Source organism: Gorilla gorilla, chromosome 5 (assembly GCF_029281585.2).
Source record: "Gorilla gorilla gorilla isolate KB3781 chromosome 5, NHGRI_mGorGor1-v2.1_pri, whole genome shotgun sequence".
NCBI classification, from domain to species: Eukaryota; Metazoa; Chordata; class Mammalia; order Primates; family Hominidae; genus Gorilla; species Gorilla gorilla.
Window position 1 is genome coordinate 67,859,304 of NC_073229.2, and position 144,179 is coordinate 68,003,482.

Here is a 144,179-nt window from a genome sequence, read left to right on the forward strand (position 1 = left end):
TGATTATTGTATCTACAGTAAAACAATAATTATTATCATGGTTATTTACGCAATGTGTCCCAGACTCTATTATACTTGCCATTGCTATTCTCCTCAGCATCAGCCTGGCAAATAGAAAGCACTCAAACATGAGTTCGCCTGATCATCCTCCCCTAGGTTTCATTTAGGTACTATGAGGTATAGAGTACTGTGATGAGCCTGGAAGATCATATAGGAGGATACACAATCATTTCTATTCTTAAAGAATTCCTAATCCTAACTGAAAGGAGAAAATCAGTTGAAACACATTGAAAACAACAAAAGTTGCTCCGTGAGCATTCAATCAGAAAACATTTATGAGTTATATAATAGAGAATAAATAATAGATAAATAAATGAATACAGAACCTCCTCTAGCATCCCATCATGAGTACTCTCAAAGGTTCCTTTTAGGGTTTTTCAATATCTCTATAATTCATATATATTTATTGAATGGCTATTATGTGCCAGATCTCTGTGAAGAGTTCCAGCCCTTCCTAGCTTATGAGGGACCCTTTACTGAGGGTGAAGTCACTCAGATCCTAGAACAAGCTAAGCTCATCTAATAGGGACTGTCAATGACTCTCTTTTTTCATGAAGTACAGAGCCCCAAGAATAATTTACCTCAAACAATAATTTCCTTGGCCTCAAAAGATACTCACACTATATGAAAATGTGTGATTTAGTTGAGGTGAGAATTGAATATGATACATTTTTACAAATGACTTTATGTCATTTCCCTATTTTTATTTTTTTATCCCTTGATGTCTCTTCAAATGCTGATTCTTTAAGTCATAAAAGCTGGATTTCTATGTTCAAGGGCAAATCCAGCTACTCAGAATTTCCAGTGTTATGGAAAATAATTTTGATATGCTGCCTCAACTCTTATTTGGAAGAAGGTGTAGAAATATATTTTTGGCCTGTATTCAATCCCGGTGGCCTTGTCCATGCTGACAAGTTTGTATTCCAAATTTTTCGATTGGCCTCCTCTACCAGGATAGAAAGCTGCGATTGAATTCGCTGGAAAGTTACGTTAGTTTATTTGAGAGTGAAATAAATAAGGAAAGATTCAAGGATGACATTTTTGTATTTTAAAATTTAAAACTTCTGCTGCCTTTTTGGAATTGGGATAACTCTAGAGCTGAAATTTTCAGAATGCATTTAAATGCCTATCTAGCCATTAGCAAAATATTAGAACAAGGCTCATGACATGACTACTCTTGGATAGAGCGATCATCTACAGAAGCATGACATGGAAGCCAAATCAAATCCTTTTTGAAATAAAGAGGTTTGTTTACTAAAAATAAACATCCAAATTGTCATTTAGGTATACATTTAAAGAGTATAAAGGAAGTATGATTTTCTTGTAAATGTGATGCTTTGCCAAAGTTCTAATCATAAACCCAAAACTGCTGGATTTATTTAAAATAAGTCCTAGTAAGTGAGTGAGGTTTGGCTTCAAAAGTATTGTGTTTTGAGTTTATTATAATTAACCTCATTTTGTCATTTGTGTGACACATTTTCCCAAAGGATATCAAGATATTAAAGCAAAACTTAGGAGTAATGGCAAAATAGCATGATAATTGGTGTTAAATAGATCATTGATAGAAGTTTTCTATCACAGTAGCTCATCTCTCTCCAACTGGATTCCTTTTTTCTTTACTCCCAAATGATGCCAATTATCTAAAAATTTGAATAATAATTTGTTACGTTTCATTTGTAAGCTTATTAACTTAGTTCATCATCTCTTTTTCAACCCCTTTATCACATAGTTATCTTACATTCAGCAATACATTTAATTATAATATTATTATAGCCCATGAAGGTATTTATCAATGACTATTACTAAGTGAAATCTAAATACTAATTTGGCTTTTACAGATTCTTTAAATAGAATTTTGTGTTTTCTGTCCTCTTCTTAGCTTCTCAGAGAAAGTACATTTTTTTCTCATCTTTGTACTAATGCAAATTATTCTATCAATATATATGGCTTTTCCACAAGGTTTGGGAGAAAGTTTAGGGTCTTACTTTGCCTGTACTCCTTCTGATCACATTTCTGCCACTTCTCTTAGAGTTTGGCTTTGCCTATATAAAGTAATATTCTGTGTTTACAAAACATCCTTCCTTCAGAGGCTATTATTTAAAAAGATGTTTAACTCTCCCCAGTGACCTCTTGTAAGTTTGTTTCTCAGGTAAACTTATTTTAAAAATCATTAATTGATTTATATTTTCGAAAATAAGTGAATTTTTATTCAGCGCATTATATAGTAACAAGAAGTGATAGAAATGTGAAAATTCATTTGCCAAAGAGTATGTGAACAGTATAGTCATTTTTCTATTTCTATAGCAGGCCTATGGAAACATAACCTCATTTATCTACTTGGAATAAAAGCTTGGCTAGCCTACATAAAGTAGGTTTTTTGGTGTCCCAACATTTATAGCCTATACAGATAATGAATGTTTTTCTGAGTGCCTACGTGATAACCACTAATTCCCAGGTTACAAGTTCATCTATACAGTACCATGTATCCCAGAAAAGCCTATCGGTCCTGATTTCAAATATTCAGCCGCATCATATCCATAGCTTCAGTTATACTTTATAAACATATTTACTTGTTTTGGAGTTGGAAAAGAATATAATCACAATGCAAGTGACTTTAAACTTGCAATATTCAAAGGTTAAGGTTTCTAGGAAAAAAACTTATGCATTATTGTTTTGAAAAATCATGAGCAAATTGAAAAAACTTCTCACTTCCAGTTTTAATTTTGGCTACTGTGTGTTTTGGGTTCTCATAGGCATATTTCAAAGGAAGCTGGGATCATGTGAAATATCCATGGCAGCTGTGGATGCCAACCTAGGTCTAGTCATGGCACTAGAATGTACAGTGAGCATATTTGGAATACTTATTCAGCATTGGCTGCATGTCAGCAGTATCTTTTAGTGTAAGGCTGAGGATGAGTCTGATTGGGAAGAATTCTCATTATGCAGATGAGGAAATAAACATCAGAATGTGATAGAGTTAAGATTTTAATCCAGATTTATGTGATTCTAAAATTAGGACAATTATTCCTATACTTTAATGCCTCTTTTATCAGTTTCCTAGGGATGCTGTAACAAAGTACTAAAAATTTGATAGCTTAAAACAGCAAAAAATTATTGTCTTGCAGTTTTATATGCTAGAAGTCTGAAATCAAGCTGTTGGCTCAGCCATGCTTTCTCCAAAACCTGTAGGGGTCAGTCTTTCTTTGACTCTTCTGGCTTCTGGTTTTTGTCTGCAATCCCTGGACTTCTTTGGGTTATAGATGGAGCACTTCAATCTAAATGACCAGAGTTTATGTATTTTTTAATCTTCCAAGACACTTAACCTAAAACAAATTAGACACTCCATACATACTCATGTATTTGAATTGAATTGCATTACATTGAATTCTCACCGAGGAACAAAGCAGAACAGAATATTATGTAGGGATGCCCCCATTGACTTCTGCAGATGTATCCATTGGCTGTAATTTCTTGATGTAACACGTCTTAGAAAGTCTGGCTGAGTCTATGATGAACAGGGAGTAATGCTACATCTTCCACATTGAGCTAGAGGAAAATGTTGGCTATACAGTTTCATGAGATTAAGATAGTCCACTTGGCTCATCCTGGAGAAATCTTCAGTCATGATTTACTTAGAAATGAAGTTAAAATGCAGTATTAGTCTCAGTTCTCCCAAGAAACAGAATATATGCACACACACAATATGAAGAGATTTTCAAGAATTGGTTTATGTGCTACTAAAGGCTAAGAAGTCTCATGATCTGTCGTCTGTGAGCTGGAGACTCAGGAGAGCTGGTATTCTAGTTACAGTGTGTGTTTAAAGGTTTAAGAACCAGAAAAACCTAAAGTGTAAGCTCCAGCGGGAGTATAGCAGATCTATGTCACAGCTCAAAAAGAGTCATTCTCCTTTCTGTTTTTTTGTTTTATTCACATCCTCAAAATATTGGATTGTGTCAACCCCCGTAAGAAAGGCCAATCTACTGTACTCCATTTCCCAATTCAAAAAAATTAATCTCATCCAGGAATACTTTCACAGGCACACTGAGAAATAATGTTTAATCAAAATATCTGGGCATCCGATGGTGCAGTCATGTTGAACATAAAATTGACCATTACAAATACTTTTCCTGAATGTTAGTGAGAACGATTCTACATATTTAAATGCTCTTTAAGAGGCACATTTGCCCTTCCATGATTGCACTACCCTCAATTGCCTAGGCCAATTGTAGGTGATCAGTGTTAGTGCAGGTGAAGGCAGAGAACCCTGTGTTGTCAAAAGAGGAAGCAATTCTGTTGGTGAACAGCAGTTTTCCCTAAATCATCTGTAATGGTCAATGCACATCTCCTCTTTTCTTTCTCTTTATTTCCTCTGGGTTCCAAACTTGGCTTAGAATTCTATTTCAGAAGTAAACAAGAGTTATAAGCAAATATCATAATCAAAAAAGCTGAAAGCTATGAAATTATACAAACTCATGTTAGAATCCCAGGTTTACTTCTTATATCCTAGGAGGTCTGAGGGCTTGACCTCTATAAGCCATCAAGTTTCACTTGTAATATGAGGAGATTAATGCATTACACAAGGGTTATTTTGAGAAATAATTGAGATAATAAAATGAAGTATGCTTAGCATCACACAGCTAATGGGCAGCAGAACTAAAATTTGAAATCGGGGATTGGTCTAAAACAAGGGCCAGCAAACCATAGCCTGCAGATCAAAGTCAACCTTCTACCTGCCTTTAGAAATAAAGTTTTATTATAATCATGCCCATCTTTAAAAGGGCATTACTTATATGTCTTTTGCAATGGTGGAGCTGAATAGTTGTACTAGAGACAAAAATCTAAAATATTTACTGTAGTCATATCTTGTTTTATTGCACTTTGCTTTATGACACTTCACAGATATTGTGTCACTTACAAATTGAAGATATGTGACAATCCTGCATCAAGTAAGTCTATTACTGCAAGTTTTTAAACAGCATGTGCTCGCTTTGTGCCTCTGTATCACATTTTGGTAATTCTCACTATATTTCAAACTTTTTCATTATTATTATATCTATTATGGTGATCTGTGATCAGTGATCTTTGAAGTTACTATTGTAATTGTTTTGGAGCACCGCAAATCACACGCATATAAGAAAGCAAAGTTAATTGATAAATCCTGTGTGTGTTCTGACTGCTCCACTGACCAGCTACTCCCCAATCTCTCTCCCTGTCCTCAAGCTTCCCTATTCCTTGATACATAACAACATTGAAATTAGGCCAAATAGTAGCCCTACGATGGCCTGTAAGTATTCAAGTAAAAGAAAGAATCAGATGTATCTTACTTTAAATCAAAAGTTAGAAATGATTAAGCTTTATTATGAGAAAGACATGTTGAAAGCCAAGCTAGGCCAAAAGCTAGGTCTCCTTTGCCAAACAATTAGCCAAGCTGTAAACAGAAAGGAAACATTCTTTAAGGAAATTGAAAGTGCTACTCCAGTGAACACACAAATGATAAAAAAGTGAAACAACCTTATTGCTGATGTGGAGAAAATTTGAGAGGTTTGGATCAAAGATCAAACCAGCTACAACATTACCTTAAGCCAAAGTCTATTCCCTAGCAAAGCCCCAACTGTCTTCAATTCTATGAAGGCTAAGAGAGGAGATGGAGTTGCAGAAGAAAATCCTGAAGCTAGCAGAGGTTGGTTCATGGGGTTTAAGGAAAGGAGCCATCTTCATTAAAAGTACAAGGTGAAGCAGCAAGTGCTGAGGCAGAAGCTGCAGAAAGTTATCCAGAACATCTACCTAAGATCATTGATGAAGGTAGCTGCACAAAGAACAGGTTTTCAATGTGTAAGAAGCAACCTTATATCAGAAGATACCATCTAGGATTTTCATAGCTGGAGAAAAGAAGTCAATGCCTGGTTTCAATGCTTCAATGGACATGTTAACTCTCCTGTTAGGAGCTAATACAGCTGCTGACTTTAAGCTGAAGCCGACGCTCATTTACAATTCTGAAAATCCTAGAGTCCTTAAGAGGTATAATAAATCTGCTCTGCCTGTTCCCTATAAATAAAACAACAAGGCCTAGATGACAGCACATCTGTTTGTAGCATGGTTTACTGAATATTTTAAGCCCACTGTTGAGACTGACTATTCAGAAAAAAATATTCCTTTCAAAATATTGCTGCTCACTGACATGTACCTGGTCACCCAAGAGCTCTGATGGAGAGATACAAGGAGGTCAATATTGTTTTCATGACTACTGACACAGCATCTATTCTGTAGCCCATAGATCAAAGAGTAATTTTGACTTTCAAGCTTTATTATTTAATAAATACACTTCATAAGTCTATAGCTGCCATACTGCCATAAATAATGATTTCTCTAGTGGATTGGGAAAAGGAAAATGAAAACCTTCTGGGAAGGATTCACAAGGTCTACATGCCATTAAGAACATTCATAATTCCTGGGAAAAGATCAAAATATCAACATTAAGAGGAGTTTGGAGGAAGTTGCTTTCAACCCTCATGGATGACTTTGAAGGATTCAGGACTTCACTGGAGGAAGTAATTGCAGATGCAGCGGAAATAGCAAGAGAACTAGAATTAAAAGCAAAGCATTATAATTCTCCTCTTCGTAGAAGTGAAGATTTGACTGAATTGCTGGAATCTCAGGATAAAATGAACAATTGAGGAGTTGTTTCTTATGGATGGGCAATGCAGGTGGTTTCTCGAGATGGAATTTACTTTTGGTGAAGAGGCTGTGAACACTCCTGAAATAAGAACAAATGATTTAAAATATTTCACAAACTCAGTTGATAAAGCAGTAGCAGATTTCAAGAGTATGGACTCCAGTTTTGAAAGAAATTCCATTGTGGATGAAATGCTATCAAACAGCATCACATGCTACAGAGAAATGTTTTATGAAGAGTTACTCCACATGGCAAACTTTATTGTTGTCTTTTTTTAAAGAAATTTCCACAGCCACCACAACCTTTATCAGCTACCACCCTAATCAGTCAGTAGCCATTAACATCAAGATGAGACCCTCTACCACTAAAAAGATGATAACTCACCGAAGCCTTCGATGATTGATAGAATTTTTTAGCGATAGAATATTTTTAAATTAAGGTATACACACTGTTTTTTAGGCATAATGCTATTGCACACTTAATAGATTGAATACCATATAGTGTAAATATAACTAGTACATGCACTGGGAAACAAAAAAAATTGTGTGACTCACCTTATTACAATATTGCTTCATTCCAATATTTGCTTTATTGCAGTGGTTTAGAACTCAACCCACAGTATTTCCAAGATGTGCCTGTATTTGATTTATTGCATAACAAATTTGTCAGTTCCTGGTCTAAAATATCACAATCTACTTCTGGAGTTACTTGTGGTAATGTTTGAATTTTTAAAAAATATATGAAAAAATAATATGTCTTTAAAGACATAAAAATTAAACCAAAAGGCATAATAAAAAGTCTATTTCAGTAAATTAGACAGTATCTGTTTTTGTTCATTTTCTATAATGTAACTGGAAATCCTGTTTGGCAGCAATTCAAGTAAGTAGTGCTACCAGATACATTCCATTTTTCTAGGAGATATCTATTGTAACAATAAATTATTTTAATATGTCCCTACTGGTATAAGGGTATACCACGTATGTGTGTATACCATTGTGTGTTATGACATACTATCTAATAATAATACTGCTAATAATAGTTATATCATTATTAACAAGTTGTCAGTCTTTGTTTGACAAGGATTGTTCTGTCAGGGACAGATGGACAATATTATTCAGCTAACCAATTGCTCTTTCTTTTTGTACCATGTCTAAGACATATAGCATCCTGCGGAGGACTGGGCATTTCTAGTACAGCCAGATACAATTTAACTACCTTCTAGTAATCTGAGCATTGTGTCTCATTAAAAAATATTTCAAAAAATGAGCCACCTGTAGAATTTATAAAGGACATTCCTTTAAAAATGAATATACTTTAAACTGCTCACGTAAATAGTTTCTAACACATATATCAGAATTAGCAAGTTAAGGCTATCCCTGTAATAGTCCACTTTTGACAAAATCACTTGTGAAATAAAAAAAAGAAAAAGAAAAAACTCTACTTGCTGAGTTCCTGCAAAAGATACTGTTTAAATTGTCAGATTGATTTTTTAATCAAAATTCGAAATAATGGAATAAAAATTTAACAGCTTAAATGTCAAAGTTAGTTAATGCATATCTTCAAATTTGCAACTGATTTACTTCTAAGTAAAAACATCCACAAAGTTTAATTGATTTTCCACCTTGTATACTGAGAAATAGTATTTTGTACCTCGAATAATTCACAAGTTTGAATCCTAAGGCATACATATATATGTGTGTGTGTGTATATATATGTGTGTGTGTGTGTGTGTGTATATTTATATATATGCTGTATTTATGCCTAATTATTCTGGCTACAAAGGTCAAAAGGACAAAGTGGCCACAAGTTATAATGGGTTGGAGAATTTGGATGGAATGTGGATCTAAATTACTGTGTTACGTTACCTTGTTGAAATCTTATTGCTAAAATTTTGCACTGCTAGGCAGTAAACCAGAAGAAAAAAAAATAAATTGAGAAAGTGTTAATTTTTAAGCAAGTTTGACAAAGATTGAGTTTCATATGACAAATATTGTCAGCAAGACAGGATTCTGTCAGTGGAAGAAGTTTAAACATTAACAATTTCTGTCAGGCTGTTGACACAATCATGGCAGACATTTCCCAAGATGCCGAGATGACTGCTGGCATTTGTCAACAATCCTGTCATAGTGACAGCAATAAGACCATGTCTGGAAATGTGACAGTTTTGGCTTTGTGCTCCCCTGAGCAATAGCCCAGGTGTTCAGAGAAAGTGTGGGAAAACCCATATTTCTGCATTGTCATTCGAACACAGAAAACACAGGAGGAAAATGAGCTGTCACTCCAATTCCCATGATGCCTTGCTGCTTAGCATAACTCTACAGTGCGGCCCTGGGTCCACTGGTCCATATTCTGACAGATAATTAAGAAAGCAGCAGCTTTTTCTAGACGGCTCTTCCTCATGATTTGCATTTTAGCCAGAGGCGACCAGTTATTAAAAAAACATGATGGAAAGATGGTAAGAAGCCAATTAGATGGATGGATGGCTGACTGACAGCTCTCTGGTATTACGACTCCAGATTTCAGACTACATAGCCTGGCAGTTTTCTTCAAGAACCAACTTTTTTGCAGGTTGGTAAAGCTGTTAAATGTGGGACTATATATAGCACTATATAATTTTTGCAAAGTTGTACATTTTCCTTAAATAAGCATGTATTCTTTTCAATCAGGGTTTGCATTAAACAAGTTTCAACAATTTAATCACAACTTACATCACTAAACTTAGCAATATTAAAATTCTAGACAACTTGTAGGCACATTAGCTGTGCCAGTAGAGAAGTGATTAAAAAGCTGAGAACTACTTTGAGCCAGCAGAGATAAAGTGAGCTAATAATTACAATGCCTGTGCAAATATGCTTTGGAACTTTGAATTGTATATTGTTTGCTTTTAAGCAAATAAAAACATAGACCCTAAATTTCCTCTCCATCTTTAGATCTTGCACACATATATTTGGTTATTATCCCTGTTCAGGGTATAATATATGCTTGTGTGTCTGTTATTTTAGCTAATTTTGAAATTTTAAAAAAATAAACTGTTAGTGTCAAGCTTCCAGTTTGGCCATGATATTCTATAGCTCCTAGCCAATAGGAGTCAACTCTTCACAATATTTTACAATTTGGAAGCTTCACCAATGTTTCCTGTGTACTGCATGCTGTGTGTGTGTGTGTGTTGTGTGTGTGTGTGTGTGTGTGTATATATATATATATATATATACTTGTCAGATATATATATTAATATATATCAGATACACACATATTAATATATATATATCAGACACACACACAACACACACATTGTTAAAAGCAAACAATTTGCTATTAGTTCGGCATGTCTTCATTTGTAGTTTGAAATAAGAAATTTTTCTTTCAAATTGTGAAGATACCTCAGATTTGATTTTAATCTTGAAATATGAAGGGTAGGCAATTATTTCACTATACATTAAAGTTCCAGTAAGGAATATTAACCCAAGGCAAAAACGTGAGCATATTTTCTTACTGTGGGTAATGAATCTTCTACAAACTGAGGATAATCATTAAACTAATGGTAGGTCTGAATGTTTTTAGTTGCTTAAAACTAAACAATATACATTTTAAAGTTCCATGTATATCGCTCAAACTACACTGATATAAAAATCCACAACACACATAAAGAATGAGTGATAACCATTTCTTTTTGTTTTCTTTTTAAACTGTACTAATATTTGTCATTTTGCTCTGTTGAAATTAGACATGCTCAGTATACTAATAACAATTCTAAAAAAATTCTAACTGCACATACTTAAAAAGTTTAAACAATTACTCCTTTAAACAAGTTCAAAGAAGTAATTTTTCTCCCATAGACGTAATATAATACAAGTAGAAATAAAAATCATCCTGAAGATTTTTTAAATGATTTTTAAGGAAATTTGTTTTTTTCAATACCCAAAGCCCTTATACAATTAAAATACTTTTACTATTTAATATTTTACTTCTTTCCTCATTTTCTATTTTAAGGGGAGAAATGCTGAATATAAAGTGTCCCAGTAAAGAAATTCTTTAAATAAGGAAAGTTAAAAAGCTTTGAAACATTCGCCTCTATGGTTGGATATTTATGCTTGGAATCTAGCAGTATTCTTTTTTTAATTTCCTCATGTCTTCTGCTTTCATCAACTCCTCATACTTTGTATTGAAATTTATTTCACTGTTGGATTATCTTATTTATTGCACAATGGCAATACATTATATTTTCACAAGGTCTTGAGGAAGCTGTGGGTTTTTAGAAAAAAATAATTAGAATTGAAATTTGAGGAATTAAGTATTGTATACAGATTTTAAAATAACAACTCCTTGCAAATTTTGTTTTGTTTCAAACTATGCATTAAGAGGCAATTTTTGTTTAAGGGACAATCTGAAGAGCAATATTTATTGAATTGAAATGAGTTCTGAAAATACTCATTTTTAAAGTATCACTATATCACTGTAGGTTAAAGAGACATGTTTCTAAATAAAAAACAAAGTGTGTCACCATCAAAACAAAACTACATCTCACCACAAAACTTATGAGGTTGTGCCTGGAAAATGTAGTAAAATTCACTGGAGCCTATTGCTACCATCATTTTCATATTAAACTTTGCAATTTGAGTGACTGGAATTTGAACTTAAACAGTGAAGGGAAGCATAAAGGCAAGTTTCCTACAAATTGTTTTTCTTCAGTATATCTATATTTCTAACGGAATATTTGGTTAAAGATTTCCTTTCCTAGTTTCAAAAGAGAATTATTTTTGAGACACATTATGAAAATGGCTAATATTCTCTTCAGTGCATTTTATACTGCAAATTAAAAACTTAAGTAAAAAACATTTAAGATGTGAATGTTAAAAAATGAAGGAAAAGTTCATTTTCCTGAGGTTTTTTTTCTAGATAGTTTATAGAAATATAGCCTCACTTTATAATCCTATAAAAATCAAATTCTTCGTTCAATATTTATAGGCACTTTCCATAAGTAATGTAACAATTGACCTCAAACATCTTTTAATAACTTTTAAACCATGTCATCAAAGAATAATATTGTTTAAGGAACATTTAAAAATCATGTCATTAAGGAATAATGTTGTTTATGTTGAATTGCTCTTTAGCACCTCATACACTTTTCTAACTTTGTAAACACCCAAATGACCCTGCAAACCACCAGTCATAACACACTGGTGAAATATTTGCCTCCTTTACTTATTGGATATAGAGCAGTTTCCAGGAGCCAAGGGATTACATAAAATCTGCTCACTTTCGCTGACTTGGAATGAAGTCTGGCAGTTCATTTACATGTTATTTTGAGAGAGAGAAAAAAAGAGAGAGCAGAGAGTATTCAAGAGACAGAGACACTGAGAGAAAAAGAAATCAGCAACATTTCTTTGTTATACTATGTTCATAAATTGTGCAGAATTTCATTTAAATGAATAGTTTGAATTATGTAAGAAATTCAACCAATAACAAGGCATAGATACAGAAACCACAAGCTTCCTAAAGGCTGCAAATGTGTATTGATCCCAATAGTCAAACAAATCTTTCTCTCTTTCTCCCTACCCTCTGAGAGTCACTCTTAAATTTCATTTTAAGCACATTACTGCCTGTCTTGTGTAACAGCTATCTGTAAGCTTTTTAAAGGCAGGGCCTGAAGATGACTTGTCTTTTTTTTTTTTTTTTTTTTTTTTTTTTTTTTTTTTTTGCTGCACTAACAATATCAACTTATAATAGAGTCTCAAAATTGATTGAATTTAATGTAGACCTTCACCTGGCTTTGCAGCCGTTGGTTCTCATACCTGAGGCAGGTTAACAACCCAATTTACTAGTTAGTTCTGTGGGCCCAATTTGTGACTCAGCCAGTCAGTTTTGCTATATTTCTCAAGCACAAGCCGAGCAAAGTTGAAGCACAGGCCTTGGTTGCCAGATTGGACAAGCAATGATGCTCAAGACTGAAGGAGCAATCCATGTTCTAGTCATCATCATCACATCATTCGATCACTGTAATCTATCATCTGTGTAAGGCTGACCATTGTTAAGCATCTATGCTATAGAGAATAGTTCTTATACCTATGACTTGTTTACTAGTTAATTGGTTAGTTTCAAGGCAATAGTGACTTCCATAAGGAAAACTATCCTGTGTCTGTAGATAAACATGGTAGAATATTGGTGATTTCTTCTCATTTAACCCAATTTTATTGAGTTGATCCTTCAAACATCCTTGAGAAGTAAATGTTTTAATCCTCATTTTGCGTATTTGATATACAAGGAGTTACGTGACTTTCTGTAGGTCTGATATCTAGTGAGTGGCAAAATAAAATTTGAACTGAAAGCTTTCTGATTTTCAAACTTCTCCTCCTTTCATTGTGCCTGACTTTCTTAAAAAATAATTAATATCATAATTGTTAGCATAAAAATAGGTTCCAGTTTTATTGTATGCATTTCTGGAGAAAAAAACTTACGAATAAGAAATTAGTAGTGTTGTGTACCTTTGTACATGAGTAGCAACTTTATTTATTTTAATTATGTTATTCTCATGTTCTCAATACAAAACAAAAATTTTTTTATCATCTGCAGAGTTTTGACTTGCTAAATAGGTAAAAATATTTGGACACTAATCTTGTTTATAAATTTAATTTAGGGAGGTAGAAGAATAAACGTAAGAGAATAAACTCATAAAGTCTGTACCTTTCTGGATCTCAGAGTCTGTTAGAAAAAAACACAAATAATTCTAATACAATTATAATGTCTTCGTGCTCAGTCTTGTTAAGTGATTACACTGACCAGGATAGGAAAGAGAACACTTCAGTTAAGAAGAACAGCATGAGCCTGAAATATGAGTGAGAGTGCCAAATTATCACAAGCATCTAGAGCATAGGGTGAATGCTATGAGGGAGGCTTGTGGGGGGATGACTATGTTGAGAAATAATCCTGGAAAATCAGGCTGGGACAAAATAAAGGAGTCGCTTTCTTACCAGACTAAGAAGCTTACACTTACTTCTAATGGAAATTCATCTCCGAGTCTCACTAAGATGTGATCAGATTTGTGAACTGGGATAATTTTAAAAGCAAAATGGAGCAGGGATGGAAAGTAAAAAGTTTGGTGACAGACAGACCAGTGTGGGGACTGCTTCAGTGACAGGAATGATGAGTAACTGAGCTAAGACTGTCACAGTGAAGTATAAAGATGAAGGTTTTATTATGGCCAGCCCCAGTTGGTAGCATATCAAAAACACCTCAATTCTTTGCAATTTCCTGTAGTTTTCTAACACTGGTAACAGCTTTACTTTCATTAGATTTAGGCTGTAAATCTGCTGGTAATTGCCCAATTCGATTGTTAAGCATAGTTCTCTGTCACCAGTGAAGAGCTGGAGCAGAAGTAGAAAATGTTTAAGTATTTTCTTCCTCTAGGGAAACAGTTCATTATATTAATATTAATTTTTTTCTATTTTTATTTTTTCAACAGAAGGTCATACATATGCTATTTGAGAGTTCACAGCTAGCCCCTCACTAGTCAAATTGTGGGTGTTATTGCCAGACTGCGGAGATGCACAAGAATTGACTTGAGAAGCAAGGAGATTATTCATGCTCCTGCACACTCTGTTATCTCTGGGAGCTCTTAATCAATGCAGGGTGAGAGCCAGTTAGCGTGACTGAGGTTAGGGTAAACGGGCTGTTCAGGGAAAGATAAATTAAAATGTGATTATTATTCAAATTGGAATATAGAGAACATAATCCAAGATGGAAGAGAAGGAGAATAATAGAGATAAATAAAAATTTACCTACTGAATCACTTGCTCTATTGAATCTAGTCCTTGAAATTCCAAAGACATTATAATATGCTTTGACTAAAGGGAATGATTAGGGAGATTTATACTCTATCTTTATTGGCTCCTGCAGATATGCTGAAATATAAATTCTCACATGCTGGAAATGTCTACTAAATATACCTTGATATACAAATTAAATTCTCCTATGGAAAATTGTACTGTACTCAAAAACCTATATACAAATAAAAAAACTAAATTCTAAATAACAGTTGATCGTTCCGTGATTATGAAGAAAATAGATAGCGGGCCAAAATTCTAGTCATAAACACCAGAATTTAGGTTACAACTATGGAGCTCATTAGGGCTTTAATAATGTAATTTACCTAAAAGATTTTGAAAATACTTTGTTAATATTTAAAAGCATGATTTCCTTATTTAATAATAATTTATTCTACAGCTAATTTGAAAAAGTGTTAGTCATAAATGTGTTTACTTTGTTTTGTTCTTGAAGATATTGCTGCTTATGTAAAAGACCAGTGACTTAAATTCATGTATGTCTTAGTTGTATGAACCATTTTACTTTATTTTTCTTAGATTGTGCCTATAAACTTCTATATCTTGGTGAGCTTCTCTTTTTCCTAAAAATGTTACCTACCATGTGTTTTTGTTCCATATTTTCATCATATAGGTTGACCTTTTCCTTCACAATCTAGTTTCTAGATAGTTATGTTCACTACTGAGATTTCAGCTGTCTCTGGCATATGGCCTTAATGTTCGATAACTTATAATCAGCAATTACTAGAACTGATAACAGACCATGGAAATTCAGATAAATCTTGGGGAATTATTTTTAAAAATACCTTGACATTCTCTCTCTGGATAGATGCATTCACATACATTGCTTTAGCTTCTTTTCACTTACAGATATCCGGGTCAGAGCAGATAAAATTCAAGCCGCCATGAACATGCTGTGCTTTGCTGTGCTTCAGGGGAGAACTTCTAAAGCACCTTTATTCAGAACAGCAAAATACCTGTGGTTTAGGCTCATCAACCATTGTCTGTCTTTCTGCTCTTCTCTATCTAGAGATAGTAGAGGAAGCTAGGCTGCCACATAAACACTTCAACTTCAGGGAAATTGGAAGCTACGAAGTACTTCAAGCATTACAAATTCCCCCCTTCTGTCTTGTTTTTCTATCTCCCTTCTTTTTTCCCTCCTTTATTGTCATCTGTCTTCAAATTTAAATCTTGAAAATTAGGGAATATTTACATTGATAGAAGTCTTTGAAAATATCATTTTTATTATTAAGAAGCAAAATATAATTTTGTACCTTTCAGTCAATATGAAATGGCCAATTATGTTTAATTTTACAAAGTGAATAAACCGTATATAAAAAATGTGAACTGTGAAAGGAGCATGACATTTATCATTCATTTTTTGCAATGCTTTAATTTAAAAGTAAAAGTATTGCTGTAAAATATGTGGTCTTTCAAAATGATGAATTAATTCACTTGACATTTTTGGTGTTGTTTGAAATTACTTTCAGGTGATGCTGTGATATTAACTACTACATCTTCTTTGATATATAACACAAGAGATCTTGAACTTATTTTCATGATACCTAGACAGACCCCTTTCTGTTCATGATGGCTAAAATACCAAGTTTTTTTCCACAGATCATTTAATTTTTTATATCATGAGTATATTACAATATTGCAGTATTCATCAAACTTGAATAAAATTTTTACCCATTAAAAAATAACTAATTCTCAAAGATGTTCAATTTTAACAAGAATCATTTTATTTTAATTAAATATGTGTAAACATAAAATTGGTACAAATTGTTTATGATGGATACTATTATACAACTCTGAAAGCCAAATAAATTTGTATGTTAAATGCAAGTGAATTTACAAATGAAAAAATAGAAACAAGAAAATTTATTTTATATGACTGAAGAAGTCACTTTTCTGCAAAACAATTGCTGCCAGCAATGTGAATATAACACAGCTATCACACAAGACCATGCACTGAATCCTATGTGATAATGCAATTCTCCCACTACTTTCTTTCCATTTACATAAAAGCAACAATAACAACCAGAACTTCTAGTTCTTATCATGTGTCTTAATGTTATTTCTCCTTCATTTATTGTGAGAAATTATTTGCATATTAAATGCTTTCTGTTCTATGCTTTTCTCATTAGCCCAAGGTCATTGATAAAGTATTCTTTTCCTCTTTGTGACCGTAAGCACAAATGAAAATACGGATACTGAAATTGCATGGCACTAGCATATCATGAAGGGGCCATTAAAATGATCAAAAATGTAAACATTTTCTAGATTATCATTTTAAAACCTAAAACCCCCCAAAATATAAAATTTTGTTTAGATTATGGATAGCTCCTGAGACACATTATTTGAACCTCAGAGACATGTTTACTCTTGAGAAATACTAGAGAGAGTTGACTGGTAGTAGGTTGATCATCATAAAATCATTCCTTTTCTAATGTCCATATTTTTTCTTCGAAATGTTTATGAGATAAGGCACAAAATAAGAAACTTAACCAAAATTTTAGTTTAAGAAGGACAATATTAAATGTTAAAATCCATGATTTTTGTAAATCTTCGTAATTCTGCTATACAGACTGAATTCTGTACTTTTAAGTTGACTTGAAAGAAAAGTCAAAGACTTAAATAATTAAGTTATCTCATGCATTCAATTAGCACACTCAATAACAAAAAATTGCACTCAATAACAAAAGAGGCATTCATTGATAAGTACAAACTTTTGGGAAGCCCAGAATAAATATGAGTTAAACTGGGTTTCCTAAACCTATTCTATTAATGTCTCAGCACAGGACCATAAGAATTCATCTTCTAAATGAGCACTGGACCACACCCACCTCCAACACAGGGTGGACTTCCTTTGAGTTAATGTTGTGATGCAGTTGGTAAAAGGATGAATGTGGGCTTAATTGGCTTTTCTAGATAGAGCACATTCCCAATCTGATCAGACAAGGTTCCTAGCTGTTACTGCTCAGGACCTTTGCATTGGCTTTTCCTTTTGTGTGGAATGCTCTTCTGCCAAATATCGAGTATCCCCTAAAATGTTGTTTTCTCAATTATCAGCTCCTAAGAGATGCTTCCCTGAATTTCCTATGTAAAATAACACTGCCTTTATTACTTCTCTTTATTTATCTATTAGAGTCTGAAGATACAACAATACAGTCTCAACCGACCTTGAAGAGTCTTTTGGGAAAACAACTTCTTAAATATATAAAGTCAGTATACAAGCAGTACTCATATGACAAGATAAAGGCATCTTTAGGGTACTTTAGGAACTCAGAGCAAGAACCCATTGTGAAGGTTTGAAAAATATTTTCTGAGAGAGATGGTGTTTGATCTGGATCATAAGGAATGGGTCATAGTCAAAGAACTAAAGTAAGAAGGGGTTTCAAGTCAGAATAAATACGAATGAATGAATGTATAGATTTGTAACACAGCCTGAGGAAATTACACTGATTGGAAAAGCACAAAATTAGAAGGTAAGAAAGTTGGGAAATTACATTTCTGGATAGGTTTGAAAATACACGTGTAGATATGTTCCCCTTTTTTGGCTGTTGTCCAAACCCATAGCCCTTGCAAAAGCGGCACTCATCAGGGACCATTTTAAATTATCATGTAACTTTCATCTTCCCAGAATTAGCTAGAAACAACTGATTGAATCAGGAGGCACCAAGGAGCTGTCTCATTAGATAATGATTGACCAATCAGATTCTCATTCTCAGCAATTCAAACTGTAAGGTCTAGAAAGAGGTCAAAATTCATTTAGTGGCAGAGTTTGAATGTAGGTGATGGTAAACCAAAGCCATTTACAAGCAGGCACCAAGGAGGGAATAACTTATGAGTCATAAAGGAGAATGGCAAGCAGTCATAAGAAGACAGAAGAAAAATAAGACAAGGCAGAGGGAGGCAAATGGGAAGAGAGAAAGATATCAGTTTCCAATTTTCAATTTCTCACATCCAGTCTCTTAAGTTCTAGCTAATCTTTGCTTCTTGACCACAGATACTCATTAGACTATAAGTTACCTTTTTCAAAGGGTATTTAATAAATGGCACTCCTTCTGTCACAGTTTTTATTGGATCCAAAGATGGTAGGTAGCAACCAGTGCCACAATCCAAAGCTGGGGAGAGCCTGGACTTTCAAAGAGGTATTCAAAATCTGATTTTAGTCCTTAGCACCTCACATACTGTGAGTGTGTTGAAGTTGAAGAGAGGATTTTTTTTGAGAAAGAGAGAGGATTATCAACGTATTGGAAGGTCTTTCTCTCCATGGAATAAGGATGGGACATGCCTCCTCCTCAACTAAAGTTTAGTGGAGTTTCAAATACCTTACTAGAAGAGCTTGATTTGTGTCCTCTTCGCCTGATGAACACAACCACCTGGTGTAAGAGTCATGTCTAAAAATTCTACAAATGAAAGTTATGAATGGAGCTGCCTTTGGTTGGTGAATAAAGAGGCCTCAAATGTCAAGTAGCTGTTCTTTCACCTAATGTTGGTCCAGAGTACATGTCTGTCAGAGCCTATTTTGGAAACTGTGCTAAGGTGTAGGTCTCAGGCGTAGATGTAGCACCATTGAAGAGAGATCATTCAGCACCTGAGGTGGTGCTGAAGTCCCAACAGAAAGAGGGTGAGTGATGAAAATTCTCAGGACCTAAAGGAGGACCCACACGCAGGTGAAGAGAGTCCTTACCAGTTGTCAGAAGGCTATTATGCATAAGTCTCTGTGGAGTTATAAGGCAATTAGGAGATAGGTGATCAATTTTAAATAATTGCAATAGTCAGATCAAAGAAATAAGACATGACATCTGGGTCAGCTGAGTAAGATTTTTTTCTGTTTCTTATCCCTTCTCTCTTTCCAGCTCAAACCCTGGAGGGGTCAGAGGACTAACTGGGGCCAACAGCCATTAGCGAGATACCAAGAAGCACAAGCAAAGAAAGAAGGTAGATAACTCATTTTCTTCAACATGGTCCCCAGAATGAAAGAAGTTCAAAGTTTTGGCTTTTACTCAGGATTAGGTTTTTCAGTTACTAAAATGAAGCTGTTATTGGGACTAAAAATTAACATTTGTTTTCTGCAACAGCAAAAAAGCTATAGATAGTAGTTAAAATTGTCTGAGATTCTTTGGTCAGGTTCCTAGAAGCAGAGCTTAAGACAAGATTCTTGTTTAAGTGATTTTTGATGATATCTCTCAGAAGAAAGTGATTGGGGAAAATGGAATGGGGAAGCAAAAAGCTAAGCAGAGAGTGATCTCTGCTGGAGAGCAAATTCAGTCTTCAGTCTGGTTCCACAGAGAAATTCTGGAGCAAATCACAGCACAGCATTGGACCCACCTCCACCCACTGGTTGAATCCTATGGGGAGGTGGGCAGGGTGGGGGTGGGAGGTTTGCCATGCATGGCATGCTGGGGTTAAGTGGCAGGTCTGTACGGGCACTGACAGAACCCAATATATGGGAATAGTGATGAGGAAGAATTTGTCTCACAGAATAAATTTGAATATGGAAAAAAGTAAAACTGCATTCTGATCGAAGCTAACGAGCCTCATCCATGCAGTAACCATTTCAGTCACAATTACTTATCCTTAATTTATCTAATGTTGTAAGTTTCTATTCTTTAAAATCAAGGAAGATTGTCTGGACCAAAATTGGAATATTATATAAGGATCTTTCTATCTCCAGCAAATGGGTCTAGGGAAATCAGAAGATATTCTGTGCATATTGGTGCCACAAGTGAAAAGATGAATATAGATTAGAGTCACCTCCTATTGTCAAGCTCACTGTTTCTATAATCATAGTAATGAATTTGATATCTCAAAACTGATTTTTTTAATTAGGAGAAGGACTAATCTAAGATTCACATGTTTGCCTTACAGATTTCATATTTGTAAGCAATGAAAGAAGCAAAATATTTCAGAGATTATGATATGCTATCCTTCCACATCAAATTCACATTCCACAAATTTCAAGTTCCTATGAACCTTGAATGATAGGATTCAATTGAGCCACTCTCTTGGGTAAAACCCCTATCTTCTACAATTCACTCAGAGAGGTCATATTCTGGCTTAAATTTCAAAACATGTGGCATTTGCTATTTTTCCCTAGTCTGGAAAAGAGAGCTCCTCGAGGTTAACAAATATTTATAAAGTGTTTTATCTGTTAAGAGATTCTGCCTTAAACTAGGTACTGGGCTCCCCTTATAGAGACTTGTCATGATGTCCAGTGCCCCAACAGAAACATGTTTGTTTGTTTGTTTGTCTGTTTGTTTCATTTTACCATGAAAAGTCAGGCTACTCACAATTCCCAAGCCACAATAATGTGTTATGAGAAGATAAATGAGAGTGATGAGAGACCCTGTATTTTGTCTTGGTTGCTAACACTATTGCAGGTGCTTTGTTGAACAAAGCTCTTAAGACAAAGCCATAGCACCAGTAGTAAGCACAAGAGTCTGATACAAAGGTCAGGAATAGTCTGACTGTGGGACACAGGCCAGAGAGTGATTATTTTAGGCAGGAGGGCTCGTGCTACAGTTTCTTTTCACACTTTTATACAAACACTGGTGAGGGTACCAGAGCTTACATAGACAGTCTGAGTTCGAAATAAAAGTCATCCTGTTAAGAATATTTGGGCTCCAGCCTGGATCACAGAGAGTCTTCAGAGTGGCAAAAGAGGATCACACACAAATCTTAATTGGATGACCCGACTGAACAAGAAGAAATCCAGAGTTCTAAGAGCTCAGAGAAATAAGAAGGAAAAAGACCAAGGAGGCATTGAAATATGAAGATAAAATCAATACAGAATTGCCTAGGAAATCAATAAGAAGGATAAAGGACATGCAGAGGATGTGAAATATGTGTTCTGTCTCCTGTACAAGTGAGAAATCTGGCAGCATGTTTTGAACATGCTGCAATCCTGTAATTAAAGCTCAAGGGAGAACTGCAAAAGCCTCCCTTGATTATTATCAAGTGAAAAGATGTCCTGGTAATAAGTGACTCCTTGTCAGGAAAACAGTTTCATAGGCAAATCTGAAGTTAAATATGAACTCACGTACATAATCAGAAAATAGATTGATAATTGTGTCAGTGTGTTTATGGTAGAGACTGGAGTTTCATTTTAGAACCGTAACTGAGCAGCAGCATCCATCTTTCAACAGGCCAAAGTTACTAGCTCATACCATTACCACAATCCTGATAATCACAGCCTTGTCTCAAGGTATGCTTCAAAGTAACAGATTATCCCCTCTCAAATGTCCAGGTTTTCTGTCAAAGGACAGAAAGTCCCCAAGAGTCAGTCTCATAGTTAGATGCATTTATGAAAAGCTAAAGATAGGTGTTTATACTTTCACATAGCAGATACGAATAAAGCAATTAGAAGAAAAGCTTGGAAAAACCCTCAAAAAACAAACAAAATATCTTGGTGCTATGGAAGGAAAATACATACGATAATTCAAAATAGTAATGCCAAGAATCATGTTTGATCATGTGAGAAGAATATTGGGAGACCATTTGCTTAAGAAATGTTATAGTATTTTTATTATTCTTTCCTCACCTAAGCAGAGGTGAAGTATTTTACAAGTCCAAGGGAGATCATACATACCATAATCTTTGTGAAAGTCATTTTATCTCAAATTGTTCCCAGAGGTTTGTTTCACAAAGCCTACAATATAAGAAACGTTCCATTCCAGGATTTGTTCAATATGTACACTTAATTATAATTAAGTTGTTTTGAACATAGGACTATGAAAAATATAACAAGTTTTCTCATTTTTAAAAATAAAACAATCAGAACTTGTAGATTGAAATGATACTTCTCTCCTTCAGAGGTCTTTCAAAGGCAATTCATAATTTTTTAAACAATGCTACTGCTATTCCTGTTATTTTTGCATATCCTCAAATTGCCAATATTTTCCAAAGGGGATATTTTTAAAGCTGATGACAAGCAAGAATTATTTGAGCAAAATTTTTATGTGTTGTAGATTCTAGAAAATGGCAGCAGAGGCATAACCTATTTAACTCAACCAATTCTCATGTAAAAACAGAGAACTAATTAACAAAGTCCAAAACACGCAACAGGATTTACAACAAAACAAAGGTAACAAAATATCTCCAAATGTGCCAAAGACACAAGTGCAGAGGAGAGAAAGTATGAACAGCCACAAGACCTTTATGATATCAGTGTCTGTGCTGAAGGAAGCACAGAAGGAACAGGCATCTGAGGATGCTAGAAAAGGAGAATCCTAAAGTAGACAATAGATATTTCCTGGATAATATGGAGGGCTACTGTGGAGATGTAGTCTGAAACTGAAGGAGATTTTTGTTTTCTCCAATAGTGGGTGAATGCAAGGGGACCCATGGTAGGAAGGTCTGAAGGTGGCTGGAGCAATGTGGCCACTGTGAGCTTTAGATGTAAAGTAGCCAAAACAAGGTTCTGAATGGAAGAGCAACTGCTGAGTGTCATCAAAATTGACTGGATCAATAACGATTAAAGAAAGAGAAGGTGCACATGAGTGTGGGGAAGATAAACAACCAGAATACATCAAAGAGCACTGGGCCATAATTTTGAGCATTACCTAAAAGCAACAGAAAAGAAGCTCTGTGAGGTTAACAAAGATTACCTGAAACCCGTTTTCTTCTAGTTTTCTAATTTCAATAAAATAATGATAATAAAAGTGAGCAGCAAGAAAGCATTAAGATCAAATGCATTTCCTAGCTATAAGATATAAAAAATAACACTAAAAAGCAGAATAGCATTTCTATAAATGATACGAGCACATTAGAAATACATGTCCATAAATACTCAGAAAACATTCAATAATATGGTGATCAAACTTAGGAAAAATTAGAAATTAAAAAAAATTCCAAAACAATGACTAAATTAGAAAGATAACAAATGTGGCTAAACCTAACAGGTAATGCCTAAAGGAAATACAATAGGAAAATAAGAAAAATTTTCAAATAATAAAATAAACACATTTTGGAAAAAATGACACATATTAAACACAGGCAAATAATATCCAACATACAGGAAGTGGGAATTCCTGAAAAAGAAAACCAAGCACAGAAAGAACCAATGCTAGAACATACAATCTAAGGACAGTTTGCCGAAGAAAACAAACAAAATGGAAAAGAAAGAAACCTCATATTGAAGAGAACACTACACTGCAAAAAATGCCATGCTAAAGTGATCAACACTGAGACCCATTCTAATAAAATTGTTGCATTTTAAAGAAAGGAGAGAAATTCCTTTGGATATCTTTATACCAAAAAGAAGAATAGTACAAATAAAGGGAACAAAAAAAATAGATTATCATCAGGTCTTTGTGGGGCTGTGGTGCTTTAGGCAATATATATATATATATATATATATATATATAAAATGTGCATATATATATGCAGTAATATATTTGAGTTACTAAAGGAAAGGAAATGCAACAAGAATTTTACATCTAACAAATCTGTCCTTGAAGCACAAAGGGCACAAACTGCTATCTACATGTAAGGATTCAATGAATGAGATTCATGTTCCTCAGGCTGTACTAGAAAACAAGTGTTAGACAAACAACAGAACTAGAGGGACACTGATAGAAGGACTGGGGTTAGCATTCAATATGTAGCTACTTACAAAATGAGACCAAATGAAGGATTAGAAATTTGAGAGAATATTATGTCATCACCATATGCTCTGATAAAGAAGAAATGGTACAAAAGTAAACATGAGGAGAGCAGGGAGGGGAGGGCATTAGTAAAAAATGTACAAAACTCTTTTTGGCAATTGTATGGAAGATGATAGTATTACTATAATTATTCTTAGGTTGTTCCATACGTAATGTGAAATAAAGAAAATTAGTAATTATGGAATATTCTATCATCACCTGTGTCTTTGAAAACCAGGATTCCTTATATGAAATAAAAGATATAATATGGATTCTGAATTTTAATTGAAAATATCAATATGAATGTATGACATATTTTATCTTTAAACACCTCACAATTCTTTTCATTGGAAAGGCCTAGAAATAATCATCCATCCAATTATGCAGAGGGCATTGAGCATTACTCATAGCTAGACAGTGGTCTCAAAATACCTTTTCCCACCAAGATAAATTAGAGTTTCTAGACAAATAACTGATTCCAGATTTTACATGGGAAATATATAAGATCTGACATACCAGATAGCAAGGAACCCCTTGAAGACTATTATGACACATTGAAAGAACCCAAGAGCCAACTTGAAAAGGCTTCCATTGCTCAAATGTGGGTCAATTTAAACTTCAACAAGAATACTCATTGCAATAAATTGCAATCTATAAGGTATGTTTATATCCATGAATGCAAAATGTTATTATTTTTAAGAATAGTCACCTTCAGAAGTTGATTCAGAGATCAATTTGTTTTCTTGAGAATTTGTAAATCAAGTTAAGGAATCAAGCATTTTTCTTGTCTTTCCAATAGGAATTGAAACACTGGGTAACCAAACAATAATTTAAGGGAAGAATGTCTTTAATAAAGAGTCCTAGCCTAATAAGTGAAAATGAAAATAAAGGATATGACAAAATATCACAATTGTGCAGGCCTCAGTGATTAATAGCTATAGGCAATAAACTGATGAAGAGCTGAAACATTACATAAAGAGAGAAAACCACGCAATTTATGCCTCCTGATAATACACTACATGTATGGTCTTGCCAAAGGGATCAAACCTGAATTTGATCAAACCTCTAGATTCCAATCTGCAGAAAATACAGAAGATAAGACGGATATGCTGATTTTCACCATTAAGTGTTGACAACTGGCAAAATGCAGGGTATGGGAAACTACATATCAGACGGCCAATGTTGTATGATGGATAAATTGTAATAAAAATAGAGGGATAAGGGGAAAATCCATAGAATTCAAAAATACTGAAAAGACATATTGGATTTCAGAATGAGTAAGAATAAACTATAGTTCGAGAGCTAGCATCAAAGTATGCACATTTTCAGGATAAATATAAAGAGACACAAGAAATGAATCTATGAAAGTCAGGAAAATAGTTTAATTTAGGGAAGGACTAGGTTCTAATTATCATTGGGAGTGCAAATAGGCTTTTGGAGTGGCTGGAAAAGTATTACTTCTTGATCTGAGTGTTTGCTGCAAGAGTGCATATCTTAAAATAGGTTATACATAAGATGCATGTTTTTATTATATAATACATATTGTATCTATAATATATAATAATTAGCTACAGAATAGTCAGTGTAATTTTCTGTGTCTGTATGTATTTTATGATAAAAATATTTTTAAGTGTTACCTGTTAAAGGGGGTTTAAATAAAGTAGTGTTAAATGTTTTGAGGTTAAAAGTAGGTATAATAAAGTAATAACCCTGATATTTTGCATAACTCACTACCTGAGTGAAACAATTTCAAAAGAGTTCTACAAATGTTTGAGTAATGCTACCATTGTTCAAATAAGGGTATACCTTAAGTATATCTTAATATACTTTAAGCATATATAATATATTGTAAGCATAATCTTATATATGCTTATGTATACTTAATATACCTTAGTAGTGATTTTTAAGATAAAAACTTTCATTTAAGTGAATAATTTCCAGTACATTTTAAATTTCATTGTACTTGAATTACTTATGTATACATTTGTGATTGCAGGGATATCAAGTTGGTGAGGAATTGTGCAATATCACTCATCCACCTCCTTTACTCAGAGTAGAATTATACAGAAATTTTTTCAAAGCAGTAATTTGATTTTTTTCTTTCCCTTTCCTCATCTCCCTCATCTTTCTTTTTCCTGAGTCATCTCTTCTTCCTTTATACTCTATTAAAGTACCAGGAAGCTAAGAAAGTTAAAGCTTTACAGACTCTACTTGCACAATCCACTCCCAAGCCTTGAGTTTCTTTTTCATTCCAAGAAATTTGTTTATACTGGCATGTTTTTGTAAAGTTTGAAAAAGTGAGAGATTTTGACCACAATTGGTCAAGATTATCTTTCCCCTTGGTCAAATATTCTTCAATATCTTGTATTGAGTAGCTATAGCCATTTTTAGGATTCAGCCACAAGGAAACAGTTTAGGAATACTGCAGGTTAGATTAATGGGGCATATTTATTGGTTTACAGTTTCCTCCCTGGCTAGGTAAGTTATTGCTCCATGCCCTGGTAAGGAATAGCTTCTACCAGAAAAATGGTACCAGGAGTACCAGGAGTACTCCACTGTTCTGATTCCTCACAGTACTGTGAAGAGGCAGGCCTCGAAGTCACATTACTCTATGAATTTTCTTATAGCAATAAGCACTAAAAGTATATAGTGTGTAGGTGTGTGTGTATATATATGTATGTGTATATATTTATGTATGTGTGTATATATATATACACACACACACAAATGTGTACATGTGTATATACAGTATATATATGTGTGTGCATATGTATATATGTGTACTATATAGTATATAGTGAAGGAGAAACACATTGTGAGTAGAGACCTCATTCATGCCTAGTCAAAATAAGAGAAATATTCTCAGTAATGCAGACATGGAATTATACATTCAACTTATTCCCTTTCATGAGAATCATACAAAATTTAATTTGTCAGAATTCCTGTATTCATGTATGTGGTATTAGTTTTCTAAAAAATATAGTCTGTTGTGATTTTCTCACTAAATGTTTTTTATATCCAATATTGTATTCCAGATATAATATTTTACCCCTTAAAACAGATTCCAAAATTGCTAGATTCAGGTCCCACGAAGCCTAGATCTGCCCCTCTACTCACTAGACATCAACTGGTAAATGGAAGGCATGTTAATTTTCTGTACTTACTTTATTCTTTATTGTTAATGAACAGAGGTTTAAAGGATAAATAGAGCTTTTTTTTTTGAATGACCTATGTTAATGCCTTTCCAGTCCTTCACTGGAATTCTACAGGCAATTATGTTCTACAGGCAAATATGTTCACATTCAGGCCAAGACTGACTTAATTTTTGCAAAGAAAGATTGGTTCCTTGATTACAAAGAATGTCATCTTTAAGTTGAAAAGGGCCATTGCCTAGAGTTCAGAAGTTTCTGCTCTACAGAAAAAAAAAAGACAATGTTGGTTCATACAAACATGATCAGAATTTGATAGAGAGAATCATTTTTAGAGGTTTTTTCATACCCAGTGCTATTCAATTCTCTCAAAAGTCTTGCGTGGTAGGTACCATTGTGCACACCTTTTAGATGAGAAAACAAGCTCTAGGAGGTTGTGCATCTGCTACAAATTAGTGGCAAAGTCCATGTTTGAACCCAGGTTATCCTGACACCAAAGTCTGTGTGTTATTCTATGCTTCTGAAACTAATTGGCCAGTCATTTAACTCTCTGGCCTCAGTTTCCTAATCCAGACAAATCAGATATTTGCCTAGAGAATCTTGCAACTCCTGGTATCTGTGATTCTATGAAACCAAGTTAAGCAAACTTTGTAATATCCATTGTTAGCTGATTCCCATGTCATATAACAGAAAATTCATCTCGATTTCCTTGTACCTAATCTAAATTTGGTAATAATTAAAAAATCCATCTCCTCTCGATCTGTCCTTTGCAGAGGTGTGGAACAGCTAGTTTGTCACAATCTTGCATAATACCTTTCTGTTATGATGAGAGGAGCAAAAGCAGTAGGGAAGGATGAGGGAAGCTCTTGAAGGAAATGTCTGGTAAGGAACGTGGACATGCTAAGGCTTCATCTCATATAAAATATTTAAGTAGGAGACTTGACCTCAACAAGCAATAGGAAAAAAAATCCACAAAGATTTATTTTCCTTGCCTCTCCCGATGAATGTTTAAATGACATCTAGAGAGATGTAGGTAATATATAAGTAATAAGTTTTTAACTAGTACATTTACAAGGCATGTGGAAAGAATATAGGTTTCTCTCTTTATCTGTGAAAAATCAGAAAATGTTTTTGCCTATCTGGAAATAAGGATCCGGACCAGACAGCCACTGAGGTTTGTGGGTGGCATGGGGGCTTCCGCCATAGGGAGCTCTGGCCCTGTGATGTCTTAGTGGGCTATGGAGCGCTTTTGGGCTGCAGCTTCAGCTCTGCTGTTGTCATTATCACATCTGTTTCCGACTCTGTCTCTTCTGCCTTGTGGTGGGCTCTGCAACTGCTCTCGCTGCAGTTCCTTTGTTAGAGATTTGCCCTCTTGACACCTCTGAATGAAGAAGTTGCAGTACAAAAAGAAGACTGGTGACAGACCCTGCGATTGCATTCCCTGCAGTAGGTCTTGAAACCTTATCTACATGTCATCTGGCTAATCAGAGGTCCATGGTGAGATCTGTCAGAGATTTCTGTTTTAAAAAAGAAATTCAGACACTGTTGACAGGAGAATTGGAATGCTTTTGCCAGTCCTGTACCAGCACTGTCTATTATTATGCGAGTGCAAGCCTGAGGCTGTGGTGACAGAGGAACCTCAGGGTGGCCTCCTAAGGATATTAGCACAGGTGGGCAGAGCCCCTCCCCTCCCTCCACAACAACAGAAGCCAAACAAAGATGAACCCCTCACCAATAGCAAAAAGCAGAGGAGAGGTAAAAATAGAACAGCTGAACATCACTCTAAACTAGTTTGTAAGAGAATATAATGTTACTCATGAATTACACAATCAGTGAGACAGACAGTGTCAAATGGGGTAACTACATCTTCCAAAAGTGTTGGAAATTCATACATGTAACCAAACCAATACAATTCCCAAGCAGAAAATGCCCCTTTTACTTATGGAATTTGCAAAACCATGGAAATTAAATAATTTACACCTACAATTCTTGGCCCTTAAAAAGCAACTCGATTCTTTGGAAATGCTTGGTTCTTTTTCTATTAATAAAATACAAAGTGTAATGGCCTTGGAGTCAAACTTTGTAAGAGATGAGAATCTAGACATTTATTAAACTCGTTGCCAAATCACTCCATGATTCTAAATAATTAATCATTGAAGTTGCACAAGAGGAAGTAAATCTCAGTAGTTAAGACCACAGGCTTCAAGGCTGAATTGTTTGAGTTCAGATCCTGGCTCACAAGTTTTTGTCATCTTAAACAAGCTGCTTAGTTTCTTTCTGTATCTCTTTCCTCATCAATAAAAGTGAAACAAGGATAATAATTTATCAAAATCATAGATTTATTAAGGGGATCAGAAGCATCAACACAAAGTGACACATAAGTATTTCATACATGCTGCAGCTATTGCTGTTTTTATTGTTATTGTAATCATATCAGTCATGATAGGATACATTAAGGTATGTAACAACTATCCCCAATATCTCGAGCATTTAAATAAGAAAGGTTCATTTCTCCCTCATGCTGTACTTCCATTCGCAGAAGAGCTGTATTCATCAGTCATTCGTGGATCCTGGCTGATAGAGCAACCACCGTCTTGGAACTTGATGGTTGATGTACCAAAGAAAAGAGAACTCTGAAGTGTCTTGAGTCAACATTTAAGTACCCCAGCTCATAAAAATGCACATTACTTTTGCTCATAATGCATTTTCCAGAAGCAAGACACTTGATCCTATTAAATCACAGGTTAACAAAGAATGAGAAAGAACTACATTATTGTTACCTGGTGGACAATATTAATGTATAGCATTATTTTATTATTATTATTTTTATTAATAGTAGTAGTAACATATTTCAAGACACAAATGGCCTAGTTATTAAAGTTTAATATTCTTAACAAGAGAAAATTTTGAAAAAAGTCTGTGCATATGCATTTTATTCTCATCAATACAGTATTTCATTGAGGACCAAATAATTTCCATTGAGCATGTGTATATAATACACTACTTGCTTTCACATGGCTTTTCACATAATTCTAACAACCCTAGAAGATAAGCACTTTTAGCCCAATCTTACAGATGAAGAAGCAGTGGCTAGAGAAGTTACATAACTTGGAATCAGCTCTACCTGATTCTGTGTGCAGAGTCTTTATGTTATGCCCTATTACACATTAAAAAGATTAATCTAATACAAATAAGCAAAAAATGAGGCCCTGGAGTCCCTATAAGAATTCCACCTAGAGGTAGACTGGCCTAAGAGAAAAGTGAGCTTTCACTCAGTGATTTTGTAAAATCTTAAACCACTTTTTTTGATTTTCTAGTAGTGGAAGCAGAAGTTTTGACTGGTTAGCAACACAGATATCTATTTAGCCTATTTTGGGATGATTACTCAATTTTAAGTTAAATAAAATACTTCATTCACATTATCCTGGTTTTCACACCCAAAGCAAAATTTGAACTTGGGTCCTTAGCCACAAAAGGAGAGTAAGACATATTAAAAAATACTAGTCCCGTGTAGGTAGTTCCACTGGACATCAACCATCCTCATCTGCTCCTCCAGATGGGACCTCTTTAGAAAATGTATGGGCTGGAGGGAATAATGGGATGGGCTGGCAGAGCAGGGAATGCAGCAATTAAAGTACCATTCAGGAACAGTGATTTTAACAAAACTGATAAAAATGTGAGAGGGGTTGGGAAACAGTACCTATCATTTTGTATTGGGCTAAAAAGGAATAAGAAAAGAAAGTGATTATTCCTCAATTACAAGCCTCTCATGGATTATTCAAGATAATTACTCAGCTAACTTTGGGAAACAACACATGAGGCAAAAATATTATGCTTTAAGGAAACAGCAAGACCACCCCCTGGACTCTGCATTTCTGGATATAAACCATTTTCAAGCCGAGAGACATTCATTTATCTTCTTCCTAACTTATGTTTAGCCCTAGGAATATAATGTTTGACAACACAAGGTGTCAATGTATCAGCTTTGCACTAAATAAGAGTGTCTCTCTAGGAAGTTAGTTATGGAGCTCACCAGGGAGAATAATTATATATTTTAACCTGTAATATCTCTTTCATTTGATCAATTTGATATAGATGTATTAGAAAGAAAGAAAAAGATGAAAGAATAAACAAATGCAAGACCTCAATCTGGCATATATCTTTCTGCATGAGATTTACTCCTGCCTACCATTTCTAACTTCATTGCACCCAATTCTCTGCCTCACATGCAGATATTTGTAGTAACCCAAATGTACCCTAATTGATCATTCACATGTGAAAAATACAAGCGAATCATTGTATGATGCTTAGACTTCTCCAGGTGCTTTATGCATATTATTTTATTCTCATAATAATAACCCTTTGCAATAGGTAATATTGTTACCCCTATTTTGCAGATGAGAAAACTGAGGGCAAGTGGTGGTACATAACTTGTTTGAAGTCGCACAGCTAGTAAGTAACAATCCAGAATTCAAACTGGGCGAATCTAGTTTCAGAGTCTATCCTCTTTACCTTACCTTATGCTTTTAAATTTGATAACATCTTTATCTGGAACACTTTCACCCTCTTATGTCTTGTCAGCTCATCATTCAAAACCTGACTTAGATTTCACTTACTCAGGGAAATTGTCCTTGACCCTTCTCTGACCTTTGTTACCCTCCCATCCTTCACTAGACTAGGCATCAATCCTCTGTGCCTAGCAGCCTAGGCATAATGCTATTGCAGTAGGGACCGCAGTGTGTGTGATTCCCTTTTTAATTCCTCACCTCCTCCACTAGGCTGTGAAACCTTGTATGCTGTGTACATTTCTACAACCTTATTACCAAGCCTGGTGTATGGTACACAATAGGTGTGAAGTAAATATTTGTTGAATTAATTAATATGATGAATAGATTGAGGAAACATATATGGAGATTAGAGTTGCCTTTCACTTAAGTGGCCTGGTGATCTTTGAAATTCAGTTAAAATCAATTTGGGGTGCTTTTTAAATAAGCGCACCTCAGAGCTTCAAGTACCATACACAAAAATCAAACAAAGAATTCTGTTGACACGCAGGTGCTTCTCAGAGGCAAGTGAGCACTGCCTATTTTTAACTACTCTACAGTGTTTCCAACCTTAATCCACGAAGTGTCAAATTTCTATGTCTCTTTCTCTAAAAGGACAGCTACTCCTGGGATCTAAAGAATGCTCTCTTTAGTTTTTACAGAAGGAAAGAATATCAACAAAACAAAAGCAGATGTTTGTGACTATATTACATTCCAGGAGAGGCCTTGAGAGACCTTTTTTTTTTCTTTTTTTCCAGATACGAGTGATTCAAATCTCAACATCCTTAAAGGAATTCTGATTTCAAGTTTGAAATAAGAACCATCCTTTGTGTGGATTCGGATGACAGAAGTCGAGGTGATGGTTTTAGACTACATGACATTAAGTCAATAGCTTGTTTTGAAAACCATGCTGATGTCAATGGCTCCTTTATAGTAAGCAGGGGATCCAGTGTGAGTTGCTATAGAAGAGCCTGTTCTCTATGTGGCTGCTCCTGCAATGTCTCCTTCAGAAGTTTCTTCCCTTTAGTTCCCTACTGGGAGTGGGAAAGCCACAGTGTCCAGTAGTCCCAGGCTGGAGGCTTCTTCCTGTTTTTATTATGCATGTGTCTTTGGAAAAAGCACAGGCTTCAGTGTCAAAGCTGCAAAACTCTGAGTTTGAATCCCACCTGAATGGTCTTCAGAAAAGCCTCCTTCCATTCCTTATCCTCTTGTGCTCCTGCTCTTTCTCTTCCTCAGCTTCCTCCTTCATCACATGTATTAAGCCTCTAAAAATAATGTTTTTTCCTATAAAATGAGAATCACAACATGTATCTCATAAGGTTGTCACAAGGATAAGAAACAATAAAAATATGTAAAGTGCCTGGCACAGTGTGGCACATGCACAAATGCAAAAAGTAACATAATTATCATCCACCCTGCATTGTCTGAAGTGCTAAAGGTAGGGTGACCAATATATTAAGGTATGCTGATTTTGTTCTGTTGGATGAATGTGGACTGGAATATTATTCTAACAGAAATCAGTGAGTTGGAATTGAGGGAAAAAAATAATAATAATAAACGATTCATAATACACCAAGCAGGCTGCAGGGCATTGTCTTGAAACTTCACATATCCATAAGAAAAGACGAGGGAAACCCACTTGTACCCACAATTATAGTAAGAGAACATCATTTTCTACCCTAGGTTAGTATCAAGAGTTTTCACTCATTGCAAGGGAATACTTTTTCCTCTTTAATGGATTTAAAAATTTATATCTTGCCTAGGCATGATAGAGACTTTGTGAAATAAGCAGCATGTGCAACAACGACAGAAAAGCTGGAAGATAAGCAAGGAAGAACATCTTCTGATTTTCATTTTAACAGTTTAATTCCATAGTCCATTTTCTAACGGAACCAATAACTCTATCTACCTTCCCCCAACCTTTTCTCTGTCTTTCCCCCATATTTATCTTTACCACGTTTGAGCTTGAAAAATTGAAGCAGTAACTATGAAAGTGATCATAATTTTTTGTACAGATCAGGTTATATTGGAAACCTATCATCTCAGAGTATACATAGAAGTCATTGGCCTCCTATGCTACTCCTGTCCTCCCTCCCTTCTCTCTGTGTGGTAGGTGATTTCGTCTAGGTGCCACCCTCTGCCAGTCTTTTGGGTTCTATGCCCTGGCACCTCTTCAAGATTCTTTCACAATCCAATTTCCTCCATCAATTACACCCTTCTGTTGATGTAAAACATGATTTAATCACTCCCCTATTAAAACAACAGAAGGACAGAGTGCCGTGGTGTGTGTCTGTAGTCCTAGGTACTCAGGAGGCTGAGATGGGAGGATAATTTGAGCCCAGGAGTGTGAGATTCATTTGACTTATCACCTCCAACCTGTCCAGATTATGTCATAGTTCCTCAGGCTTGAATCCTAGTCCTTCTTACTTCCTATTCTGAGCTCTCTCCTTAGGAGACCTCGTTCATGTACACAGCCTTAAGTTTAAACCACATGGTAATGAATACCAAGTCAAGCCTACATTTCTCTGATTCCTAGATGCACAAAAATGTGACTCCCTTCCTGCTTCATAGCTCCACTTAGAGATCTCTAAAGTACTCACACTCAATTTTAAAGTACAAAGTTTATGTTCTCCTCCTGTCCACAGCATCTTCCATGGATTCTATCTCAGAGATGACATCACCAGGCACTGAAGAGTTGTCCTAAAGACCCTTTCACTCTTCCATATCAGGCCCTAAAAAGAGGGCATGCTAAATTGCTTTCCAACACATCCCCTTCTGGCCCTATGCTACCATCACTGTAATCTAAACCATAATCATTTAATTTTGCTGTGCTACAGGAGAGTTTTAATTAGTCTCCCCTCTTGCTGTCTCTAGTCTGTTTTCCTTTTTTTCCCACTAGAAAAACACCTTTCTCAAATATATTTATAAATACTGTCTACGGGTTGGATCATCAGGCATCATATTTCTTCCATCTCTGTCTGCCCTTTTCCTGGGTAGACCAAGCATCTCAAGAAGGCTGAAATTACCTGCACATGAATTCTAATTCATTGACTCCTTTGGTAACAATACATCATTTTGTTTGTTTAAAATTGATTATATAATTCATATGAGGTAAAAGATTTTTCGAGTAATTTATTACACATAGAAATTAGTAGATCTTTCTACAAATGGAAGCAGATATCAATGTTTATTAAAAAATATACATTTTTGTTCTATCCTAAGGATTACTTTTAGACTTTTCCAAGTATTATGCTAAATGAGTTGAAGCACTTCCATAGTTATTACTTTATCTTTAGTGCAAAATTTACTTTTTCCATTTTCATCAGAAAATACATATTAAATGCTACACGTGAAATCTTTATTTTCTACACAAAGGGTCTAAAAAAACTGGTAGGTCAAACTTCCCCATAATCAATTTACCTGAAAATTAGCCTGAGAGAGTGAAACAGGATTTGGATCATCAATTCACTTTTTCTCAATTGTGAGCTTACTGAGTCCCATAATAGTCTGGGAGAATTGTATGGGGATAGTGATGGGAGATAGAATGCTAGAAAATCAGACAAGAAAGGAATATGACATAGATACCATACATGATCTACTTGGAAGACAAAAACATACCATATAAAATATATTCATTTAATTATAGATAGACAGACACTTGAAGGAAGGAACAGAGTTTAATGCCCAAGTGGATGATGTTAGATAAACACAGCTTTATATTTCAGTGGAGGAAGAAAACAGAGAGTCCAAGAAAGGTTTATTTAAGAGGTGGGATTTAACTGGGCATTAAAAAGTTTAGATAAGCAGTTGAATTTAGAGCTGACAGAATTTGCTAATGGATTAGAATATGAGGTATTACGGAAAGACAGCAGTTAAATTGGCTCCAAATTGTTTGGCTTGAACAACTGGAAAAAGAGAATTTCATTTACTGAGGAAAAAACTGGGAGAGAACTTGTTGGGAGTGAAGAGAAGAGCAGTAATTTATTCCAAACTTATTACATTTCAGATACTTGTTAGGCAATGAGGAAGAGATGTCAAGGAGACAGTTACACTTATGAGACTGCTTCAGGAATGAGGTCTGGCTCAAGATACACGTTTATGAGTCATTCACAAAAAATAGTTTTGAAGCTGTGAGACTGGATGAAATCACCAACAGATGAGAATGGATAGAGGCAAGAAGAGGTTGGAAGACTCAACCAAATATAATTCAATATTTCAAAGGCGGGAAGATGAAGAGAAACCAAGAGGAGAAATTATGATCTATGAGGCTGGAGAGAAATTAGGAGAATTAGGTGCCTCTGAAGCCTATTACAAAGAGTATTTTAGAGATGAGGGGATGATCATCTTTGTTAATGGTTGTTGTTGGATCCAGTAAGATAAGCATTAATAATTGGCCATTGGGGTTAGCTACACATAGGCCATTGGTGACCTTGATAAGATCAATGTCATTGGAGTGATGAGGGACAAAGTCTGGGTGGATGGGATGCAAGAGAGGAATCAGAGACAAAAAAACAAGCACAAATCTTTGCAGATGTTTTGCTATAAAGGGGAGAAGAGAAATGGGGTGGTGGTCAGGTGAAGAGATAAGATCAGAAGAGTTATGTATTTGCTTTTTTTAAGAAAGGAAAACTCACTGATGAGAATTATGAAGTAATGAAGAAAAAATCATGATGCAAAGAGAGAGAGAGAATGACTAGATTTACATCATTGCATAGGTAAGAATAAGCTAGGTCCAGCCATACTTCTACACATTTTGGAACAAGTCCAAAGCAACCATATTCCTTTGGTATCTTGAACAAATATTTAAGATAGCATGGGAACCCAGATCTCTCCTCTCTCCATTGGTAGAATATTAAATAACCTCCTACTCACCCTGTACCTTAGAAAGGAGTAGATAAAGACCGTTGAGAGTTAAGAGAGGAGTCCCGAATTGAAATACTTACCCAAGTGGTGCTGAGCTAAATTATGTTTTAAGTTTACATGATGATTAAGTTAAAAATCTTTCATTGTTTCCTTGCTTCCTCCCAAGTCCACATCACTTCTGTTAGAGTAATAAGAATCCAGTATGTGACTGGCCGGGAACGGTGGCTCACGCCTGTAATCCCAGTACTTTGGGAGGCCAATGCGGGCAGAACACGAGGTCAGGACATCAAGACCACCCTGGCTAACACAGTGAAACCCTGTCTCTACTAAAAATACGAAAAAAAAAAAAATATATCCGGGCGTGGTGGCGGGCGCCTGAAGTCCCAGCTACTCCGGAGGCTGAGGCAGGAGAATGGCGTGAACCAGGGAGGCGGAGCTTGCAGTTGGCCGAGATCGCGCCACTGCACTCCAGCATGGGCGACAGAGACTCTTAAAAAAAAAAAAAAAAGAAAAAATCCAGTATGTGATTAAAGAACACTCAAGAGGTTTGCTCTTTAGAGTGATGATATGTAATATCTGGCCTCTACTATCTCACTTAAACTTCCCAGCACCCTTTAGAGCAGCTATATATTGAACCTTTTTAAGACACATTATAGCTATGTAGCCTCTCCAAATATATAAGGCTAGTAATAGGCATTAAAATCCTGTCTAAGTCCATATTCTGTGATTCAACTACATGTCATACTAGGAGCCCTAAGCTGAAGATAGTATAATGTGAACCTCTTCTAAAGAAAAACAGAACAAAACAAAAATCCCTATTGATATACCAAGATTTTAGAAATTGATGTAACACAAGAGTGCTGCTATTTAGACCATCTAAAAGCTGTCATTTTAGAAGTAGTGATTGCTTGCAAGGGAATTTACCTTAATTCACCTTTCTGGACACAATTCTGGCCGTGTTCCTGATTATGTCCTACTTTCAGGCTTCCATTTCTCCACTGATCTTTTCATTATGGATTGCATCTTCCCAATCCAGGCTGTAGAGGCCTGGTCCCTGATCACTAAACTGCTACCCTCTTGTCTCCTTTGCTAAGTGTTCTTCTGCTGAGCTCTGGCTCCCTGTGCCTGGATAGGTTTATTATTGTTCCCTTGTAATAATAACAGATTCCATTTCTATGACACTCACTATGTGTTAGGCAAAGAGCTATTTTAATAAATATTAATTGAAACTTTTACAAACACTTGGCCGGGTAAAGATCACCATCCTCAAATTAGAGATGAGAAAACTTAAGCCATGAGAAGTTGAGTAACTTTCTGAGAATATGGAAAGGTCAATATTCAAAATCATTTCAAACACCTACATTTTAGCCACACTAACCTGAATTGCTGCAGATTTGTTTAGTTTATGTATGACCAACCCCACTAAGGTTTGCTCTTAATTATTCAAAACCAGATCATGTTTACGAGTTAGACTTGTTGCAGCCTCACAGGGGAGACTTCCTATGAATCTGAGCCTTGTCCTGCTGTTGCACCTGCCAGTTCTGTCTTATGTGGGCATAACACTAAGGAAAGGGAATGTAGAGGCCCTCCACAAATTTCAGGGTAACGGTACAACTATTTGTGTGGAGTAGGAGAAGAAGGAATAAAGTATTTTGAATGAGAAGAATGTGACTTCATGGAGCAACAGCTTGGCTTAGAGGTGAAGGCTGTAGAAGCAGCACTTGACCTGAACCTCAGCTCTAAAACCTGCTAGCTCACTGTGCTTCATTGCTCATCTGAAAAATGCAGATAACATTGAAGAGTAGCACATACAAGTGTGACAAGGATGAAATAAGTTAATACAAGTAAAGTATTCAAAACAGCACTTGACACATACATAGGGATTTATTTTTATTATATATTTCACTATCTTGGTTGCGACATTATTCTGGGCACTATCATCTAACTCCCAAGAACTGTGCAGATCTCAGGACTATGAATGGCCTTCTTCTTCACTACTATTGGAACCAGAGTGTGTTTCCTGGTCAGGAAAAGTTTTAATTGAATCAAACTCTACATGATGTGTTATGTCTCTGCCAAGACAGTTTCATAATAGTGATATCATTTAGAAGACAAAGAAACAGATTTTCAAATACGGTCCCACTTGCCCTAATTTCAATACAATCTTTCGTCAGCATTTATTCTTTTATAGCAGTTACATTCATCCTGTGCTGTTGCTTAGCCAGATTTTTACATTTAGGCTTAATTTCCTGACTATTTGGAGGTCCCTGCTCATCAGCCGCTTAATCACGGCATTGCATTTCTTCTGACTGCTTCCCAATTTGTCTACATTGTTTTTCAAATGAGATGTCTATAAATAAATGGGATTCTGGAAGTAGAATTTGTTTATCATTAGAGAGGAAAATACCATCCTCCTGATCCACAGCCTGATAACTTTATATCTGCACCTCCAAATAATTTTGGCATTGTCACACTCAATATTATGTGTCTAAATGATTGAAGTATCATCGTATAAACTGTGCACCTTCCTGCTTCAGTTTCTTTGACAATATAGCTTTCTGCATTTTGTTCTTCTTCTTAACTATCTACTTGCCAAATTTGCAAGCTTGCTTTTTCTCCAAATGGAAGCTCATTTTGTCATTTTCAGCTCCTACTTAAAGTGGCATCTGATGGAGAAAGTAATAAGTTGCTCTTAATACTTTAGTAGGTTACCTCCTTGCATCAGGATAAGCTATCCAGAGCTTAGAAGAAACAAATTTTGCACATATTTCTTTTTTCTTTTTTTTCCTAAAACAAACTGGTGCCACGTTTCAGAAAATGACCCGACTTTTAAAAAAGCATGTTGCAAATCTGGTCCAATTATGGAAGTAGGTGGCTCATACCATTCACTCACCAGTTTGTTTTACCAGGTACACAGTTTGATAAGCATTCACAGGATGACTGATTTATATTTTGTACTAGACGAATCACTTGCCTTAGATAGATATGGACATCTTGTTATATGCCATTCCCAAATCTGTCAACCATCTAATGACAGCCATAGCACAAGATGATATTTTTCTTGTTCATAAGTAACAAGGCCCATGAGTAGTGATAGCTATTTTTTTTTCTAAGTGTTTATATGGTAAGGGGGCAAGTTATAGCATATATCCATCTTCTTGGGAAATCATAAAATGTTACACCATGTCCATTTTCCATATTTCTAATCAGTAAGATTGTATATACATGGTTGCTATACTGATGATATACTTCTGAGAAAAAACACTTAGGGAAAGTCAAACCCTGATGGATTTGTGTCTCATAATACAATCCAAATGCCCCAGGAAACACTTTCATTATGCATCAAGGTTAATTCCCACTATCTGAAAACCAATATCTTGTCAATTCGAGTTTTTCAGCACTTTTTTAAGAACGAGAAAAAAGATTTAGAATGGGCCAACAACTGCAACCCATTTCTCAATCCCACCACTATGAGCACATTGAGTCACTAATGTGGGCTTTGCATCCTTTTGACAGTGATGCAATAATAGAGCTAGGGGCATGGAGGCATCATAAGGGACTGAGAACTCACTTCAAAATGATCTTCATCATTTATTTCAATAAGAAAAATGTTTTCATGAAGGCCGAGATGAGACTGCTACTTATGGTCCAGTGTTTCTGTGCAGAAACTGATTATAAAACCCATTGAATGGGATGATAATTTGCCCTTTGTACAACCAGAAGAGTCCCTTTCCTCCACATTGCCACACAAAGACCATTATTCTATTCAGTCTAAGTAAGAAGAAGAAATCAGGCTGACCCAAATATAGAAACATTTAAGTTCATGGAGATTTCTTGTATATTTAAGTTACTTTTAAAGAAAACAAGCAGTTTCATAACTTCTAGAGTTAACTATAGGATCACTTGCTTCCTCGTCTTTTTGTCTTCCTGGATCTCTGAAATCTAATTTTCCCTTCTCCTAAATCCTTCCTTCTCTCTTTTGGAATAATGTTTATGTTTTATGTGCCTGGTCTGCTACTCTGTCCCCTTAGTCTGCCTGGGGAGAAAACTATGCCTATCTTCACACACACACACACACGCACGCACACACACGAACACCTATTTAGGATGCAGGAAATATGGAATAAGAAACTTTTAAACCAAGCACAGAAGAAAATATAATTTCAAATAAGGATCAGTTTAAGATTGAATTTTGAGAGGATGTTGAAATACACATGCAATGGAACTGGAAATAGTAAGTGAAAAGCCAGACACAAAGGATATTTGGGGGTTACATAAATGAAAATTATTACAATAAAAGTAAATATGGATAAGAATTATAATTAATGGAACATCTATGCCCATGAAAAAAGATAAAGAAAGATGGTCTTTTTTTACTCATTCCTGGAGAAAAAGACTTAACTAAAGCTATGAACTCCCAAATGCAGGTAACATTTCTCTATGCCTTCTTCCAACACTTAGAAGAACTTCCTCAGCTAATGCTGTGTAGTAAATTTCTCATTATGCCTTGCATTGAAACATTGTCAACACTAGTGTCTCTTACCTTCTATTTATAATCCAGTAGTTTCTAGGTAAGTTTGTGATCAGATGCATGAGGAGTAAGAGTGAGGAATAACGTTAAGTTCCCAGTATTGCTATAGCCCTTACAATTTCTGGCACAGAGCAAGCATGTTATACATATTTGTCGAAAAGATAAATAAATGAATATATATATATATATATATATGAATTCAAATACTTAGCAACTCAGACAAAAATATCCAAATGTCAAGAGTCCAGATGCTGTTGACCCTGAGCTGCATATTCATCTTTTAAGTGAAGGACAAATAAAGCACTCACAGGTTTAACAGAGACCATAGCATCAATTATCAGTCCATCACTTTCAGTACTTGATGCTCCTAGTTATCCATGTCCTAGTGACTGACATTTAGTCATAGACAGGTTTTTAAGTATAGGTTATGGACTCATGATTTTATATGTACTTTCAAACTAGCATTCATTGTTATTTTCAGAAGTCTTTCGTCCTCAATAATTTATTGTGTTTTGCCCCATGGGTTTAGATTATCTTTGTTCAATTTACCAATGTCATCTTTTTAAACTATTCTTTCATTCTCTTTTGACTGATCATCACATTCCCAGACAAAAGAATTCAAATCACCTTTCTTGATAACCAAGTGAACATAAGCCTAAGAAAAAGAGTCAGATGTTTTTATATAAGCCTAGTTCCCTACTGACCACTTCGCAGGCAGTACAAACACACACATCCATCTCCAGACGTTTTCCCTTACTTTTTCTCCACCTGGAGCGCCTTCACTCTTCTCTCTATCTAGTTTCTACACAGCCACCAATGTCCATATTTATAAGCACAACTTTAAGCTGTATTGCCTATCTATTTGACACATAGCAGATATACTGTTATGTCAGCCATTTATTTTTTCATATAATTGTGAGTGCAGTTTGTTCAAATGCTATGTTTTATATAAATTGTAGCTTACAATATTGATCATGGTTCACTATGAAATTGTCACTCAAATGTTTTTGATCAACTGATGAATTCCTGATAATGTTATATCTTCCATGATGCCAGTTCTTTATAAAATATAACAATCAATTATTTCATTGCTGAAACTTATTCAGGTTAATGTGCCTAGAGGTTTAATTACTATAATCTGAACCTCTACTTCCAGACAACTCAGGATGATTTTCAGCTGCAAGTATTACAAAGCCCAGTGACTAATGACTTAAAGTTTTGTTTCTTCTTTCACATAACAGGAAATCTGGAATAGGTGTCTGCTGGATTTAATTCAGTAGTTAATTGTATCAGGACTGGAATTTTCTAAAATTATCTTGGTCATTCTGTAACAGATTTGAGACAGCTGCTAAAGCTATGGGCATCAAGTTCATGTTCAAGGGAACAAGAAGAGAAGAAAGGAAAGATAGAGCCAGTAATTCATTCAGTCCTTTATAGAATAACCCAGTGCTTTCTAAGAAGCACTTGAGGTTCCTGGCATGCTTCTGTAAGAAAGGTGAGCAAATGAGAACGAGGCCGGTAATATATCGGGTTAACTAACAGCATTTGCCACAAACTCTCTCATGAATATGCTGTGTATCTCACCTTCTTGGATCATAAATTAGGCATAAGACTAACAACGAATTATGCAAGAGGAGGCTGAGGTTGTGTTTAGCATAAAAATAAAAGAGAATCCCATTTATTATCTACAAAACTTGAGGAATTAAATATTAGATAAATGAAATATAAGGTAATACTCAGTTAAACAGGAAATGGGAGTACAAGTAAACATTTGTTAAGCATATATTATGTGCAAAGAAAAGAAAAGGAAGTCTAGTGTTTATTATTAGCCTCTTTTATTTTGGTCTTAATGCAATTCATGCCCCATGAAGCAGCGAAATATCACAGAAGAGTAGTCAAATAATTTTCTGCTCATGTTCATGGAAAGTATTGAGCTGTTTCTATGCATAATGGGAAAAGGAGAGTTATTTTAGAGAACAGTTTGAAGTGTTCAGGAAACAAAATCCTAAGTCATTTAAATTTGAGCTTTAGATGCCTTTCATAGAGAAGTAGTTACCCTTTGAACAAATATTAACTGCATTAACAAACTTTGAATGCTTACATTGTAAGTATATATTTGTAACTAGTTAAATAAGTTTTGTAAAATATTTCCTTTTAAAGTTATTTTAGAAATACCAAGACTGTAGAATGAATTTGTGACAATTTTGACAAAGGCTACACTGAAGTTTATATTTGTATTACTTTGCCATATTATTAAAAATAAGTGCTTGTATAAGTTTAAACCTCATGAAGAAACTAATAATTCTTAGTCACCTTAATTGCCTAGATCAGCATATAGAAGAGTGACTGTAAATAATTACATCATTTCCAGACATTTATTATACTTTCTTCTATGTTAGTGCATCTTGATAACTATATAGAAGAATCTATTATTTAAAAATAAAATTAAAAATTACAATTCAAATATTTTATTAATTCACAGATATTTCCTTGAATTCTAATTAAATAAGACAAACTTTCACTATAGTAGATTAATTTGACAAGTTTCTTATTTTAGATAAATAATTATGATAAAGATGCAATTTTGTGCCTCTAGAGTGAATAGTCCTATTCTTCATTAAATGAGAAATTAACCTTTTTCTATACTAAAAGGGCTATAAGAATTTTAATAACTTACTTTTGATGTTTTAAAAAATAATATTTTCTCTTTTGCTCGCATTTAAAATGTCTGATATTAACCTATGTATGAATAGAGGCTTATTATTTGCAGCCAAAATTTAAATTTTTATTTTATAGTTTTAGATAAAACACTAGGTGGCACTGTTGTCACAATGAAAAACTGCATTCATCTACTTCATACTCGAAATAAGAACCTTCTTTTAAAGCTCTTAAGACTTCACTATTGCTTTCACTTTTCCAGTTTGATTAAAATATATATGTAACAAACATAAAATAGAGAAATTAAAATTCATTGTCAACATCTGCTATTCATTAGGAGGTGTGAAACATGATAACTTTTTCAGAAAGTGTTCTCTAAATTCTAGAGTTTAAAAAATTTTTTGCATAAAGAGGTAGCTATTATAAACAAATATTCTATTTTCTTTGTTCAAAATCTTTATTTCTTTATTTAATGTAGCAATAGTATATTAAAACAGTTTTAAAAATTCTTTCTGAAAAAGACTTCCTGAAGTTTAATGGGATGCTTAACAATCAAAGATAAAATATTTTTTAATAATTAAATGAATAATTCTAGAAAATATTCTTATTCTTCAGTCAAAGTAAAGGGAGAAAATGAGTAGATCTCAAAAATATCAGTTCATATGTTTGTGCGTTTGTGTGGAAGCAGGAAAATACTGATACAAGAAAAAGGAGAAAAAGTATCAGTGAAAGGAAAAGTAGTTAATCTTAAAAAGAGATTGGAAAGTGTCAGGTAAAAGTTTGAGAAAGAGAAGTGGAGATAGAATGCGATTCTTACAGAACCAATAGGCTACTTTCCATGAGGTCTACCAAATATCAAAGTGGAGATATGCTTCTCTCTGCTTAATCTGAGTTTAGGTTATGTATGCGGGGAGGTGAAGAGGAAGGTTTGCTAAATGCTCCCAACACTCATAACACCTGCTGATAGGAGTCAATATATTTCAGCCTTTTGCCCAAAGCTGCAGTTTAGTTTGGTGGGAATGAATACAGATCCTGAGCTAATGTGCCTGTATTTGAATTTAAGCACACTGGGCAATTTATGAAATTTCTACATCTTGATTTTCTTATCTAGCTAGCAATTAGGGTAATGATATTCTTTTGAGTTGATTTGGGAACAACATTAGAAAATTCATATAATGCACAAAGCCTGATACATTGATAGGCTTTAATTGGAGTGGTGGTAGTGGTTGTACAGGTTGTGAGTATTAACACAGTCCTGGAACTGTAGAGGTGGTGACATTTCCCAGCTGACGTGCTGCCTGCAGACATCAGCAGTTTGATCCAAAAGGCTGTATATTTTGTAGGGATTGGGCCTGGGGTTCAGGGGCATTAAGAACTTTGGTTCTCTTGTTCACCTTTGCTTCTATAGAGCATATCCACTAACTGTAGAACCTTCAGAAAATTACATAATCTCTTTGATTCTCAATGTTCTCACCTGTAAAATAGAAATTAAAATAGTGAACCTTCCATCAAAGAAGGTTTTATGAGAACAACTATATATACTTATTACTGTAATAAATGTTCAAGAAGAGCTGAATTTATATTAGTTATTGTGGTTACTGCTACAACATCTACTACTACTGCCATAGATGATCCCCTTGTAACTGCTCAGTCTGTGAGAGTTTTTCTATCTTTTAATTCTTTTTAACTTGGAAAAGCGTTTAAAGACTTCAATAATATGCTTCTATGCTGACCTCTCCACTAATTCTGAAAGAAAAAGAATTACCAATAGCAAATGCATTTAGAAAAATTAACAACAATCCCAGACAAAAGAATCATAAGAGAGCACAGATTTAAAATGTAGGAATATTGTGATTTGCAAATCAGAATATAACACTAATTTGCTGACCCCACTATGCGAACAGCAAATGCTATATTTTGACCAAGTTAAAAAACTCTTTCTTTCTAAATCATTTGTTTTGAAAACAATTTAAAAATAATCTAAATTGTATTTTATAACTTATAGGCCTATGTTATTTTATTAAATATGCCTAACTCTAAATCCTTTTCTTCATTATATTAAAAATTGCATGATGATAAAGACTGGTTTCACACTCTCAGCACTGATCCCAACACCTGAACACAGTAGGCACTGAATAGCCTTTCTTAAGAAAGAACAAACGAATGAATAAAAAAGAATATATTAAAATATTCTGTCAATTAAATCATAATGTAACAGCTTTTTAAAAGCTTTTTCTGGCATTTGAGATCAAAATTACTCCTTACATCTTATCTGGCAGCACTATAACCTGTGGACCTTCAAATGTTGACATTCTGAGAGTGTGTAAATGGATTACGGAAAAGCCAGCCAGATTCATACTTATTTGTGCTACTCCACCATTCCCCAATAGACCCCAGAAGGTCTTACTCTTTTGACCTTCAGGACTAGCTAAATAATACCAAATAGTCCCAAATGAATTAGAAGCATCGGGGCAATTTAATACATGAGGTCATGTATTTTATCACTTACTATTAACATCTGCTGTTCTAATGTGCATATTTAAATTAAACGTTTCATCCTATTCTAGCAGGGATTTATTTTCATACATTTTGAATTTAAATAAATAATAGTTATTATAAAAGTTTTAATACTTTCCCTTAGATGAGCAGGTTTGGAGTGCTATGCGTGATGTGAAATTTAAGAACACTAATAAGTGTCTTTGCGTGAGCTCTCCTGTGCTGCAGGCACTGTGCTGACCTCCTGATATTCTTGCAATGCTTAAGATACCCTGAAAGCCAGATGTTACAACAAATGAGAAAACCGAGTATCAGGGAGGTTAAGTAATTTCTTCATGGTCACATGGCTAATAATCTGGGAGCTGGAATTTAAATCTGAATACCTCTAACTTCAAAACCTATACTTTTCTCACAATTTCATCATCACTAGAGGTGTTTGCTGAAAGTTACAGTTTCTCTACAGAAGGACAATTAAAGTAACTAAGATTATACGTATTTGATATGCCAGCTTTGGATGGTACACCTGATTTAGTAAGCAAAAAGCAATTTCTGGAAGGATATACGTGACTTATGTAACCTACCTAAGGAAAGCAGTAACTCATCTATACAAAAGTCATAAGGGAGGATTAACACTAATGAGCAGTGCCAGTTCATTTAATACATATTCATTAAACATCTACTATATGTCAGGCACTGTGTGAGAGATCTGCAGAAATGAAGGCAAACACATGTGAAACAGGTTTCAGTGAGTGAGAGCTTACAAGTGAATGAGAATCCATGGACCTGTAAACTTGTGAAAGCGAGGCTTGCAGGTGCCTTTTTCACTGCAAGAATGAACATGTGGGTCTTGGTACCTCCCATGAACAAGAATGGGAAATAACTAAACCTGTTGAAATAAAGGCTTGAACAATCAGATGAGAATGAAATAATTCCACCAGAGGAAAAAATTAATCAAAGTGAATGAGGTAGGTTAGATTATTTTTTGACTCTGGCTCCCACAGCATGTGTCTAAACAGCCTGAATGTTTTCCTCCATATATTCTCTATTCTACTCCATCTTTTATCAGCTTCATTGGTCAGGAAAGTAAGTGGTTGTTGTATCAATATATTTCTTATATTAAGACCATCTGCCCGCTCAATTACTCGAATCCATTCTCACAGTATGGAATTTCTCAGAGGAGTAATTCTATTGTAACACTGCAGAAATTATACAAAAGTCCTATGAGACCAAGAGCTTAGAAATATTCAGAATGACAATCGCTTATATCGTAAAGAGATCCGAAATGTACTGTTGGTTTTTTTTTGTTGTGTTTTTTTCCCTAGACTTCAGAATCTTGTTTTGATTTTGACATCTTAAAACTACATTTTGTGCTTTTGTTTATTCAATTTAATTTTGATGACATAATAAATTCACATTGTCAAAATTATAAAGGCACAACAATGTATAGAACATTTAAAGGCAGTATTATTTAACGAGAAAAGTAGTGGTAGAAGCCAAGAAAAAATCTATTTCTGTCTCCTTTATCTCTGTGACCATTACCTCTATAAACCTAAGTTTCCTCATCCCCAACAGGACAGAACTAATTGCAGGAGTTGTAGCTGGGATGTTAATGTCAGGGAAGGCTTTTTTTTTTTCTCAATTATTGACCTACCTGATGCTTTTCCTCCATGTACAATTTTTTTAATTCAAAGTAGACTGTTAAAAAATGCGAATACATTTAACACTTATTGTGTGACTTAATACCAAGATAGAAAATAAACTGTAAGAAATATAGTTTTATGCATAAAAGTGTATGCTTGGTAGAAATTCTCATTTAAAAGAATGGATAATGTAGAAAATAATCATTTTTATCCAGAAAAGAAAATACACCCAAAATACAGTGCCAGAAATTTAATTTAAAGACACCAAATTATTATTGCATATATGAAACCCTGGTAAATATACTGTTGGAAGCTATGAAATTCTTTTATCTCAAAGTCTTTACAATTGTTCTTGTTCAAATAAATATTGGATTAATTCAGACCTGTTTCAGAAAGCATATTTCTTTTGTTCTTTTTCAAGAAAATGCAATCTTCACATTTAAGTCAAGTGGTAATATCCTTTAAAAAAATTTGTGTTTCAGCAAAAAAAATGAGTTTAATAACTATCTGAGTTCAGCAATTCTATACTGCATATTGCAGGTTTTGGCTAGGAAATCAGTATATGCCCAGGTTTTTAGGAGTAGGTTTCAGTGCAGTCCTGCGGGGAAATAGGGATAAAAAGCAGGTGACCTCTGGTGCTCTCTCCCATAGCTGAAAGTCTGTTAGTTTACATTCGTTAAGCTGTTGATGTGTTCAAAGCACTCTAACTGATTATATGCTTTTTTTCTCCTGGGATGGTGTTCTCTCTGGGCAAAGGTGAAAAGCAATTAAATCCAAGTCGAGACTCTGTTATTTTTCTCCTGAATTCTCTCCCTGCTCCAGTTGACACCAGGCAGCAAAGACCATCTTGGGTAAAGCCCACTGAGCAACCTCTCTTTATTCCATGGACAAGAAACTGGCTGGAGAGAGGTCACAATTCTTTTTTTTTTCTTTTTTTTTTTAATGTGCCTAATGTGAATGTATGTAGTTAGTATTTATTTTGTGAGGGTTAAATCTGATCGCAGAGGTTCATGGGGTCATGTTGCTTTGCCCTGGGCAAAAGTCCAAAAGCCGTTGGTAAGATCTGAGTTCAAGATTGAGGAAAGAGCATGTTCTTCTGAGCCTTAAGAGCTGCCATTCTTGGCCGGACGCGGTGGCTCACACCTGTAATCCCAGCACTTTGGGAGGTCGACGCGGGCGGATCACGAGATCAGGAGATTGATACCATCCTGGCTAACACGGTGAAACCCCGTCTCCACTGAAAAAAAAACCAAAAAAACCAAAAAAATTAGCCTGGTGCCTGTGGTCCCAGCTACTCGCGAGGCTGAGGCAGGAGAACGGCGTGAACCTGGGAGGCAGAGCTTGCAGTGAGCCGAGATCGCGCCACTGCACTCCAGCCTGGGCGACAGAGCGAGACTCCGTCTCAAAAAAAAAAAAAAAAAGCTGCCATTCTTACCTTTGCTTTAATGGCAGATCGCTGTTTTATTATAGTACATAGAGAATATAGTACATAACCAATTTTCTGAGATATCAGGAAAACCTCCCTGGAAGTGTGTAAATGAGTACATGTACATGAATTTTTTTATAAACTGTGATAAAATTTATAAATATAAGGGATTGCTATTGTTTTAGCAATAGGTATGAATACAAAAATTATGAAAAGTCTGCCGCTTGTGGATATAGCTTTAAGTGCAAGGGGCCCACTCTATTCATAATTACCTAGAAATGAAAAGAACATTTCAGACACCTAGAGTAGACTAGTTCTGTAGACAGCCAGTCTTGAATGAGTTTAAGATTCCAATATTCCCAGATTTATTTACCAAATGCTGTGCTTTTGAAACCATCATTATTATGATTTTTAATGGGTTATTTCAAGAAAACTTTCCTAAGTGATAGCACACGAAGAAAATGCTTGTGTTTATAAAGTACCATGGGTTTTACGAACAAGGCAGGACAATTGCTGCAGGAATTCTGGCCACTCCTGGCCTCTGCAACTACCCCAAAATATTTAGGTGAGTATTCGTCCAACTTGTAACCCACTAGGAGCACACAGGTGTGTTAGTCAACGAAGTAAATCATTGGGAGAATATAAAAAACTGATCATTATCTTTCTTTTCATCATCAGGGATTCATTGCCATTTTAAACACTATCATTAAAGAAGAGTGAGCAGGAACAAACAAAACTTTTGATGATAGCTGAAAATTATATACAAGGGCACTGGAACAGGCAACCTTCATGTATATGATGAGTTCTAAAATGTGTGTGCTTCATTTGTATGGATGTACTCGTTAACATAGATTTTAGGGGTGTGTGTGTGTGTATGTGGGCATTGGAATTTCAAAATGAGGGAAAATAATCCCAATAAATGAAACCTCTATTTTCTCTTGTTTTGGCCCAGCCCTGGTTTCTGTACCCACCTCTAACATGATCAAAGGTTCTCCAGCACCATATAAACACATCATAATCATGCCTGAAGCTGAGTCTGAGCAGAGTTTTGAAGCTGATGAGTAAAGCATAGACCATTCTAGGAAAAGTGAAATAAAATAAAAGAAGTATTATGTGGCAGAAATGGCTGGAGCTAGGACACTTATAAACAAGGGCATTGAGAATGTCAGGAGAAGGAGGACGGCAACCGAGATTCGATGGCTCCTCCCTTTGGCTCTCCTCACCATTAGCCAGAAACTTTTAAGTAGGCATGAGACTTATTCATGGCAGACCTTAGTCTCAATATTCATTGGTGATAGCACTAAGGATTATTGAAGACACCTTCATAAACCTACATTACTTTCAAGGATCCCACAGAGGATTGCAGACATTTTAGAAAATGCTAAAATAACAATAGGATAAATGCAGAATTCTGAAGACAATATAGAGCATCTTCACATTTCAAGAGGCCTTTGACAACAGAAGTTTTTAAGATCCTGGTAAAAGACAGATTTTCTCCCCCTAGGCCTGCTGTGCTGCAAATTTTTTCAGTCTATTGAAATTTACTGCTCTTTTCACCTAAAATCACTGTAAATGTTGTGACATGTCTAAAAATGTGTCTGCTTCTCTCCTGTTTCTTTTAGCCTCAAACTATTTTTTTTTTTATAATTTGACCATGCACTTACAAAGAGTGTATTACTATTTTTCTCACTAGGGTCTGTTATTTATTTTTTGTATGAGAAATAGCTGTTTACTTGGCTTGAGTGAAATGCCATAGATGGAGATAATCTGATCTGTAGATGAAATGCTTTGGTACGTTACTGAGGTTTTAAAAAAATAAAAAAACCTACCTAAATAAATAAACTTACTTGAATCAAACAAATTTGGGTAAATAAAAAAGTATGAGCCAAGTAGCATTTTAATTATAATTGTAATGCGAAAGTAACCGTATAATATTCATGAGGCTGGTTCAATCTCAGTTGATCATTATTAATTCTCCATAAGTAATACTGTTTCCTTCAATATTACTCATGCAGGAATAATAAGTATAAACTGAGATTGCCCAGACAAACTGTGAGATACAGTCACCTTGTTCATAATCTTTATCTTTCTCTGCCCTTAGCTGTGTGACCTGGTCAAGTTGCTTAACGGTGACGTGAGTTAACCAGTGATTTAGAATGTGAGCTCTGGTGCTGGACTTAAACCTTGGTTACACCATTTAATGGTGGTGTGAGCAAAGGCTTCCAGGTAGAGTTGGGTAGACAGTGAGTTTGCAAAGAATAAAGCAAAAGAAATTGATACTAATAAGAAATGACTTATTCTGCCTGGGTTTCACCCCCATTAAACACTGAATACAATTATGGAAAATGTTCCTGGAGTTGAATTCCAGGAGACAATAGGCCACTGATTTTTCTCCTAAAAGCACTTCACCCTCAGAATTAAGAAAGGACTAAAGATGTTGATGAGGTGATAAAGTTTACATCAGTCCCCTCAACATCATACCTACTTTCCCAACCATTTTACCCCTATCTTCACTTCATCCAGGCTAAGCTCTTGGGGAAATAAAAACTATGATATACTTTTGAAACTCAAAGAAATGTCTATATAATTCCCTTTTAATATCGTAAGAATACACTATTTATTAATTTTTAAAAATTCATCATAGTGTTGAAAGCCATGCAAAGTTTCCTTCTATCATCCAGTCCTAAAAATTCTTTCATTTCTGTAGAGCAATAGTGGCCATGTAAATTTGCTTTTGATGGAAACACTTCATTATTTTAAATTGTGAGCTGGGAGAAAAAAAAGTTTGAAAGTTCTTCTCCTAAAAAGATGGACTTATACAACAGAGACATTAGAAGAAAGACAATATAAATCAATTTTTGTCTTCCAGTTAGGTCCAAGTTTTCCAATAAGGGGTTACATTTTCTGAGTTTTCTCTCTTTTCATTAATGTGACAAGAAGCCTTAGCCTTGCTTGTACATATCAGAAAAATAAGTTCGTGGATTACATGCGGGCCTGGCTTAAAGCAGTCATTCAATCAAAAGGAAATGTTGCCTTTAACTTTTAGTGCTTTGTTATGTTCTGTAAGAAGCCATAACCCACTTCAATAGATAAAAAGGAAGCAAATGGAGACATTGCATGAGTGTATGTATATGTGTGTGTGTGTCCATGTCTGTGTGACCCAAAGCAGCTTTCCCTCTCCTACATTGTGAGCAGGGACCAAGGAGTTGATACAGGTTATTTATGCAAAAATCTCCCCGTCATACCAAACTATTGAGTTTAATAAGGCCAGTTCACAACCTAAAAAAGGGATTTATTTTTTCAAATAGCCCATGTGAGAAAGTTATATAGTAAAAGGAGGAAATAATCCAAAAGGTGATTAGATGAGGAAAGAAATCACTTTCAAATATTTTTCTCCCCCTAAACATCCACCTGTAGACGTAGTTTAAAAGGCTAATTGCTTGCAGACATTTAAAGTTCAGATTTCTGACACAAAACTCAGTGGCCAATGTGTGATATGTTAAACTTCAGAGGGAAATCCAAATTAGGCTTTGCAGAGGATTAAAGAAATGTCTCATGCTCCAGTATGAGTGAGTTCATGCCTTGATAAATTATCTAATGAGTTTTCAACATGCAACAAAGTTAAATATAGTAATAGAAATAGTAAGCGAAAAATCTTTTTTTTAATATTTGGTTATAGGACATTGAAGCAATAACTTCTTGATTAGATATACTCATAAAAGGCAATACAAAATATAAGACCAATAACTCAAAATAGTGTCTGTTAATTTAAATACATCATACATATTTATTCAAATGTTCTAGAAGATCATATATTAAAATAAATAAATAGGGTACAGTACTGCTCAGCTTCTCAAGTCAGGCTCACAGAATGGGACTATCTTGTAAGATACAAGTATTCTAAGTTTTATAAGACTCTACAAAATACAGTCAATGATACTTTTATTCAAATACGAGAAAAAAAGGACAAACCTAAGTCATAAATGGGTTAAATGGGCTACCTATGTGATCAAACACTTAGTTTGAGTCCCAGTTCTGCTTTTTTCTAACTGTAAAACCTTGGGAAAGTTGCCTAACTTTTTTGAACCTTAGCTTTTCCCTATGTAACTTGTCAACTTCTTATAAAATTAAATTACAATTATTAATAGAATTATTGACCTAGAAAATCATTTTTTACATCATCTAACCCAACAGTTAATTTATAGATGATAGGTCTAAGGTCCACAGGTTTAACTAATTTTCCACAGGTCACACATAGCATTATCCACAGTGCTGGTGTGCAGCCTGTGTTTTCAACATCACCATACATTGTGCTTTCTACTCCAGCATTCTGTCTTATGATACTTTAATAATTACAACTCTACGTTCAGTTTCTGAGACATACATGTTAAAACTTACCTAATATTTTGTTTTTTAAATATGTTTTCTATCAACACATTTCCACAATTTGAGCTGCTAGCCACACTAAACGGAAGATCCCAAATGTAACTAAAACTGTAGCTAACTTTAGTTGTATTCCTTAGTTATTGCAATCTGATAATGTATCACAGAAATAATATCAGTGGTTTCCATTTTGTCTAAACTAATGAGTAATTTTCTGAGCTATAGAATTTAGTAAGCATAATTACATACTGTCTTCTCATAAACTTTAATATAAAAATGTCAATTTATTATATGATAAAATTCCATAAGTTATATTTCTTTTTATTAAGATATTAGGCTTAAAAAGTCAATGATATAACAGATTCCATTGAAATAAAAGATGTTCACAACACGGGAGCAAGTTGTTCAGTTTCCATGTAGTTGAGCGGTTTTAGCATTTGGAGATATACCTAATGTTAAATGACGAGTTGCTGGGTGCAGCACACCAACATGGCACATGTATACATATGTAACTAACCTGCACGTTGTGTACATGTACCCTAAAACTTAAAGTATAATAAAAAATAAATAAATAAAAATAAAAAAATAAAAAAAGATGTTCGACTGTTTTGGATTATCCATTATTTCAAATGATTTTTCTTTCTTTTTTTAGTTTTTCAAAATAGGTGTTATTTTAAAGAGAAGTTTCAGATTCACAGCAAAATTGAGCAGAAAGTTGAGATTTCCCATGTACCATGTGTCCCTAAACATTCATAGCACAGCCTCCCTCATTATCAACATCCATCACTGGAGTGGTACGTTATTACAATTGATGAGTTATTACAATTGTATACAATATAATATACAATTATATTGACACAACATTATCACCCAGAGTCCTTAGTTCACATTAGAGCTAACTCTTGGTGTTGTACATTCTATGTTTGGACAAAGGTATAATGACATGTATCCACTATTATAGCAGATATGTTATTTTATGTCTTATATTGCAGAGTTCAGAGCAGTTTCAATGCTCTAAAAATCCTTTCTGCTCTACCTATTCACCCCTTCCTTCCCCCAACTCCTGTAAACCATTGATCTTTTTACTGTCTCCATCAATTTGCCTTTTCTAGAATGTCACGTAGTTGGAATCATACAGTTTATAGCCTTTCAGACTGACTTCTTTCACTTGGTAGTAGGCATTTACATTTCCTCCATGTCTTTTGTTTTGTTTTGTTTCATTTTGTTTTTGTTTTTGAGATAGGGTCTCTCTCTGTCACCCAGGCTGGAGTGCAGTGGTGTGATCATAGTTCATTGCAGCTTCAACTTCCTGGGCTAAATCAATCCACCCAACTCAGCTTCCCAAGTTGCTGGGACTACAGGCTTGTGTCACCATGCCTGTACTGTTTTTCATTTTTTCGGACTTTTTTTGTACTGTTTATAAAATCAGAGTTTTGCCATGTTGCCCAGGCTGATCTCAAATTCCTGGGCTCAAGTGATTTGCCCCCCTTGGCCTCCCAAAGCGCTGGGATCACAGGCATGAGCCACCACGCCCGGGCCTCCTCCATGTTTTTTCATGGCTTGATAGTTCATTTCTTTGCAGTGCTAAATATATTCCATTGTCTGGAAGTACCACAATTTATGCATTAACCTACTGATGGACATCTTGATTGTTTACAAGTTTCGGCAATTATGAATAAAGCTGCTATAAATTTGTGTGCTGGTTTTTGTGTGGGCACAGGTATTCCACACCTCTGAGTAAATACCAAGGAGCCTGATTACTGGACCATGTGGTAAGAATATGTGTAGTTTTATAGGAAAGCACCAAACTGTCTTCCAAAGTGGCTATACCACTTTACGTTCCCACCAGCAATGAATGAGAGTTTCTGTTGCTCCACATTCTAACTAGCAGCTGGTGTTGGTGTTCTAGATTTTGGCCATTCTAATCACTATGTAGTGACAGCTCATTATTCTTTTAAATAAACAGTTTTGATAAGTAATTTAGAAATAAAGACAAGTTTGGGAGTTTAAGATATCAACATCTTGAAAAATTCTTTATAAAATATTTAAATGTATTTATATAATTGGAGCTTGAACTGGTACTGGCCAAAATACAGAACAGGTATTTTTGTAGAGCTACCCATAATATTCTATATGTGAAAAACAATACTTCTTTTATTTTTTTTAGAATGAACAGATGTCTTTCAACAAGGAACATTAAGAAAATGAATATTTGATGTCATGAAATTTGATTTCATGAAGCATCAGAAAAGCACAGGTAAATCCTCACAATTTATCTGTCTTTTAGATGTTATTTGATTTTGTTTAAGTAAATAACCAAAAAACCAAAATTAATCTTAATTATGCAAATTCATACCATCTCCATCATCCAACTTTTCATTTCTGTAAGATTTATTTTATCTGTAAAACATTATCAAATTAACTACATTTCTCATTTCACTCTCCAAATTCCTATGATGTATAAGTATACAAGACATACCACTAAAACTATGCACGAGTTTACACTTTGTCCTTGTTTGTTTTCTAATTTACTCATTAAATATATATATATATATATATATGTTTTCCCCATAGTGAACTTTGAAATAGTTCAATGGCCAGAATTATATCTTATACTTTCTTTGTATCTTCTTTAGAAAATAGCACAGTAGGAACCTTATAAATGCTTGCTGGATTTTGGAGTTAAATGTAATCATCAAATGATTTTTCAAATTAGTCATTCTGAAACCTGTTGTGAGGAAAAAATATATAAACAAATTTACATAAAGTTACAAATTGCAGTTAGTAGCTTAATATATTAGCCTTTCCAAAGTTTACTAGGCAGAAGCAAGCCTTTAGGTAAAGGAAGAGCACTATAATGATTAGGCTGTAAAGAGGAAGTTGAAGCCAGTGAACACACCCTTTGACTCATGCTACAGTGTGACTGCCTCCACAACCCATAGCCTGGACCAGTGGTTCTCTTAGTTTAGTGTGTATCAGCATCCCCGGAAGGTGTGTTAAAACACAGTTCACCTGATCTCACCCTCAGAGTTTCTGATTCAGGTCTCAGGTGATGCTAAGGCTGCTGGTCAGTCAGTGGGCCAGTTTAAGAATCATTGGCATACACTGGTCACTGGGTCAAATAATAGCATGAGAGTTAATGTGACATTAGCGTTACAAATATCATAGTATATTAATAGCATAGTATAAGCATTATAATAGTAATGGCATTAGCATATTAGCATATATGGATCACAGATGTGATACTAGAACCTAGGATCGGGATGTGTCAGGATCAGATCTGTAAGACTGTAAGAAACTGGCTGGTGGCCACAGAACCTATAAAGTATCCCCAATCAAATGGAACATAGGAGCAAAGCATCAAGTCAGAGAACAGCATGAGATCAGAAGTGAAGGTGTACACAGCAGTGGAAAATAGAACAGTTGTACCAACACTGGGTAATGCATACAAACTGATTCAATAGAAGTACCACTGGGACATGATGCTATGACCTGAGTTATTAAAGCACAGAAGGTGAGGAGGCAACATGCCCACGTGGTGGGGATATAAAAACCCACTGTACAAAAGCCACTTGTTCTAGAACCCTATATCTCCAGTTGCAATCTCTTTTCTTGCTCTCTTGATCTAATAAGCCCTCACTCACCATGGAACTCCAAGTTTGCACTTCCCGTATGAATTCTATTACTCTATCTTTTCACCACCTTCAGACCTCAATTATTAACCCTCCCAAACTTTAGCAAGTTAAACTCTAAATCAAGCACCCAGAGAGTGTAAGGATATGTCTTCTTCTCTCTGCTTGAAAGGGAAGGCAAGCAATGATTCTCTTTAAGGTCTCTAAGGTGGCAAGCCATAAGAAATATAAGAAATAATGAAAGGGAATATCCACCCATGACACTGAATGATCTGTAAAAACTGACCAACCCCTACACACACACACACACACACACACGCACACACAGACACACACACACACTCTACACCCAGGGCTCCAAAAAAAAAAAGCCATTATTAACTTTATGGGGAAGTGAGAATATAATCCAGAATAAAGTGCTAATAATGGATTTGGGAGAAAAAACACTTTTCCAGAGAAACCCAAGATTAGCTACGTACTTGGAGAGGATTGAGTGCTCTGAGTTTCCTGGAATATTAGATGTTTTCCATACTTTACCTTTAATTTCACAATATTCTTCAAAGATAATTTTTTACCACCACTTCACAGATGAGACTTAGAGGAGACTTGCTCTAGGTCTTTAAGTAATGACAAAGCTGGAATTAAACAATGTAAATCTGGTTTCCTCAAAGAATTGTCCATGATTATTTGAAAGAGAGATCAAGTATGTAATTGAAATTCGTAATTACTATTATCATTCAGATTTTTCTGGAGGTAGAAGAATAGTAATGCCCCAGAAATTCTATTTTCTAAAGCAACTTTCAATAGTAAGAAATACTGCACAAGCATTGCTTTAGATATTGTTACGTGCTTCACAAAACTAGCAAGGGTTTTGTGTTTGTGTGTGTGTGTTTGATTTTAAGGTTATGAAAACCAACACATCAAGCACTTAGAAAAGACATTCAAGCAGCAGATGAAGTATTCAAATCCAGGTCTATATGACTCTAGAGAAAAATATTTTATCCACCCTACTCTTGGACATTTTATAGGTTTATCCATAGGTATCCCTAGAGCTCAGAGTCCAGCAGAAATAATTTTCTCCACGAGGACCAATGAATGTATCTTGTGCCAGAATTCCACTCTAGTGAGTCATCTTAAATTGTAACTGTGGTATCTAACATGCTAAAGGGTTTATTGTCCCCCTTCTACCAATTAATATGAAGACTTTTCAGTCTCTATAAGGTCCTTTACAGTTTTTCATGTGCCTGCGAGCCCACATCCCCATCTGAAGGAAACTGCCCACTCACAGGGCCTACCCTTTGCTCAGCTGATTGAAAGGGATGTGCATCTGACTCTAGAGTCACCAATCCATAAACTTTGCAGTGACCTCCTACATTGGATTCTGACAAGCCAGGCCAGTCACATTTCTTATTTAAAAATGCGCTACAGAACCAAGAAAAGATGCAAGATATCAACAAGGACAGAGAGAGAATACCATATGAAATGCTGACATGGCATAGGCCTAAGGTTGGAGCCCTGGACTCCATTTGTAGATACTTTGTAGAGGGACAAACTATCTAGAATGAAACTCTAACCAGGGAATTACATGATTGAACACTCTAGGTATAAAAGATTGCACATTTTATGTTCTCCATTGCATACTTTCAAAGCACTCAATGAGATTCTTACCATATTTAAAAGGAAATGAGTTTCAAAAGCCACATGGAAGCTAAATGTGGCTTCCGCATGTTTTCTCCACTGGCATCTTTTAAGAATTTCTGTTAAATTAATACAGAAATTAATGGTAACAAGCACATAGAGTTATTAATAATATTTACTTTTAAGTGATGAAAACTTTCTAAAAGTAGGAAAAAACACTTTATTTATGTTTCCAATGTCTTATAATTTGTGAGTAATTTTTAAGTATTACATATATTTTAAATAATATGTATTAATGCACTTGCTTTGCCAGTCTCTGATTCTCTGCATGAATTCAAGGTTAAAACTCACAGTGCTGATTTACTCCCAATTGTGGTATAGAGGAAAGCCATAGACTCTGGAGTCAGTCCTGGGTTCAAATCATGATGCTAATACTTATTAAATATATGATGGCTGATGAAGAACATACACTCTGGGCAATATTTCACTCCTCTATATAAGATGAGCTATGTTAATGCATACTTTGCCTATTATCATTGTCTGGGTTAAAGGAGATAAACCAGAAAGCACTCTACAGAGTGCCTGGTCTGCCATAGTACTATGAATAGTATAATGCTGTTTTGGTAACCTCATGTTTTATGATAAAATATTACTCCAATATATATATATAAAACCTAGGGCTTAAACATCATTTTTATTATATATAGGCTCTTATTTTAGCTGTTATGAAAAAAGCAGGTCTTACATATGCTTAAGACATCAGCTGTCATACTTCTTCCTATATTCAGTGATTTATAAATCACTGTATAGAGTGTATAGAGTGTATAGAGTGAACATCAGTTAATAAACTCTTAGTATTTTCCTAGAGTGATATAGCAATGACCTTCAGAAATCAGTTTTAGAAATGTAGCATATTGTTAGAAATCTGATCAAAAGTTAACAAATTTAAAATTTCTACTATTGATTCTGGTTTCAGTCTCATAAAACCTATTATTTTTGTCTTCTTTAAGAACTCTGATCCGACTTCCAGAACTTTACATTTTCATAACTTTCTCAAGAGTTCCCTATTCTTATGAAAAGAATGTGAGGTAAAATATATTTACACCCCATTTGGAAACTGCAAACATGAGCGTCCAGTCTCATGTTCCCCAAACACAGCCAGGGGAAGCTGCTCTCACAACACTGTTAATGTTTCATTACCAAGCCATATGTGGGTGACAGCAGCATTCTCTTTGACAGTTCAAATGGTACATTGTTTGAGAAAGTGCTTAATGCAGAACTACAAGTGGACAGAGCTATCCAGACCTCTTCAGCACCCTTATTATGGGTTTCATATTTTTTGCTGGTATTTCCGCCTTTTTTAATAGGTGAGGCCGCTGACAACTGAATTAGTACACTCTCCTTAGTATGCCAGTGGCTCATGACAATAGCCTGAGGGGGAAGATATAGATAACTGAGAAGTTTTCTCAGTGTTGTGATATATTTTTTCATATGGTTAATAAGGCAATTGAAATGACATTCTGTCACAGTGGTATAAGGCAGTGAGCTTGTGATGATTTCCCATATGCTACCACTAGGAGGAGATGCATTTTGTTCAGAAAAAAAAAAAAGAAGAAGAAGAAGAAAAAGAAAAAGAAGAAAGGGATAAGATTAAAGATGTGGCAGTCTGCAAACTTGAATGTCTTTTAGTGTAATTGGACATCAGCAGCACCTAATACTAAACAGAGGGCAAGTCTGGGGCTGCTCTGGTGATGAAAACATTAAGTAGTATTAATAAATAAAACAAAAATTTGAAAAAAAAGCAGTTTATCAAACAGCAATTAGAAGGCACAAAGCTAAAAATATGTAACATATCCTTCTTAAACAATGTTACAATTTTTTTTGCTCTCCGTAAGTGGGATTTTATAGGCAGGACTATTTTCACATCTTCCTTTGCCCTCAATCTTCTTACTTTTATAAGCCCCCATCAGCTATTAAAACGTATCCACATTACACATTATACAGGTGTGTGTGTGTGTGTGTGTGTGTGTGTAAAATGTTATGAGCTAAGTTGTAGTTGACTAGTTGGGGTATTACATTTTTGAGACATTTAATTTAACATACATTTATAATAATTTTGATGTTTCCATTTCCATTTTGGAGCCAACATTTTTTCTTCTTTGTCCTTCATACTCTTATTAGCCATTAAAATCTTGCAAGCTTTTTATATATTATAGATAAAACCACATATTTGAGAAGCATACTTTTCAGTATGGGTCTGTCCAAATTCCAGAAGATAAGAATTCTGAACTGTGGTTAGAAAAATGTTTCCACTAGGTCTCATGATAAAGACTCAGGATATAATGTGAAGATTATATCATCAAGTATTAGTATCAGATAAATTTTTTAGTAATATGCTACAATATACTAACATAAATTAACATAGTATCAAATTTGCTACTTTGTTTAAAAATTTCTGTTGGAAAATGGTGAGCAGCAGTGAACTATTCATAGTTACGTATGTAAGCAGCTACCTAATGGAAGGAGGGTTAGGCAGACTTTGTTACCCACATGTGTTTAACTTTAGGCTTCTTGATCTACTCACCTTTACCAAGTATTTTGCCTGATGAGTCTCTTCCAGACTTATGAAAATAGACATTTGTCATCAGCTGCTAATATGTCACATGTGCATCACCTTTGAAGTTTAATATTCTATGAGACAGACATCATTCTTTTCCAAAAGAATAGTATTTTTCCCCATGTTGGGGAGAACCTCAAAACTCAGGAACAGAGATATAGCTCATAACATTTATGGAACTTTTTAAACAACTTCATGATTTTCAGCTTGACTCTAAAATTTAGTTTTGTATCATCTTCACTCCAAAGAGAGAAAACTAGACACTATGAGATAGGGTGAGTTGTCTAGCATAACACTATGAGATAGGATGAGTTATCCAGCATAACAGAGATAATGGTAATAATTTACACCTAAATTACATTGACATCCCAACTCTGCTTACTTTTCATTGGCTCACCATCTGTCCCTAAGTAGTCAGAGAAAAAAGGGATGCTTCCTCTGTCTAACCAATTTGACCTCTTACTCCTACTTCCCATTTTTCAATTTTATTGGTTTGTCCCCAAGATATAACACAGCAGAGATGTCCTTGACCATTAAACTAAGCAAGTTAGGAGTCTTTCTGATTTCTGTAAACAGTATATTAATGTGATCTAGAGAAACTTGAGCCTGGGTGAAGCCGTTAGACTCACCCCAGGCACAGGAAAAGGCAGAATCATCCACAGTTAGATTTTTGGAAGCTTTGAGGCCTGTTCAAATGATGAGGTCAAAATAGTTCTTCATGAATGTCAACATTCTGTGGGGACCTCAAACAATAATCACTTGAGGAAATGAGTAAAAAAAGGATAAAATTTTAAAGTAGCGAATAGTTCACTGATTAGTGAACTCAAATATTTATTACTGCCCAGTAGAAATAATTGGCATTTGTCCTAATTCCATGGAATTCCCATGAGTGACAAATAGACTTGCTAGAACAAGAGAACTAGATTCTTACCTTGGCTGTAAAAAGGGTGTCTAGGTAAGGCAGTAATATTTTGGAAAAGTCCTAAATATCAGATCAAGTTGCTTAGCAAGAGCAGGTGCCAAATTGAAGGTCAGCAGTTCTGTTGTCATCATGAGTTTGGGAGGAATAGCTTGAACTGATATTTTAAGTCCCCAGATTTTTTTTTTGACGGCTTACTCAATAGGGAGACAGTTTCCAAGGGCTTTTAGCTGCATGACTCAAGATATGCATTTGCTCCGCTACGTGGTTCAGGAGAGAGGAGATGGCAGGAGGCACAGGGATGATTACTAAGGGTCCCTCCCATGCCTCTCAAATGGACTCAATTCTGCTTGCTCATAAACCTACTGAAAGAGGAGTTTGTAGTACAGGAAACACAAGCCTCAGATGACTCAGATATCTGGTAACATAATACATATCATCATAAAAGCAGGCTGGGAAAAATAATGCCAAAGTTAATAACTTTCAAAAGATAGAGAAAAATCATGTACTTCCAATAAAATTGAATCATATGATCCAGGCAGAATATGTTTTCTCTGTCGAATTGGGCTTATATATAGGTAACTTATGAAGAAATTGCCTATAAACTTCACCTTTGGTAAACTGAACTAGAATAAATTTCAATTGTCTATCATTTTGCCACTGTTAGGACCAGAATCCCCTACTCACACTTCAGGGCCAATGAAACATAAATCGAAAGAGAGCTACCATTAGCTCTCTTAAAAAATATTTTAGCTTCAGGGGTACATATGCAGGTTTGTTATGTAGGTAAATTCAAGCCATGGGGTTTGTTTTACAGATTATTTTGTCACCTAGATACTAGGCCTAGTACCCAATAGCTTTCTAAGGCATGGAGTTTTCTAACACTGGAGTTTTCTACAAACCAAGGGCCAGAACTGCTTTCACATTAGGGAGGCCTGGAGTTTCACGAAGGAGAGGATGGCAGGTACCAAATATTGGAAATAAGATGAGCTGATGTAGATCATAGGAACTGAACAAAAAATGGAAAAAGTGACAGTCATGTTCCATCATTTTGAAAAGAATAGCTATGACCTCTGACAGAGTCTGATATGCTTTTCTGAGAGTTTGAACAATACCTAGCTGAGTTGTCACTTCCCAGTTGCCAGTCTGAGGAGGTACTGACAATACCATTGTGGTGTTCTCAGTTAAAGGAATACAAACAGGCAAACAACGCTCCTAGCACGATATTCTTAAAGATAATTTGCCATAACTTTTCTCCCTCCCAGGACAGCAATGGACATTAGTTTAAGAACAGCATGTAGTATTCCTTACTACAGTCAAATGTATTTATTTATAGATTCTTCTGCGTGAGTAAAGTAGAGATTAGGGCAGTTTTCTGTCTATTTCTCTTACACAGTTTAGTTTCTGTGAAGGTCATGCAGACCTTGCTCATGTCTAGCAACTTGGTACCTGTCTGGATGAGCACATGTGTGGGGCTTGAGAAGAAGACAGGATATTAGATTTCATAACATCTATTAACTGTGACAACCCCTTCAAAAGGGAGGAGATTCGAGTCTACATGTAAGTGTAGTCCAAGCATTTTGTGTCACTGGAAAATTGCTTCAATTCATTCCTATGACACAGTAACACCCAGCAATAGTAGCTGCCTTGGTAGTTAATGAAATAATCTCCATTTTATATAAAGTGATTGAGTTACCACAGAAACTTAGCAATATTGCACACAAAACCAAGGATAAAATAAATATCATCTGAGGAAACTGATGCGCAGAAAATAGTTGTATGTTCGGTGCATATTCAAGTACCATTAGGTACTTGATCAATTAGGACATATTTTTAATAAAATACTTAATATATATTTTTAAATACACATTAATTTGTTTAACTAACAAATAGAATCTGAACAGCAGAAGAATACTCTGGTAATTTCATAAGATGAAGTTATAAAACTACTAATGAAATCTGAATGTATATTTAACTTGTATTTAATAAATATTACTACATTGATTAGTTTTTTCATGGCCTCTGAATGAATCAGAATATCCCATTTAGTGCTTTCTCTCTTCTTGTTATATGTTGAGTGACTATAAAGGAAGCCTTTGTGACTACTTTTTAGTACACTGATAATGCTCACCTGTTGCTCTCAAATTCCACTCCTAACCTCCATCCCCACTGATACGGTTTGGCTGTGTCTCCACCTAAATCTCATCTTGAATTGTAGCTCCCATAATTTCCACATGTTGTGGGAGGGACCCGGTGGGAGGTAATTGAATCATGGGGGTGGGTCTTTCCCCTGCTGTTCTCATGATAGTGAATAAGTCCCACAAAATCTGATGGTTTTATAAAAGTCAGTTCCCCTATACAAGCTCTCCTTGCCTGCCGCCATGTAAGACATGACTTTGCTTCTCCTTCACCCTCTATCATGACTGTGAGGCTTCCCCAGCCCTGTGGAACTGTGAGTTCATTAAACCTCTTTTTCTTTATAAATTATCTCTCAGGTATGTCTTTATCAGCAGCATGAGAACAAACTAATGCACTCATTCACCCCATCATGCCACTTAGCTGCACTGTGCTATTACTTAGTTAATTAACAGAATAGCTATTTTTAACAGACATTTTATTATGGCCACCACCACTCATTCCAAATATTCTAATGTTAATTTTTTCACCAGCTTATGAGGGTCAAAGTTTTGCTTTTAATGAATTCTATACATAAGCAGGAACCAACCTTCAATTTGAAGGTGGAAGATCTAAACCTAAAGGAATGAGATGCGGAAGGAGAAGGGGAGCTCTCAGGAGATTGAGTGCTGAGGGAAATTGCTCTGGATGGGATTACTTAGCAAGGGCTTATCTACCCTCCATTCCAGAGGACATCTGTAAAGGCAGAAGTCTCAGAGACTTGTTCATTTTCTGTTTTCTTGGGAAACTCTGAGCTGAATATCACAGAAGTTTGTAATGGTCTTAAGATCCTGCAGACCTGATTTCTGAAAATTGCCAATCCATTTTCTTCTTCTAACAAGGATGCCTGAGGAAGTTATTTTCACTCTTAAGTTTTTCTTGAAAAAAGTAGAATTAGTTAGCTGTTAAAAACAAAATCATTAAGTGTTCCATTGTTGTCTATAGAGTACATAACCTAAGGATAGAACAAATTCTTGCCCTCAAGGATCTTACAATCTCTCTCAAAACACTGGCTGTGCATTAGCATTTTTATAGTGCAATCATTCTGTGATGTTGTTGGAAATGCTTTATTTAAATGGGCACAACAGTTATATTTTATTCTAATGAAGACTCATTGGCACTATGGATTAGCATTTGCCAGTGGGAAAGTGGCTATTAACCTTGATATATGTGAATGCACCCACATATAGGAGCCATGTCTCTAAATAGAGTACATTTTCTAAGGTAAAACATGGGGCTAGGGGAGTAGTGACTGAGGAGAGATCATATACATGCTCTATTTAGTATAGTTGGTATATTTGGAACTAGAGGAGAATGGAGAGGTGGTTCCAGACTCCAAATGTAGGTGAACCTAACAACTCTTGTTAAAATTCTGCTATCAGTATCAGAAAAAACAAGGTAGTTTTTTGTTTTGTTTTAACTTTTATTTTAGGTTCAGTGGTACATATGCAGTTTGTTATATAGCTAAATTGTGTGGTGCAGGGGTTTGGTGTACAAATTATTTTGTCAACCAGGTAATAAACAGGGTATCCAATAGGTAACCTACAAACACCTAGTCTTGTTTTTTAATTTTCAACTTATTATTAAATCCCAGATAAGAAAATACTGAGAGTCAATTGAGGTTTAGTAAATCTTACCTTGAAACATCCAGTTGTAAGGCATAAAGGTATGAACTCCTATGATGTTTTTTGATACTACTATTACTAGGTACGAGTTATAGGATTATTAAAATGCATTAGGCATTTCTATGAGAGAGCCCATCTAATTCTCACAACTCTAAAATAAGTATTAATATTCCCTAAGATTCCAAAACTTACACCTGTGGATCCAGGATTCTTTGTTAGTTTTGTCAAACTCAATATTTCTACTCTTTTTACTTTGTTATAAGGTTAATATCAGTCTTAATATCACTAGACTATACCAACTCTCATACATACAAACAAAGTCACATATATGTGTACATATTAAAACCTCACAAATGTCAATGACACATATGCTACAACCTCCACAAAAACATTTATTACCCACACACATTTGAAAATCAAGATTATGTATACTGTACAGAAATATCAAATCAGAAAGTAATAGAATATTCCTTTCTCAAATATGCCGGCTCTAAGACTTCATGTCTCCACAATTTATCCCAGACTTAGAAACAACAACAGCACTAGCACAAATCCACTTTGGAATACTATATTTCTATGCAAACCCTCCAATTCCCTTGGCACTACCTTCAGTTTCAGTGATGGAGTTCTTTTTGTTTGTTGTTTCTCTGCTTGTCTTTCTTATTTTTACTTGCTTTGATGTCTCTAATCCCACTGATCCACGCAGGTGACCAAACTTTCATCCGTAATCTGTAGCATTCAAATTAAAGGAACAGTTTATAGATTCTAGGATTTTCTGAGCACCTCAAGTAAATCCTTTCTAGGCCCCTCATGAATGGATAAAACCATGAGCAGAGGATGAAGCTAAATTGATCCCAATCAATGTACCACAAAGCATCAAATTGTATTCACTGCCAACCAACAAACAAATAGAAATCTATTTCCCCATTTTTAAAATAAATATATTTATTATGTTTTACTTTTATCCCAGTGCCACTTCATCAAAACTTAGATTTTCCTAGCAGATATATGATTAATAGAAGTAATGTGTCTTTCATTAGGTGATAAACAGCATTTACAATTGGACACACTTCAGCTTTTTGTTGCTCTCTTCAACTGCAGGCTTCTGAAATGCTACGCTGGTCTGTGTTACATTAAGACCAAATATACCTTTTTCATAGAAAAATTCTATACCTCTTTAAAGAAAACATATAGAATGGAGATAACTGAATTTATTTCCTAGTCACATTAAACAGAAAAGGTTAAGCTCCTACTGACAGGAAAGATGTATTTGCAAGTGATTAGTTATATTTCTATCATAGTACTTGTCTGTGTTCTTCCTTTGATGTTTAAGCAAAGCTCTTGAACACGCTGGGTTGTATGCTCTGATGTTGATTTATAGGTGGAACTGAATTCCAAACACTAAGCCAGTAGGTAGGCTTTAATAAAAGGCACAGACTTTCTCCCTGCTGGTTAGTGTGTGACTAAGCTATGTTGTTCTAGGGCCTCAATCTGTCAAGACAGGTGTGCAATGAGGGAGTCCTTTGGCCTCAAAGACCTGAGCTATTCGCAGAGGGCCACATTCTGCTGTATAGGATTGGAGGTTTTAAACGCTTAGAAAAAAAATAAGCTATGTTAAAAACAAACGAACAAACAAAACAAAACTTTTTTCTGTTCAACAATGATATTGAAACCCTTTTTGTTAGAAGTTAAGGTATACCTACAAGGGAGAAGATAAAGGTAATCAGGCAGTCAGTCATATGGCACATCAAATTCAGGCCAAGCAGTGTCAGTCCTAAAGCAAGAACATCAGAAGGAATGGTAGACCATCTTCCACAGGCTGTTTTATGCCTTGTCGACTGACAACTCTCAGTGAGTTGGAGGGTGGGGATCCAGGAATCATCGTGAGCAGCTCAATAAAGCTGTCTGGTTGGGCTACAAAAGGAGAAAAAATTAATGCAATAGAGATATTAGATTAAACAAAGAGAGGCATCCCCATCTGGCCAACCCCAGGGATGTGTGAATTACTGAAGTCATAAAACGAGGGCATGTTTAACACCACAGTCTGCTGGTTTCGCGGTCTCAACACATGAAAGGTACAGAATCAAACAACCACACTATCATCTGAAGAGAGAAATGCAATTCACTATTCATTTTTGCCAGAAACGCTTTATTTCCACCCAGATATTTTGCAAATTGAAATTTCTACTTTACATTCAGTTTATTTGGGGATTCTCTATCGGCAAAACCGGAAATACAAGAATGTAAGCTTTTCAAAGCCAGGGAATAGATTTTAAAAGCAAACAACAAACAATCTAGTAACACTGGCATGCATTTCTTTTGAAAAAGACATAAGATCTATGTTGTATAAAATATCTTAAAAATAGAAAATCTACAAAAAGCAATACCACTGGCCAAAGTTAACTACTTTTACATTTCTTTCCAAATTTGTTTCTATCATTTTCAAAGAAATATATCAACATGTACATGTGTAGATATTTGTGCATATGTGTATAAACTTGTGTTCACAAACACAGTATGTGTTCTGTTTTGTAATTTCATTTTTTCTACTTATATTTTAATTGTGAGTAATTAAAAATGCTTTTTAATTTTTTTATTTCATAAAAAAGCATGTATAATTTCATTGTAGCAATGAAAGATGGTCAGCACCTGAAAGTTTATATGTTCTCCAAATATTTATTATTGTAAACACATGATATCTTGAATGTAGTAGATTTAAATAAACATTTGCTTTCTCAATTAGTGAATACATGAAAATAGGCATTCTTAGTACATACTTTTCTCATTGCCCAATATATTTAAGTATATTTAATATATAAATATACTTAAATATATTTTATATATAAATATATTTAGTATATAAATATACTTAAATATATTTTATATATAAATATACTTAAATACATTTAATCTTTCTCTTCAGGTGATTTAACACTGACAATAGAGAATTATGAATCTAGACCCAAAATTCAAATTTTTCTTTGTTCTTAATTAGCTCTAAGCAGTTTATTCCAACTTGCATACTAACTCATAATTTTCTTATAGGTGAATCTTAAGAGCAAGAAGAACTTGTATATAACCTTATCTTCACTCAAATAGGTTCAGAAATACTGTAAAAATCTAAGGACCACCGAGTGCTCTAATAAAGACTTCGTAAAATTGATATTTGATACTCAGCCATCTTGAATCAACACATCTTTGTATAATTTATTTTTAATTTTTTTAACTTTTATTTTAGGTCTGGGGGTACATGTGCGGATTTGTTATATAGATAACTTGCATGTCACAGGGGTTGGGAACACAGATCATCACCCAGATGGTAAGCATAGTAACCAACAGGCAGTTTTTAGGTCTTCACCCTCCTCCCTCCATCCACCCTCCAGTAGGCTCTGGTGTCTGTTGTTCTCTTCTGTATGTCCCTATGTAGTCAAGGTTTAGCTTCCACTTACAAGTGAGAACATGTGGTGTTTGGTTTTCTGTTCGCTTAGGACAATGGCCTCAAGCTCCATCCATGTCCCTGCCAATAACATGATCTCATTCTTTTTATGGCTGCATAGTATTCCAGGGTGTATACATACCACATTTTCTTTATCCAGTCTACTTTTAATGGGCATTTAGATTGATTCTGTGTCTTTTCTTTTTCTTTTTACTTTTTTTTTAAAAGATGGAGTCTTGCTCTGTCACCCAGGCTGGAGTGCAATGGCACAGTCTTGGCTCACTGCAACCTCTGCCTCCTGGGTTCAAGCAATTTACTGGCCTCAGCCTCCTGAGTAGCTGGGACTACAGGTGCCCACCACCACACTCAGCTAATTTTTGTATTTTTTTTTATTAGAGACAGGGTTTCACTCTGTTGGCCAGGCTGGTCTCAAACTCCTGACCTCATGATTCACCCACCTTGGCCTCCCAAAATGCTGGGATTACAGGCATGAGCCACCACGCCTGTCCTCTACGTCTTTGCTATTGTGAATAGTGCTGCAATGAGCATACACATGCCTGTGGCTTTATGGTAGAACAATTTATATTCTTATGAGTATGTACCCAACAGTGGGATTGCTGGGTCAAATAGTGATTCTGCCTTGAGAAATCACCAAACTGTTCTCCACAGTGGCTGAACTAATTTACATTCCCACAAGTAGTGTAGAAGTGTTCGCTTTTCTCCACAATCTCACCAGCATCTGTTGTTTTTGACTTTTTAATATAGCACTTTTGACTAGTGTGAGATGGTATCTTACTGTGGTTTTGATTTGCATTTCTCTAATGATTAGTAATGTTTAAGCATTTTTTCTTATGCTTATTGACCACATATATGTCTTCTCTTGAGAAATGTCTGTTCATGTCCTTTGCCCAGTTTTTTTATGGGATTGTGTTTTGCTTGCTGACTTAAGCTCCTCGTAGATTCTGGATATTAGGTCTTTGTTAGATACATAGTTTTCAAATATTTGTCCCCATCCTGTGCATTGTCTGTTTACTCAGTTGATAGTTTTTTTTGCTGTGTAGATGCTCTTTAGTTTAATTAGGTCCCATTTATCAATTTTTGTTTTTTGTTACAATTGCTTTTGGCGTCTTCTTCATGAAATCTTTGCCAGAGCCTGTGTCCAGAATGGTATTTCCTAGGTTATCATCAAGGATTTCTATAGTTTTAGGTTTCACATTTAATTCTTTAATCCATCTTGAGTTGATTTTTGTTCATGGTATAAGGATTTCTAGTGAAATGCATATCTAAATCTATTTTCTAATTGCATAATTATGAAATAAAAGCATTTATTGTTTATTCCTACTGTTTTATATATCAACATTTATGACCATTTAGCCAAAATTCCACTTGGTTATCTACACATGTGTTTTATTCTTTATTAATTGATAATTTTTTTCTCTTCTTAGTCATTATTTTTTATTTGTATCCTCTAATCCAGGGGTCAATAAATTATGGCTCACAGGCCAAATCAGACCTGTATCCTACTGACTGTCAAGCAAAAAACGTTTTCTACATTTTTGAAGTGCTGTAACTTTAAAAGGGAATATGAAACACGTACCATATGTGGCCTATAGATTATAAAATCTTCACTATTTGGCCCTTTATGGAAAAATAGTATTGACTCTTCCTCTAATTCCACCAACAATCTAGGCTAACACTAGAATTTCCAAAGTGATTTGTGGAAACATCAGTTGACTGATATTAATGGTGTTGGGGGAAGAGGTACAGGTGTGGCATTCTGTAGTCAAATAAGTGTGGGAAACTCTATGTTAAACAAAGTTAACCAATTTTGCTAGTGTAGTATGTTTTAATATTTTAGTATGATAACATGCATACTTACTTCTAAAAGTAAGAAGAATATACACCAAAATGCTTTGTTTTTCAAGCTTACTTATATGAAAGCTTTGTTTAATATGACTAGTGTTCTATGAAAATTTGCTTACATACATTCCTTGACAATAAGGAGGAAATGATATTAAAGGTGAAAGCATAGTGTCATAAATTTCATTTTAGTACGATGACAAATTCTCATTATATTCATCCTATTTTTTGGGATTCGTTAGGTTAACATATTTTCATGGTAATAGTTATATCTACACATGAAAATAAAACATATAATTCAGAATTTATTCATGTTTTCTAGGGTTTCTTTTTAACTTAAATTTTCTAATATTCATGCTCAAAATTTGAGATGAGGGTGGAATGAGAGAAGAGAAATATGTAGACTAATGAAAATAATTGCTTATTTTTAAATTATAAGTCAACTTTTACACACTGTTAGAGGTAATATTTTAATCTTTCTAGTTCCAGCCTCTATTGGTACCTCTGTGAGAGGGAAGGACTACATTACGCAGCATAGAAAATTATACTGTGACTAAAAGAAGGTAGCTGTTGAAGTGTTAGCTTTTTCAGTTCTCAGCTGTCCGCTGTGTCTTGAATGAATGTGTTCTATTTATCAGCTTCATTTATAAATTATTGACTTTCAAACCCTGCCTACTACTGAACTCTATAAGTAGGGATCTGTTCCAATTACCACATATTACATTTATCTATCTATATATACATATTAGTGTGTGCAAATTCATATTTTATTCCATTCTTGATATAAATATCAGAACGCTTTAGGTAGACTATAAAAACTTATAGCTAAAATGCATACAAAACCAACGTGAAAAAGTTCTTTAATAATTTCTCCTACATATTGTTAAAAGTAGACTTTGTGATCATTAACTCCTGAATTGTTAGTATTTAACATTGCTTACCTCAAGGGAGTGGACTAGGAGATGTCTAGAATCTGTGCTAGAACTATGATTCCAGAATGTTCTTGACACCTGTGATATATAATCAAATACTGTACATGTAACCTAGCCTTCCATATATCTTTCTACTTTCATCAAACTTAGCACAGATTTTTTAAGTTCTCCAAATTTCAGTCTTCAAAAAAAAAAATCCTACTTTTAGGGTAAGAAGATGGTATTTAACATCTTTTTTATTACCCAAATATTTTAACTAGCATTTTCAACCTCCTGTTTTTATGTGACCTCAGAAATCTTTAATGATAGGGCCCAAAAAATACTTTGTACAATGTCCAAATGCAGCTTGAAAGAGAAAAATAAAAGGTGGAAAGGAAAATTAGATAATCAAAAATATCTTTGATTTGACAATTGTATCACTGGAAAAGAAAACCTACTTGTTTTAACATCCTCATGAACATCCCACTCAATGCTACAAAAGACCACCTAGTCAAGGCCCTCTAAAATATTAATGTAAGAAATTATATAAAATTGATTTAATATTCTACTTGATTGAATAACTGAATACTTTAGTCAGATTCACACATAAAACTGACGGTCACAATAGGAAGGAAATTTGTTTTTCAGAACTACACAAGCCAGAATTTCATTCCAAGACTTTTTAACAAAAAGAAAAATGTAAGTCTAATAATTCATGAAACATCACTAATGCTTATACTTTAAATTCATATCATAACCCTATTCATTTATGTCCACTTGATAATTCCAGAGTTAACTGAATTTGTATTTTTATCAGATGCTCTGTGTAAGTTAGTGCACGAGTTCCTTCCTCTTCTGGCTTAATGTGGTGTGAAGCAAGCTTCTTTCATCATTCACACCATAAAAGTAATAACATTCATAGAGAGGAAGAATAATGATAAGCAGCAAATTTTGAATTTCTTAATTAAGTACACTCTCTGATTAAATGGTGACTGCTTGTATGTTCTCCTAAAAATTAGAACAATACATACATATATGGAATGAGAAAAAGGCTGCCTGACCAAAACCATAAAATATATTTGAAGAAGAAGAAGATGCCACTTTTTCCTTCTGTTGGTTTTTAGATTCAATCCTTATTTTTACACCAAATATTCATTCTAATGCTATTAACACATGTGCCACAAATATTTTTTAATATAGAGAAAAAATTTCTTTAGGAGTCTATGATAATCTAGTTTATGTTTCTGCTTTTCATAAGCATGGCCAAGGAGATGACTACCCAAAATTCTTTAGCGGATGGAAATGACATTGATTTTTTTTTTTTTTTTTTTAGAGCTGGGGTCTCATTCTGTCACCCAGGCAAGTGTGCAGTGGCACCTTCTTAGCTCACTGCAGCATCAAACTCCTGGGTTCAAGCAATACTCTCACTTACACCTCCTGAGTAGCCTTCAGGCACATGCTACCTATTCCAGCTAGTATTTGTAGAGATGGGGTTCTCACTACGGTGCCCAGGCTGGTCTCAAACTCCCAGCCTCAAGCAACCCTCTTGGCTCAGTTTACCAAAGTGTGGGGATTACAAGCGTGAACCACTGCACCCAGCCTGACTTTTTAACTTTTATGAATTAATTGTGCTATTTTCACAAACTTAAATTTCTAAAAAGAACACATACCAGCCAGTCTTGTTATTATATCAAAACTTTCCATTTATTGATAAATCCAAAAATCAATCCTATTTCAAAGTTAATTTTAAAATCCTAAATTCGGGACTACTATTTTCTCACTTCACTCTGACTTTACCAGGGCATTATTATCCTCTGTCAATTGTGAAATATGAAATGAGAAATCTGCTTTTATTAATCTAGTTAGAGGAATGAACTTCAGACTTCTAAAATGCAGCAAAGAAATTGAGTCAGGCAGGAAAAATATAATGAGAAAGTTAGGATGCCTTAGTGAGCAGGCAGAGTCATTTTATGTAGAGGTTTCCCTCAAGCAACTAAATCGAGCCCAAACAAGCCTATTTCTCTGAAACTTGCTTTACCCGCCGTTCCGTCGCAAAATACATTGTAATAATATCATAAAACAGCTTGAGACGAAGAAAGATTCTGATTGACTGTTCAACATTCCAAAAGGGTAAATTAATATCTGTGAATCTCACAGCTGAAGCATTTTAATGCAAACTTGCAGTTTGTGGGAATTGAATCTGTCCGCCAAAATCATTTATTTATATATAGAAAATGGGGGGAAATAGACATTTCATAATAGCAATGAGTCCAGGGGATGCTGTTATCATGAGCTAATCACATCCCATGGGCATGATCGCACTCAGCTGTGTCCCCTGTCTCGTATTGCTCCAGAGGAATGATTATCTCATGATAATAACCCTTATCGTGGCTTAGTGGGTAATAAAAATATATACTTCTTTCCCAAGTTCTTGGGCATTTATTCATCAGCTAACTTTTTCCCTCTTGAGATCTGGTCATATGTTACTTTCTGCTTAGAAAACAAAAAAGAAATCTTGTATTCAGATAACATTTTCTGTTAGCAAAGTGGAAAGAAAAACAATAATAATGTGACTGTATTGATTTGACTGTTTAAGAGTGGCATTGCAGACAAGCCCTGATCACTTGAGACCTGTGCACAGAAGATCCATGCTTGCATTGACATTTGGTAGGATGTCTAGACTGGCTAATCCACTTGGAACAACACATGCATTTGGTAGCATAGAAACAATGAAGGGAAATAGATGCTTATACAATACCATACATATCTTTGTACTATGATGCACAACTATCCAACATGTACATTTTACTGGAGATTATAGACTATGCAGCTTAAAATGTGGTTGTCCCATTTAGACAAAACAGCCTATCAATGACTCTCACACTGTCAAACTGCCAGGCACAGGTATGCCAACAGAAATTCAAGGTAATGCCAGTCACAACAGCAGGAATCCCAGTCCTTTCAGTGAGTATTTGCAGCTTAAGATGCAAAAGCAACAGGAATTCTGAGGCAAAGTCATGAAGAAACAGAAAATCAAAAAGGAATTAGAGCAAAAGACAATTGAGAAGAAGGGAAGTGGAACACAATTCTCCTTGTTTATTTGTTGCCTGTATCATAACTCCAAGATTCTCTAATATGCTCTGTTTATTAGTAAGTACTTACCTGTGCTTTTTTAAATTTCAAGAAATGTCATGCTTTCGATGAAAAGCATACTATTATAAGGTATACCTCTTTTTATACACTAAGGCCAATGTTTAGCAATATGCAATATTTAATGTTTAAAAAATTAAGGGCAGATCCAATGAAACAGTAAGTGCTCTGTTAAACACAGCATAAGCAATCCAAATGATTCAACTCAAAAAGTAATTGTAGTATGTATATTTAGTTACATAACATTGAGTATATGGGAACAGCATTAATAAATCTTGATGCACAGAACTGTCATTCTGCAGAAGGTATAAAACTTTACAGACCATATTACACACATTCACATAGCTCCTTTCTAAGGTATATCAAAATACTATTTTAGGAAAGTTTGGAAGTGGATGTGGGATAGTACAAAAAGGAATAGAATTTATTTAAACTAAAAAATAAAGGGATCCTGGAGAGATGGTAGTGTGACAGCATAAACTTTCTTTTTTTCTTTTTTTTTATTTTTTTGAGACAGAGTTTCGGTCTGTCGCCCTGGCTAGAGTGCAGCGGCAGGATCTTGGTTCACTGCAACCTCTGCCTCCCTGGTTCAAGCAATTCTCTGCCTCAGCCTCCTGAGTAGCTGGGATTACAGGCATGCACCCCCATGCCTGGCTAATTTTTATATTTTTAGTAGAGATGAAGTTTCACTACCTTGGCCAGGCAAATCTTGAACTCCTGACCTCGCGATCCACCCACCCAGGCCTCCCAAAGTGTTGGGATTACAGACGTGAGCCACTGCTCCTGGCCAGCATAGCCTTTCAATCTCTTCAAATCTTCACGTAAAACTGACAAAGCAAGTAGATAGCAAAAAGCTAAAACACAAGACAATATTTAAAACAAAATTAGAAAGGAGGGTGAGGAAAAAAAAAACCTCAGTCATACAGTATGGTATTTCTTCTTTAAAAAATATTTTTTATTATACTTTATGCTCTGGGATGCATGTGCTGAACATGCAGGTTTGTTACATAGGTATACACGTGCCATGGTGGTTTGCCACACCCATCAACCCGTCATCTACATTAAGTATTTCTCCTAATGCTACCCCTCCCCTAGGCCCCCATCCCCCAACAGGCCCTGGTGTGTGATGTTCCCCTCCCTGTGTCCATGTATTCTCATTGTTCAACTCCCACTTATGAGTGAGAACATGTGATGTCTGGTTTTCTGTTCTTGTGTTAGTGTGCTGAGAATGGTGGTTTCCAGCTTCATCCATGTCCCTGCAAAGGACATGAACTCATCCTTTTTATGGTTGCATAGTATTCCATGGTGTATATGTGTCACATTTTCTTTATCCATCTATCATTGATGGGCATTTGGGTTGGTTCCAAGGCCTTGCTATTGTAAAGAGTGCTGCAATAAACATATGTGTGCATTTGTCTTTATAGTAGAATGATTTATAATCCTTTGGGTATATACCCAGTAATGGAATTGCTGTGTCAAATGGTATTTCTGGTTCCAGATCCTTGAGAAATTGCCACACTATTTTCCACAATGGTTGAACTAATTTGCACTCCAAGCAACAGTGTGAAAGTGTTCTTATTTCTCTACATCCTCTTCAGCATCCGTTGTTTCCTGACTTTTTTTTTTTTTTTTTTTTGAGACAGAGTCTCGCTCTGTCACCCAGGCTGGAGTGCTGTGGTGCAATCTCGGCTCACTGCAAGCTCCGCCTCCCAGGCTCACACCATTCTCCTGGCTCAGCCTTCCGAGTAGCTAGGACTACAGGTGCTAATTTTTTTGTATTTTTAGTATTTTTAGTATTTTTAGTAGAGACGGGGTTTCACCATGTTAGCCAGGATGGTCTTGATCTCCTGACCTCGTGATCTGCCTGTCTCGGCCTCCCAAAGTGCTGGGATTACAGGTGTGAGCCACTGCACCCAGCCTGTTTCCTGACTTTTTAATGATCACTATTCTAACTGGCGTGAGATGGTATCTCACTGTGGTTTTTATTTGCATTTCTCTAATGACCAGTGATGATGACATTTTTTTCATGTTTGTTGCCTGCATAAATGTCTTCTGTTGAGAAGTGTCTGCTCAGATCCTTCGCCCACTTTAATGAAGTTGTTTGTTTTTTTCTTGTAAATTTATGATTTCTTTTTCTATTCTTTGTAGATTCTAGATATTACCCCTTTATCAGATGGATAGATTGCAAAAATTTTCTCCCATTCTGTAGGCTGCCTGTTCACTCTGATGTTAGTTTCTTTTGCTGTGCATTAGCTCTTTAGTTTATTATATCCCATTTGTCAATTTTGGCTTTTGTTGCCATTGCTTTTGGTGTTTTAGTCATGAAGCCTTTGCCCATGCCTACATCCTGCATGGTATTGCCTAGGTTTTCTTCTAGGGCTTTTATGGTTTTAGGTCTTACTTTTAAGTCTTTAATCCATCTTGAGTTAATTTTTGTATAAGGTGTAATGAAGGGGTCCAGTTTCAGCTTTCTGCATATGGCTAGCCAGTTTTCCCAACAATATTTTTTAAATAGGGAATCCTTTCCCCATTGCTTGTTTCAGGTTTGTCAAAGATCAGATGGTTGTAGATGTGTGGTATTATTTCTGAGGCCTCCGTTCTGTTTCATTTGTCTATATATCAGTTTTGGTACCAGTACCATGCTATTTTGGTTACTGTAGGCTTGTAGTATAGTTTGAAGTCAGGTAGCATGATGCCTCCAGCTATATTCTTTTTGCTTAGGATTGTCTTGGCTATACGGGCTCTTTTTTGGTTCCATATGAAATTTAAAGTAGTTTTTTTTTCTAATTCAGTGTAGAAAGTCAAAGATTGCTTGATGGGGATAGCATTGAATCTATAAATTACTTTGGGCAGTGTGGCCATTTTCACAATATTGATTCTTCCTATCCATGAGGATGGAATGTTTTTTCATTTGTTTGTGTCCTCTCTTATTTCCTTCAGCAGTGGTTTGTAGTTCTCCTTGAAGAGGTCCTTCACATCCCTTGTAAGTTGAATTCCTAGGTATTTTATTATCTTTGTAGTAACTGTGAATGGGAGTGCACTCATGATTTGGCTCTCTGTTTGTCTATTATTAGTGTATAGGAATGCTTGCGATTTTTGCACATTGATTTTGTATCCTGACACTTTGCGGAAGTTGCTTATCAGCTTAGGGGTATTTTGGGCTGAGATGATGGAGTTTTCTAAATATACAATCATGTCATCTGCAGAGACAATTTGACTTCCTCTCTTCCTATTTGAATACCTTTATTTCTTTCTCTTTCATGACTGCCCTGGCCAGACCTTCCAATACTATGTAGAATAGCAGTGGTAATAGACAGCATCCTTGTCTTGTCCTGGTTTTCAAAGGGAATGCTTCCAGGTTTTGTCCATTCAGTATGATATTTTTGTAGGGAAGACAGAAGTAATGGAGGCAAAGGCTCATGACCTCAAGAATAAGATAACCACCAATTTGAAAACAGCAACTAGAACTAAGTAGAGATTTGCTCTCTCCTACAAAAGGTGAGTGTAAAATGTCCATCATAAGAAGGACAAAAAGGATTGGAGCAGTCTAGCCCCTGTGAACTCAAGATAAAAGGAGAGAGAGGGTCAAGGCCAAAACGGAGAGGAACACAGTGAGGAAATAAAAACAGAAAATGGAGTTTTACATGTTCAAAAGGTTTTCCTAATCTCTCCCTCATTTTAGGAATATGAAAAGTCCAATTTCATATAAAAATTAGCAACAGAAATTGATCAAGTTCATATTCCATGTAAATTTATATTATGAAAAAAGAAGACGAAGAAGCAAACCAAAATTCTTAGAGAAAATAGAAGTATACCAGTGAGATTTGCTGACAAACAGAACAAATTATATTTCAAAGAAAACTAAAAGAGCTTAAGATTTCGATAACAAACATAAAAGAATAATATAGATCAGAATTAGGAAAATTTAGAAAAGAGAATACAAAACAAAGTTACTAATAACAAATAAGAGAAAATCATTTTAGAAAGGAAGACCAAACTATACAGAACACATGAGTTAACAACTACAACAGCTTACATTTTACAGAAAATACAAGATGAAAATAAATGAAATCCAAAATCAAATGAAAAATAGTATTATTTGGAACTAAATTGCATACCTGATCATTTTAACCTAGACGAACAACACCTTAAAAAATTAACAAACATTAAGAAAAAAGTTTCTTTGTGCATTTAGATTAAAAAAGTACCTAATTTATTTATTTATTTTAAAATCTTGACAACAAAATTTTATTAAGTTTGGTAACATCAAAAAAAAACTTTTTTAAAATTGTTAGGCAGTTAAGTCTGACTTATTAATTTAAACTATGTTAATATTAATGAAAACAATTTGCAAGCAAATACATATTCCTAAAGAAGCAAAATTTTAAGGCACTTAATTAAGAAGACATGGTTGCCACACAGATCTTATGCTTCTCTTTAAAGAGTACATGCTAATATACAAACAAAATTTCTGACAAGAAATTATATGTTAAATATCAACCATATTTAATTATTAGATTTAACATTAATAATAATCAGATATACAAATATTTTATGAAGATTTAAGTGTGTACTTACATTCTTTTTGACATTCATATTTTAAATTTTAACTTTTATTTTAGATACAGGGATTACATGTACAGTTTTGTTACAGGGAAATAGTCTGTGATGCTGAGGTTTGGGGTATTGATCCCATCACCCAGGTAGTAAGTGTAGTATGCAATAGGTAGTTTTTCAACACATACCTCCGTCCCTCCCTAATCACTCTACTGGTCCATAGTGTCTATTGTTCCCATATTTATCTCCATGTGTGCTCAATGCTAAGCTCCCACTTATGAGTGAAAATTTGTGGTATTTGGTTTCCTGTTTCTACATTAATTCACTTAAGATAATGGCCTACAGTTGTATCCATCTTGCCACAAAGGACGTAATTTCACTCCTTTTATGGCTACGTAATATTCCATGGTGTGTATGTATCATATTTACTTTATCCAACATAACAACCTACCATTTATGGGCATCTGGATTGATTCCATATCTTTGCTATTGTGAATAACACAGTGATGAACCTAGGAGACTGCATGTGTCTTTTTGGTAGAATGGTTTATTTTCTTTTGGGTTTACACCCAGCAATGGGATTGCTGGGTTGAATGGTAGTTCTATGTTGTTTGAGAAATCTCCATATTTCCTTCCACGGTGGCTGGATTAATGTACAGTCCCATCAACAGTGTATAAGCATTCCCTTTTCTCTGTAGCCTCACCAGCATCTGGTTTTTGTTTTGTTTTGTTTTGGGGGGGGCTTTTTTTTTAATATTAGCCATTCTTACTGATGTGAGTTGGTATGTCATTGTGGTTTTGACTTGCATTTCTCTGCTGATTAGTGATGCTAAGCATTTTTTGATGTTTGCTGGCCACTTGTATGTCTTCTTTTGAGAAGTGTCTTTTCATATCTTTGCCTATTTTTAATGGGGTTGTTTTTTTGCTTGATGATTTATTTAAGTTTCTTATGGATTCTGGTTATTATGGCTTTTTTGGATGCGTATTTTGCAAAGATCTTCTCCTCTGTAAGTTGTCTGTATACTCTGATGATAGTTTATTTTGCTGTGCAGAAGCTTTTTAGTATAATTGGATCCCAATTGTCAATTTTAGGTTTTGTTGAAATTGCTCTTGAGGAGTTAGTCATAAATTCTTTCCTAAGGCCAATGTCAAGATTATTGCCTAGGTTGTCTTCTAGGATTTTTACAGTTTGAGGTCTTACATTTAAATCTTTAATCCATTCTGAGATCATTTTTGTATATGGTGAAAGGTAGGAGTTTGGCTTCAATCATTTGCATATGGCTAGATGATTATCCTGGCATTGTTTCTTGAATAGGGAGTTCTTTCCTCATTGTTTGTTTTAGTCAGCCTTGTTGAAGACCAGATGGTTGTAAGGGTACAGCTTTATTTATGAGTTTTCTATTCTGTTCCATTGTCCTATATGTCTGTTTTTGTACCTGTACCATGCTGTTTTCATTACTGTAGCTTTATAGCATAGTTTGAAGTCAGGTAGTGTGATGTCTCCAGCTTTTTTCTTTTTGCTTAGGATTGCTTAGGCTATCTGAGCTCTGTTTTGTTTCCATATAAATTTTGGAATACTTTTTACTAATTCTGTGAAGAATGACATTGGTAATTTGATAGGAATAGTACTGCATCTGTAAATTGCTTTTGGTAGTATGGTCATTTTAACAATATTGATTCTTACTATTCATGAGCATGTAATGTTTTTCCATTTATTTGTGTTGTCTCTTATTTCTTTCAGCAACGTTTTGTAGTTCTCCTTGTAGATACATACCACCTCCTTGGTTACCTGTATTCCTAGGTATTTTATTTTCTTTGTAAAATAATACCTAATATATAAGGAAAAGAAAATTATATTATCACAAGAATTTTTAACATTTTATCTCAGAAAAAATAGATAAACATTTAAATATTCAAGAAAATGATGTATGGAAAAAGGATTTTATAATCAGTAAAATAAATTTTTAAGTGTAAAGGTGGCTCAGACAAACTGCTATTGGGATGTAAGAACTCAGGGAACTCACATCATTCCTGATACCAGAGAAAATTCTTCAGGCAACCAAACAATTAGAGAGATGTTAACATAGAACTAGCCATGAACATTAAATATATAGTCACCTGTAAACATAGAGCTACAGCTACATAAGAGCTAAGAGGTAAGAGTATAGTATGGAATGACTATAGCTCTGACAGTCAGGTGTAGTAAAACTGAAAAATACAGGGAAGAATGGGAATAACACTACTGCCATATTGGCAGTAGTATTATATTTATTATTCTGAGATACTTGCGTATGCAATATGAGGTAGAACAATGAGTAATTATGGAATATTCTGATCCTATCATTTCTCTATACTTGAGAACTAAGATCATTACTGTGGAAGAAAGAGGATGCAGATGTACTACTATGAGATAAAAATCCATACTCCTGAATTTGGATTGGAAGTATTGACATTAAATTTAAAAAAAAATTATTAGAGAAAAGGTCTATTTCCAGTTTGAAAATAAAATGTACAATTTGAGCCTGGAACATTTTATCCTATCAGAGAGTAGGAACACTACTGATGACTCCTGGAGAACTTAGGGGCCAAATTGAAAAAGGCTCCTACTGACCAAATACAGGAAATTTTGAACTTCAGTAATGATAAAAACTGCAGTGGATTGGAATCAATCGAAATGTTTAAATCCATACTTACAACAATATTTTTTAAAAACGGCCATCTTTGGAGAACGACAGGGAACCCATTTATTTCCTTAAAGTCTGGAAAATAATTAATTGTAAATTTTGCCTCCCCAGTTTAAACCATCACACAGGGTAACCAAAGAGTAGCTTAGGACAAGTATGCTTTTGTAAAAGGATTCTCACTGATGAAAGACAAATAAATGACAGAATTAGAATATCACCATTTTTAATCCCCAACGAATAGATATAAACATTAATGGTTGCTAACATCATAAAAAAAGAAAACCAGACCCCTTTTCATTATCGTATTTTTGCCAACTGTCACTTATAGTTGGGCCCAAAAGATTAAACCTGAGTCTGAAACACTTTCAAGATCTCACTACCAAATTGGGGAAAACTACAGAGACAGGAACATGTTAAACTGCATGATGAGTATATGATCAATCCAGATTGTGGGAATCTCTACAGGAAATTCAGCATGGATTTGTCAACAATTTAGTAAAACAAAAGTTTAGCAAGGAAACTAAAGATAAAGAGATTTCAAAGATACTATTTTTTTTAATAGGCATGACTATAACACCTGGGGAGGTGTATTTTAATAATAAAATTCTTCTAAAAATGCAAACACATAAATACTATATAAGTCAGAATACTGGTAGCCTACAGAAGGTAGCGGCTTGTGACGAAGATAGGGCACAGGGATTGGTATTCTAGGGTAGATTACAAAGTTCTATTACTTGACCTGATGATGACCAGGTGCGTTTATGTTATAATAACTTATTAGGTTATATAATTACTTAGTGTTTTCTTTCCTGAATTTGTATTATTTATTTGTTTATTTATTTTGAGACAAGGTCTCGCTCTGTCACCCAGGCCGGAGTGCAATAGCAAGATCGCGGCTCACTGAAATCTCTGCCTTCGAGGCTTAACCTATCCTCCCACCTCAGCCTCTCCAGTAGCTGAAAACACAGGTGCATGCCACCACACCAGGCTAATTTTTGTATATTTTGTAGAGACAGGGTTTTGCCATATTGCTCAGGATTATCTCAAACTTCTGAGCTCAAGCAATCTGCCTGCTTCAGCCTCCCAGCATGCTGGGATTACAGGTATGAACCAGCATGCCTAACCTATGTCTTAATTTGCAATAGAAATGTAGTAAGTATGAATAATGAAGAAGTATAAAATATGAACAGACAAAAAAGAAGTAAATATATTGAATCAGTAATCAAAGACCTCTTAAAAAAAGAGCCCAGGATCAGTTGGCTTCACTGGTGAATTCTAATGAACATTTAAATAAAAACTAATGCCAGTAATTCTTAAACTTTTATAAAGATTTAAAGAGGAGAAAGTACTTCCAAACTCATTCTATGAAGAGAGCATTACCCTGATACCAAAGCGAGACAAAGACTCTACAAGTTAAAAAACAAAATTGGAAAGAAAAAAATGAATTGTTTATGTTTACAGATGACCTGATTGTATACATAGAAAAACTTAAAGACTCCACCAAAAAACCACTAAATTAAAACTAATACATGAATTTGATAAAATTGCAGAATAAAAAATCAACATATAAAATCCAGTTGCATTACAATGCACTATCAATGAACTATCCCAAAAACAAATTAAGGAAACAACCTCATTTACAATAGCATAAATGAAAACAAAATATATAGGAGTAAACTTAGCCAAGGAAGTGAAGATTTGTACACTTGAAACTATGAAACATTGATGAAATAAATGGAAGACAAAAATACATGGAAAGATATTTTATGTTTGTAAATTGGAAAAAAATAAATTGTTGAAATGCCCATAGTTCCCAAAATAATCTACAGATTTGATGTAAGCCTTACCAAAATTTCAATACCTTTTTTCAAAGAAGTTGAAAAAACAATCCTAAAATTTATATGGAATCACAAAAGCCCCAGAAAAGCCAAAGAAATCTTAGAAAAACAAACGTGGAGGCATCAAACTTCCTAATTTAAAATGATATTCCAAAGCTATTATGATCAAAACAGTATGGTACTAATATAAAAACAGACACATAGACCAATGGAACATAATAGGGCCCAGAAATAAACTCACACATACAGTCTACTGATCTTTAACAAAGATACCAAGAATATTTAATGGGGAAAGAATGGTCTCTTTAATAAACAGTGTTGGGAAACTCGATATCCTTGTGCAAAAGAATAAAATTGGAGCTTTATCTTACACTAAACACAAAAGAGACAACTCAAAATAATTTAAAGATTAAATACAAGATATGAAATTCTAAAACATGCAGAAGGAAACGTAAGAAAAGACCTCCTTGATATTGACTGTTCTTGTCAACAATGGTTTTGATATGATCTCAAAAGCACAGGCAACAAAAGCAAAAATAAATAAGTAGAACTATATCAAACTCAAAAGCTTCTATACTGCCAGAGAAATGATCAATAAAATGAAAAGACAACCTACAGAATCAGAAAAAAATATTTTCAAACTGTATATCTAATAAGGGGTTAATATTCAAAACATATAAAGAACTCATAGAACTCAGTAGCACGAAAAGAAATAACCAAATTAAAAAATGGGTAAATGACCTGAATATACATTTTTACAAAGAAGAGATACGAATAAATAATGGGTATAAAAAAAGTGCTCAACATAACTAATCATGAGGGAAATGCAAATCAAAATCACAGGGAGATATCATCTCTGTTAAGATGGCTATTACAAGACAAACAAACATTCATCCAAAAGTCTTGGCAAAGATGTAGAGAAAAGGGAATCCTTGTACGCTGTTTGTTACAATGTAAATTGGCATAACCAGTATAAAAAACAGAATGAAGTTTCCCTCAAAAAATTGAAAATAGAACTATCATATGACTCAGCAATCCTACTTCTGCGTGTTTATTCAAAGAAATTGAAATCAGTATTTCCAAAAGATATCTGTATTCTATGTTCATTGCAGCATTATTCACAATAGTCAAGATATGGAAGTAACCTCAATGTTTATGAATGATGAATAAATAAAGTGAGGTGTATATATATGCAATGGAATATTATTCAGCCTTAAAAAGAACAAAATCCTGCCATTTACAACAACATAGTTGGGCCTGGATAATATAATGCTAAGTAAAATAAGACAGACATTGAAAGACAAATTATATTGTGTGTACTTACTTGTATATGAAACCTAAAATAGCCAAATTCATATAAATATAGAGTAGAATGATGGTTATCAGGAGGCTTGGAAAGGGACAAATTGGGAGAAGCTAATCAAAGGATACAATGTTTCAGTTATGCATGATGAGTAAGTCCTGGAGATCTAAACTATAGTTTGGTGACTCCAGGTAATAATACTGTACTATATACTTTAAATTTGATGAGAGTAAACCTGAAGTGCTCTCACCACACATAGACAAGCAAAAATACAGTAAGTAAATATGAAAATAAATATAGGACTGTACTCATAAACTTATGTAATATGAAAATATTTTTAAAAGATACAAATAACCTAAACCAACACAAGAAAAAAATAAAATAGTAAAATAGCTATTATATTACAGGAAGAACTATATAAAATACATAGAATCATCTTTAATATTAGCAAATCAAATCTAGTAGTATATACAAAGGATAATATACTATGATCAAGTGCTGTTTATCATAGAAATGTAAGATCAGATTAAAATGTATAACTCAAAAAATAACTGACCATATTAACAGATTTAAAATGTAAGATCATATGATTCTCTCAATAGATACAAGAACAAGAATTTTACAACTTTCAACAATTGTTGATGAAAACTCCTAGTATACTAGTGTTATCAGAACACTTACTGAATCTGTTAAACAGTGCTTACAAAAGACCTGCACTGTTATGAAATGCTGTAAGTCAGTGTGACCTTCTACAACTGAAGATTAGAAACAAAAGCATAGATACTCCTTGTTATCAGTTATATTAAATATTCCACTGGAGCTCCTGAACAGTGTGACAAAGATTAAAATAAGTAAGAAATTCACATATTGGAAAGGAAGAGATTAAAATGTCAAGATATTTTGTGGTCATATATGAGATCACATACGCATAAAAATCCAAGGACTCTCGAAAATCTATTAGATGGAATAAGTGAATTTAGCAATGGGCACAGGATACAAGGTCAACATATAAATATCAATTTTATATCTAATACAAGAAATACACAATAATAAAATGAAATAAAAAATATTTCTAGCAGTGCCAAAAAGCTTAATATATTTATTAAAAATGTATCAAAAAAGATGTGTAATCTCCCTAAAGAGATGGGTAAAATCAAGTGTTTGTAAAGACATGGAGCAATATAAACTTTCATATTAATATAAAATGGCACAATTCCCTCTGAAAACACTTTGGAAATGTCTTACAAAATTAAACATATACACACCACACAATCCAACTATTCCACTCTTAAGTATTTACCCCAAAGAAATAAAGACATAACTTGGCATGAAGATTTGTACACAAATGTTTATCCCAGAAAACTGCTGGGACAAATTATACAATATCTAATTGTGTAGAAAAATATGACATACTCATGGATTAGCAACCTCAATAAGATGGTAATTCTTCAAAATTGATCTATGGTTTCAATACAAGGCCGATCAAAATCAAAGCACATAATTTTTACAGAAATTGCCAAGAAGATTCTAAAATAATTTAGAAAATACAAAGAACCGACAATGACCAAAAGCATTGTGAAAAAGAAGAATAAAATTGAAGAATTCTCACTACCCCATTTCAGTCTTTGTATAAGCATGAAATTTTAATCATGATAGGTATATACCTCAGTAGAACAGAACAGACAATAGAGTCCAGAAATAAACCTACACGTGTAAGGTCAGTTTGTTTCAATAAGTAAGCCAATGTATTATTGAGGAGAAATATAATCTTTTAAAATAATGGGGCTAGAAAAGCAGGATAATCTTTTTTGGAAAATAAGTAAATAAATTTTGACCTTCACTTTGCATCATACAGAAATAACTCAAAATAAATTCTACACCTGCAGTCACAAACTAAAAGTATACATCTTCTAGAAGAAAATATAAGGGAAAGTATTAATAAAATTAGGTAGGTAAGGATATCTTACATAGGAAATAAAACACACAAACTATAATGTAAATAATAATATAATGTACTTCATCAAAACTAAAAACTTCTTCCCTCCAAAAGACATCATTCAGAAAATGAGAAGTCAAACTGCAGACTAGGAAAAATATTGTCAATATCTATATCAGCCAAAGCACTGATTTTCAAATTATATAGAAAATTTCTACAGTTCTATAATATAAAGACAAATAACCCATTTTTTAAAAAAAGTAATCAATATTTGAATAGATATTTCACAAAAGACAACATAGAAATGGCAACATGAAAAGACAACATGAAATTGTGCTCAACATCACTAGTAATCAGGCATAAACAAATGAAAACCAAAATAAGATACTATTACACAACATTCGGGATGGTTAAAAATAGAGAGATAGACAAAATCAAGTGTTTGTAAAGACATGGGGCAATGGAAACTGTCATACTAATATAAAATGACATAATTCCCTCTGAAAACAGTTTGGAAATTTTTTACAAAATTAAAAATATAGTTACCACACAATTCAACAATTCCCCTTTTAGATATTTATCCCCTAAAAATAAAGACATAACTTGGCACAAAAATTTTTCCGCAAATGTTTATAACAGCTTTATTCATAATAACCTTTAACTGGAAACATGTTAAATGTCCATTGACAAGTGAATGGATAAACACATTTTGGTATAACCCTAGGACAAAATATTACTCAGCAATAAAGAGTAATGAGCTACTGATACCCGCAATGGCCTGGATCAATCTAAAAAATGTTGTGAGGAAAAGAAGGCAGATGAAAGAGAATACATACTGTATGATTCCATCTACATTGATTTCTAGTACAAGATAAATGAATCAATGGTGACAAAAAGCAGACTGCTGGTTTCCTGAGGCAAGAGGTTGGGGAACTGATGGCAAATAGATATGAGAAAAATTTTTATGGTGATGGAAATATCTTACTGAATGTACAGTTAACACAACATTGATCATGTTGATGACTAGAAAGGTGCATACATTGGTCAAAACTTAAAGTCTATATTTTATATGGCTACATTTCATTTTGTGTGTTTACTTTAATACATTCTAATTTTTAAAAATCAGTAGCCCAGGCCGGGCGTGGTGGCTCATGCCTGTAATCCCAGCACTTTGGGAGGCCAAGGAGGGCAGATCACGAGGTCAGGAGATTGAGACCATCCTGGCTAACACGGTGAAACCCCGTCTCTACTAAAAATACAAACAATTAGCCGGGCGTGGTGGCGGGCGCCTGTAGTCCCAGCTACTTGGGAGGCTGAGGCAGGAGAATGGCATGAACCCTGGAGGCTGAGCTTGCAGTGAGCCGAGATTGCCCCACTGCACTCCAGCCTAGGTGACAGAGTGAGACTCCATCTCAAAAAAAAAAAAAAAAAAAAAAAAAAAAAAAATTAGTAGCCCAACCAAGTAATAAGAGAACAATAATGCACCTTTGCAATTGTTAACTCCCTTGGTACCACTGTTATGCCTTTCGGTAATATGGTCAGACTCATCATAAATACATTAAATGAAGCTATGCTGCTTAATCTGTTCTACAAGAAAGACATTACTGTGTGGGGAAAAGCAAGAGAGATCAGATTGTTGCTGTGTCTGTATAGAAAGAAGTAGACATAGGAGACTCCATTTTGTTCTGTACTAAGAAAAATTCCTCTGCCTTGAGATTCTGTTAATCTATAACCTTACCCCCAACCCCCTGCTCTCTGAAACATGTGCTGTGTCAACTCAGAGTTAAATGGATTAAGGGCGGTGCAAGATGTGCTTTGTTAAACAGATGTTTGAAGGCAGCATGCTCCTTAAGAGTCATCACCACTCCCTAATCTCAAGTACCCAGGGACACAAAAACTGCGGAAGGCCACAGGGACCTCTGCCTAGGAAAGCCAGGTATTGTCCAAGGTTTCTCCCCATGTGATAGTCTGAAATATGGCCTCGTGGGAAGGGAAAGACCTGACCGTCCCCCAGCCCGACACCCGTAAAGGGTCTGTGCTGAGGAGGATTAGTATAAGAGGAAGGCATGCCTCTTGCAGTTGAGACAAGAGGAAGGCATCTGTCTCCTGCCTGTCCCTGGGCAATGGAATGTCTCGGTATAAAACCCGATTGTATGCTCCATCTACTGAGATAGGGAAAAACCGCCTTAGGGCTGGAGGTGGGACCTGCGGGCAGCAATACTGCTTTGTAAAGCATTGAGATGTTTATGTGTATGCATATCTAAAAGCACAGCACTTAATCCTTTACATTGTCTATGATGCAAAGACCTTTGTTCACGTGTTTGTCTGCTGACCCTCTCCCCACTATTGTCTTGTGACCCTGACACAACCCCCTTTTCTTTAAGCACCCAGGAATGATCAATAAATACTAAGGGAACTCAGAGGCTGGCGGGATCCTCCATATGCTGAACGCTGGTCCCCCGGGTCCCCTTATTTCTTTCTCTATACTTTGTCTCTGTGTCTTTTTCTTTCCTAAGTCTCTCGTTCCACCTTACGAGAAAGACCCACAGGTGTGTAGGGGCAACCCACCCCTACATCTGGTGCCCAACGTGGAGGCTTTTCTCTAGGGTGAAGGTACGCTCGAGCGTGGTCATTGAGGACAAGTCAACGAGAGATCCCGAGTACATCTACAGTCAGCCGTACGGTAAGCTTGTGCGCTCGGAAGAAGCTAGGGTGATAATGGGGCAAACTAAAAGTAAAATTAAAAGTAAATATGCCTCTTATCTCAGCTTTATTAAAATTCTTTTAAAAAGAGGGGGAGTTAAAGTATCTACAAAAAATCTAATCAAGCTATTTCAAATAATAGAACAATTTTGCCCATGGTTTCCAGAACAAGGAACTTTAGATCTAAAAGACTGGAAAAGAATTGGTAAGGAACTAAAACAAGCATGTAGGAAGGGTAATATCATTCCACTTACAGTATGGAATGATTGGGCCATTATTACAGCAGCTTTAGAACCATTTCAAACAGAAGAAGATAGCGTCTCAGTTTCTGACGCCCCTGGAAGCTGTTTAATAGATTGTAATGAAAAGACAAGGAAAAAATCCCAGAAAGAAAGGGAAGGTTTACATTGCGAATGTGTAGCAGAGCCGGTAATGGCTCAGTCAACGCAAAATGTTGACTGTAATCAATTACAGGAGGTGATATATCCTGAAACGTTAAAATTAGAAGGAAAAGGTCCAGAATTAGTGGGGCCATCAGAGTCTAAACCACGAGGGCCAAGTCCTCTTCCAGCAGGTCAGGTGCCTGTAAGATTACAACCTCAAACGCAGGTTAAAGAAAATAAGACCCAACCGCCAGTAGCTTATCAATACTGGCCGCCGGCTGAACTTCAGTATCGGCCACCCCCAGAAAGTCAGTATGGATATCCAGGAATGCCCCCAGCACCACAGGGCAGGGTGCCGTACCCTCAGCCGCCCACTAGGAGACTTGATCCTACGGCACCACCTAGTAGACAGGGTAGTGAATTACATGAAATTATTGATAAATCAAGAAAGGAAGGAGATACTGAGGCGTGGCAATTCCCAGTAACGTTAGAACCGATGCCACCTGGAGAAGGAGCCCAAGAGGGAGAGCCTCTCACAGTTGAGGCCAGATACAAGTCTTTTTCAATAAAAATGCTAAAAGATATGAAAGAGGGAGTAAAACAGTATGGACCCAACTCCCCTTATATGAGGACATTATTAGATTCCATTGCTCATGGACATAGACTCATTCCTTATGATTGGGAGATTCTGGCAAAATCGTCTCTCTCACCCTCTCAATTTTTACAATTTAAGACTTGGTGGATTGATGGGGTACAAGAACAGGTCCGAAGAAATAGGGCTGCCAATCCTCCAGTTAACATAGATGCAGATCAACTATTAGGAACAGGTCAAAATTGGAGTACTATTAGTCAACAAGCATTAATGCAAAATGAGGCCATTGAGCAAGTTAGAGCTATCTGCCTTAGAGCCTGGGAAAAAATCCAAGACCCAGGAAGCGCCTGCCCCTCATTTAATACAGTAAGACAAGGTTCAAAAGAGCCCTACCCTGATTTTGTGGCAAGGCTCCAAGATGTTGCTCAAAAGTCAATTGCCGATGAAAAAGCCCGTAAGGTCATAGTGGAGTTGATGGCATATGAAAACGCCAATCCTGAGTGTCAATCAGCCATTAAGCCATTAAAAGGAAAGGTTCCTGCAGGATCAGATGTAATCTCAGAATATGTAAAAGCCTGTGATGGAATCGGAGGAGCTATGCATAAAGCTATGCTTATGGCTCAAGCAATAACAGGAGTTGTTTTAGGAGGACAAGTTAGAACATTTGGAGGAAAATGTTATAATTGTGGCCAAATTGGTCACTTAAAAAAGAATTGCCCAGTCTTAAATAAACAGAATATAACTATTCAAGCAACTCCAACAGGTAGAGAGCCACCTGACTTATGTCCAAGATGTAAAAAAGGAAAACATTGGGCTAGTCAATGTCGTTCTAGATTTAATAAAAATGGGCAACCATTGTCGGGAAACGAGCAAAGGGGCCAGCCTCAGGCCCCACAACAAACTGGGGCATTCCCAATTCAGCCATTTGTTCCTCAGGGTTTTCAGGGACAACAACCCCCACAGTCCCAAGTGTTTCAGGAAATAAGCCAGTTACCACAATACAACAATTGTCCCCCGCCACAAGCGGCAGTGCAGCAGTAGATTTATGTACTCTACAAGCAGTCTCTCTGCTTCCAGGGGAGCCCCCACAAAAAATCCCCACAGGGGTATATGGCCCTCTGCCTGAGGGGACTGTAGGACTAATCTTAGGAAGATCAAGTCTAAATCTAAAAGGAGTTCAAATTCATACTGGCGTGGTTGATTCAGACTATAAAGGCGAAATTCAATTGGTTATTAGCTCTTCAATTCCTTGGAGTGCCAGTCCAGGAGACAGGATTGCTCAATTATTACTCCTGCCATATATTAAGGGTGGAAATAGTGAAATAAAAAGAATAGGAGGGTTTGGAAGCACTGATCCGACAGAAAAAGCTGCATATTGGGCAAGTCAGGTCTCAGAGAACAGACCTGTGTGTAAGGCCATTATTCAAGGAAAACAGTTTGAAGGGTTGGTAGACACTGGAGCAGATGTCTCTATCATTGCTTTAAATCAGTGGCCAAAAAATTGGCCTAAACAAAAGGCTGTTACAGGACTTGTCGGCATAGGCACAGCCTCAGAAGTGTATCAAAGTACTGAGATTTTACATTGCTTAGGGCCAGATAATCAAGAAAGTACTGTTCAGCCAATGATTACTTCAATTCCTCTTAATCTGTGGGGTCGAGATTTATTACCTAAAATTACCAGACGTGAACCTTTAGAAAATGCTCTAACAGTATTTACTGATGGTTCCAGCAATGGAAAAGCGGCTTATACAGGGCCAAAAGAACGAGTAATCAAAACTCCATATCAATCGGCTCAAAGAGCAGAGTTGGTTGCAGTCATTACAGTGTTACAAGATTTTGACCAACCTATCAATATTATATCAGATTCTGCATATGTAGTACAGGCTACAAGGGATGTTGAGACAGCTCTAATTAAATATAGCATGGATGATCAGTTAAACCAGCTATTCAATTTATTACAACAAACTGTAAGAAAAAGAAATTTCCCATTTTATATTACTCATATTCGAGCACACACTAATTTACCAGGGCCTTTGACTAAAGCAAATGAACAAGCTGACTTACTGGTATCATCTGCATTCATAAAAGCAAAAGAACTTCATGCTTTGACTCATGTAAATGCAGCAGGATTAAAAAACAAATTTGATGTCACATGGAAACAGGCAAAAGATATTGTACAACATTTCACCCAGTGTCAAGTCTTACACCTGCCCACTCAAGAGGCAGGAGTTAATCCCAGAGGTCTGCGTCCTAATGCATTATGGCAAATGGATGTCACGCATGTACCTTCATTTGGAAGATTATCATATGTTCATGTAACAGTTGATACTTATTCACATTTCATATGGGCAACTTGCCAAACAGGAGAAAGTACTTCCCATGTTAAAAAACATTTATTGTCTTGTTTTGCTGTAATGGGAGTTCCAGAAAAAATCAAAACTGACAATGGACCAGGATATTGTAGTAAAGCTTTCCAAAAGTTCTTAAGTCAGTGGAAAATTTCACACACAACAGGAATTCCTTATAATTCCCAAGGACAGGCCATAGTTGAAAGAACTAATAGAACACTCAAAACTCAATTAGTTAAACAAAAAGAAGGGGGAGACAGTAAGGAGTGTACCACTCCTCAGATGCAACTTAATCTAGCACTCTATACTTTAAATTTTTTAAACATTTATAGAAATCAGACTACTACTTCTGCAGAACAACATCTTACTGGTAAAAAGAACAGCCCACATGAAGGAAAACTAATTTGGTGGAAAGATAATAAAAATAAGACATGGGAAATAGGGAAGGTGATAACGTGGGGGAGAGGTTTTGCTTGTGTTTCACCAGGAGAAAATCAGCTTCCTGTTTGGATACCCACTAGACATTTGAAGTTCTACAATGAACCCATCGGAGATGCAAAGAAAAGCACCTCCGCGGAGACGGAGACACCGCAATCGAGCACCGTTGACTCACAAGATGAACAAAATGGTAACGTCAGAAGAACAGATGAATTTGCCATCCACCAAGAAGGCAGAGCCGCCGACTTGGGCACAACTAAAGAAGCTGACGCAGTTAGCTACAAAATATCTAGAGAACACAAAGGTGACACAAACCCCAGAGAGTATGCTGCTTGCAGCCTTGATGATTGTATCAACGGTGGTAAGTCTCCCTATGCCTGCAGGAGCAGCTGCAGCTAATTATACCTACTGGGCCTATGTGCCTTTCCCGCCCTTAATTCGGGCAGTCACATGGATGAATAATCCTATAGAAGTATATGTTAATGATAGTGTATGGGTACCTGGCCCCACAGATGATCGCTGCCCTGCCAAACCTGAGGAAGAAGGGATGATGATAAATATTTCCATTGGGTATCGTTATCCTCCTATTTGCCTAGGGAGAGCACCAGGATGTTTAATGCCTGCAGTCCAAACTTGGTTGGTAGAAGTACCTACTGTCAGTCCCATCAGTAGATTCACTTATCACATGGTAAGCGGGATGTCACTCAGGCCACGGGTAAATTATTTACAAGACTTTTCTTATCAAAGATCATTAAAATTTAGACCTAAAGGGAAACCTTGCCCCAAGGAAATTCCCAAAGAATCAAAAAATACAGAAGTTTTAGTTTGGGAAGAATGTGTGGCCAATAGTGCGGTGATATTACAAAACAATGAATTCGGAACTATTATAGATTGGGCACCTCGAGGTCAATTCTACCACAATTGCTCAGGACAAACTCAGTCGTGCCCAAGTACACAAGTGAGTCCAGCTGTTGATAGTGACTTAACAGAAAGTTTAGACAAACATAAGTATAAAAAATTACAGTCCTTCTACCCTTGGGAATGGGGAGAAAAAGGAATCTCTACCCCAAGACCAAAAATAATAAGTCCTGTTTCTGGTCCTGAACATCCAGAATTATGGAGGCTTACTGTGGCCTCACACCACATTAGAATTTGGTCTGGAAATCAAACTTTAGAAACAAGAGATCGTAAGCCATTTTATACTATCGACCTAAATTCCAGTCTAACAGTTCCTTTACAAAGTTGCGTAAAGCCCCCTTATATGCTAGTTGTAGGAAATATAGTTATTAAACCAGACTCCCAGACTATAACCTGTGAAAATTGTAGATTGTTTACTTGCATTGATTCAACTTTTAATTGGCAACACCGTATTCTGCTGGTGAGAGCAAGAGAGGGCGTGTGGATCCCTGTGTCCATGGACCGACCGTGGGAGGCCTCGCCATCCGTCCATATTTTGACTGAAGTGTTAAAAGGTGTTTTAAATAGATCCAAAAGATTCATTTTTACTTTAATTGCAGTGATTATGGGATTAATTGCAGTCACAGCTACGGCTGCTGTAGCAGGAGTTGCATTGCACTCTTCTGTTCAGTCGGTAAACTTTGTTAATGATTGGCAAAAAAATTCTACAAGATTGTGGAATTCGCAATCTAGTATTGATCAAAAATTGGCAAATCAAATTAATGATCTTAGACAAACTGTCATTTGGATGGGAGACAGACTCATGAGCTTAGAACATCGTTTCCAGTTACAGTGTGACTGGAATACGTCAGACTTTTGCATTACACCCCAAATTTATAATGAGTCTGAGCATCACTGGGACATGGTTAGACGCCATCTACAGGGAAGAGAAGATAATCTCACTTTAGACATTTCCAAATTAAAAGAACAAATTTTTGAAGCATCAAAAGCCCATTTAAATCTGGTGCCAGGAACTGAGGCAATTGCAGGAGTTGCTGATGGCCTCGCAAATCTTAACCCTGTCACTTGGGTTAAGACCATCGGAAGTACGACGATTATAAATCTCATATTAATCCTTGTGTGCCTGTTTTGTCTGTTGTTAGTCTGCAGGTGTACCCAACAGCTCCGAAGAGACAGCGACCATCGAGAACGGGCCATGATGACGATGGCGGTCTTGTCGAAAAGAAAAGGGGGAAATGTGGGGAAAAGCAAGAGAGATCAGATTGTTGCTGTGTCTGTATAGAAAGAAGTAGACATAGGAGACTCCATTTTGTTCTGTACTAAGAAAAATTCCTCTGCCTTGAGATTCTGTTAATCTATAACCTTACCCCCAACCCCCTGCTCTCTGAAACATGTGCTGTGTCAACTCAGAGTTAAATGGATTAAGGGCGGTGCAAGATGTGCTTTGTTAAACAGATGCTTGAAGGCAGCATGCTCCTTAAGAGTCATCACCACTCCCTAATCTCAAGTACCCAGGGACACAAAAACTGCGGAAGGCCGCAGGGACCTCTGCCTAGGAAAGCCAGGTATTGTCCAAGGTTTCTCCCCATGTGATAGTCTGAAATATGGCCTCGTGGGAAGGGAAAGACCTGACCGTCCCCCAGCCCGACACCCGTAAAGGGTCTGTGCTGAGGAGGATTAGTATAAGAGGAAGGCATGCCTCTTGCAGTTGAGACAAGAGGAAGGCATCTGTCTCCTGCCTGTCCCTGGGCAATGGAATGTCTCGGTATAAAACCCGATTGTATGCTCCATCTACTGAGATAGGGAAAAACCGCCTTAGGGCTGGAGGTGGGACCTGCGGGCAGCAATACTGCTTTGTAAAGCATTGAGATGTTTATGTGTATGCATATCTAAAAGCACAGCACTTAATCCTTTACATTGTCTATGATGCAAAGACCTTTGTTCACGTGTTTGTCTGCTGACCCTCTCCCCACTATTGTCTTGTGACCCTGACACAACCCCCTTTTCTTTAAGCACCCAGGAATGATCAATAAATACTAAGGGAACTCAGAGGCTGGCGGGATCCTCCATATGCTGAACGCTGGTCCCCCGGGTCCCCTTATTTCTTTCTCTATACTTTGTCTCTGTGTCTTTTTCTTTCCTAAGTCTCTCGTTCCACCTTACGAGAAAGACCCACAGGTGTGTAGGGGCAACCCACCCCTACATTACTGAAAATTCCAGGACAAGGATAAGGTCAAACCAATTATGGTGGCTTTTGGAAATGTTTTGAGTTCTTGGATGTGTGGAAACACGTTGCTTTCATTTCTTGCTTTGGTTCTTACTGCCATCCCAAGGAAGGAAGTTCTACCCAGCTCAACAGAGATCCTGAATAGAGGAAAAAATTAGTGAGTAACTTAATAACAGCCAAGAATTATCAGACTATTGAGAACAATTGTCATATATCAGAGAACAACAAGGAATAAAAAAAAAATTAAATTACTCAGCAAACAAAAATAATTTTAATTGTACTTTTAAAATAAATTTCAATTATAATTAAAAGATACTCAAGAACATATTTCATTAACAAATATAGAATAGGACTGGGTGCAGTGGCTCATGCCCATAATTCCAGCACTTTGGGAGGTCAAGGCGGGAGGATAGCTTGAGTCCAGGAGCTTGAGACCAGCCCGAACAGCATAGGGAGACCCTGTCTCCCCAAACACTACAAAGATTAGACAGACATGGTGTTACTCACCTGTAGTCCCAACTACTCAGGAGGCTGAAGTGGGAGGATCACTTGAGCCCAGGAGGCAGAGGGTGCAGTAACCCAAGATCGTGCCACTGCACTCCAGTGTAGGCAATGGAGTGAGACCCTGTCTCAAAAACAAAAACAAAACAAATATAGAATAGTGTACTACGTAAAATGCACGATCAGAACACAAGGAAAAGCTCATGACAATTTTAAAACAGAAAGTCAAATAAAAAATTAAATTCAAGCTTGGAATATATTTAAGAAATTATCTCAAATTTAGCGATTCATTCATTCATTTACTATTTACTAGACAACTAGTTTTTGCTGGTCTTGACTTTGTACTATAAATAGTGTCATGAAATGCACAAATAATTTAACAGTGGATATGGGACTTATAATTCTGGGACTCCATGGAAACAAATAGACAATTTAATGTACAACATGAGGTCAAAAAGTGATAAGGACTATGAAGAAAACTAAAGCAGGAAAAGGAAATAGAACAAGAAGAAAGCGTTAATTCAAAGAAACTCTGTTAGATGAATTAATATATAAGAAGAAAGCTGCTAGTCATATGAAGTCTAGAGAAGGTGTTTGTTGAGTCATAATCATATTTCAAGAGGAAAAAAATTTCTTCTTACTGAACCAACCAGAAGGTCGAAGTGGCTAGAACAGAACAAGCTAAGGAGACAATGGTGGGAAGGAAAGACAGACAGAAAAGCAAGGTATTGAAAAGATTTGTATTTTCTTATTAGTGTGATGGGGAATCCTTGGAGCAGAGAGTCATGGCCAGTGTGTGTGTGTGTGTGTGTGTGTGTGTGTGTGTGTGTGTGTGTGTGTGTATTTCAATGTGTATTTTAGATTCAAGAGATACATTTGCAGGTTTGTTACCTGGGTATTTCGTGTGATGCTGAGGTTTAGGGTATAAATGATCTCCTTACCCAGGTACCGAGGATAGTAGCCGATAGTTAGTTTTTCAACCCTTCCCTTGCTTCCTTCCCCAACTTCTAGTAGTCCCCAGTTTCTATTTTGTCATGTTTATGTTCATAACTGCCCAGTGTTTAGCCCTCACTTATAAGTAAGAACATGTAATATTTGGTTTTCTGTTCTTGCATTAATTCGCTTAGGATAATGGCCTCTAGCTGTATCCGTGTTGCTGCAAAGGACATGATTTCATTCTTCATTATGGTTGTGTAGCATTCCTTGGTGTATATGCACCATGTTTTTTTTTAAAATCTCATCCACCATTGATGGGCACCTAGATTGATTCCATGTCTTTCCTGTTGTGAATAGTGTTGCAATGAACATGTGAATGCATGTTTCTTTTTTATAGAATGATTTGTTTTCTTTTGAATACATACCCAGTAATAGAATTGCTGGGATGATTGGTATTATAAGTTCTTTGAGAAATCTCCAAACTAATTTTTATAGCAGTTGGACCAATTCATATTCCCACCAACAGTGTATAAGCATTCCCTTTTCTCTGCAGCCTCACCAGCATATGTTGTTTTTTGACTTTTACAAAATAGCCATTCTGACTGGCATGAGATTGTATTTCATTGGGGTTTTGATTCATATTTCTCTGATGATTAGTGATGCTGAGCATTTGTTCATATGTTTGTTGGCTGCTTGTATGTCTTCTTTCAAAGGTATCTGTTCAGGTCTTTTGCCCACATTTTAATGGGTTTGTTTTTTTTATTTGTTTGTTCAATTGTTTAAGTTCCTTATAGATTCTAAATATTATGCCTTTGTCGGATGCCTACTTTGCAAATATTTTCTCCCATTCTATAGGCTGTCTGTTTACTCTGTTGATAGTTTCTTCTACTGCGCAGAAGCTGTTTAGTTTAATTAGGTCCCACTTGCCAATATTTGTTTGGCTACAATTGCTTTTCAGGACTTAGTCATAAATTCTTTCACAAGGCCAAGGTTCAGAATGGAGTTTACCAGGTTTTCTTCTAGAATTCTTGCAGTTTGAGGTTGTAAATTTAAACATTTAATCCCTTTAGGGTTAATTTTTATATATAGTGAAAGGTATGGCTCCAGTTTCATTTCTCTGCATATGACTAGCCAGGTATTAGGATCCCCATTGCTTATTTTTGTTGACTTTGTTGAAGATTGACTGTAGGTGTGCGGTTTTATTTCTGGGTTCTTTATACCTGTTCCATGGTATAGAGACAGTCTATATATATGTTTTTGTACCAGTACCATGCTGTTTTGATTACTGTATCTTTATACTACAGTTTGAAGTCAGTCAGGTATTACAAAGCCTCCAAATTTGTTCTTTTTGCTTAGGATTTCTTTTGCTATTTGGGATCTTTTTTGTTTCCATAAGAATTTCAGAATCATTTTTCCAAATTCTGTGAAAAAGTCCTTTCTAGTTGTATAGGAATTGCATTGAATCTGTAAATTGCTTTGGGCAGTACAGCTATTTTAACAATGTTGATTATTTCTATTCATGAGCATGATTTTTTTATTTGTTTCTGTCATCAGTGATTCATTTCAGTAATGTTTTGTAGTTCTTCTTGTACAGATCTCCATCTCCTCGGTTAGATGCATTCCTAGGCATTTTATTCTCTTTGTGGCTATTGTAACTGGGGTTGTTTTCTTGCTTTTCTTGATTTGTCTCTAAGCTCAATCATTATTGGCATATAAAATGCTCTTGATTTGTGTACACTGATTTTGTATCTTGAAACTTTACTTAAGTCATTTATCAGTTCCAGGAGCCTTCTGACAGAGTCTTTAGGGTTTTCTAGGTAGAGAATCATATCATCAGTGAAGAGAGATAGTTTCACTTTTTATTTTCCTATTTGGATGCCTTTTATTTTTTCCATTGCCTGATTGCTCTGGTCTTTCAGTACTACGTTGAATGGGAGTGGTGGGAGTGGATATCCTTGTCTTGTTCTAGTTATCAAGGGGCATGCTTACAGATTGGCTGTGAGTTTGTCATAGATGGGTCTTATTATTTGATTATTATACCTTTGTTGCCTCATTTCTTGAGGGTTTTTGTATTAGTCAGGGTTGTCTAAAGCGACAGAACTAATAAGATATATGTATATATTAGAAGAAGTCTATTAAAGAGAATTGACTGACACGATCACATGATGAAGTCCCACAGTAGGCCCTCTGCAAGCTGAGGAGAAAGAAAGCCAGTAGTGGTTCATTCAGAGTCCTAAAACATCAAAAGTAGGAAAGCCTATAGTGCAGGCTTTAGTCTGTGACTAAAGGCCTGAGAGCCCCTGGAAAACCACTGGTGTAAAAGTTCAAGACTCTAAAAGCCAATGAACTTGGAGTCTGATGTTCAAAGGCAGGAAGCATCCAGCACAGGAGAAAGATGAAGGCCAGAAGACTCAGCAATTCAGCTCATCTCACCTTCTTCTGCTTGCTTTTTCTAGCCACCCTGGCAGCCGATTGGATGGTGCCCACCCAGACTGAGGGTGGATCTGCCTCTCCCAGTCCTCTGACTCAAATACTAATCATCTCCGGCAATACCCTCATAGACACACCCAGAAATAATACTTTGCATCCTTCAATCCAATTAAGCTGACACTTAATATTAACCGTCAACAGTTTTTATCAAGAAGAGATGTTGGATTTCATCAAAAGCTTTTTCTGCATCTATTGAAGTGATCATATTGCTTTCATTTTTAGTTTTGTTTATGTAGTGAGTCAAATTTATTGATTTGCATATGTTGAACCAACCTTGCCTCCCAGGAATGAAACCTACTTGATCATGGCAAATTAATTTTTTGATATGCTGTTGAATTTGGTTTGCTAGTATTTTATTGAGGATTTTTGCATCTATGTTCATTAGGGATATTGGTCTGTAGTTTTCTTTCCTTGTTGTGTCTTTGCCAGATTTGGGTATCAGGGTGATGCTGGCTTCATAGAATGAGTTACCAAGGAGAGCCTCCTCCTCAAATTTTTGGAAAAGTTTCAGTAGTATTGGTACCAGCTCTTCTTTGTACATCTGATAGAACTTGGCTGTGTGAATCCATCTGGTCCAGAGCTTTTTTGGTTGGCATGTTTTTTATTACTGATTAAATGTTAGACCTTGATATTAACCTATTCAGTGTTTTAATTTCTTAATTTCTTCTTGATTCAATCTTAGGATACAGTGTGTTTCCAGGAATTCATCCTTTTCTTCTAGATTTTCTAGTTTATGTAATAGAGGTGTTCATAATAGTCTCTGAGGGTGTTTTGTATTTCAGTGGTATCAGTTGTAAATTCACCTTTGTCATTTCTGATTGTGCTTATTTGGATCTTCTCTCTTTTTTTTTCTTTGTTAATCTAACTAGTGGTCTATTGATCTTGATTATCTTTTCAAAGAACCAACTTTTGGTTTCACTGATTTTTTTTTTTGTATGGATTTTAGGTCTCAATTTTTTTCAGCTCCACTCTGATTTTAGTTTTCTTTTCTTCTTCTAACGTTGGGATTATTTTGTTCTTGTTGTTCTAGTTCCTCTAAGTGTGTTGTTATATAATTAATTTGATATCTTTCTAGCTTTTGAGGTAGGTATGTAGCACCCAAAAGACAGCCCAGTTTATAGTGCTTCCTGTTAGCATTGCTTTTGCTGCATTGCAGAGATTTTGATATGTTGTGTCTCTGTTTTCATTTATTTTAAATAATTTTTGATTGCTGGTTTATGTTTAAAAGATGCCTCAGTATGTAGAATTGACAGTAGATGAGCAATAGCTGAAATGTTAAGACCAATTAGAAGGTTATTGCAGTCATCCTGATGACAATTATGGTGACTATGGCTGGGGTGTTAGCAATAGGATAAGTGTGACATAGATAAGTGATGCCAGTCTTTTAAATGTAAAGATAACATAGATCAGATGTAGAATATGAGAAAACAAAGAATACTATTTATACTTGTTAATTAAACAGTAAGGTTAAATTTGTGTTACTGTTGGTAATAGGGAAAATCATAAGTGAAACTCTGCTGGCATAAATGATATTTGTTTTGGATATATAATGTGGAATATAACTATTAGCTATTTAGGGGGACAAATAGAAACCTTATGTAAAGGAAAGTAATTAAGGAAACAAATATATAGACAGAAACAGAGGCAAAACACGTGGAGAACCAATCCTCAAGACCTAGCATTTAACTCATTGAAGTTCCAAGATAATATCAGCCACATTAATACGATAGTCATTAATGCTAATCAAGAGACATTTCAGGCATTCTGCTTTCTAAGAACTTGTTAGAGTTTCACTTCCTGGTCTCCTTTAAGTTGAGTAGGGGATGTAACCAGTTCAGGCAAGAGTATTACTAACAGAAGTGAAAGGAGTTATTGTGACACATTTAATTTCTGGCGAAAACCATCCAGTGACTTCTTTTCTTTCCCTAGGCATGGCAACTGGCCCAATCACTGCTGCTGACTGCTCCTGCAGTCTTGTTCTCAGTGACAATAAACAATGCCACCTTCTCTTGTGATTGATCCATGATGGACATGAAGTAACACTGAGAATAAACCTATGTTGTTTTAAGACACTGATATTTGGGACTTATTCTCACTACTACAGAATAAACTCTTCTATTCTGACTGAACCAACTATTACTAAAAAAGAGAAGAAAAAGGACATTTTTGGACTCACAGCGGCTCAGCTATTTTATTTCCTAAGCATCAGTTCTTAAGACATTACTCGAAAATATACTCCAGGGAAATGAGAGAGTAAACCACAAAAGAGGATGACAAGATCTGGAAAAATGTAACTCTATCTCAGCAAAATAAAAAAGGGAAGTCTCAGTATGGGCAGGAGAACAGAAGGTAAAAGAAAAGAGGACTCTGGGTTGGGCGAGGTGGCTCACACCTGTAATCCCAGCACTTCGGGAGGCTGAGACAGGCAGATCGCAAGGTCAGGAGTTCAAGACCATCCTGACCAATGTGGTGAAATCCCATCTCTACTAAAAATACAAAAATTAGCTGAGTGTGGTGGTGCATACCTGTAAGCCCAACTACTCAGGACGCTGAGGCAGGAGAATCACTTAAACCCGGGAGGCGGAGATTGCAGTGAGCCGAGATCGCACCACTGTACTCCAGCCTGATGACAGAGCAAGACTCCATCTAAAAAAAAAAAAAAAAAAAAAAAAAAGGAAAAGAGGGTACTATACCAAATAGAATATTATTGACTTATTAGAGGAACTTGGAAAAATGACAAAGAAAAAAGTGTGTTAAAAAGGAGGAGGAGTGTAATAGAAACACTACTGATATTGTTTGGTTCTGTGTCCCCACTCAAATCTCATCTTGAATTGTAATTCCCATATGTCTAGGGAGGGACATGTAAACCTCATGTGTCGAAGGACGGAGGTGACTGGATCGTAGGGGTTCCCCCATGGTTCTCATGATAGAGAGTTCTCACGAGATCTGATCATTTTGTAAAGCAGTTTTCTCTGCTTTTGCTCACTTCTCTCTCCTGCTGTTTCTTGAAGAAGGTGTTTGCTTCCCCTTTGCCTTCAGCCATGATTGGAAGTTTCCTGAGGCCTCCCTGTGAGTCAATTAAACCTCTTTCCATTACAAATTACCCAGTCTCAGGGAAATTCTTCATAGCAGTGTGAAAGCTGACGAATACAACTACCCACTCATCCCCTGTCTTCCAAAAAACTACGCAAATCAGGATTCAAAGATGACTCAAGCAGGAGTTTGAGACCAGCCTGGCAAACATGGTGAAACCCAGTCTGTACCAAAAATGTAAAAAATTAGCCTTGTGTGGTGGCCTCCACCTGTAATCCCAGCTACTCAGGAGCCTGAGGCAGGAGAATCGCTTGAACCCAGGAGGAGGCTGCAGTGAGCTGAGATCACACCACCACACTCCAGACTGAGTGACAGAGTGAGACTCCTGTCTCAAAAAAATAAGTAAATAAAAAAAATAAATAAAAAGATGACTCAAGGGTTCCAAAACTGGAAGGGAAGGTGGACAATTTCAGAGAGAAGAATTCATGAAATCTATCAATAGAATAAGTAGGAAGTTGACAGTTGACGGTAATAAGATAAAAATGTAAATTTTAGAACATTTAATATATATTAATTAAAAATTTCCACACACTGGTATAAATTACTTATGATTATTTTTTCAATTATTTATGATTATTTATTTTCTCATCACAATAGTCCTATGAAATATTTTTTATTATCAATTCAGTTTTAAAGATGAGGAAACAAATGTCTTGTATAACTCATTGAAAGTCACATAATAAGTGTCAAAGTTATCATTTAAAGTCTAAGAGTAGTTACATTTCAAATGCTTTTTACCTTGGAGTTAGAAATACGAACAGAAACACAAGAAAAGGTACTGTTTTAATATCAAAAACACTAAAATATGGCATTATTTTAAACATTGTGGGTTTTTTAAAAAAGGAAACATTTATTCTGAGTAAAATGGAAGTGACAAAACTAGAAATATAAAAATAAATATGCACTCAGTACATGTTATTTGCTCTGTATAGAACACTTTACATAATCATAATATAAATTCTGATTATTGTTCAATTATAAAATTGCCCCACGATATAATACCAAAGTCTAAATTTTAATTACGGAGCTAAATTTAAATGCTAGCAGTCTATGAATATGTAAACACTTGTTACATAATGAGGGTAGTATTACTAATCAATTAGCAACATATACTCTTCAATAAATGTTGCTAGGGAACTTGGTTGTCCATATGGAACAAAAATAAGTCCAAATAAAATTGGACTTAAAAGAGATGAAGATAAAGTGGATTAAGTACTTAAATGTAAACAAGCAAAACTTCATAATATTTAGAAGAAAATAAAGCAGAATATTATGACCCTATGTTACGAAATTATTTCTTAGCAAGGGTACCAAAGCACACACGATGAAGGAAAGGGTGCTTAATTTGTCCACAATAAAATCAGAAACATTTGCACACTAAACAATACCCCAAAAAAAAGATGAAAAAGCAAATCACAAGAAGAGGTATTTGCAGTGCAAATAATTATTAAAGAATTAGAATATAGAGTACATAAACAATTTTAACAAATCCATAAACCCATAGAATATTGGGGAAAGAATATAAGCAGCAATTCACAAGACAAAAGCATAAATGGCAAAGAATAAAGGTAAAAAGTATTTTGTTTGCCTTTTTTGTGTGTGTGTGTGTGAGTGTGATAAAGAGAAAGAAGTTAAAGTAGTGAGCTCACACTGCAGCTTTGAGGAATTTTATCTAATAGAAGACATCTCTTTTGTGAAATTTATACTGTGTGTAAAGTATCTGACCTATAGATAAAAATGTACAAAGCTCACTTCTGCTTTCCAAACCGGGAATAATAATGGCATCTATGTATAACAGGTTGGTTCCCTGGGAAACAGTTTTCCAAAAGGAGTTTACTTTGCAGGAGATTTATTGAAGAGTGCCCTTGGAATCAACACCTATGAAAAAGAGTGGGGAGAGAGCAGGAGGGAGTAGCAGAAGAAGGCAAGTGACACAGATTTAAGGTTAAATTTGGCCAAGTCCAAGGGGACCTCTGGAGCTAGAATGGTTTTACAGAACTCTCTAAAGTTGGGCTGAAATTATCAGAAGTTTTAATGCAGGCATTAAACAGTTATCAGATGAGAGTTATCTTGGGAAAAGACATGGCCTTGGATGAGGCAACTGTCTGCAGCTGAGTCAGTTACTGTAGGAGCTGACAGCCGAAGACTTCTGCCTACTGCTACATTTCTTTTACCATGGGCAACAAGTCCTTCCTAGAAAGGAGATCTGGGCGGCACATTACATCTATCTCATAAGATTGTGGTCGCCAGGAGACAGAGAGAGACACAGAGAGAGAGAGAGAGAGAGAGATGAGAGAGAGATTATGAAAAGAACTGGTTTATAGTCAGGCTATATAAGTGTTGGCTATTACTATTAAGCAAGTAGGCAACCTCATATGAAATGTAATGTCTCCATAAAAGGAAAAGATGAACCTATAGAGAAATTGGGGGAGTGGAAAAAGAGGTTGGAGTGAACATTTGTTATCATAACATCCTTGGATAATATTCTTCTTCTTTTTGGGAATTGATACTCTCCCATTCCAACCATGCAGTTCCAGAGGAGCTGTGAACCATTACACTCCATACTCTCCACTAACTCCTGCACAGAGAAGGCCCTGACTTTCCTTGGGCTGAGGATAGAACTGCTTCTTCTAATACTGAGCCTTGTCTGATCTGCATGTGATACAATGTGAACCATTTTGTATGGAATTTCATTTCCCCGTTCTTACTGGGAACTTTCACTGTGGAAAGAAAGGGAACATTCCTTTCTCTCTAACAGTCAAAAAGCTGGTAGGTTATGAATTCCATAGTCTCACTGTAGGTAAATTTACACTTTGGGTCCTAGAAAGACACAGTCATAATAATTCAATGTGGCTGAAAAATTGATTAAAGAGAAAACACAACCCAGGGTGTCGAGGAGCATACTACCTACCAATTCCAGGCAGTAACGTTCTAAGGACTGGGAAACTCTTAAGTGTTTTAGGCTGAATTTACTCTGGTCTATTCTCTGTGAAGATCCAGGTATGAGTCTCCCACAAAGAATATTGCTTCCAGGATCAGAAACCCCGTTGGAAAGTCATCTGGTATGTGAGTCTTTCCAGATCAAATATATGAATCCGTAAGTCCCCTAACTTACCTTCCTGTCCTCCCTGAGGACTTCTGCTCAACCAGTTTGCAGTTGCACTTGCAGTTTGAGGTATTAACACTAGAGGTCTCTCCCTACTCATGAGCCTTTATCCCCCACAGACAAGGCTTTGCCTCTCACACCCCAGCCTGCTGTACTTCAGTTTAACCTAATCTGCTATATCTATACCAAATGTTAACCATGCTAAGATTGGAAAATGCCCAAGAGAAGGAGTCCTGAAACCTAAAATCCTTGACCTTCTTGCTGGAGTCATGACATGTTCCATGATAGACACACAAAAAGGAAACTTCACAAACAATAACAACAAACGAGCCACCACCACCAACTCTATTAATCTGCTCCCACTAAATCCAAAAAAGAGTCACTAAGGCTGGTTGGACCCAATGAAGTCACAAAGACTCCTTTTGCCGGGAAATCACATATCTAGAGTAACAGCTTACTGAGTGACCACCTTAGCTCCTTGTGCCGTAATCTATGATGTTAACACCATTCTCTGCCTTATATGTTTTACATTCTGATATAGTAGAAAACAAACCCAAGGGAAATAAAGGGGGAAAGAAAGATGTTTACCTAAGGCCTAGACTAGAGCATTAAACCTAGCCATCTACTGCAAGCCTATTTTATAGGGGTCTTCATCTGACACTCTAAAGAGGGACTTCTGTCAATCAGAAAAAAAAATTGCTAAGGTGTGTTAAAAAGAAAAGAGGAAAAGAAAAATAATTACTGAGATAGAGAAGACAAATAGCCCATGTAGAATTAGAACACCAATTCCTTTTCTATTAAATTTCCTTAGACTTGACCCATCCCATTTCTCTCCTTCTTAGAGTTGAAGACATCAGAGGGAGTGGTGGAAGAGAGGGATTGAGTAGCACTGGGCTGGAGAACAGCCTTGAATTTTACCTAGAATCCAATAATATCATGTAGGTTGTCTCAATTAAATATCTGCATCTTTATATGATGCCTATTTATAGTTTGTCCAAAGATTGAGTATGAAGCTTGATTAATTAGAGCATATTTAAATTTAACTCAAGTTTAGCCTTCTCTCTTAAAACTTTTATCACCAGTATCAGTTTCCTTAGCAAGTGAATTGAGATTTGTTGAGTGTGAAAGGCTAGACTTGTGAAACTAAAGTACAAATAGGTTATCAAGGAATTTTCCAAAAACCTGATAAGCAAAACCTACATTAAAATGACAAAAAAGCACTAGAGATTATTGACCTTACTAAGAATTTATTTTACATTTTGTATTATTTAAGTGTCAAAACTCCATATTCTTCTAATGTGATTCAATTTATAACAACTCTTAATTCACATGACTTTTCAGGATCACATAGAGTGTACTTAGTGAAATAAACCTGCCCTTAACTAAGAAGAACTAGAAATGTTGTGAACTTGATGCTTTCATTTAATTGCACACATTGAACAGATGGTCATCATTTAAGAGGAACATTCATTTTTATCAACTAAAGAGTATCCAATTGCGTAACGTAAAACTTGTGTTCAAGTTAGTTTTTAGTGCTCATCAACAAAATATATTCATTCTTATTAGAAGTAGTCTAAAGCTGTAGTATGAGGAATATTTGCTAGATATGACAATGAACTTCCTGACAGAGAAGGGCTTTAAACACTGGGAGAGGTACCAGGTCACTTTTCTGGAAACTTTTTTTTTTTTTTTTGAGGTGGAGTTTCACTCTTGTTGCCCAGGCTGGAGTGCAGTGGTGCAATCTCAGCTCACCGCAACCTCTGCCTCTTGGGTTCAAGCGATTCTTCTGCCTCAGCCTTCCGAGAAGCTGGGATTACAGGCATGTGCCACCACGCCCAGCTAATTTAGTTTTTTTAGTAGAGATGGGGTTTCTCCACGTTGGTCAGGCTCTGGAAGCTTTTAAAAGTCGAATTCATGCTCATCAACAAATATGCTGTAAATATAGTTTTTCAAAGGTGTACTATGTGAACCCAAAACATATTTTTAGACAGTTATTCTGACCTGTGTTGCATGTACTATATAAGTAGGATGTAAACACATGTGCACATGTATGTTCTTCTGTTTTACTGTAGAGTCAACAGTGTGCCTTGTCAGCTTTTCAAGTGCGATCCTTGTGCTATTCACTGATGTTCTGCCCATCATCCTACTCACAAGACAGTGTTACTTGTAAGGGATGTGCCATCACCCTTTTGGCCTAGGAGCCAGCCAGATAATGCACCTCTTGGATGCACCATCCTCATTGTCATTCTGCCCGAGCACTGCCTGCTCCCTCGCCTCTCCAAAGGTCAGCCTGAGGTCTTCACTCCAACGCTAATGGGTGCACACACAGCCTGCTCACTGCTCCTGCTGTGGCAGAGGAACTTCATCCCTTTATATCTGTCTCTCCCTAGCTCTTTCCCTTCCTCCCTCCTTTTCTCTCTCCTGTGCTGGCTCTCTCTTTCTCTGCCTTGCAAATGACTCTGAGGAGCTATACTGATAGATGATTTATATTAAGAAAAAAAAGCACTCAAAAAAATTTTTTTTGAACTGGGCTCCCTGAGAGCACTCAGGGCTGCCTCGTAGTGCTCAACGCCTACCTGCTCAACAGCAGGGAAACAAGCTTCTGAAGGCTTTAATGGGATTTCGCCTGAGGCTGTTTTATTAAGATGTCGGCTTTTTCTGCTGCCTCTGCAGCTGACACCATTCACTGTCAGCTGTCCCCTCCCCTTCCCACCGCCATTGCCACCCCCCCAACAATGCACCAAATTATTCGCTTCATTTAGTGCTCATGGCTCAGTGTGGGCAAATTGGGAGAAGGAGCCCTACTGGGCCAGATGAACCAGGCGGAGAGGTGAAAAGCCACTGTGCCACTTAACTGGGAATTTAAAAGGAGGGGGAAGGCCAAAAATGGAGAGCTAAATCAATGCCACTGGGGCATACTTCCATCCTATTAGGAAGAATCATATTCAGTATAAACATACCCATTTTGGAAGTGCATTTACATTACTAATTTGCATGAAATCTTCATTTGGGAGAGCCTGTGTACAAGGTTTTGTATAATTACCTACAATATATAATGTGCATTGTATACACATTGCAGGGCCAGTTGGAAATTATGTTATTCAATTTTAAAAACTACATACTTATTAAAAGAGAAAATCAGCACGGGATTATATATTTTAATGAATGCTGTGTACTATTTATATACTATATATGTAATATACTTTCTGGAGAGGGGATTTAACAACAAAATGGAAATTAACATAGATCGTGGTGGTAATGGTAAAGATAGTAAAGACAATGAGTTTGTGCCTCTGTGTATGCCTATGGAAGGATTGTATGTGTTTGTGGTATATTTGCGGTACAGGGAGAGTATTTAAAGCCAAATAATTCATTCTTAATTACCTGTTATTTTTAAAGCAAGAATAAATTAAACACAGCTCAGCAGTCATAGTGGTCAGGCTTTGGTGTCAATGGTGACATCTAATTAGTAGAGGAAAATTTATGTTTATATATAACAGATCTATTAAGTGCTCAGGATGTTTTTAGAGTTATTTATCATGAGTGTTGACACAGGAAAAATGTGTCATGTCCCCATTTTATGGATCGAGTAACTAACAGCATAATAAGACGCAATTGACTCAAGATGACACAGCAATTCAGCATCAGAAGCTGAGAAAAATATTGCACTCTATTTCCTTTGAAAAACCTGACCAATAACCCTGTATAACAGAAATGCTTTCACTTAGAAGTCATTCATTCATTCCATAAATATTCACTGAGTCCCCTATTTTGTACTTACTACATGGTATTTCATGTACTGGCTAAAGGTAAAAAATCAAAAGCAAAAATTGCCATTATGTCAGCTCTCATGAAGCTTCCAGTTTAGTGGAGAGGACAGACATTGCTGGATGGAAGTGGTACAGTTTAATAAAAGCCTTTATTAGGAGGATTTGAGGCAGCTTGGAGAATGAGATTAGGCTTCCCTGGTGAAGTCGTTTGTATATATGTGTGTTTTGGGGTAGTGGTGTCTGGATATATATGTACAAAAGCCCTCTGGCAGAAGCAAGTTGGTGCTTCTAAGAAAATAGTATGTGGTTAAAGCAAAAATATCAAATAGACAGATATTGCAAGGTTTTCCTGGTGAGCTAGGGCTCAGAGCTCACATAGCCTAGGAGGTCTTGTTATCAAAGGCTTTGTTTTTTTATCCCAAAAGCAGTGAAGATTCTTCTACTGTTGAGAGGTTTTCATTTTAAGCTTTGTTTGAGGGTGGGAGGTGTTTTATAATCCATGTCTCAGTAGTAGGAAGTCTTCTTCACTTCCATATGGAGGATAAATTGGAAAGATGTGAGAGTGGAAGCACAAAAGTAGCTAGGGGACTTTCGCAGAGATCCAGTGAGAGATAATGGTAGGTTGAACTTGGATGCTGACAAAGAAGTTGAAGAGAAGTAGACAATGCTAAGAGATATGTGGTAGGTAAATTGGCAGGAGCTAGTAATAGTGAGAGATATTGAGGTTCCAAGGTTAATTTCTAGGCTTCTGATTTGCAAAACAAATGAATAGTAGCTCAGTTTTCTAACACAGGAACACTGGAAGAACGTCAATTTTGGAAGAAGCAATCCTTAAATTTGGCTCTGGAAATGCTATGTGAGATGACTTTGAAATTTTAAATTTTGAAGTATCAAGTGAGAAGGTGTTGAATAACTGTTGATATGGTCTAGTACCCAGAGGTGAAGACAAGCTTGAAGATATATGTAAATTATCTGTGCATTGGTCATATTGATACCAAGGGAAACTGGTGACATGAATTAAAGGGAATAAAGGAAGAACTAGGAATATCCATATTTATCAGGTGGCTAAAAGAAATAAAATTGCAAAGGAAAGTGAGAATTAGCCAGAGAGGGTGATAAAAATATCCTGAGGAATGTGTGCTGTCAGGAAAATAAAGTTGCTCAAAAAAGAAGAAGTGTGTTCAGCAGTTTCACAGAGAGGTCAAGTGCAAAGAAGTCTAAACAGACATTCACTGAATTGTGTGACATGGGACCCACTGGTTAGTGAGCACTACTAAATCAGTGAGAGGTATTGAAGGCAAACTGGAATGGACCCAGAAGTCTAGCATAGGAGCAGTAACCAGTCTCTCAGATTGCAAAGTATTCTCAGTTTATACCTGTTGTCCCAATACTGTCTTTAATATCACTTCTTTTACTCTGAAAAGTGTCACTCTTTAGATGATACATTCTATGAGCACAGAAATTTTGAGTCTGAGGCCTTACTATGCATTTTTGACACCTCTCCCTCCTTGATTTGCCCTTCTCTGTGAATTAGATATCACCATCAATGGCCAGGATTTCTTTGTTCTGTATTTTCTATCTCTGTGAATATCTCTTATCAATTCTGCCTTGCAGATCTAAAATGTGATGACTCTCTTCCATCTCTGCTGTCATTGCCCTAGATCATATCACTCCTACCTGCTTGTACTTCAATAGCCTTTCCTAATTTCATTCCAATCTCTTCTTTATGCAACAGCCAGTTACCATTTTTAAATATAGTCAAATTATGCCCTTATCCTGCAAAAAAATGAATAATAGGATAAATGACAACCTTCAAAAACTTTCCACTGACCTTAAAATAAAAATCAAACTCCTTAATATTGCCTATAATGTTTGCCATGATACTGACTCTGCAGATCAGTCAGATTTTATATCATTTCATATGCCTACATTCTCTCTCAAAACTACAGCAAAATTGTACCATATAAGATATTCAAAGTGATGCAATCCTTCCTGATATGAATGTTGCACAGGCTGTTTCACTGAGTAATAATATTTAATTCACTCTTTACTTAGTGAACTCCTAAGCATCTTTTAGGTCTAGGTTTGAAAACCTAATGCTTAGCTATGTCTTCCAATACTTCCCCCCTACTAGTCTCTTATACAATATGTTGTTTTTTTTAATCTAACAATTTTCAAAACTGTGATTATATACTTATTTCTGTTTACTTATTTTATATCTATCTTACCATTAGATTATTATCTCAATGAAAACAAGAATAATACCTGTTTGCTCAATATTGTGTAGCCTAATCATATCACAGTACATATTATATCTTCTAGGTTCACAAAATACGTTCCTGCAAATATTGATTATGTACTAAGTACTATGCTATTGTTCAGGTAAGGACTTCCTGAATTAATGATCACTCAAGGGTTAGGGCCTATCAACTAATGACTATTGTGTTACAAGTAATTCTTAATTGCTTAATAAAAAGTTAAAGCTTATAGATCTCAAATGTAAAGGCAACGAATGCATCTTATTTATGATGCTATAAACTGAATTTAGACATCAAGGTTATCTTTGCAATGAAAGGATGTGATTGGGTTTTAGGCATACATTTTTAAAAGACTGATGACTGTTTTTTGCATAAATATGCTCAGTGTGCTTGGATATCCTAAGTCCTAAATACCTCACTCCCTAAAATAACTACTTGAATGCCCTCTACTTTTCTGGTTACCCTGGAGAAAGTCAGGAGGATCAATAACCAACACTCTAGGATAACTTGAGGTCACTAGACACATAGCCATGCTATTATTATAATAGCTTCCACAATATAATAATGGAAAAGTCATCTCCCTCCGGCCTGAGAAAGAATGGCTTTCAGGAAAATGTTTATAATATCCCTTTTCAGCACCATTGAGGATACCCCACTTTCCTGATTTCTAGCCTTTAACTCCAACTAAAATTGGGATCTTCTCTTTTCCTGTCCACTAAGTCAGGGAGGTGAATGCCAAAACACACTTGCTTAGGCCTTGTGAATCTCCTGAGTTGTTCCCCTTGTAAAGCTCTATTCATCTATAAGGACCTTTATCCCTGCATTGAGAGTATTCATTCATAATCCATCAAATGTAAGTGTTATGAGGTATGTACTGGGAATTCAGAAGCAACAGTTGAAAAGTGTGAAAGTTCAGAAGAAAATAAACTTTGACTGGGATATTCAAAGACTAATTGGTAGGTGAATTTTTCCTCTAGGTATTTATAAAAGTAGACAATGTAGACAATTAATGCAGATGAACATGCACACCACACACATATACAAGGAATGGAGTCTCACAAGATTATGTCAAAAAATTTAACCCATATAAAATAGAAATCATTATCAATGGCCCAGATTTATTTGTCTATTTCCTATCTCTATGAAAAAAAGTTCTAACTAGTCATTTAGAAATATGGGTCAGAAATGTGGGTCATATCTTCAATTTCTCCATCTGTCAACTTCTTTCTATCTGTGCTAGTCTAGTTTCTCTAAGAAGCATACACCAAACAGGATTAAACATGCAAGACACTAGGGGAAATACATATTAGAAAATGGTGACTGGGGTTTAGAGGGCGAGAAATTTATCAGGCATCCATGCAGCTAGGATTGCAAGAGAAAGAGAGAGAGAAGCGGGGAAGGAAGGTAGGAACGAAGAAAGAAAAAGAAAGAAAGAAAGAAAAAGAAAGAAAGAAAGAAAGAAAGAAAGAAAGAAAGAAAGAAAGAAAGGCAGGCCGGCCAGTCAGCTGACTTTGGGTGGAAGCATCTTACGTGGTAGTGCAGTCCTAAGGAAACTTTGGCAAGACTGTCAGAGAGTCTTTGAGCCAAATAAACAAAAATAAAAAAAATTTCCATTACCAGCCCAACTTATTATCTGTAGCCTATAAGCCTTTGCAGATCATATTCAGGCTACCTACAATGCCTCTTAAAACCATCTCACTTCAGGGTTTGGCTAATACACCACCTCCTCTAGGAAATATTTCCTAATTTTGAGGAAAGCTGCTCCTTATATGTGTTCTCATAGAATCTATAGCTTAACCAAATGTTCTTTACCATGCATGACAATTGCTTATTAGCTTGTCAGACTCTTCCATTGGCAACAAATACTGTAATATTTCCTCACCCAGATCAGTTTAATTTATATGGCACAATTATCTGTTAAATACATGAATAATCATACTTTATTGACATTATAATACAGAAAAAGGAGTGATAAACTATTGACAATGGAGATCAGTATTAAGGGTTTGGGTTCCAATGAGAAGCAGAGAAACGGGCCAGACCACTGTTACTGAAGCTCTAATACATCCACCAACTACAAAGTATGAACTAAGAAAATGCCATACAGTGTCTGCTACTGAGCTTTCATACAAACAAAAACACCTCTTCAATGAATTTTTTCATAATTAATATGTGAGCCTCTGAATTTAGTGAAAATATGTTCACTGATATGTGATATGAAGGAAGCTTCCCTAGAGTTCCAAATATGCATATATATGTGGTGTGATAGCACATTTAAAGTTGTCATATTAATATTTTTCGGGTTAAAAGTGATTGTGGATATCTATGTTGACATGATGTTATGTTTCAACCAAAAGATAATTTTTTTTGATGTGATTACTCTTGGAGATACAGAGACATCCTAATTCCACCTAGAATCTGTAAACTTTGTTTCCCAAGCTTGAAGACCATTGCTACACCCCTATTGAAAGTTTATTACCATTTTTCTCCTTTTTCATTGTCTACTATCTATACCACTTAAAATAACATTGTGGAAAATTCAATAATTTATCCATGCCAAATTTGGCTATGTGCAGACTATAAATTTAGAGATTAGATAGGTTTATGGTTTATGGCCACTGTGTTTTCTCCTGACTTCCTAATAATAATAAATATTATAATAACAACAACATTGCTAACTTTTATTGGGTATGCCAAATTAAAGTAAACTCTCAGTTATCTGATATTTAGAGAATAATTTTGTTTTTTGTTGGACATTAATTACTTGCCTAATATGATAATAAATACTGTCATAAGAAAAGCCATAAATTATGAAAAGACATTACAAGTTCAGAGGCTAAAATTTGAATATTTAGAATTTGCTCTCCAAGAGGCTCACAGACATGTGTGGGTGTTTTTCTGTTTGTTTGTGTGCATGCCTTCAAGTCTTTAAGATGCATAGAAAAAATATTTGAAACAAATTGAAACAAGAGTTTTTTTTTTTAATGGTAGGGCTAGAAGTTGTCTACCATGGAAGTCAAAAACTGCCTGTGAATCAATCTTTATCTGAAAAGGAGTGAGACAGTAGAGGGGCACTTAGCCAATGGCAGTACAAATGAAAATCTTCATCAGTTTGCCACAGTGTTTATGTAAAAACTCTGTGGTTGTAAGACAGTCATAATTGTTTCTCATTGTTTCTTCGACTGATCAACTTTCTTATCACTTTCTCTTATCTCCCTAACTTCCAGTCTAAGAAAAGTCATCCAGTGATTAAATAAAAACAAACACATGATGAAATATAACTTTTTGATTTTTTTGTAACCTATGCTTTATATAAAAAATTATTACTGGACTGTGACTTGAGAACAGGAAGAATTTTATAACTTTTTTCACAAGCACTTCCACTAACTTACAAATAGGTGGTAATATAGACTCTGATAGAATTGTCTATTTTGTGCTGCAATTTTAAGAATTTTTTAATTGTAGCCTTTTCCATCATGAGGTAAGCATGTGTTCTTTCAAACATTACAAAGGTCATTTTAGATGTGAAATCAGAGTACAGTTAGAAGAGGAAGGCTAGCACAATGGGCAGAGGTTTTCTGGGCATGGTTAAAGTAGGATAAACCCATGTGACTTTTAAAAAAAAATGATTAAAAAGGAAAGAACATAAATACATTTAGCCACATAAGCTCCAGTACGTTTCCCTTTTTGTGTGTAGAAAAAGACTATATGTTAACAAGGTAGAATCCCCTGAGTGCCTGTCACTGCTTGGTTAAAAGTTGATTGTTCATAAAGACATAGTCATCTGTTGGCCACTAAGGTACCATGTTATGCCGTGTAACAGTTCTGCCTTAGGCTTTGAGAGAAAAACTGCTTATAATAGTAACTCATTAAAATGTTCTTCAGCCAAGCGAAAGAGTTAATATCCTTCCTTGGCTCCTGACACTCAGAGAGAGTGTGGGTCTAAGAATAATTGGGCCCTCTGAAAATTATCTGTTCAAGTCTACAGTGAATGTATTTTAAATTTTTTCAAGAGAAGAAGAACAAATTGGTCCACATAGAGGTTTATATGAGATTTAAAATACCTGTAGCTGCATCTTATGCCTAAAAAATAACTTTACAACTTTGGAAAGTTAGCAAAGTTAAACAATATTTTCATTAGCTTTAACAGCTTAAACCTGTATCAGGGTGAGCATTGCTGGAATAGTCCTAAGGCAGGACTTAAAAAAAAAGTCTCTGTTACTGACCATAGCTGCTATACTAGGAGAAGTTCAACTGGAAATGTCTTACTTGCAATACATCCTCCATGACACATGTGGAAAAAAGTGGAGCGAGGGATGAGGGGGCAGAGAGAGTGAAGGAAAAGATAACTCTAAAAGAACCTGATACGTTAGGCAATAGTACAAATTAAAATATAAACTTATTCATCAAGAGTCATACTTAAAAATTATCAGATGGCAGCTACATACTACTAGATACTAAAGATGTATGAAGTTTATGCCCAACACTTTATATGTTATCCCACTAAACATCATCATACCATTGCCATAACATGCACTGTAAACTCTTGTGTCCTCAGTACTGTTCTGCACTGGTTGATCTAAGCCATAGAGACTTTTGCAGTGGCTGGAGAAATTTTTTACTGTCCTGATAAGGGGGAGAGGGAGGCTACTGACCTCTAGTGAGCAGAGGGTATGGATGTTGCTAAATAAACATTCTGAAATACACAAAACAACCCCCAGCACCCGACCAGAACAAATAATTATCCAATTCAAAGTGTCAGTATTTCCTCTATTAAAACAACCCTGTACCACAACTAGGTAATTCAAAGTACTATAAATCACTTTTTTCCTCTTTCTCTAAAACTTATAACCTTTTAAATGAAAATACAGAAACAAGGTAAAGATAAATGATAATACATGGTCACATGAAAAGAGTACCATTTTAGTGATGTAAAGAATGCTTGACAATGTTGCAGAGCAGAGAGCTGTGAAGCAGGCATGGGGAGCCTGGAGAGGCTCAACCCTGCAGAGTCTTAATGAAAGCTCGAGACTTAGATAAATGAAGAGTAGGGTTTAGAGCCAACAAAACAAAGATGAGAGGTATGACTGAGGAGCACATCCCAGGCAACTAGAAGGGAGCAATGACTGGGTGAGATGAGGAATAAAACTGGGGCTGACATGGGAAGCATGTTATGTTCTGCTAGGATATTTACATTTCAAATAAATTGAAATTTATTTAATTAAAATTGTATTTAATTTATTTAATAATTCAAATTTTTACTTTAGTCTACAAAATAATGTAGAATTATTTAAGATATTTAAACAGCTGAATGATTTAATACTGTCCAGTTTTATGCTTCATAATTTACTTGTTTCTCTACTTGTTCAAGTTGAATTAATTCCCTGAATTTGTCTCTAGTTTATTTACTTTCCATTCAAACTGTTTTGGAGACTTTTTATTTATTTGAAGTGATCCACAGCTAGAAAATGCCAAGCATGCTCTGGGTCTTTATTGTACTCCTGTGAAATGTTATTCATAGCTGCATGCTTTACTTTTGTTAACTTTTACCTTATATCAGAGTTACTTCTTTTGTGTGTGTTTGCATTTCCACTGAATTCCTGAAAGCAGAGAGTAGGACTTCTCCATCCTGGATATTTCAGTGTTTTAAGAGTTCAGTGAAAATTTATTAACTGAATATCTATTGGAGTCCAGGAGAAAGTGTGCTCTGCCATTTTAGGAGATAAGCAGCAGGACTTACCTAATTATTATTTGACAGAAATTATATTTTTACTTTAAAGTCACTAGATTTTGTTGAATTCTAGTACTTGTGTGATGCTTAACCATCAATAGTCAAATAATATTAATTTTACTTTACAGTTAAAAGAAAGGGGAAAAGGGAAAGAAAGAGAGGTAAAACTAGATAAAAATTGTAGGTAAAGACACCAACAAAGGGCTCAAATAGCTGTGTGTAAAAATGCAAAACTGATTTTTCATTGTTTTTTAAAGTCTTACATCAATGAATAGAAAGGATACAAAATAGAGTTGATCTAATAGAAACCGTTCTTCTCTACTTCCTTATACTATCCACCAAAACTCACTAAGAATCAACCTTACCTGTCTATAGTTCTGCTGTGCAGAGTTGAAAATTAGCTGCTTCCTAATACATTTTTGTTGACTGAATCTTGGTAAAAATCTTGGTAACAATACTTCCCTCACCAATGCTGATTTTCAAGTAACTAGTTCAAGCATTTTTCTAGATAATCTATTTCCTTGGATAAAATACAATTTGTGGGCATAAAACAGCAACCACTTTACTATGTTCATGGATAATGTAAATCAAGAATTTGGACAGAACATAGTGGGAATAGGTGACTTCTATGCTTCATGATGTCTTGGGCCTCAGCTGAAAAGACCCAGACAGCAGGGGGTTGTTTGAATGGCAGAGGATTTGTTTCTTGGTAAAGTACTGGAAGGCTGTGCTCAGCTGACCTAAGCCCCTATAGCTGGCTGGTGGTATCAGACTGGTCAGCATTTCTACACAGCAGTTCATTGCTTTTAAGAGTGAATATTTCCCTAAACAAAATGGAAGCTGCATGGTCTTTTGCGACATGGGCACAGCGTCATTTCCGTTACAACTGTGTACTGTTTCTGTAGTCACAAACCCACTCTACTTCAAAATGAAGTGCATAGACTGCATCTTTTAATGTGGGAAGTGTCAAAGAATTTGCAGTCACATTTTAAAACCTCCAGGATAAAAGGAGAATTTGGATAATGATGTTTCCATGCTCTTTTCCTTCTTTGGTCACAGACCTAATTTGAGGTAAATTTTACATATTACCAGGTTATTCTTCTTAGGTAAAGAGTCAGTGAACTTCATTCTTAACATTCTAACTTAATTCTTCATTCTTAACTTTATTCTTTATTCATTTCATCCACAAACATGCAAAGAGCAAGCGCCTATGTTTCTCTCTAAGAAGATCAAACTAGTATTGAAATGACTTTATTACGCCTGAGGAAATAGTCACCTTTCATGTATTTCACATAAGCATAATTTAGAGATCTTTGTAGGATTGCAGAGTTGTTGACCTCACTAATTTGGAAAAAGAAGTGTGGATCTACCTTAGGAAAATCTAAAGCAGATTCTAGGGCTCAGATTTTTTTTTTTTTTTTTTTTTTTTCAGACGCATGCTCACTAGTCTCCCTGTGACCACACAATCCTCTGTTACTCACAGGACAACTGGTATGAAGGGTCTTCTAAGTGGTTCGCCTCCTATTTTTACATGCATAAGTGGGGCAAAAGGCCTGGGAGGAAACAATTTACTTGGGTATGAAGGTGTGGAACTCCAGGTTTTGTATGCTTCACATTTCTAATATCATGGGAAAATTGTACATTTTATTTGGCACTGAGCAAATGGAATTGTAACTTATGTTTTTCAATGTGAACAGCTTGCTGTATGCTCAAAGTTACTATTGGTTGTCCTTTCAGTAGATTTAGGCTGGATGTAAGACAAAGAAAGCGTGTACTCCCAAACTTTTTATTATTCTACCCATTGGGAGCTGCTTTCATATAGCAATTAGCAGACATATTAAATCACTTAACAATGAAGGCATTGGATGGGAATAAAACTTAGATGTCTCTAGTCTTTCTTTCCTCTATCACTATTTAAAGAACCTCCTGGTTCTGTTATTATAATTGAGTCTATATTGTTTTTCACTCTGAAAACCAAGAGACAATGCTATAAAAACTGGAAAATAGCTCAGAACAAGTTTAACCTAATGGCTTTTAGGTGTCAATTTTTGAATTCTGTCATTTGTGAAAACATGGATGAACCTGGAGAACATTATGTTAAGTTAAATAAGCCAGGCACAGAAGAAAAATAATGCATAATTTCACTCATGTGACATCTAAACAAGTTGAACTCCTAGAAGCAGAGAATAGAACAGTGTAATTACCAGGTGCTACAGTGAGGGAGCGTGTTGAGGGTGTTGTGGAGATATTGGGCAAAGGATACAAAATTTCAGTTAGATAGGAGGAATAAGTTCAAAACATCTACTGTATAACATAGTAACTGCAGTAAATAATAACGTATTGTATGCTTGAAAATTGTTAAGAGTAGATTTTAAGTGTTCTAACCACCAATAAGTAAGTATATGAGCTAATGCATAAATGTGAGGTGTTAACTTGATTAGCCATTCCACAGTGTATAGATATTTCAAAGCATCATGTTTTAAACCACAAATATATATAATTTTTATTTTTCAGTTTAAAAAGAAAAGGAAGGAAAGAAAGGAGGGAGGGAGGGAAGAAGGAAGGAAGGAAGGAAGAAAAGAAGTCAGAAAGATGGGCTTAATAATAAATCTAGATATAGAGATAGTGGGTTAATATGAGGAAAGTGCTTAGGACACCACCAAGCAACCTGATGAATCAGTTTTGCATTGTTATTATTATCATTACTATTGCTACTCCTATGGCTGCTGCTGCTCATCAAGATTCACTCATTACTGTGGATTCAATTTATTTCTTGCATCTTTCCTCAGACTAAAGTTTATTTAGAACTTCTTTAATTAAAAAAGATTATCTTACATGGCATTCACACCTTGCCATTTTCAGACATTAAATGTAACATGGTGAGTGATATTGTCCTTTCAAGAAACACAAAAAAATGCCTTTTATTTGATTTATTTAAAAGTTGCTTACATTGTTTCATCCGGTTCTACTTGTCTCTCTTTTCCTTTAGATTTCTTAATAATTTTATTTGTGATTTTGTGCAGGGACCTACAGGAGAAGAAAATAATATTGACCAATCTTCAGCATTATTAAAATTTCTAGTTTTCTATAATATTAATATTATACTGGTATATATACATATTAAAATTTATTTCATCTATAATCTCTTTCAATTAAAAAGACAGGGTTGCCTTCAGCTTTGTGAAATTTATGATATGAAGCACCTTAGATATGCTACAACTGCTAAACTGAATTGTATTTAGTATTTTGATTATAAATTAGGGAAATGGTACATTAACTCCTTTCTAAGACTAAGATTTAAAAGGCTCCATTTATTTGCTGTTGTTCTAGTGTTTTGCAACATATGTTATAATTATAATTGCCTTATTAAATCTTATACATTGTAAGTGATAATCATATTGCCCAGAGCTATAAAATCATCAAAATATATAATGGCATTTTAAGTTGTTGTATCTACAAATGGGAATTTTTATTTTTAGCTTTTTAATAATGTTTTCAACTGAGTGTTGGAAAGTCATAAGCTATTCAGAAAAGATATTATTTGGCAAGTGATAATAAGAGGAAATCATAGTCAAATTTCAGTCAGATAAGCATGGACATTATAGAACAATTTTACTGTGGGAGAGAACCGAGTACAGACCATAGCTTGCTGGAGAAAACACAGATGAAATAAGATTCACAGTACTAGCTCAACAATACTCTCTCTACTGTTAGCCTCTTTTCCTACTTTTCTTTCCTTCCAAAGTTATGTCCATGAACTTGAATTATAATATCCCTGTTTACTTTGACCATGAATATACTTCATTTTTTTTGGATCCTTTTTCATTATTTAACGTACTGGATAACAAATCTAATTCAAATTCCTGGTCTGTTTCATTTGTTTCATGATTTAGCTTTATGTGTTTGACCCTGGATTTTGAAACAATTTCTGCTATTTCCAAAGTAGCTCAGTAGAGAAGGCATAAATTCCTTCCCTTTACTCCTGGACTATGCATAACTGCAAAGGCGATCTTATACCCTTAACACCTACTAAAGGAAGGCCCAAATCAAATACCTATTACTGCAACAAAAGTGTTTTAAAATGTATAATAGAGTAGAAAGCTAGTTAGAAATTAAAATCATCAAGATATTTGACAACACACATTTAAAAAATATATTTTACATGGATTTTGGACATTTTTAACTGCAGTCAAGGTTAATTATTTAATTTTTCAGAATGACAGATTTTTCTGGGAAAATGGTTGATTCCCATTTAATTGGTAAAAAAAAAAATTTGTGAGATGCAGAATTATCTCTCTTATAAGAAGGTACTTTGCTCTTCTACCAGTAGAACTTTGAAAAACTAAAAACGAGCATACAAACAAACAAAAAAGTCCCAGACTCTTGGCCGTCTAAAATATTTGCAATCTTGATTATCAAAATGGAAGGTGACTAGAAATGTGAAAAATGAAGTAAATAAGCAATATTTGAGATAATAATATTTAACCACTAACCTAAAATCTTCTGTATTGTCTCCTGGCTGGCAAATATAAGGACTGTTTCATCAAGACATATAAAATTACACTGAGCTTATTTAAATAAGTTAAAGTTTTCAAGTTTTTAGAATGGTTTCCAAGGTCTTTGGCCTCCCAAGTACACATTTTCTTAGGGAAAAGCAAATTAGCGGAGCACGTTTTTGTTTTTGTTTTTGTTTTTTCTTGCTTGAGGTTTTTTAATAAAGATGATTGATATTCACGAAGAGTTTCACTAAATTTATGTGGCTTTTCTTGCTGTGGCGATGGATATTTAAACCTCTGGTTTCACCTCTTCCACCTTTGTTTTTACTTACTCTTTCTTTTCCTCTCTCTCTTCCTCCTCCTCCTCTTCACTCTCCCCGCCCACTTAATGAAGATTTTCTCAAAATTTAATTTTTGGAATTCATCTTTCTTTTTAGATTTTTTATAAGTATATTTTTTCCAGAGCATTATAAAGATGGAAATACAAATCTTAAATTAGTAATTTACTTCTAGCCCAAATGTATTTCCCAAGTTCCAGAGCAGTAATGAAAATGACAATGACAATGACTGATTGGACAAATCCAGAGTTTCTTCCTGATGTCCTACTTGCCCCCTAAAACTCATCATATCCGGAAACAATCCCATCGTCTGTTCCAAATCAGCTCCTTATTATAACCTACTAATTATTTCAAAAGCCCTGAGCTATCCACAAAAAAGCATCTCCGGACTCAAAGACAGGCAGCTGTGTTGGCTCAGACTGCATCATCTCCTATCTGATACCATCAATATCCTGCTGAAGAAAATGCTGTGGAGGAATTTCTCACCATGTTTTTCAAAGAAAACATCTGGAAAAGAAAGTGGAAAGAGATGAGGGTAAGATGAAAAAATGTAGAGTCCTTGAAACCCAAAACATTTGCTTGTGTATGTGTGGTTGTACATGCATGTACATAGGCATTATCATGTTTGAAACTAAAAATTAGAAATATACAATTTAGACTTAAGTCTATTTTTGGTTAAAGGTTTCCTTTTTTAAAAAACTGTGAAATATGAGAATCCTCTCTAGAATGAGTCATCATTTCCTCTGAATCCTCCTTTTTGCTAGAGCACTCAGCAATGTGTATCCCAGAGAAAAGGCACCGATACACATCTGGTTAAACTGGATCTTCGGCAAATACAGCTTGTGGAACCATGCATAGGGATGAGAAGGCCTGACTTGAAAATGTATTACTCTTGCTTTTTACAAACAGAGGATTAACAAAGTCTTCTGAATATCTGAGTATGAGCTGGGGAACTAAGTCAGGGACAATGGGTTATGAGGTAGGAAAAAAACATGACAAAAATGGAACAACAAAAAATAAAATATAAGGTAATGTGTGGAATAGTCAAGAAAGCTTGAAATAGAAATCAGTTATCCTGGGTTTTATTCCTGGTTCTACTAGCAATGAAAAACAATCTGTGGAATTTGACCACCACGTACCAATCTCCTAAGATTCTATTATCTAATGGTTTTCTAAGCCATTAGGTAATATAAATTCTGCCCTTATCCATATTGACTAATTTTTCCTTTGAGAGGATTGTGCTGGTTCTCTACGCAGTGGGAGTAGGAACATGGACTAAAATAAGCAGGACCCTCCATTTACAGAGTAGATGTTCATATCCCTCAGTAGAGATGCAAAGATCATTGAAAGGCCCTAGACTGGTTGAATAAACTGTGGTTTATCCACATAAGGAGGTAAAAAGATAAGATGAAAATGTCTATGTATTGCTATAGCACGTTTTCCAAGACATAATACTAAATCAGAAAAAAAGCAAGATACAAAAGAATGTATAGGATGTTACCATTTTTCTAAGAGATGTGTGGGCAGACATATAAATATTTGTTAATTTTTCAAAATGAAATAATGAAAGGGCAAACCAAAGCTAATAAAAAGGAATCTGGAGTTCTTTGAATATATTAAAGTATACTTTTAAATTTGGAAATATGCAAATATTTTACTTATTTTAAGAAATATATTTAATCAAACAGAAAAAAGTTATCTCCAAAAATTAAAAGCAAACTGAAACAAATAAACCTAATTATATTTCAAGTTGGAGGCAAATCTGCACATAGAAAATTATTTCAAGTGATTTTATAAGACATTATTCTAAAGACTCCACACATGCATGTTCATACATAGTAATGGAAAATACAGTCACTGGATTATTGCAGTAATCTTAGTTTTAAGTTAATGAAATTGAAAACTAAAGTACTCAGAGTAAGAGAAAATAGATGCAAATAGAAAATTTTAAAAAAGGAAAGAATACTGCTAACTTCAAATATACCTTCTTGGTTCTAAATTTCAGTATCAGGGTCATTCATTTAGTTCTACTCCTAATTTTATTTTAAACCCTAGGTGAAATATGTTTATCACATTAGTCAGGGTCAATGAGGAATGCTTAAAGAATGGGAGAAAGCATAATAGAAATAAGTATGGAAGCTATCATTTTTTTCACACACACTTTGTGTGAAAAGTGCTATTCCAGCATTCTCTCATTAAACTTCCCAATAGTCTTCAGATGTTGGTGCAATTATGATCCCTGTCTGTGAGCATTAAGCTGTATATATTTTAGGAAAGTTTGATATGAAGAAGCAAAAAAGAAGCTTAATGAGAAGTAACTTAGTATAATTAAAAACTTTAAATTCGAGCTTCCCTGAGTTTGAAACTAATTTTATTTGCCAACATTAACTTATTTGTATTACGTAAACACCCCAGAACCCTTGTTTTATTAAAGCCAAGAATGGGTATTTTAACATCTACACAAAGTTAACATGGGAATCTAGGCTGACAGAGTTGCCTTCTTTTACACTGATGTTAATAGTAGAGTGTTATTAGTGAAAAGACATCACATGAATAACATAAGCACATTTTTATTGATACATAATATTGGTACATATTTATCAGGATGTGATATTTTATTATTAGATTGATGCAGAAGTGATTGCATTTTTGCCATTAAAAACAGCAAAGACTGCAATTACTTTTGCACCAGCCCAATACATGCATAGAATGTGTAATGATCAAGTAAGGATGTTTAGGGTAGTATCACCTCGAGTACTTATTATTTGTATGTGTTGGGAAAACTTAAACTCCTTTCTTTTAGCTATTTTGAAACTGGACCCCTTCCTTACACCATATACAAAAATTAACTCAAGATAGATTAAAGACTTAAATGTAAAACACAAAAGTATAAGAACCATGGAAAACAATTTAGGCAATAGCATTCAGGATATAGGCACGAGCAGAGCTTTCATGATGAAGATACCAAAAGCAACTACAGCCAAAGCAAAAATTGACAAATGGGATCTAATTAAAGAGTTTATGCACTGCTAAAGAAACTATTGGTAGAGTAAACAGACAACCTACAGAATGGGAGAAAACTTTTGCAAACTATGCATCTGACAAAGGTCTAATATCCAGCATCTATAAAGACCTTAAACAAATTTACAAGTAAAAAACCAAACAGCCCCATTAAAAAGTGGGCAAAGGACATGAACAGACACTTTTCAAAAGAAGAAATACATGTGGCCAAAATCATATACAAAAAGCTCAACGTCACTGATCATTAGAGAAATGTAAAGCAAAACTATAATGAGGTACCATGTCACACCAATCAGAATAGCTATTATTTAAAATAACCAAAAAAAAATGACAGATGATGGTAAGGTTGTGGAGAAAAAGGAACACTTATACACTGTTGATAGGAGTATAAACCATTGTGGAAGACAGTGTGACTTTTCCTTGAAGACCTAAAGTCAGAAATACCATTCAACCCAGCAAACCTATTACTGGATATGTACCCAAAGGACTGTGAAGTGTTCTCTTATAAAGACACATGCATGCATATATTTATTGCAGCACTATTCACAGTAGCAAAGACATGGAATCAACCTAAATGTTCATCAATTATAGACTGGATAAAGAAAATGTGGTACATATACAGTATAAAATACTATGGAGCCATAAAAGTAATGAAATCATGTCCTTTGCAGGAACATGGATGGAGCTAGAGGCCATTATCCATAGCAAACTAATGCAGGAACAGAAAACCAAATACAGCATGTTCTCACTTATAAGTGGGAGCTAAATGATGAGAACACATGAACACACAGAGGGGAACAACACACACTGGGGCATATTGGAAGGTGGATGGTAAGAGGAGGGAGAGGATCAGGAAAAATAACTAATGTGTATTAGGCTTAATATATGGATGATGAAATAATCTGTACAACAAACCCCCATGAACAAATTTACCTATGTAACAAACCTGCACATGTACCGCTGAACTTAAAATAAAAGTTAAAAAATATATACAGTACATTGTTATTAACTATAGTTACCTTATTCGGCTATTGAGTATTAGAACTTATTAAGAATATCTTATATCTATTTAAGAGTTTCCTTCTATGCAGACCCTGAATGAATTCCTGCAGTGGCTTTCAACACTTTTCTGCTTGAGAATGACTAAAGTACTAGGTAGACCTGGATCCCAGTAAAATATATGAGTTCACTATTATGTCCAAATGAAGGAGGAAAAGAGCTGAAATACATAAAGAAAATCCACCTCCTTCTTTGGAAGAGATATTTGGGCTTTACCAAGAGAATGTCCAAACTATTGAGATTCCTTTCTTCCTCACAAGTTGTTCCTTATTATGAAAGCTTTCTCATTTTTAGCTTCTTAGTTGGGCTCATATGATTTTTTTCTCTTCACTTCATGTTTGCCTTCTCCCTGCTAAATCATTTCCATCATTATAAAAAGCATGATCTATTATCTGCTATTTTCTATGTCTCTTTTTACTTCACATTTTCTCGTAGCTACTGTGTAATTTCTCTGTCCTCTTTGACAGCAAAACCAATCAAAGTACGTATCTATTTTCCCTTATCCCCACAGCCTCAACATTCATCCATTTCTCTCCTCTCCAATTGGACCTCTATGCTCACAGATGCATGGAATTGTTCTTGGAAAGGTAACCAATAACCTGTAAGTTCACAAATTCAGGAAGTTTTTCTCTCTGTATTCCATATTTCAGCTCATTTTATATATCCATGTCATCCCATTTTTCCCAAACCTTGGATTCTTTTGGAAGCAGAGTCAACTTTGTAGGAAGATGTATTTGATTAGCACTGAGATGTGCTATGACATAGTGGCTGCCCTGTTGCATCTCACTCCCATGCCCCAAACCTACAGACTCTCCATTTATCTAAATCCTATTCCTCCTTCAATGCTTACTTTCATCTCCACCTCTTCTATGTGACTACCTTTGCTTCAAAACTGTGATATTATTCATATGGCTACTTACTTAGCATTTATTATATGCTATCATGCCTAAGCTGCCTTGGAAGTACATGATGTCTATCTATCTGTCTGTCTATCTATCTATCTATCTATCTATCTATCTATCTATCTATCTATTATCTATCCTCTATCTATCTTCATCATTATCATCTATCATCTTCTATCTCTCCACCCACCCACCCTGACAGACATAAGTTTCTTTGTAAGAAGTTTTGTTTCTAACCTCTAATGCTTTCATTGCATATGGTTATGGACTTGACCCTGAGCCATATACTGGGAAAAAAATCCTTTTCTTATTGCATCACACACAAAGGAGTCATATTGTTTATAAATTAAGTGACCAAATTTGAATTTATCTGCTTCTGGACTGCGACATTCGTTCTACTCTCAATGTGTTTATTCTTGCATAAGACTATTTTGATTCATTGAAGAGAAAGAATAAATATGATTTAATAGTGAGATTGAGGAAAGACAAATTTTCTTGAATTTAATTCACAGTGACAGTCAGATAACAAGGTCACTTCTCTCATTTAAGAAGAAGGATACGGGAGGAAAGAGAAACACCTTTTTCTTTTTCAGAGGCATTTCTCTTCTTCATACCTTACAAGTGACCATTTTGTGCCTGAGAAGAAGGAAAAAAAAAAATATGTGTTTCTTGTTGTTTTCTCAAACTGAGACTCCACAGTGCTATTCTATAAATTAGAACTTGACAATAGACTTAGTGAAAATTAACTGTGCACTGTAAGTTCCCCTCTAACAGGGAGAGAAGAGTGTGGTTTTGTATTGCTTTATTATTCCAAGAACTCTGAAAATATTAGAGGAATTTTCCTACACATCTTTATAATACAACTAAAGGAAGTGATAGAAAGAGAAAGAAAAGTAAGTTTATGGATGTCTCAACCTGCAGGTTATTACACCAAGTGTTCCACACATGTTATTTTAAATTTTACAAAAACATTGACTAATAGGTAATATTATATCAATTTTCCACATGAAATAACTGACGTGCAGAAAAATTGACAGGCTTCTGATTCCAGGACAAGATTTCATAGATCCACTTTTCTCTCCTACTTCCCTCTAAATACAACTAAATTATTAGTAAACAATTCAACAGAAATAATAAAAGGACTCAAAGATACGAAAGGGGAAGGCAGACTGGCTAGTGATCCCAAGATTTAAGAAATGACACCACAGTGATGTTCTTGAGCTTTTTAAAATTTTCCAAATATTTCCAAGAGAGGCCTGTAACCCAGAACTGACCACAGGCATAGGCATAACAAAGAAACAAACAAAAAATAAAATAAGAAAAGCCTATTTTCTTAGCCAAATGACTAGAAAAGGAGAAACTAAGCAGAGACCTTGCCAGGAGCTTCCAACTTCAGACCAAAACTCGGTACCATATGCAAAGTGGATATGCTGGCATTTGCAGGGTGCCTGACATCTCCTAGGCCTCTAATCAGTGGCAGAAGTTATCCAGGCCAACCAGATTTCCTGAACTTCTAATATGTAGCCCAAGTAGCACTTGAAGGAACTGAGCAGCAGCCTCAGAGTCAACATAATAATGAACACCAGAAGAGCATTGCAAGGAATCAAAAACTAAGTTGTCATTGAAGTTACAGCTTTAGCAGTAGGTCAGTACCTACACACTAAACCTGAACAAGATGACTGCCTGCTAAAACACACATCATCCTCAGAACCAGGAAAAACAACCTGAATGGGAAAAACATCAACTGACAAACACCAAAATGAAGTAGATATTGAAATTATCTGACAAAAACTTTAAGACAGCCATAGTAAAAATGCTTCAACAATTGTGAATTATCTTAAAACAATTGAAAAAAAAATAGGAAGTCTTTTTTTTTTTTTTTTTTTTTTTTTTTTTTGAGACGGAGTCTCGCTCTGTCGCCCAGGCTGGAGTGCAGTGGCGTGATCTCGGCTCAATGCAAGCTCCGCCTCCCGGGTTCATGCCATTCTCCTGCCTCAGCCTCCCCAGTAGCTGGGACTACAGGCACCTGCCACCACTCTCCTGTCTCAGCCTCCTGAGTAGCTGGAACTACAGGCGCCCGCCACCACACCCGGCTAATTTTTTGTATTTTTAGTAGAGACGGTATTTCACCGTGTTAGCCAGGGTGGTCTTGATCTCCTGACCTCGTGATCCGCCCGCCTTGGCCTCCCAAAGTGCTGGGATTACAGGCATGAGCCACTGCACCTGGCCAAAAATAGGAAGTCTTAACAAAGACATTGAATTTATTTAAAAAAATACAAACAGAAATTATAGAAGTTACAAAATACAATAACCAAAATAAAAAACTCATTGGATGGGCTCAGAGGAAAGTGAGATGACAAAGGATTGAAACAGTGAACTTGGAAGAGAGCAATAGGGTTTACTCAAACTGAACGACAGAAATAAAATATGCTGAAAATGAATGAACACAGACTCGAGGCTTATAGACCAAAACAAAAGATTCAACATTCATATCATCAAAGTTATAGAACAAGAAGACAAAGAATGTGGGGCTAAATGATACTAAAAAAAAAAATGGCTGAAAACTTCCCAAATTTGATGAAAACTATTAACCTGTAAATTCACAATCTGAGCAAATCCAAATACAATAAACCAAAGAAACTTACGCCAAAACACTTTATAGCCAAATTTCTAAAAAGAATGACAAAGTAAAACACAGCCAAAGAGAAATGATACATTACCTATTGAGCAACATAAATTCAAATGATAGTACATTTCTCATCTAAAATCATGGGGACCAGAACAAAGGAGTACATTTTTCAAATGCTGAAAGAGAACTGTCAGCTATTAACTCTGTATCATGTGAAAATATCCTTTAAAAATGAAAGAGAAATCAAAATATTCTCAGATTAATAAAACCAAGAGAATTTTTCTTACCAGGTCTATTCTTAAAGAATGCCCAAAGTAAGCGTCCAGAAACAAACAAAGAAAAAAATAGTAATCATAACTGAAGAAGCCTTGGAACTTTGAAAAAGAAAGGGCAGAATGGGCAAAAATAGCAGTAAATACAATAGATTAATCTTTAACTCATAAGTTTCCTTAATATTTGATGGTTGAAGCAAAAATTATAATACCAGTTGATGTGGTGCTCAATGTATGAAGAAGAAATACTTCTTTTTATAGTTGAGGAAGGACCTAAATGGAAGTAAAATTTTAATATTCATTTAAAGTGGTAAAATGTCAACATCGATGAGCTGTGAAAAGTTACATACGTCATATATATATATACGGTAATACCTAGAAGAATCACTAAGAAAATTGTACAGAATAACATACTCAAATACACTATAAATAATTCTAAATGAAACTCTTAACCATATTCAAATAATTTCTAAAAAGTCAAGAAAAGAGTAACTTGGAAATGAGAACAAAACAAACAGAAAACAAGAAATAAAATGTCAGAGACCTATCATATCCATAATTACTTTGACCATAAATAGTCTAAATACACAGGTTAAAATACAGAAATTGGCCTAGTGAATTAACAAAAGAAAGAATACACTAAGATGCACAGCCTTATTATACATTGTCTAGAAGAAACTCACTTCAAATAAAATGATATAAGAAGATTGAATGTAAAAGGATGGATAAATACATATCACACAAACATTAACTTGTTTAAAAATCAAGAATAGTTATATTAATACCATACAAAGTATATTATAAAGCAAAATAAATTAGTAGAAACAGAGTGATACTACATAATGAAAAGATCAAGTTGCAAAGTAAATACAGCCATTCTGAATATGCATGCACCAAACAACAAGGTTTCTAAACATATGAAGCAAAATCTGAGAAGCTAAAAGAAGTACACAAATCTATAATTGTAGTTAGGCATTTAAAAACCCCACTCTGAGTAACTGGTAGAACTACAAGAGAGAAAATAAGCAATTATATAGAACTAAACAACACTATCAACCAACAGAATCTGTTCAGTTTTATCACATGTGTAACTCTGATGATGATATAATTTTACATTGTGATTATGAAAATAGTCATACAGAGTTACACATGTGATAAAATTGAACAGAATTGCACACACATACATACACGCACACATAAGTGAGTGCATGAATAACCAGAGAAACCTGAATAAGTTCTGTGAGTTGTACCAATGTCAATTTCCAGGTATTAATACTGTATTACAGTTAAGCATGATATTAATACTGGGGAGGCTAGATAAATAGTTCATGGGATCCCCCTATATGTTTATTTGAAACTACATGTAAATATGTAATTATTTCAAAATAAAACTTTATTTAAGTTACACAAAAATAGTAAGTTGAGAAATATATGCAGAATAATGCCCAAATCCAAATATAACCTCCTGCCTCTCCAGGTTGTACTCACTGTTCTTATTCCTTAAAAACAAATTGAAGTATCTGGAAGGCTCATTAGTCTTTTTCTCAATGAAAATCTGAATAATTATTCAAATGTCTATATAACATAGGGAGAGAAAAGTTGTAACAGTAACTTTTCATCATTTACACAAATATATTTTACAAAGACATCTCAATTCTCTACCACTCTTTGCCAGTGAAGACATTTATGAAATTCCGATCCATTGACAATTTAAAATTTCTAAAGGAAGTCGCAGTAATTTAATACACTGAAAATGTAATAAAATCTCCTTACAGATACTATGTCGTGGAAATTATCAAAGCAAGCTGAGGTTTCATTTTTAGAGTCTAGAGCAAAGTGCAACTTTTAGATCTCATGAAAGAAACAGAGCTTATTTTAATTCTTGTAGGGTCATGTCTAGCTTTAGACACAAGCTAAATAGAAAACATGTTTACATACCTTATTGCAAAAATAAATAATACCATAACTTTCCATAGCTTCCATATCCCTCTAGTCATCTTTCACTCATAAAATGGGATTTATTTAAGTAAGGAGTCATTTTGCTGATAATTTTATTCAATATGGTTTTTTTCTAACACAAAGATTTGGTGACAACATATTCAGCCTTTCTTAGTTTATGTTTTTAATTTTATTAAATAAATCGCTTAGGGATCAAGTCAGGTCATAAAAAAATAGAAAAAAAAAAAGCCTCAAACACTCCACAAGAATAGATGTTGAGCCAAAATCTCTGTAACTTAATCCATCCAACAGTCCAGAAATGTACACAGAAAGATGAATGCTGTTGTATGATCTGTATTTTTAAAATGTTGATTTGAAGTTACAAATTTTCCTTTTTCTGCAATATGTATTCATTTTCCACTCAGACTAAACAGAATTCCACAATTTCATAAATTATCAAGCCATTTAGGATGCATAATTAATTGGATTGTACTGTGCCATATTTATGAGGGTTATTCATGCACAGTATGAGATAATCATAAATTATTTTGTTAACAAAATCTCTTGAGAGACTTTTTAAAGAGTATTCCCTTGAGTAACTTCCCTCGGTGTGACTGCTGTCTGATTTTTTTTGTTGGTTAAATCAGGAATGAGCCATTTATTACTTTATGATTTTAAGTCTAGTCTGAAAAATGCTGAAGTAATCTGCAGAGGAGGTGCAAAACAACATTGGTATTTAAAATCTTCAAATGTTAGAAATAACTTGAAGAAAAAGACAAAGTGCTATTTGTAGATTTGATGCCTACATTTATATTTAAATTTATCTATGAGTTCCAATTCTCCATTTCTTGAAACAAAATTTGTAAAAACTCTGAGGTTTTTATAATTTTTGGAGCAACTTTTAAAAAGCATAATTCTAAGCAGAGTTCATGACCATAAATATGAGAAAGGAAAGTAAAGGAAATTGTTTTCTAAAAAAAATAGAAGGCCAAACACATCAAATGATATTTAATTGGGACTGGAAATATTCCAAGTTTGATTTTCAAAAAAAAAAAAAGCTTTCATTACAATAGTTCATGTTGGGCTCATGTTGAGCCTGCCAAAAATTCTAGCTAGATCAGAGCCTTTTTTGAAATAAACACAAGCTTAATCTGATGTAGATATTTGAAAACTCCCACTGCTTTAGTTATAACATCATCTGTTACTGAATGATTTATAAATCACCCTCTATAGACAAATTTCTGCAAGATGGAGGGTGAGATATTTTAACCTGAGGACATAAGGACACGTCTAACTCATACATTAAAGCCACATTTAGAACAACTCTTCTTGGGAATAAACAAACAAGCTTTTTCTGTCCATGCTTTTTTAAGACAGTGATTGTATCTGAAAATTCACAGTACCTAAAATGTTACTCTTTTGTTCCCCAGTGATTAGTCAATAAATGGTCATTGCTGTCATTATTCAGTGCCACTAGAGGACTATTCCTGAGAGCCTGCTGCATGCCAGGATCTCAACTGTGTGTTTTCAAATAGCAACTAAGATTCTGAGCTCTTGAGTCTGACTATGGGGCTTGACTTCCAGCTTCCGGATCCATTGCTGTGGATCTGGAGCCAGGTGCCTAACCTGTATGTGCCTTACCTATCTCCCTGTGAAAATGGACGTAATATACTAATGCCTGTCTCTTAGAATTGCTGTGAAGAAATGAGTTAATGCATGTGACTCCCTTACAACAGTGCCTGGCATGAAAGCATTTATTAGATATTAGTTACTATCATTTTTCAATTATTTTACCAATTTTACAGAGGATAAACTTGAAGTAAATTAACTTTCCTAAGGTTTCATGATAGATATGCGAATACTGACTTATTTGTTAACAATAAATTTTGTGCCTATTAACAACCTGTATTACCTCTTTGCAATATTACTCACTACTTTATGAGGACAGATAATAATTTCAAAAGTTAAGAGTTTCCATTGCAGGATGCTTTGGTATACGTCTTTAAGTTAAATTTGTACTTTAGCATATCCAGAAAAGAGCAGTTGTACTTAAGAATATTAGTAGGAGAGAGAACATAATAATTTATATAAATATTCAAGAAATCACTGAAAATGGACACTAATCTGCAAACTCCAGTGGTATTTATAGGAGCAGATATATCTATCCCCTGACCTTGTGGAAATACCTGTGTAATTTCAGTACATTCAGAAGAAAAGTCGTTGGAGGGTAGTTAAGGCAATTGGCAACACAAAGTGAAGACTTCTTACAAATATTCAATTTTTAAATTGAGAGTTTTACATTCAAAAACAAAAAGCTAATGGTGTTCAATTGTAGGGAGATCGTTTTTACAATAACAAGTCTGGGATAGACTCTCTGGTTCGAGTCTTTGTTCTATCTGTATAAGTTGGGATAAGAATGTAACTAAGCCATGCATGCTACCTACCAGGTAGATTGCTGTAAAACTTAAGTAGGCAATGCTTATAAAGCATTAATCACAGCACCTAGAATATTCATAAGCACTCAATAAAAATCCGCTGCTACTGGCAGTGGTGTTGATGGTATTGCCACTTCCTACAGCAAGCAAAATAGTTTTGTCTGACTGCCCCTCTGCCTAAGTCTATTACAAACAGATGCATAAAAAAATAGGGACTTCCATGGGTAATCAGAATTGATACATTCTTTATAACAGTACATGGGTAGGATTACAAAAGAAATTCTCTACTGAAACAAGAGGAAATGGCTACCTCATAAAGAAAGCTATTTTCCTCTGCTTTATGGTTTAGCCCAGGGAACTTGAGCACCTAGGTCTATTGTGGTTTCAGATCGATCCTGTAGCATCTGAGCAAGTGCTGCAGGGAGAAGGAGGATCAGCAGCCGTTGTGTAACCCTCCAGGGATTTTGTGATATCAGTGCACGTAAGAGAGCCCTGTAGAAACAAACAGGGTAAATGTCCCAAGACAAAATTTGAGAAGTCTTAAGATGAGAATGCAGAACAATTATTTATTTTCTTGTTGGTAGCAATTATTGTGTGTGATAATGGACTCAAATCTAATAATTATTATTAAGCAATTATATAGCCCTTTATTTTTGCAAAGTGCTTTACAATAATTTTTATTAGATAGTCATCACAATAACCCTGTGAAAGAGGTCATAATATATTCAAGGAGAAGAATATAAAGCTATTTTTTTTCTGAAATAGCTTACAATAAAATGTTCTAATTTTCCTAATTCTAAATACAAAAGTTTTATGTTGTGATTTGTTTGGCCATCTAGCACACGACCTGGTTTAATAATGTGCAATTTGGAATCACCCAGCCTGTTAACTGCCTGATGCAATTGCTGAGAAAGTCCTACATCCTCAAGGGCAATACAAATAATCATAAAGATTAAAAATGTGAGGAGCAGACAATAGCAGGACAGAAATTCAAGAAAAGGAATGGTTAATGAAACTTTATAAATTGTTTAATCAGAAAAATAAAAATTAATATTTGCTTTGTTTTACAATCCCCCAAACACTGTTAACCAATGTATTTAATAATCAATGCTTTATCACAATTAACTAAGTAAGAATTTAAAAACACTTTTTTTATAGACACAGAAATGGAGTTCAAAGAGGTGAATAACTGGCTGAAGGTCATACAACTAATAGTCAGTAAAGTTGGTCGTTTACAATGTCTTTCTAATCTCAACCGACCTAGCTCTAGTCAACCTAATGGTTTATTTTAAGTTGTGTGACCAATTTACCTACTAATGCTAACAGGCTGCAAAGAAGAGTAGAAGTTACCCTTTTGCAAAATTGTCAGTGTAGGCTAGCTTATTGCATAAATCATCTCCTCCCAAATAGTGTATCACTTCAATTTGTAGAAATGTGCATTCATGCTGTCTTTGGACAGCTCCACGGAGAATGAGAAGTGATGGTATTTTGGAGTCCTGTCACTGTCACTGGTAGTCAGGGTGACTGTGTTTGCAGTACCAGTGCCATGGTATATTTATTCGAACAGTGGTCAGAATTATATAGAAATCCATGGCCAAGAAGGGTATTACCTTTTGATGCCATCTAGCACTATTCAAAGGATGCTAACATTACAATAAACTTGCGGCCAAGCGCCTGTTACGCTCTGAAAATTCAATCTGTTGCTCTCCAGAACACTAGGGAAAGTAGTATTGTAAGAGGACAGGGAAGCCGCATCAAAAGAAGTGTTTAGTTCCAGTAGCCTAGAGCAAAAGTTTGGGCTTCTTTCTAAGAAAATATACTACTGGCTGCAGCAGGTAGGAGTTCTTGGCCTTCTTTAACTTATGAAGCACTGCAGGCCAACAATGTGTACACATGGGAGACTTATCTAGACAGTGCTGTGAACAGATGTACTCCAGACAGCGCAAATAGGTGTGAAATAAAGAGAAGAAAAAGAGGGCAGTTCTATTTGTACCTACAGGGAGGAAAAATTCTGTACCCAGCAGTTAAGAGCCAAATCAGACCCAAAGGAGGCACTGCAACAGAAGAAGTTAAAGAACTGGGGCCAGCAGAGAGCTCAGAGGAAAATGCTGGGCTTCTGCCTCTCCCATTTGTGTTAAATGTAGGATTACTCTTTTACGTTCTCGTCATTCTCTACTGCTGCTGTCTTTCAACCCAAGTGCGCTTGCTGCTGTCGGTCTGCAAGGACATGATCCGATTAAAACATCCTGTGGAAGTAGTGACATAGATTTCTGAGGAAATCTTTTGGAAGCTTAAAAATTAAAATATTATGGCTCTATTGGAAGTAGAAATCTCCAACATGAAGTTTCAAATGTGAGCTTCTTTTAGGTCATGAAACATGACTCGGACTTTCCCATGCCAGGTAGTGTGAGGCAGGTACTTAACGTCGACTTAACTGAGGCTTAAACATGGACTCCAGGAGGCAGCAATGCTGATAAAAGTTGCCAGAAGTACTGCCTTTGAAAGGTTTTCCAGAATACTTTTTAAAATAGATGTTAAAACAATAATCCAATAGTAGATCTTCTTGAATAATGAAAGCCTGAATTCTCTCATGTTGTACAGAAGTATTTACTTTATACAGAGATATTTATTTTCTATAAGATTAATTGTATAAGCAACCAAGAAAGTGGAGTTGTCTAGAAATAAATATGGAAAATTAAATTATGTAGAAATAAATTTATCCCATCTTCCTTGGACAGCATCTAACCATTCATATTATACATATTATCTCACCCCATATAAGTCTGTGGAGCCAGATAATAAATGGGGAAATGAGGGTTTGTTTGTTTTCCTTTAAGAGAAATAAAACAAAGTGCACATACAAAAAATTAGCTTAGGGAAATTTAGTTAAAAAACATATTTAATATTATTTTCTGAATGCCTACTAAAAGTATTTTACAGTGCTCTTTCTGAAAAACAAAACAAAACACTGTTTTTCTATATTACAATGTGCTAATACTAATGATGATTGAAGAGAAATAATGGTATAAAATAATTACCATGACTATGTAAAGTAGATTTGCCTAAGGGCAGATTCACCTTCCAGGAGGCCCTCTTTTCCTCCCTAGACTGTCAGTTTTTCCAGCTTCTCCATTAAGGGCTTTGTCCATCTTTGTGGGGGAGATTTGGCCTGGGCAGGGGAAGCAAAAGGGTGGGTAGTAGGGGAGTTAGTCACCAGGTTCTTTATTTTCTTGGTGAGGGATGGAGCACCTTCTCCTTTGTGAATCCTCTTTGTGGGATCAGCGATTAGGCTCTTTGCTCCCTGGAGGCTTGGGGCAGCTGTCAAGAGCCCAGACCACTACATGGCCTCAGAGCTGCATTTTAATTTTGCAGATGAAGGAAATGGCCTCACAGGAGTGGGAGACTGTGGGGTTGGGGCTGGCTAATATGCAGACTTTTTCCAATAGGCTTTACAAGTTAGCAAATCTAATCTTAACTGTTTTTTTTACTTCAGGTCTAATATCCAAAATGAGAAAAATTCAATTCGCGAAGAAAAATTCATCCATTGGAACTTAGAATATCTAGTTAATTAAGTGATCAGTATAGTCAAATTAGTTATTTGATATTTTATTGATAATGCATTCATATACATCAACTACATATCTATATATATGTAGATAAAGATAAGTAGATATATTTTTCTATATGCATGTGCATACATGCAAATGTAGTTTTAAAACTGTTTTCTTTTTTATTATTCATCTTATAAATATGAATATATAAAACATATATAAAATTCCAGGAGAATTTATGTAAGAAAATAGTTGCCTATATTTGGCAGAAATATTCTTCTAAGTTGTTACAGTAATTAGAATAATTTTTTGCATTTTCAAGCCATGCAAAAAATTGTCACATAATTTAGCATTCAGAATAGTGATATTGAATATTCTCAGCTAGCCTTTTAGCTCTTTGAAAACCTGGATTCTATTTTAATTTATTGCATTTCCAGACAAATTACATTCATAAATATGCACTTTAAATGTTTAACTTGGCTTTGTACAGAAATATGCTGATGTGTACATTAGCACATATTGCCAGATTGAATGAACCAAGGTACCCATCGTCAAGCTTATGGATAAACCATTGTTCTAAAAACAACGGAACTCTGAACCCACAAAAAGACCCACGAAGATCTCACCAGAACTGATCCAGCCCCTTTCTTCTGTTTCTTATTCTTTTCACTTTCTCTTAGCCATATCTTTCACTAGGAGGAGTTGGTAAAATAATTAGGTTGTATTTTGACAAATTGAGGCTTAAAGAACACATATTTAGCTAAGAAATCTTATAATATCACAAGAGCTGGAGTTTGCCTTTAGGGAATATACATTTCAAACAGGGCTACCCAAAGCACGTAATTTTGGAATTTTAACGTCTCTCTGTTGAGAAAAATAACAAAAAGTTGTACCAAAGGACTTAATTACATCAAACTACTCTTTTTGAGGTACTTATAATGAGTATGTTTGGTTGAAGAAATAAACATTTAATTGAGTTAAACTGCAAAAAGCAAACTCATGTGCTTCAACACCCTAAACTATTTTTGGTGATTTTAGTTTGGAGAATTAAACATCATAAAAATATACATAGTAAGTTTTAATTTGCATTCTCTCTCAAATACCTATACTTTTCCCTGAGTGTTCCTTTAACTGCCCCCAAGCTTTTAAAACAAAAACAAGAAGGAAAGGACATGAGAAAGAATTTAGAAAGGAGATGGTTGCTACAAGTGGTTCTGCAGTTGCCTCTCCTCTTACACGCCTTCATTTTCAAATGTCGCCAAAATTGAAAGGTGCAAAAGACTGTGCTAATTTTCCTTATAGTTTTAGTCTTCACACTAATTTATTACCCCAATGCCTCAGAGATTGGTCAAGTTAAATATTTTGTTTTCCTTAAACATTTTTTTCCAATGAAAAGAACACATTGCTTACTCATTAATGACTGGTCATTGTTTCAATGAGTAGAATGTACTCTATAAGCAAAATGCAATGATTATAGTGATATGTATAACACACTTTGTCCCAAAAAATTAAGGCAGCTATAGAAATCAAAACTGACCAAAAAAACACTTATATTTGAATGTTGCATCTGCCCAGATATTTGCAACTATATCAAAGCTCCCAGTTGGGGTCTTTGTCAAGAATGTGCAGCACTCTCATGTTTACAGCACAGATGAATGAATAGATCCTTACTGTAGCTCAGCAATCTTTCCTTTCTTTACTCCCTTGTGCCTCTCTAGTGTTACTTCAATCCCTTTCATCTGAAGTTAGTACCTCCAGTGTTTTGAAATCTTTTATTGTCCAAATTTTGACCACATAGTTGACGCTATAGGTTTCACCCACAGGTGAGCCTAAAGAAATTTTGAAGAAGGCTGTGTATCCCCAGAACAATGTACCTCTTCTTCCATTGCCCTCTCTTTACCATTGGTGATCACATGATCCCAAGGGGGAGGCTGTTACCCCTGCCCCTCTCCTATGCCCCATTGTACCCAACCTGGGACCTGGTTCACCTTCCTGCCCCCAAGGTTCTCTCACAATAATAACCTAATAACTTGTTATTGCATAGTAGCTGTGGGCCAGTCCCCATGCCAGGGCCATCAGAGAGTATAGGTTATTTCATCTCCACAACAAACCGATGAGGCTGGTGTTACTAACCTGGGTTTGCAAATGAGGTAATGGGTACTCATAGAAGCTCAGTGTTTCCCATACCCACAAAGCTCCTGATATGCAAATGTAAGTAAATGATTACGAGTAGTTACGGAACAACATATCAGGGATATTGCAAATAGTACTAAATCACCAACGGCTGGCAGTATCAGACAATGTGTCATGGCAGTGCAAGGGGGTATTTCAGTATTTGGCTGTTCTTAAGGTCACACATTAAAATTATTTGTTGGACTATCTTAAACACCTAAAATGCCCATAATATAATCTGCTCTTTTCATTTCTTCACTTTTTTTTATTCCTAAGAGTGAAGGATTTAGAGCGTGAATCTACCTTGAATGCCTAGAAATCCTGTCAACTGACAGAACAGTTAGAAGAGGATTTGGGTAGTGAAAGGAGGCTGACCTTTGGAATTATAGACACTTTGATTGTAATGCGAGTTCATTAACTTACTAGCTAAATTTCTCTCAAGTATGTAAATAACTTGCTCTTCCCTGGCCTGCAATATGAGGATAATAATCTATTGAGAGGAGTTCAGTTGACACCAGTCATATATTTTGTAATCCTTAGTCTGGATTCTCAAAAAGTGCAGTTAATATTTCTTGTACTCCAGGATTAAACTGTTTTGTAATCTTCTCTCTGCCATTAGGCATTCCCTTACCTAATAAAGGGAGCAACTCACTAATTATCTGAGTCCACTTGTTTTAGAATATTTTGCTGTCACCTTTTCCTTATTGACCTATGTAATTTCAGTACTCACCTAATCTTTCTAATGATGTTGATGCTGGGTAGATAACCAAATATAGAGATGTTGAGCTGAATGTTACAAAACACCTATAGTTCACAAAAGAAAAAAAGGAGAACACATCTCTACTCAAATATATTTGAGTTAAACATAAGGCTCCTGGTGACAAGTCCGGAGGAGTTTTCTTCTTTCATGTCTACATCTTATTTTAAATGTCCACTCAGAAACAAGCAGGAGACAATTGTAATCTGTTTATAATTTGTTCAGCTTAGAACCATGAACTCAGTAATGTCTTCTACAGTTATGTAAGTTAGGTGTACTTATGGCTTTATATAATTTACCCCATTTTCCTAAATCACTTCTGTCATGTGTAAAAATACCCATTTCCCAAGGTGTTGGTAATGTGTTAAGTGGGATAATAAACATGAGGGCAGCTAGCACAGTCGCTAGCACATAGTGATGCTTAATATCTGTTAGTATTTTTCTTTCTGTCTCTCTTCCTTTTATCCTTACCATTGGATTCATAAAAGCCGGATGAATGTGAGGCATTCTAGAACAAAGATCTTTGAGTACACTTTGGTTCTCAAGTGGTAAACCCCATATTTGTACTCTATTAGGCACTCCTGAATCCCTCACCATTTGGAACCACTTATTCCCAGTTTGCTCCAGTTCTGAGTAGAGTCATGAACAGGTAAATTTTGAGGGCAGAGTCTGCTTTCTGGAAAGTGATTGAAGTGCCATTTCAGCCATGACTAATTTATTTAGTATTCAAAAATCAGTAAAGATTCTTCTGTCACATCATTTGCCCAAATAAAAGGGAATAAAAATAAAGTAGAAACCTGTCTGATGCCTCAGGCATGTTCAGCATGTTGCTCAGGTCAGTTCATTTCAATACTTAATTTGTGGCACTTCATTTAATGGAATCATTTAACACCTAAAAAGTAATTATGAACATGAACAAATTTGATTTCCTGGGGTTG

The 144,179-nt window shown here is 35.4% G+C and overlaps 1 protein-coding gene and 2 long non-coding RNA genes across 3 annotated transcripts; 2 read left to right on the forward strand and 1 right to left on the reverse strand.

Annotated features, from left to right (window-relative positions):
* The first annotated feature begins 9,105 nt into the window (after nucleotides 1-9,105).
* On the forward strand, nucleotides 9,106-105,064 carry LOC109027212 (uncharacterized). Its single transcript, XR_002006318.2, has 6 exons — nucleotides 9,106-9,301; nucleotides 19,419-19,500; nucleotides 31,753-31,807; nucleotides 32,658-32,755; nucleotides 56,064-56,153; nucleotides 103,643-105,064. It is a non-coding gene; the product is annotated as an uncharacterized lncRNA (long non-coding RNA).
* Nucleotides 29,836-37,826, reverse strand: LOC109027213 (uncharacterized). Its single transcript, XR_002006319.4, has 3 exons — nucleotides 37,687-37,826; nucleotides 33,066-33,183; nucleotides 29,836-30,084 (listed from the first exon to the last, which is right to left on the reverse strand). It is a non-coding gene; the product is annotated as an uncharacterized lncRNA (long non-coding RNA).
* Nucleotides 90,301-97,608, forward strand: LOC115936058 (endogenous retrovirus group K member 6 Env polyprotein-like). The gene is made up of 2 exons (XM_031015735.3): nucleotides 90,301-90,860; nucleotides 94,725-97,608. The coding sequence occupies exon 2, from the start codon at nucleotides 94,742-94,744 to the stop codon at nucleotides 96,839-96,841; it is 2,100 nt and encodes a 699-aa protein (XP_030871595.2). The 5' UTR covers nucleotides 90,301-90,860; nucleotides 94,725-94,741; the 3' UTR covers nucleotides 96,842-97,608.
* Nucleotides 105,065-144,179: the final 39,115 nt, after the last annotated feature.

Coding starts and splice junctions, on each gene's coding strand:
- LOC115936058 (XM_031015735.3), top strand. CDS start 94,742: ATGAACCCATCGGAGATGCAAAGAAAAGCACCTCCGCGGAGACGGAGA.